Raw genomic sequence first — 144,179 nt, 5'->3', positions numbered from 1 at the left:
GAAGGATGTACACAGACACAATACTGGCTAGTGATTTTAGTCAATAATTTTGCCAATTCGACAAAAAAATAATTTCTATATAGTTAATAATTATTACTAAGTAATTAGTAATTTTGCCAATTTCGGCAAAATTCTCAAAAAAACAAAAAAATTACCTTCTACAATCACTAGCCAGTTGTATCGAGTTTAGGGAACGACTAGGTTATACGGATCTACGAAAAAAGGTCGCCAACAATTGGTCGAGCGAAAAAATGTCGCGCACATTTGAGCGCGTATCAAAAGGTCGCCGGCGAAAAAACAGCGCCGACGAAATAAGGTCGCGTGCAATTGATCGCGCGAAAAAAGATCGCGTCAGAAAATATGTTTTCATTTGCATACTTTAACTTTCCTTCACACTTAATCCAGGCTTAGGTCAGATTTAGATGATGCAATAGAACTAAAGGATTGCTGTTAAATAATGACCCAAACAGTTAAATATTTTCTTATTAGTCATTTTAACCTATTGGTAAAAAATATTTCGTCAACCCAATATTGACTTCTAAATGACTTTAGTTTTATTTTCCACTTTAAATAATAGGAAAATAATTGGAAGTAAATAATCCTATTTGAAATTGATCATGTAAAATGTTCGACCAATTTAATGGTCGAATTAAGGTAATTTTAACTGTAAATGTTGTAGGGAAAGTACCTAGAGGTATTATTTCACGACTTGGCAGTGTCGCAAAATTTACCCTTGGTTATTTAAGAGTAAGTTTTAATATAAGCTTAATATATTTTACAGGGTATATACTACATATAGATAGGGTAGGTTAAGGGCTACCATCTTTATTAAAATAAAATTTCCCAAATAAAATAATGCTATTGTGGTTAAAAATTATATAACAGGCACAATTTCATTAATACATTGTCACTGGTGAGTACTTATTGAAGATATCATAGTTAAAGAATACATTTATATTAATAACAGATTTGCATACTTTAACTTTCCTTCACACTTTATCCAGGCTTAGGACTGGCAGTTAGTAACTGGCGTGTTTAAAAGTTTTTTTAATTTTAATTTTTTTATTTTTTTTATTTTTTTTATTTTTATTTTTTTGTGTTTTTTTAATTTTTATTTTTTTTTTGTTTTTTTTTAATTTTTTTTTAATTGTTTTTTAGTTTTTTATACTTGCAGTTGAAAATTTTGGGCAATTCCTCTTAAATATTCTAGATTTGGCCGGTTCCCGTATTGCAAACAAATCGTTTTTATTCGCCGCGCTGTATCTTTATAAATTTTTTTTTTGAGGTTGTTGGTTTCCAGCTATGTATTGCTCCACTTTTAATTGATTTAAACTCTCTTCTTTCTTTAGCCCCGTAATAAACTTCCATAGATTTGGGTGTGCTGCATTTAATATCGAGGAGAAGCTGTTGTGCCAACCTTCGACAGCATTATTAGTACGCGGTAGATCTTCCTCTATAAATTCGAAGCAATTCCAAAGATTCCTTGGAAACATTGGCGGTCTTCTTTGTTGTCGTCGATCCAATCTGCCTATCCATACATCCTCAAAGTAGTTTATTAAAGGTGTTAGTAAATTTTCATTTTGAGTGTAAAACTCGCTGTCCAGTAGCTCTCCGAATGTTGCAACAACATCTACTTCAGGTACGAAGGCTAGGGCTGCCAATTGTCGCAGATGTAGAGCAAAATTCGCGTCTTCTGTATAAACTTGTTGCAGTCCTGTACCTTGCATGTTTCTCCACAAACATTGTGTGAAATGAAAGAAACATCCACGGATTCTGACTTCAGGAAACTCTTGTTGTAAAGCATTAATTGCTGCTTTTTCATAATCCACCATTATTGTTGTAGGACGTAAACCTGGTCGTAACGTTTTTAATTCATGGAAGAGTCGAGTGTATGCTGCCTGAGTTTTATTAGGAAGTAGAGCAAAAACAGTTGGAATAACGTTGCTATACTGTACGCCATGTATTGTATACAGCTGACCAAACAATAGAGGAGTACATGTGAATGTTCCATCGGCATACCAGTGTTCACAGCTCGCCATCAAAGTTAAATTTCTTTCAGTGGAAAATATTAAAATTCTCTGTTCGTTTGGACCACTGTCAAATAAAAGAAACGGTTCGCCGTTATTGTTTCTGGTGTATTCTTCCGGAATAATAAGCTCTGTTAAGCTTCTTGGATTTGCCGGAATAGCTTCCACTCTTTGGCGTGTGTTCTGAATAGTTCGCTTTAGGGATGAAATAGAAGGTAGCTGCCCAGTTGCACCCACAGACACTTCTTGTGAAACGGTAGCTATGATTCCTTGTGTTGTTAGTTCAACTTGATGAGCCAGTTCTTTCATTCTGTTGCAAGCCTTTTTTGCTTCTAATATTGACGCATCGGCAACGTGGTTGTGACTTGTACTTTTCACTACTTCATCTCCCACTGTGTGAACTCTCCCGGTACATTTATGCTTATTGTACTGAGCGCACTTCCAAATTGTCTTTTGATCAATCGTTTTTTCCTTTCTATGGATATATCCATTATACACCAACATATTGGCACCTTTTTGACTCTTTACGTAAGTTAAGACCATCTTGACAAATCGACAAGCTAATGAATAATGAGATATACGATATTTTTCCCATCTTCTTATACATCCAAAATACATTAAAAAGTAATAAAAGTACGTTTCACGAATATGGAATAATAATTACCACATTAGTGAATAACGCACAATTAGACAAAGAACTTTTGTACAATATTTATTTTAGCATTTCCAATAATGTCTTATCGTAATGACTTCATGGAATTCCTAATAAATACCTACACAATAAGGTGCCCTTATCTAAACTACTTATTCTTCACTAATCTGCATAACGACTTTCTACTAAGAACCAATTATGCTAATTACCGGTCTCTGAAAATACCAAAAATAGGTAAACTGGTACCTGGTATTCGTTTGTATGTAATATATACTGTAAATAGAACTATTATTACTGTACATTTTTAACGATATCCGATTAGGAAGAGCAAACACTTTTAAACACGCCAGTTTTTTGCTGACAGTCCTAAGCCTGTAAAAAGTGTGAAGGAAAGTACCTTTCTGAATTTAGATCCATATATTAAAATTATTCACGTAGAACAAAAAAAATACTTTCTTCATGTTAAAAATTGTTCAATTTTCAAGTATATTCACTTGAATAACCTGAAAATACCATATGAAATAATTTCCCATTCTCCTATATTTCCCATCTTCCTACACATCCAAAATACATTAAAAAGTATTTAGATATACGTTATTTTTCCCATCTTCTTATACATCCAAAATACATTAAAAAGTAATTAGATGGAATTCCAAGACTAATCGGCTCATAATGCATAAAGTTAAAGTATGCAAATAGAATTTCTTTAGAACCTTTTTGAAAACCAATTGAATGGTTTTAATAATGTAAAACATGACGCGATCTTTTTTCGCGCGATCAATTGCACGCGACCTTATTTCGTCGGCGCTGTTTTTTCGCCGGCGACCTTTTGATACGCGCTCAAATGTGCGCGACATTTTTTCGCTCGACCAATTGTTGGCGACCTTTTTTCGCGACACCGGTTATACATAATATTTTAATTTTTTAGCAAATGGAACAGTCCATTTATCATAAAGGGGAGGCCGTATTTATACTGGTATAAACCTTTTTAAAACTGTTAATAAATTATTGCTTTTAAAATATTTATACTCAAATTGTATTTTCGAACATCTTATTTATTTTATATAATAATTAAATTCAATACTTAATTTAAAATTTAGTTTGACATTCACGAAGTGTCAAACTCAAATGTAAATAACCTATGCTTGGCAAATCGAGATTTAAAAAAAAAAAGTAGCCTACTTCCTAATCAACCATTTGAGCTGACGTTTAGTGCGTCTGTAGGAGATAACCGGATTGTGACGTCACATTTTAGACTTTGAGGTTGATTATCTCGAAGACGGTTAGAAATATCGAAATGCCATTTTCAGATTTGGATTTAGAAGAAAAAACTACATAAGAATCCATCGATAAATCTGATCTGAGTATTGCAGGAGCGGCGACGCAATAACACACAGACTTTTGCAAATTTATAAACGAAAAGTTTTTGTTGAAAATGTAAAATAAAAGTAATAAAAGATACTAGAGCGTCGATGACACGGGGCGAGTTTGCAAGCTGTAAGCTAGTTAACTAGCCCTGTGTCATCATTGCTGCTATTACTGGTTGCAAATAGAGTGTCTGCGTGTTTGTAGCTTTATCAAAAATGTCAACGGAATTAGTTAGAGCAACTGCACATAAATTTTGCATTTGTCAGTGGCAGTGGAGTTCGTGTTGGCAAGCAAAGCAATAAAAAGGTCGCTGGGGAATCACCAGACTGGGTAATCGAGAAATTTCAAGATCTTGAAATTTCTTGAGTCAAGACAAGATATAAGATGTCAAGAAAACGTCAAGAAAAGATTTTTTAAATTTTCTTGATTTTTTTTTCAAGACAAGACAAGAAGTTGTTATTAAGACAAGAATTCTTGTCTTGTTGACCCCTACTCGTCGTTTCTTCTTTCACGTCTTCGTCTTTCTTCTTCTTCAAGTCTTTCATCGTCTTTTGCGCGTCTTTCATCGTCTTTTCGTATCTCTTCTTCCAATCGTCGTTTCTCTTTTTCTCGTCTTTCATCATTTTCCCGTCTCTCGTCTTCCAATCGTCGTTTTTATTTTTCTCGTCTTTCATCATTTTCCCGTCTTTGGTCTTCCAGTCGTCGTTTTTCTTCTTGCAATCGTCTTTTTTCGTCTTTCAGTTGTCTTTTTTCTTCCTTTCGTCTTTCGTCGTCTTCGTCTATATCTGATACGTCATCCTCCTTTTCGTCGTCTTCAGTTTCGTCGTCGTTAATGAAGGTATTCAAAAAGGAACAAATGCGAACAACCACGTCATGCTTCTCGTTTTTATAATTCAAATCAAGAATGTGGCATATCGCAATTAAATCAGGAAGATCAAATTTTTCACTTACGTCTTTACATTTACTCAAAAATTGTTCGGAAGTGTCGTCGAGCCGAAAACCAGCAAAAGCACGCAAAGCTTTTCTAGTTTTTCGAGGTTCACCTTCAGTGGTAAAACAAATATAATGCAAAATTTTAACAACTCTCAACTTAGCGTGAGTAATATTATAGTCAATATTACGAATAGAACCTAAAGTTGCCATAATAAAATATTTTCAAAAAATATTCAACAATATCAAAAGAAATATTTATAACTACGTAAAAAACTATAAGCATGCAAAAATTAAACCTTTTCAAAAAATGAAATAACCTTAGTAATGCATATTTGTGCTATAAAACCTACAAAAATTATCGTTTTCCTAATCTTAAAACGAAAATATATCTTCAACAAAAAATATACGAGAATGTTTTTATAATGGACACGAAATTAAATCAAGATCAGTTATTAATCGTTAATTCATATAAAAAACTTTTTCTTAAAACGTGCTTTCAAAGTTCATCTGAATTTTCTTTGTATCAGCACATCAACAAAACGGAAATGTCATTGACTACATAACGTTCAATCTTCTTATCGTCTTAGTCGCTTGGTAGAATGTTGAAAAATATCTCTTACCTTGCAAATCGTCTCTAATAGTTTAACTCATTAAATACCATTTTTTATCGGCTACTCACATAATCTGCTTGAGTTCGTCGTTGTGTTGTCATTCAAAACATATCAGCATTCAAAACAATATCGGCACGGCCATATGCGGCTAATAAGCGTCAGTCGATCTCACGTTCAATCCATATCTCTGCTTATCCTCATTATATCCGTCTTCTATCTGTTATCCCGGTTGAGCCCCCAAAATGTAGGCTTTTATCTTCTGTTGTCTAGGGTTGATTATTTGGTCACAGATTTGAGGATACAGCAAACACTTTATTGTAGAACTTGAACTCGTAAATTACAATGATAATATAACTAAACGGTAATTAACACTGAACATCTAAAACGGGTTTTATAGCAAGAATATGCAATCGTAGTTCGTCGTACGTCATTATAAAGATGAAAAAGGCCGTCTGCCTATGTCATCCAGCGTCTTACTGTCAACTCGACTCTACTCTGACTGACTGACTACTGTCGCTTGGCAATGATATGCTCAATTTGCTCAACCTAGATCTATCGCGTTTTTTTATTATTCGGCAAATGCCACTTTACTGGCCTTCGGCTCGCGTTTATGATAAATAAAATAACTTAAGAGTTCGTAACGGAAAATATAAAGTATTTGCTAACGAATGCAATCCTACAATATTGATTTAACGGAAATTACTTAAATAAAATGTGGCTCCTTACTGAGTGAAATTTAAAAACTATTTGCACTCAGTAAGTGCCCAGTACTTTAAAACTATTTGACATATTCTTGTCATATTTGGCAGAAAGTGTAGGTACTGTACAGATGATCCCAAACCTTTTTTCATTGCGTTATTAATTTTGACATCATATATGTATGATTTTAAGAATGTCGCGAATCGCTGCATGGCATTTTAGTTAAATCTGTCAGTTGTCAGAATATTTATATTTATGTTTATACAAATACCAATATTTCTACAGTGATGAGTAAAGCTCGGATTTATAGGCAACAAAAATTGAAGAAAAAGGCGCCTATATAGGCAAAGATTTTTATTAAAACAGGCAGGAATATTAACATTTAGGCAAAATATAGGCAATAAGGGAATATAACTTATTATTTATAACCACTTAAAATTTTATCATTAATAGAAACAACTAAATGTTTTTCAATATTTTCGGTCTTAAAACTATGTCTTCGATCACTTAAAATTAATTTGTACATTGAAAACGAACGTTCGACATCGACAGATGTAATTGGAGCATATTTCAGAGCGGATAATAAATCTGGCATAATTTGTAATTCCTCGGAAAATGTACCATGCAAAACTTTAGCAACATTAGATAAAAACGAAAAACCTTCATTCTTGTCGAAAACATATTTCATTTTTTTTTAATTAATTTACCGTTACTTCCAGGTGCCGATTTAATTTTCGTCTTTAAATTATCTATTAATTTTACTGACTCACATAAATGTATCTCTTGTTTATCTAATAAGGTAATTGTGGTAACTATTAATTTATAATTGTCATTGATATAAGCGAGTTCCTGTTTCAATTTGGGGTTTTTTAATATTTTTTTGCTTCTCGAATGGCTTCGGAAATATCATCATCAAATTCTGACATAACTAATTATATTTCATTGCAGTGTTCAAAGTAAAAAAAAAACTGCTTCGAGCCAGGTTCCCCACCTTGTAATTACTGGTTTAGGTGGCAAAGGGACACCGGTAAGTCTTTCTTTATATATTTGCACCCTCAACGGAGCCTTTACAAAAACTTTTTTCATAAAATTTATAAAATTATTTACCAACGGAAACAGATTTCTTATTTCTTCAGCAATTCTATTTACCCCGTGGGCTACACAAGTGCCATGAATTAAATTAGGATAAAAAATCTTTAAATTAACAGCAGCTTTTAACATATATGCCGCAGCATCTGAAAGCATTAAAACTATTTTATTCACTGGTATAGGGTTGGGTAAAAAGAGGTTTGTTAAACTATCTTGTATAAATCGACTTATTGTTAAATTGTTTGTTTTTTTCCAATTCTTTAACGGCAACTAAATAAGGTTTTCTCGCAAAGTTTTCGTTCAAAATTCCAATCATTAAATTAGCTATATACCTGCCGCATACATATATCGTTTCATCCACGATAATATACAAAAAATTGCCCTCTAACTCACGCTTAATTTTTGAAATACATTCCACATAACATTTTTGCACAGTATGTTTTCTTAATGTACTCTCATCCGGTAAGGATTTATTAAGATATTTTTCGAAAAAGCATTTAGAACTAGGGTTATTAACTTTATATAGTGGAATGTTGGATGCAATCATCATCTGGCATAAATCAAATTTAAATGCGTCTTCCTCCTTTTTTTGAACTGCTTAAATTATCCCGCAGAGATATTTGGGCTAACTTAGAGGAATTTAATTTTTCCAAATTACGTTTATGAAGTGGGGTTCCACAATGCTGGTCAATAAAGTACTTTTTTCTACTTGAAATCTGTGAATTTAAAAAAAAATAATTAGAATTCTAAAACCGCTTTAGAATTTAGTTATGTTGTGGGACGAAAAAAAAAGAGGAAAAATAAAATTTACCGATTTGCCGCATGGTTTACAAAATGCTCCATCTCCTTCTAGAGAAAGTTCCGAATAAGGTGCGATCCATAGCCTTAATCTGTCATCTTTAATGTCATCTTTTCACACAAATGTCTAAAACGTTTTAAAACGTGTTTTTTGCTTGTCGGTATACGCAACAAAACTAAACTAGGATATAGCAATTTGTGACTAAACTCTGATACAGTAACCGACTGTACAACTGATAATAAACTAATAAAGCTTAGGGATTTCCAAATAGTTAACCCTCAAGTCTCGATCAGGTACATTTTCCTAGAAATCTGTTATATAAACAAACCATTGATATTTTATTATTGACCCAAAATTTTATTATAGAATGGTTTAGTAATAGAATAATATCATGGGTAGTACCATGAAATTTTAAAAAAGGCACAAATAGGCGGAATTTACGAAAAAAGGCAAAAAGTGCAAAAAACAATTATAATAGGCAAAATAGGCAAAAAAGGCATTTTGCCTATAATCCGAGCTTTAGTGATGAGCGTGCTAATACTCGGCAAAATAGCGCAAAAGATGGAAAACATATTAAATTGTGAGATAAAAAGAAATAAAACTAGTAGAGCTGTTAGATTTAGCGATAGTAACATATAAATTGATATTATATTGTTTGTTTCCCACCTTTAGACGTATCAGAGGAGTATGTCAACTAAAACTGTCACTGTGACAGTGGCATTTCCCAAATTCGTTCAATAGGGCTTTTCATAGATTGTCATTTGTTTCGAGCTTCTGTCATGTGTCACATAATATTAATATATCTACGCCATACGTCTTTGGTTCAGGGCCGTAACTACCATTGGGGCAACCGGGGCAGTGCCCCAGGGCCCCCAGCCAAGGGGGGCCCCGCAGAGACCCCTTTTTCTTTGGCCGTTCATAAATTTTATCTAGGAATATAAAATATGTATTTTAAAAACCGATCCCAACGAAATATTTGCAACTGACACAATTTTAAAAATATCTTACAGGGTCACCCTAGACCTCAACATAAAGTTTTAATTTTTCGCTGGGAAAATTAGTATTTTTGACTAAAATGCAATTTGAACAGAACAGGGGACCCTGAGGCCTGGGCGAAGCTGGGGCCCCTGAGACCTTAACATAAAAATTTAAATTGTTACTTGGGAAATTAGTTATTTCCGCGTAATAAAACTTAAAATGCCATTGAAAGCCCGGGGGCTAAGCTACAACAAGTCCAGGAAGGGATGCCTCAGAGGAGTATTTAATCGCCCATACCATATAACATTTGTGTTTCAGATTTGCCAACAGATGTAAGAACATTGTAGCCGAACAATGTAATTAACATTATAGTATCTTTTTTTATGAAAACAGAAAATATGTTATATTGATGGTATGGTCCTTTCCATGGGCATTTTCAGTGCGTCACAAATGAAAGAAGAAAAGGTAAGTCCGTGATAATATACATTTATAACATTTATTCTAACATGACATTTTAGTTAAATCTGACAGTTGTCACATTTTATTTGCAATTTGGCATAAAAACAAATCAATTGTGTTTATTGCATTTATAAAATGGTATTTTCTTTGATTTGTATAGTCTTATAAATTGTACAGATTATATTCGTAGATATATTATATAATTCGTAAATTTTTTTTTATTATAGTGTAATCTATTATAAATGTTATAAATGTCTGTAATCACAGACGTGCCTTTTTTTCTGTCACATACAATTTAATGCGTTAGAAAGAAATCGAAAAACTGTGACGCACTGAAAGATGCCTATGAGAAAAAGAATAATTGCAAAACTATTTAGCTTAAAATAAGGTGATTTCAAATTTTTTTGTGTTGGTCTAAAATAGCAATATAAAGGTACAAGAAATTTCAGTCATGGAATGCATTAAAATGCGTTTTCAAGGGGTTAAATGTCAAACATTTTTCCGGAATCCCCCTTCCCATGAGGGTAAACCCCCAGACCCCCCGGTAGAGGGCCCCAGATGACGTTTGCCCCGGGGCCCCCAACATTGTAGTTACGGCCCTGCTTTGGTTTGTATCATTTGTAGATACCGTAGATACCAATAACGTATGACGTAGATATATTAATATTATGTGACACATGACAGAAGCTCGAAACAAATGACTGTGAATGAAAAGCCCTATACGTCTAAATTTCGGAAACAATCAATATGTCAATCTATAAGTTACTATCGCTAAATTTAACACATCCCCTAGGTTCATCTCTTTTTATCTCACAACTTAATATGTTTTCGATTTTTTGCGTTATTTTGCCGGTTATTAATGCGCTCATCACTGTATAATATATAGGTATATTTACTATACAAATTAAATGAAACAAGTTAGGGTATATTTCTTTAAGTTTATATTATACGCGTATATAATAAAATATACACTCGAGTCCATGGGTCTTTACCAGAGATATGTCAAGAATAGATCTGGCTAGTTATATGCCACTCAATGCATCGGGGTGTAACGCCAATAGCAAGTACAGTGGTCTAGTTATCTTTGTCTGTCGTGCAAGTGTGAGCGTATCTACCAAGAGGTGGGAGTAATGGAACGACAGATACTCAGAAGCGGCAGCCATCATATGCTAGAGAGAGAAATCTAAGCGCCAGTAGAGAGATAGATATACCACCGACCCGAACTGCTCCGCGTTACGCTATTTTTCGAAGTTGGCCAAATCTATGTTTATAAGATCTTTGGTCTTTACACGTGCGTCATTAATAGGGCTTTTCATCGATTGTCATTAGGGCTCATAGGGTCATAGGGCTCATATGACAGAAGCTCGAAACAAATGACTGTGAATGAAAAGCCCTCTACCCTATACCTGCCCTGGCGAGATAAAACACGTAAAACACATACTTTTTGCCTCATTGACACAGTTAAGGAATGCTTGTGTTTAATGTTCCGCCAAAGTGAATAAAATAACAAAAAGAAAATATGTTATTGAATTTTTTTATAAATTGTTTATTTACACACACCGGCAAAATTAGCCGAACACGTTAAAAATGGGACATGTTTGATGTCTCGTAGGTATTTCATAAACCAGTGGTCTGATTTGAGTGATTCTTTTAGTATGTTATAGCCTTAATATTTAAGAATATCGCTGTAATAATATTGTTGCTAGACAGGTAAATACTATTTTATACCGGGTGTACCAATCATACTGTGTTTTTTTCTTAAAGTTTGGAACACCCTGTGGAATATTCTAGCATATGTAAAACATTAGAATTAAAACTCGATTGTAGACTTAGGCTTGCTTAACATTTTACTTTTCGATTCATTTACTTATGTGAGATAATAAAAAAGTTATGTGCGTTAACAACTATCCATGTTTTTCATCAATAAATCCTCATAGTAGGGGAGGAAAGTATACTAAATTTGCAGTTATTCGAGCGTTATGGGGACCTATTGGATTGTGAAGAGTATGTGCTAAAATCAGAAAAAGGTTAAGTTAAGTTTTCCATAAAGTGGGGGACTTTTCATTTTTTAATTTAATTTTCCATTTGAAACAATCATTTTTCTCCGATTATAGCGCTATTTATCCATAATTCGAAAAAATATGTCGAAAAAAAGTTGCTTATTTTTAAGTAAAGAATCCAAATCTGCAATAAAAATTGGGGGCTCCTATTTAAGATTTTAAATTAAATCCCCCACCCCACCTCCGTGGGGGCTCGTGACACCCCACGGAGAGGGGTGGGGGGTAAATTAAAAATTATAAATACGAACCCTGCGATATTTTGCGAAATGAACATCAGATCGTAAAACTGCAAAATACACCTATTCAATATTTTTCAAAAATCTACCGAATGGTACCAAACATGACCCCCCGCGGAGGTGGGGTGGGGGTTACATGAAAATATTAAATAGGAGCCCCCAATTTTTATTGCAGATTTGGATCCTTGACGTAAAAATAAGCAACTTTTATTCGCAACATTTTTCCTATTATGGATAAATGGCGCTATAATCGGAAAAAACGATTGGTGGAAATGGAAAATTAAATTGAAAAATGGAGAATCCCACACTTTATGGAAAACTTAACTTAACTTTTTTTGGTTGTAGCACCCACTCTTCACAATCCACTCCAGGTCCCAAACACGCTCGAGTAATTGCAAATTTAGCATACTTTTCTCCCCTACTATGAGGATTTATTGATAAAAAACATGGTTAGTTGTTAAAGCACATAACTTTTTTATTTTCCAACATAAGCAAATGAATCAAAAAAGAAAATGTTAAGAAAGCATAATTCTACAATGGAGTTTTAATTTTGTGTGTGTGTGAGAGATCCTGGCATCAGACAAAATCTATTTGCCACAAAACATGTAAATTCTTAATTACATTAAATGATTTTATATTGTCTATTTCTAAACTATACCGCTATTTTTGAATTTCTGATAAAATTAATGATGGAATCTAGTACCGCTTTATCTGGGGAAGAAAGGAGAGCTGTAATATTTAGTGGCAATGGACACTCGTGATGAATTAGTTCTTGATACAGAATTGAAGAAGATTGAGAGTTCAGAGAACATTCTAGAAATATATGATTTAGATCACCAATGGATACATTGTCACAACTACAGACAGGAGAGTTAAGTATTCCAATTTTATATAAGTGAGATGGAAAGCGAGCATGATTCAATTTTAAACGAGTCAATACTGACATTTGTGCTCTATTATAATTAAAGGTGAAATGAGGAATGTCTTTTGGAAGTGTAGGGTGAATTCTGAAATAAGGGTTTGTAGATTTATTTGCAATTCTTTTGTAATCAGTTTCCCATTTCCTTCTGATATTAGGTTGGAGAGCATTATTCAAATCTTTTAAATTAAATACTTTGTCCATATGGTGGCAACTGTGACTACTTTTTGCGGCTATATCCGCAATTTCATTACCTTCGACTCCGCAATGTCCCTTCGTCCAAATAAACGAAACAGTTACATTATTTTGTTTAAGATCCATAATTAATTTTTTAATGTTCAAAATTAAGGCATTTCGGAATTGGTTTATTGGGTGACCGCTAATAGCTTGTAATGCTGATTTTGAGTCTGAAATTATTGCCACATTCGTGCATGTTTGAGTTGCACACCATTTTAGTGCCTTTTCAATAGCAAAGGACTCGGCGGTAAAAATGGAACAATAATTTGAGATTCTGTACTTTTCAATATGATTTATGTTTGAAACAAAAAATGCCGAACCTGTGTTTAGCTGCGTTTTTGACCCATCTGTATATATTTTAGTTAAGTTCGACCCGAGACCATTTACAATGGATTTTATCATGGCTTGGTTTAAGATATTACAATCTGAATACCGAGGGAATATGGTGATAGGTTTGTCAATTATAGAATCGAAACTGTGTGCATACAATGGTATTTTATTAAGTTTAACAATATCATTTTGAAATAAGTTTGTATCAATAAATGCATCTGCCAAAGGAGGAGAGTTTTTCTTTTTCCAATAATGATTTGTCAAATTCTCAATTACAAGAAAGTTAATTTTTGCGATCAAATCACTGTTGTAACATCTATATTTTAATAGACTTTTATTTGCTAAAAACTGTCTTCGAAAACTAAGAGGAAGTTCTTGAGACTCTGCCAGAATGGCATGATTTGGTGAAGATGCCATTGCTCCCAAACATATTTTCAGAGCTCTATATTGTATTCGATCAAGGGTAAGTTGGTTCGTATTGGAGGTAGAACCATAGAGAGTACACCCATAATCCAAAATCGAGCGAATATAAGACTTGTAGAACATTAAGGAAATTTGTTGATCCGCGCCCCAGCTCTGTTTGGAGAGGAAGCGCAGAAGATTAATTCCCTTTTCACATCTTTGTTTGACATACTTAATGTGACTGGTCCATAGAAGTTTACTATCTATAATTATACCTAAATATTTATATTGTTTTACGATAGGAATAGTGTATTTACCTATAGAGAAATTATCGACTAACTGATATCTGTGCCTTGTGAAACACATCACAGCTGTCTTTTCTGGTGAAACACTAAAACCCATATCGTCGAACCAGTTTTGTAACCTGTCAAAAGTACGTCTTAAGTCTATCATGCAGCGATCGTAGGTATTATGGGTGACATAAATGCATAAATCGTCCGCGTATTGAATAATTTGTATGCCATCGCTCATCAAATCATGCAAGTCTGCAGTGTATAAGTTAAACAAAAGGGGACTTAAAATAGAGCCTTGCGGAAGCCCGTTGTAAAGTACTCTTGGACCATGTAAAACGTTATGACTATCTCGCAAAAATACTTTTCTATTAGCAAACAAATTTAAAATATTTATAGAGACTCTTTTATTGATGCCAAACGTTACCATTTTTGAATATAATATTTCCAAATCTACCACATCATAAGCCCCTTTAAGGTCCACAAAAAGACACAACATGTAATTATTTTTTGATAGACACAATTGAGCATCTGTAACTAAATGGGAGATTGCATCAATTGTGCCTATACCTCTACGAAATCCATACTGATTTTTTGGTAAAATTGATCTGTTTTCGACAAAATGTTCGAGTCTAAATTTTATAAGCCTTTCGAAAGTTTTTGTAATACACGATAACAATGAAATAGGTCGGTAGGACGAAGGTAAGTCAGGTGGTTTCTTAGGTTTCGCTAGAAGACACACAATTATATTTTTAAGACTATCTGAATACTTTTGTTTCAACCACCAATCATTAAAAATTTCTAAGAGAAGAAGTTTACCACTTTCAGGCAATTTATTTATTATCGTATAAGTAAACCCGTCAAGTCCAGGTGCAGTATTTTTTGATTTTTTTAAGGCTAATTCTAATTCCGAAAAGCTAAAATTTTTTGAGAAGGTGTCTGAGTCTTGATGGAAGTGAAATTGATTAATGTTGTCGTTAAAAATTGGACCTGCAGCAGATGAAGGAGCCAATGTATCAAGAATTTTTTGAATAAGGCTTTCGTCTAATTGTGGTTTTCTTTTTTGATGGTGTTTATTGCAAATAGATCTTACAGTGTTCCATATCTCAGTCAGAGGAGTGTTTTTATTTAATTTATTCAAAAACATTTTCCAACTGTTTTTTTGTTTAAGTTTGAACGTACGTTTGACATTAGCAGAAATGTCTTGATATTGTAGATAATTGATAAAATTACCTTGTTTTTTAAACTCGCTGAGAGCTTCTTTTCGTTTTTTAACAATCGCAGAACATTCCTCATCCCACCAATAAGGTCTTGGTACAGAAGGTGTGAAAGATTTCTTAATAGGCATAGATTTTGATGCTGCGACCGTGATTGCATTGAGGAAAAATTCGATTTTGTCTACCTAAGTTGAATTCCTATCTAAATTATTGAGCTTACTAATTTCTAATTCAAAAATATTTCCAAAAACAGACCAGTCAGCACGAGAGTCATTCCATTTTGTTGATGGGTTGATGACAAAGGAGGAGGGATTGATTTGAATTTCTATATTGATTGGGTAGTGATCTGAACCTAATGAATCTGAATCTACTGACCAAGCTATACGGTCGGCTAAAAGGGGAGATGTTAGAGTTAAGTCAACGGCTGAATGATTACTAGTTGGGGATATTCTTGTTGGTGTTCCGTCATTTAATGTAATTATTTCACAATAATCCATGGCCTCCACTAATATTCTACCATTTCTGTCGTCTGCAATTGGCCCCCACATACCGTGGTGAGCATTAAAATCTCCCAGAAAAATAGTTTTTGCAATATTAAACTGAAGGAATAGGTTGATCCAGTCATTTATTTCTATTCTAACATCTGATGATCTATAGATTGATACTAATGAGAGATTAATTTTGTTCAAAAAAACTGCGCATGCTTCTATACTGTCATCGAAATTATTATTAATTTCGGATTCTTGGTAATCTATTCCCTGTCTGATGAAAATACCTACGCCACCGTAACCATCTTCACGACATTTATTGATAAAGTTATATCCGTTAAGTCTAAAATGATGACCGGATGTGAGCCATATTTCTGATAGAACTATTATATCTGTATGGTAGTTGTTAATATGATGCATAAGACTGCCTTTGTTACTATAAATGGATCTACAATTCCATTGTAATATAGTTAGTTTTTCTGTAATATTTTTAGTAGCCATTTTCACTATCTGTGAGAATGGATTCTAAATTATCTTCATTATTATCGAATATTGTAATGATATTGTCCCTGATTTTATTTAATTCAAATTTTCCTTGATTATTAATTATATTTGTAATTAATGAATATATCTGTGAGATAAGTTTATCTCGACAAAACATGAAATTATTCTGTTGTGGAGCGGGTGTATATGGAGGAAGAGAAATTTGTCTTTTTTGATGGGAATTTTCTAAATCTGAATTACTAGTGCTTGGAATCTGAGAAGAAGTGTCAGTTCTTCGCCTTTTAATTGTTTTTGATTCTAATGCGGTTGAATTTGATTTTGGTTTATTTAAAGGAGCATAATAAATTGTTTTGTTTGCTGGTGCTAAATCGGGAAAATTTTCAAGATTATTTAATATATCAAACCTATTGTTGGTATTAATTTTGGCATAAGCTGGATTGTTAATCGATAATTCGGCATCCTTAAAACTTTTATTTTCGAAAGCCATTACTTTTTTTATGTCGTGTTGTTTTTTGTACATTGGGCAATCTCTTGAAATTGAAGGATGATCAGAAGATTTACAGTGAACGCACATTTGCAACTCGGAATTACATTCAGCGGAAGAATGCTCATTTGCACATCGAGAACAACGTGATTTGCCTTTACATTGAACGATATTGTGTCCGTAACGTAAACATTTTCCACATTGGACAACTGGATGGATGTATGGTTCTACAGGGAAATTAACCATATTTATATTAATAAAGGACGGAATTTTATTACCTTTAAAATTTATTACTACCAATTGTCTATTGACAAATTCTTCTTGTTTGGTTTCAGGGTTTATAATTTTTCGTTTCATTCTTCGCACTTCCGCCACTGGAACTATAGAATTAATTGCTTTTTTCAAGTATTCTTCAGTAAAAAAGGTATCAACTCCACGTATTATGCCTCGTTTATGCGTGAAAAATTTTGGAATATAAGCAATCAACTTATTTTTTGTTAGTATTTCGTGATTAATTAATAAATTAGCGATTTTGTATGTTCTAAAAATTACCTTAACACGTTTTAAACCTACAGAATGAATATCAATAACATCATTTCTAAATTCAATTACTTGTTGTAAATAAAAGCCAATTCTGATAGGAAAAAGACGACCAAGATTCTTATCGGTATGTTCCAAAAATACCTGATACGGACCTGCATCCGTTGGTTGATATTTATTATCAAAGTCATATTTTTCGAAACCTGAGGATACTGTATCCATTGAAGAAACATTAATTTGATTATCATTATTAATTATTTGAATATTAGTATTTAAATTAACCGAGGGCGGACCAGGACCGCCCCCGTTACCTGACATTTTCTGTACAGCAAATCTGTCTTCAAAACTCTAGTTTTCCGCAAAGTACCACAAAACAGAAACTATTGATAAAACTCTGCACGTGGAAACAAGGCCGGAATGTACCAAAAAACTGCCAAAATTAATAATTCTTTGGGACGAACTCCAAAAAACGAACACGACTTTGACAGTTATTTTGACGGTGTGAGTTTTAATTTTAATATTTTATATATGCTGGAATATTCCACAGGGTGTTCCGAACTTTAAGAAAAAAACAGAGTATGCTTGTTACACCCGGTATAAAATGACATTTACCTGTCTAGCAAGAATATTATTACACCGATATTCTTAAATAATAAGGCTATAACATACTAAAAGAATCACTCAAATCGGACCACTGGTTTATGAAATACGAGACATCAAACATGTCTCATTTTTAACGTGTTCGGCTAATTTTGCCGGTGTGTGTATTTATTAATCATTGATAATAAAAGAATTTATTAAGCTACTTCAAATGTAGCTATATTATGCACCAAAATTTTAAAGCAAAACTTAAATTTGACATTCTATTTATTTGATAACGTCAAATTTTATACTAAAACCCGGGACCGGAGTAATACCCACTTTATGTCACTTGCTTTTGCTTTTATAGTCTGGGCTGATTATCGGAGAATAGGCCACTTTTGGAAAAAGTTATTTACCAGCAATTTTATTGCTGGAATCGAATCTTATTATTGTATGAATTAATAATATAGGTATGCAAAGTCCGCAGATAGTGTGCTACTTTTTTTATAAACAAAATGGCGCCCGAAAATCGTGTTTTTTTCAATTTTTGCTCTATAACTCCAAAGATTTTAACTTTACACCAAAAACACCTAAATAAAAATTCACCGCAATTAAATTCTGCATAGAGACGTGTTTTTCCCGATTCACTTCGACCAAAATTCTTCCCGTAAAAATCGGTTTTTTCCAACAAAATCTTTAATTTTCAACTAAAATTTTAGATAAGTATTTGTTAATCAATAATTAAATAACTCGGTATTGTAAAAGCCCTTTTTGTATAGATTATAATTCCAGAAGCCGATGGAAATTAAATGAACAGTTTAGCAACAATTGAATTGTTAATTAAAAATTTACGGTTGCTATAATAACTATGATTTTTTCATAAAAAGACACTATACATATCTAACGTACTTTACAGAATTGAAATTGGACTATTTAAGCGGCCTCAGGAATATTTTAAAATTATAAACAATTCTTTGGCCTATAAACAAATAGAATATCTCGGGAAATATTAAACTAAATTAAATTGTAAAAACGGCATTCGAAAAACAGCGACAGGGAGCTTCTTTTAAAAGAAAAAATGTTTAATTATGATGAGTAGTTCCTGAGATACAACCGGTCAAAGTTGACCGGAATTTACGGCAAATATATAAACAATAGGATCATAATTGTCGAACTATCACCCTTTTATTTTAGTCCTTTTTCTCCGCACCAATTTTCATATCTTCAAAATACTTATAACATATATTATTATAATAAAAACTATCGATAGTACGTGTGAAAATTGTCAAAAATAGCAAAATTCCAATCAAAAATTAGGTTGGAGAAACTGTAACCCTCAAAGTTCAAAATCGGTTACGTTAAAAAAATGCATTTTCTCGGCTTCCCATGGAGCAATTTTCTTCATTCTTGTTCCCAAGTAACTCGAGTAGAACCATCGAACTAGCGCATTATTAAATGTCAGACTTGCTTTTGTCTTGTTATAATTAATTAATTTATTTATTATAACACAAAATTTTAATTTGTTTAAATAAAAATTAAATAAAATTAATTTAAATAAAAATATAAATTACTATATTTAAATAAAAATTGTTTAAATAACTGTACAGCTTTCAAATGAGAATATTTATGTTTTTAACTTTAAAGGGTACACTCGTAGTAAGTCTATGTAAGAAAAAGATTACAACTGGAAAAATATGTAGTTTTCTGTTCTTATAAATAAATTAATCTATTATAACAAAACAAAAGCAAGTCTGACATTTAGTAATGCGTTAGTTCGATGGCTCTACTCGAGTTACTTGGGAACAAAAAAAGAATAAAGGAAATTGCTCCGTGGGAAGCCGAGAAAATGCATTTTTTTAACGTATACCGATTTTGAACTTTGAGGGTTACAGTTTCTCCAACCTAATTTTTTATTGGAATTTTGCTATTTTTGACAATTTTCACACGTACTATCGATAGTTTTTATTATAATAATATATGTTATGAGTATTTTAAGGATATGAAAATTGGTGTGGAGAAAGAGGACAAAAATAAAAAGGCGACGGTTTGAAAATTATGATCTTATTGTTTATATCTTTGCCGTAAATTCAGGTCAACTTTGACCGGTTGTATCTCAGGAACTACTCATCACAATTAAACATTTTTTATTTTAAAAGAAGCTCCCTGCTGCTGTTTTTCGAATGCCGTTTTTACAATTTAATTTAGTTTAATATTTCCCGAGATATTCTATTTGGTTTTAAGCCAAAAAATTGTTTATAATTTTAAAATATTCCTGAGGCCGCTTCAATAGTCCAATTTCAATTCTGTAAAGTACATTAGATAGGTATAGTATCTTTTTATGAAAAAATCATAGTTATTCTTATGCATCGTAATTATTGTCGTTATTATAGCGACCGTAAATTTTTAATTAACAATTCAATTGTTGCTAAACTGTTCATTCAATTTCCATCGGCATCTGGAATTTTAATCTATACAAAAAGGGATTTTACATTACCAAGTTATTTGATTTATTGGTTAACAATTACTTATCTAAAATTTTAGTTGAAAATTAAAGATTTTGTTGGAAAAACCCGCTTTTTACGGGGAAAGTTTTCGTCGAAGTGAATCGGAAAAAACACGTTTCTATGCAGAATTTAATTGCGGTGAATTTTTATTTGAGTGTTTTTGGTGTAAAGTTAAAATCTTTGGAGTTATAGAGCAAAAATTGAAAAAAACACGATTTTCGGGCGCCATTTTGTTTATAAAAAAGTAGCACACTATCTGCGGACTTTGCATACCTATATTATTAATACATACAATAATAAGATTCGATTCCAGCAATAAAATTGCTGGTAAATAACTTTTCCTTGTATTTTGCTAATTCGCCCAGAGTATTAGTAAATTTCCGACTTATTTCGTATGCTTTAAATGATGACGCACGGGTAAAGACTCGTGGACTCAAGTGTATCTAGTTGCTCTATTTAGATTGTACTTGGCTAAAAGATTCTAAGAAGGAACTGAGTCGTTTAGTTTCGAAACCCGACAAATCCACTGTCAAATGTGGGGAAATTAAAAAAACTGTTTTGGTATGAAAGTTAAGCTTAAGGGTATTCATTGGATTTGCTGGATTTTGAAACCAACCCAATATTTCAAACGCAAATTAAGATTACATTTGGAGGATTTTGCATCGGAAATTCAGTATAAACTTTTATCTTGTATAACCAAAACTTGTATAACCAAGATTACAAATATGTTTACATGAATAACTCAATATTCATAAAAAGTAAAAAATGGATTTGTTGGGTTTTGAAACTAGACGACTCAACTGACCTATTACAACTTAAATTTTGCATTGGTATCATGTGACGTCACTTGCTATGACGTGTATCGGGATTTATACTGCACCAACCATTGTGGAGGTGGATGTGATGTGACGTGATGTAAAGTGTCAAATTGCAAAAAACACAAAAATTCTAGGTTAACTCTTGACTTCACTTGTACTCTTGTAAAAAGTGAATTAATTACATTTTAACTATTTATATTATATTATATTACTTATTTTGGATTGTATATAAGTCAAGTGTAAGCATAAAACTGATAATTGGTACATAAATAAAATTTAAAAACATGGAAGTAAAACAAGAAACTAGTGAAGAAACTTGTAAAATAGAAATAATAGGTAATGATACATGTGTTGGTCCTTTGGATGTCTTCAAAATAGAAATTAAGGAAGAACCCAAGAGAGAAAGCCCTTACAACGCATTAGCATTTGATTATTCAGAATTAAATGAATGTCCTATAAACATTAAAGCAGAACAAAAATTTAAACCATTTGAAGAAAAGCAAACAACAAATGAAGAAAGTGAGTAAATAGCATTGATTAATAATATAAAGTGATAACAAAAGATTGATTTCATGTTGTGGAGCTTTATTTTTTATGTGTATGTTAGAGTTCAATTTCGAAAATAGATAATCTCTACAACCCTTTAATCAGCAAGATAGAAATAACTGGTTTTAAGTTTCAAGAATTTTGGTTTTGGGGTAATTTGGGTGAGGGAAAAACGAATCTGAGGTCAGTTTGGCGATATATGAGGTTTGTTCCAACAGCTCCAACAGAACCAACATGTTCCAAGTAACAAACTAATATGTTCCATGGATTATTTTGTTTACTGCGCAGTTTCGTGATCGTTTCATGACGGTTTTTTGTTGTGTTGGAACAAACCTATTATCTCTGTTTAGAAGGAAAATTTATGAAAACACCATAGAATAGAATAGAAAAAAGCTTTATTCTCAGGATTCATAAGTTACAAAAATAAATTGGCAATAGAGAGACTGGTGTCACTTAGGTACAATTTATAAGGGTTGCTGAAACAATGTACACTTAACATAAAAGTGATATTAAAATATAATAATAATAATAACAACAGTGACATTTAGATTCAGATAAGAGCCCTCAGTCTCCTTGCAGGTCAGCTTGAAGGTATTCTTCCACTTTGTACGTTTCTAGGTATATGAGCAGCTGTTGAACAGACTTTCTATATTTATTTATGTCATTTTCTATATTGATGCTGTAAGGCAGTTTATTAAGGTACTAGTACACTTTAGAAGACCAAAAATAAGCATTTTTTCAAGATTTTTTTCCTCAGAACCTTTGTTAAAAATGAGCATAAAACTTTTTACACATTAATATTTAACTCTTAGAGAATACAAAAAAATATATATCTTTTCATTTAGGTTTTCATCAAAAAATATATAGGTCCGATGGCAGACAGGTAATCTCAAGACTGGGATCTCTGAAACAAAAATATCATACGGCATTTGAAAAAGGAAGGTTTCTTACGTGACAATTTACCACCATTAGTAAGAAATTCCTCAAAAAAAAAGATTTTACGGAAATTTGAAAAATTTTTGTGAAAAAATCACCCGTTTTTCTTCAGTTTTTCATGGTTAAAAAATATTTATTTTTTGATCAAACTGTGGTAAATTGTTATGTAAGAAACCTTCCTTTTTCAAATGCAGTACGATTTTTTTGTTTCAGATATCCTAATCCTGAGATTAACTGTCCGCCATCATTTTTCGAGGCCTCGAATTTTGCGCCCTCTACAATTAATATTAGTGTATGTGCATAAGTGAAAAAAGATATATTTTTTGTGCTCTCTAAGAGTTAGATATTAATATGTAAAAAGTTTAATCTTCTAAAGTGTACTAGTACCTTAAAGAATTTAATACAGACATATTCTGTAGTTTTCTCAGATGTTGTTAGTCTATGTATTGGTACCTTATAGTTTATGAGATTGTTTCCTGTATTAGAATTATGGTTTGTTAGGTGTTTCAAGAATTTATGTCTATTTTTAAAAATGAAAAGTAAACATTCATATATGTATGCTTACTGACACAACATCCAAATGTACTAGCCAGAAACCTGATGAGACAACCAGTCTGACGAAGACTTAGACAAAATACACCTAGTGATTTACCATCGCGATTTTAGTTATATGTGCCGTAATTCCCAGAGACAAACAATTTTATAGCTATGTAACATATTTGTAAAGGAAATGATTAATGAATCATTTTCTCCAAGTCACCTACACTAGTGGTCACAGCATTTACTCATTGTAACTTGTTTTACAGATTGTAAATAAATTGGGAGGTTAAAGAAAAAAAATATATGTATGTTCCAGCCATTGTTAGTATGTTGAGTTGTTGAAATTATCTCTACATGAATCCCTGTATTTCAAGTTAAGTAGAGTTCTGATTGCTCTTTTTTGTAATATAAAAACCTCTTCAGCGTTACTACTTCCCCTCTCTGGGCTAATTAGCAAAATTCATGGAAAAGTTATTTACCAGCAATTTTATTGCTGGAATCGAATTATAAGATCCTATATATTAATAATATAGGCATGCAAAGTCCGCAGATAGTATGCTACTTTTTTTATAAACAAAATGGCGCCGACAAATCGTATTTTTTTCAATTATTGCTCTATACCTCCGAAGATTTTAATTTTACAACGAAAACACCCAAATAAAAATTCACAGCAATTAAATTCTGCATAGAGATATGTTCTTCCCGATTTGCTCCGATGAAAATTTTCCTCGGAAAATGCGGGTTTTCCCAACAAAATCTCTAATTTTCAAATAAAGTTTTAGGTAAGTAATTATTAATCAATAATTAAATAACTTAGTGACATCAAAGCTTTCTTGGTATAGATTGTAATTCCAGAAGCCGGTGAAAATTAAACGAATATTTTAGCAACAATTCAATTGTTAATTAACAATTTACGATCGCAATTATAACCAAAATAATCATGATACATTGATCAAACTTATAAAGATTATAAAGATGAGATGCTTATTTAATATTTTATCAACTTATTTAATATTTTATCGACAAAATATAAATTTTTCGTTTTTTTTTTGCATAATCTTTAAATTTTGAAAAAAAAATAGTTATAATACACTGGTCTAATTAGTAAAGTACAAAGAAAGGTTATTTACCAGCAATTTTATTGCTGGAATCGAATATTATGATCCTATATATTAATAATATAGGTATGCAAAGTCCGCAGATAGTGTGCTACTTTTTTTATTAAAATGTCGCCCCCAAATCATGTGTTTTCAATTATTGGTCTATAACTCCGAAGATTTTAACTTTACACCAAAAACACTCGAAATTCACCCCAATTTAATTCTACATAAAGGCATGGTTTCCCGATTTGCTCCGACGAAAATTTTCCTCAAAAAATGTGGGTTTTCCCAACAAAATCTCGAATTTTCAAATAAATTTTTTGGGCAAGTAATTATTTATTAATAATTAAATAACTTGGTGAAATCAAAGCTTTCTTGGTATAGATTATAACTGCAGAAGCCGGTGAAAATTAAACGAATATTTTAGCAACAATTCAATTGTTGATTAACAATTTACAGTCGCAATAACAACCAAAATAATCATGAGACATTGATCAAACTTAGAAAGATTATAAAGATGTGATGCCTATTCAATATTTTGTCGACAAAATATAAATTTTTCATTGTTTTGCATAATCTTTAAAAGTTTAAAGAAAATAGTTATAAACAAATTAACATTTATCAGAAATTGTTTATTATATTATAATTTTAAAAAATACTTAAAATGCGTATTTCAAATGTCTTCAAAATGAATGCTTTAAAAATTTTTCCAACCATTTGCAAAAAAGTTACGAAACAGCAAAGTAAACATACGATTACTCCGTTGTTTATAATTTGTTTTAAATGTTTCAAAGCTTAAAGGTGAGTTTATGGTACAAACTAATTACTCTCAAAAAATATCAAACATTAGTTCAATGGTTATATTTTAATCAAAGATTAAAAATGTTTTTTTTTTTTGTAATTTTTAGCGCGAAAGTAGGCTTGATACAGAGCCGAAGCTAAAATGTTCACTCGAAGCGACTGACACGCTTTAAACTCGCGCGAGTTGTGTATGTGGACAGGTTATAATAAATAATTTTATTTATTAACTACGGTACGTCGCGCGGCGGTCGTCGCTTCGAGTGAAAATTTTAGCTACGGTACTGTATTAGTCTACTTTCGCGCGTGTAAATAAAAAATATTTATAATCTTTAATTAAAATATAACCATTAAACTAATAATCGATATTTTTTGTAAGTAATTAGCTTGTACTTTAAACTCACTTTTACGCTTTGAAAGAATTAAAAAAAAATTATAAACAACGTATTAATCGTATGTTTACCTACTTTGCTGTTTCATAACTTTTTTGCAAATGGTTGCAAAAAAGTTTTAAAGCATTCATTTTCAAGATCTTTGAAATACGCATTTTACCTATTTTTTAAAATTAGAATATAGTAAAAACTTTCTGAGAAACGTTAATTTATTTATAACTATTTTTTTTTTTAACATTTAAAGATTATTCAAAAAAATTAAAAATGTATATTTTGTCGACAAAATATTAAATAGGCATCTCATCTTTATAAGATTTCAAAGTTTGATCAGTGTATCATAATTATTTTGGTTATTATTGCGACCGTAAATTATTAATTAACAATTGAATTGTTGCTAAAATATTCGTTTAATTTTCACCGGCTTCTGGAACTATAATCTAAACCAAGAAAGCTTTTATGTCACCGAGTTATTTAATTATTGGTAGATAATTACTTATCTAAAACTTTATTTGAAATTTAAAAATTTTGTTGGGAAAACCTGCATTTTCCGAGGAAAATTGTCGTCGGAGCAGATCGGCAAAAACATGTCTTTATGCAGAATTTAATTTCGGTGAATTTTTATTAGGGTGTTTTTGGTGTGAAGTTAAAATGTTCGGAGTTATGGAGCAAATATTGAAAAAAACACGATTTGGGGGCGCCATTTTGTTAATAAAAAAGTAGCACACTATTTGCGGACTTTGCATACCTATATTATTAATATATATAACCATAAGCTTCGATTCCAGCAATAAAATTGCTGGTACAATAAAATTGCTGGTAACCCAAAAATGGCCTATTCTCCGATAATCAGCCCAGACTATAGTAGAATATCTAAAAATTCCTACACACAAGACTCTGGACAAAGAATTAAAATTTTGCAATTTAAAAAACACACTTCTACACATGAACATTCAAAAATATATGTTTTTGCCTTGGCATTTACATCTTTTCTTATCCTCCATGATAAGCTTTCTTTTATATACACTCACTGGTACGAAAAGCGGGCACCCCAAAAAATGGGTAATTTTTGATGTCTCATATCTCCTAACTTGTCCGATTTAAGTAATTGTTTTAATACAGGGTGAGTCATGAGGAACTGTACATACTCCTACCTCGTATAGAGGCTCCTATGAGGAATAACAAATGACCATTAAAAAGTGTCTGCTTCCATTGTTTAATAATATACAGGGCGAGTTTCGCATTTTGACAGAAATTTGTATTCGTCATAATTTTTGAACGGTCAGATCGATGTGTCTCTTATTTTGCTCAATCGATACACTATTGCCACCCAATCAACTGATTTATTCAAACTAGAAAAAAATCAGGTCCGGCTTTAAAAAATTAGTTCGTTTGGGTCTTAGAAAAAATGTCACCCTGTACAAGCTTTTTGAAAACTCTAATATGAATTTTACAAATTAGACAAATAGGCAATTGAAATGGCATATTTATTTTTTTCCCCACACGATTACTTAACTTTTTATAAAAAAATCAAATTTGACTATGAATTAAAAGTTTGGTAAAGTGAACCACAGATTTAAAAAAATTAACTTTTATTACAAAAATTATTTTTTTTAAACAAATATTTAATTTTTGTTACCACCCAATCAACTGATTTATTCAAACTAGAAAAAAATCAGGTCCGGCTTTAAAGAATTAGTTCATTTGGGTCTTAAAAAAAATTCACCCTGTATACGCTTTTTGAAAACTCTAATATGTATTTTACAAATTAGACAAATAGGCAATTAAAATGGCATATTTATTTTTTTCTCCACACGATTACTTAATTTTTTATTAAAATATCAAATTTGTCAAAATAGCAATTTTACCATAAAAATAAAAAAAAATTAAACGTTTTTCTTAAAATTAAAAGTTTCACCATTTTTTTTTCTATTACACGTCTAGATCTAAAACTCCCCATAACACTTCACTTTGGACTCTATAGTTTAAAGCGATTCTATAGTTTATTCTAAGCGATATTATTGTTAAAGAATAAGGCAATACCATATTAAAAAAATTACTTAAATCGGAGAACAGGTTTAGGAGATACGATACATCAAAAATGGCCCATTTTTGGGGTGCCTGTTTTTCGTGCCGGTCAGTGTATATTGTTGTGCCCCCATGTTCACCTTCATCTCTACAGAAAGCAGAAACTAATTTGAAACCCATAAAATTGTGATTTTGTAATTGAGTATTTGATTTCCAATGTTCACTTAAACAAACTGGATTTTTCTGAATTTCTTCTTAGATGTATCCATACAATTTCCCACTGATTGAGCATTTTGATGGATGATACTGTTCTTTATTACTGAGGATCCTCCTATATTCGTGGCATCCTCTTTTTCATTAAGCACCTAGAGACTACTGCACCATTTGGCCAAGCTTCTCGTTTCCATGCTTCTCTACAATCGTCTTGTCTGATGGTAACTTTTATTGAGGCATAATGTTCTGGCTGGTATGATAAATGCTCTTCACATTTCACTCCTGGGAAATATGGCTCCAAAAAGGCCTTCAGTTGCTCAGGTTTAGTTCAGGCCTTCAGACATGAAATTATATAAATTTGGGAACTGCTTGAACCTGGGAAGTATTTTCATTTCGGCCCACTACAAAACGACGGGTTCTACGTTTGGCTACTTTTTTTTCATCACTAGGTGGGGAATCTGCAAACAGACGTCGGTGGTAATCATTTCCGACAGTGCTGGATTCCTGAGCTGAAACCTCATCAGTGTCACGTCGATCAGTTTGGCCCTAAATCGGACTTCCCTGCCCTCCGTAACTCCGATGTGGCCGGACCCCAGCTAAATCCCACCCCTCTCATACTAGGACATCAGGGTGGAATCGCCCGTTAGGGCATGACTTCTCCCCGTTGTCCTTCTTTTGCCCGATTGTCAGTCGCTCGTCCAGACCTCCACGTCCTTTAATCCTATGCTGTCAACCTCTCATTCTTCCTACCTCTGCGGGCCCAGTTCTGCTTCCTCGAGACCTGCTAGAACTGCGTCTAGCTCTCGCTCTTCCTTCTCTTTTATCGACAAAACCTTTCTCACATAATTGTGGATTTTGTCCCACCATCGCTCATCCATCACCATCTTCCACACTCTTTCCAGCTCATTCCTTTCCCTTGCCCATCTGACACACTCCAAAAGGGTATGTGACATAGTGTCCGAAGCCCCACAGTACAAGCAATTGTCCGATTCGGTCTTTTTGAATCTGTGTAAGTAGCTACGGAAGCACCCACGTCCTGTGAGTACTTGCGTCAGATAATAGTCCAGGCGCCTGTGTCCGCAGTCCAGCCAGCTTCGCAGATTCTGTATCAGTGACTTCGTCCACTGTGCCACATGCTCCGTTACATCCCACTCGGCCTGCCACATCTCAATAGATGTGGCCCTCTCGTCAGTTCTAACGTTCTCCCCTTGTAGTTCCCTATTTCTCTACTGGAAACGTTTGGTTTACTTGCCACTCATTATTTTTATTAGGTGTGCGTACATGATCCCCTAGTTGTTGGATATCTTGCATGTTATTTGTAATCTGTGCCTGTAAAATTGCACTATTTATTTCTTTGCTGAGTGAAAACTTTATTTTGAGCGTTATGTTTATATAGGTATAAGACACGCACTTGCATTCATGCTCGTTCCTTTAATTGGATTGGGTCCATTGTTTTTTTGGACGGTTTTTACGTTGTACTTGCGTCCGATCTTCCTGGATATTTTCTGAATTTTCGATTTCTTCCGAATTGGAATGAATATTTTTATTACATTCTTTGTTTTGTTTAGGTTTTAGAGCAGGGGTGGGCAAAATCCGGCCCTTTTGCTTACTTTATCCGGCCCGTTGAGAAATCTCGCAAGCTATTTTTTTAAGAGCATAGGCGCAATGCTTTTTAAATGCATTCATTTTTTTCGAATCCTGAGAAAACTAATAAGTATTTTTGAAAACTAAAAAAGGGTAGTTCCCTAGGTTGGCTGTATACCATATAGTTAAAAAACTCTAACATGAAGTAAAAACCACTTCCATGTAATAGGTATATTTACTAAAAAATTTAAAAATTCCAATGGATTGAATAAAATATGTCCAATTCAGAACGTTTTCGGACCTATCAGTCCATCATCAGTGAATTCAAATACTTGCTTAATAGCCCCAGAACTAAACAATAGTTGTAATTATAATTCAATCTACATTATTTTGAAGTAAAATTGAAAAGGCTAGTACAAGGAGAAACCTTGTACCTTGTAAATGTACCCCTACCATATATTGGATCTTAATACAGCAGCGTTCGTTAAGGGGGGCCCGAAAAAAAATTATAGCCTTAGAAAAACTCGAAATTGTCAGATTAAAGCCGGACTCAAACGACTCGTGTACTTGGCGAATAATCGTCACTTGCGTATACTTGCCATGTCGTCTGAGTGGGTTACTCGTACAATTGTTTGTCACTCGTTGCCACTCGTCCGTCTTCCAACTGTTGTCGGTAAACTCACCCGAGTCAAAGGGATCACGATTATTCGCACACTTGCGAAGTACATACTTGTCTACACTTGCAGAGGCGGTCAAACGAAATGTATAAATAATTGGCATTTACTGCGACCCAGTGCATTTAGCACTAAAAACACCGGAATAAATCGATTTTTAAAAACACCACCAAGAGACTTGTTAGTTTTGCATTGTGTTCAGGATGATGTCAGGAAAAAAGTCTACAATAGAAAAATGGGTGGAAATGTCTATTTTGCATTAAAAAGTGTTCCAAACATGTCAAAATAAGCATATTAAGGGTCAAGTTTTGTTACTCGCGAGGTTTTTGAGGTCGCTGAATATGACTACGCTATCAGAACCTACCCTCGGAGCACCTGATGCCCAGGGTCACTGCTAGGGCACGTCATCTGGAGGTTCGAGGGCTAACGGCCCTAAATTGATGCAATCAGTGTACTTGGAGGTTTGTGCAGTCGCTGAATACGAATATGCCGTCAGAACCGACCCCCCGTAGCCCATTGCCCAGTGTCACTGCTGTAGCACGTCATCTTCTGGAGTGTCGAGGGATTTTGGTACTAAATTAATGCAAACGGATTACACGGGGGTGTAATGAACACGAATACTCTATCAGAACCGATCCCCGGAGCACCTTGTGCCCGTGGTCACTTCTAAGGCACGTCAACTTCTGGGGTTTTTAAGGTTTTCGGCACTGAATGCATGCAAATAGATCAAGGGGGTTTTGGGGTCGCTGAATCCGAATACGCCATCAGAACCGATCCCGCGACCACTTAATACACAATGCTAAGGCATCTTATTTTCAGGAGTTTGTTGGGTTTTAGGGCATCAGGTATACGGGGGGTCGGTTTTGATGGCGTATTTTTGCTTAGCTACCCCAAAAACTCTCGAGTAATCTGATTGCATATTAATGTATTGCCGAAAACCCTCTAAACTAGAGATGACGTGCCTTAGCAGTGAACCTGGACACCAGGTGCCCCGATGGTCAGTTCTGATGGCGTATTCGTCCTCAGAGACAGAAAAACCCTCGAGTAACAAAATCTGGCCCTAATACACTTATTTTGACATGTTTATGGTCTTTTGGATGCATATCATGCACTTTAAAATGCAACTATGCATTTCCAGACATTTTTCTATTGTTGACTTTTTTACTGGTGTCATCCTGAACACAATGAAAAAAGTTGTAACTTTCTACGTGCTGTATTTAAATTTTAAATATCGATTTATTTTTTCCTGGTCTATTTATTAGTATTGGTCTATTATCACACCACTGATTCATTTGTCAAGGTCGTTAAGCCAAAAGGCTCGCGTATTTGTAAATGTAAATTGTACACGTCTATCGAATGGCACCAAACACGACCCCTCACGGAGGGTGGGTGGAGGGTTACTTTAAAATCTTAATGGGGCCCCATTTTTTATCGCAGATTTGAATTCCTTACGTAAAAATAAGTAACTTTTATTCAAGACATTTTTTCGAATTATGGATAGATGGCGCTATAATCTAAAAAAACAATTGTTGGAAATGGAAAATTAAATTAAAAATGGAAAGTCCCCACTAAAATGGAAAACTTTACTTAACTTTTTTTGGTTTTAGGACCTACTCGTCACAACCCAACAGGTCCCCAAAGCGCTCGAATGACTGCACATTTAGCATACTTTGCTCCTTTACTATAATGTATTCTTGTTCTCATGATCATTTTTCAGTGCGTCATTAATTATGACGTCATATACTGTATTGGGTGTGTCTAGACTTATTTCATGTACTTTAGATGAAAAGCTTGTGGAACTAAACTAATTAGTAATTTAGTAGATTTGATTTTTACACAATATGTTAACATGGCATTTTTTATAAAGGGGAATAAAATTAAAAAGTAAACAATATTGTTAATTAAATTTATAAATATGGAAACATTAAAAAATGACACAAAACTATCGATAAACTGTGTTTTCATCTTCTTCTCTAGGTGCTGTCTCCGCTTAAAAAGTTGGTAATCATCAGAGCGATCTTTATTTCTGAAACCGCGGCTCTAAATAATTCATTGTTATTACATCCAAACCAGTTCCTAAGGTTCTTCAGCCATGGGTTACGTCTCCTTACTATGGATATTTTTCTTGCATAATGACCTGGAGTATAAACTAACTTCTAACGAATTAAATTCTAAACCAAAATACAAAACTAACTTTTAACGAACTAAATTCTAAACCAAAACACATAAATAATGCACAAAAAGTTGTGAAACACAAGGGAAGTCGAATTCGAAATTTCAAAATGACAGGTACACAAAATACTGACCTGAATAATAACCGTCACTTGACTCTTTGACACTTTTAAAAAATGGCCAAAATGGACGAAGTTTTCGTCAAATGTTCGTAATACGTGTATTTGATTGGCTAGAAAAAACGCGCATTCTAAATATCAACGAATCAAACGTAGGTTAGGAATAGACATCTTATGTATATAACCATTGTAATGCTGCATTATTTTTGTGTTTAATCACGGAGCTACCAGCTTTTTCCGTCTCATCAAACTTAATGCATTAGAGAGAAATCGAAAAACTGTGACGCACTGAAAAATGATCATGAGAACAAGAATATAACATTAACATTACATCATAAAATTTAATTTAAAAATCATATTTTAAACAAAACGTACCTAGTGGAATAATTGATTTTTATAAAAATTCATAGGTGGTCATAATAATACGGCCAGGGACTGTATAGTTAATCTATCAAAAAAGCTTTTCCGACAACTTTTTTTGTTTAGAAACCTTGTACAAGCGACTTAGAGAAACAATTTTTTTAGTAGCTTATCATAGTAATTTCCATTCTCATCTGACATGTTACTCTCTCCTGGCATCACTCTTGTGATAAAGTGTTTAGAGAACAAAGAAAGTGTGTTTGTATTATCTCTGGGCTCGGTTATAGAGCAGACTGTAGAAACTCCTTTAGAGCTTTTAAAATTTTAACTTTACGGTAAAGGCATTTAATATTTAATTACGGTTCAGAGATTATTACTTCTCTCTATGAACCATTTCAACCTCTTGGTATCTTCAGGAGAGCCTGTAATGATGCTCTGAATCAAAATTAGACATTTTCGCCAAGTATGCCAATTACAATGAAATAATTAACATTTAGACGCACTAGCGACCTCTATTAAAGGAAAGGCGAAACCAGGCGAAAATGGAGTCTCTTTGGTTTCGCCTTTCCTTTAACCTTCGGAGTACGAACACTGGGTCAAGCGTGACCCGAAATTCACTTATTTCTTAATATTTTATGAAATAATTTTTTTACAAATCCGATTGATCGTAAGTTCTCCTTATTTGTTTCAATCTATTTTTTCGTATATAATTCGTGAACATGCAAATTACAGTTTTTCCTCTACGTAACATCTATGATGCCGGGTCACTCCTGACCCGGTCTTCGGATTTCTAAAAATATTTTTAATATGTTTGTAGGTACACGTAAATCGCAGCCGTCTCTGTTTACGGGTATACGTATTCAAATATATGGCCGGAGCGAATTTACCTATGCCCGTTTTCTGTAAGGTATTAAAATCTGGCGCCAGAGCGAACTAGTATATACCCATGGGAAACCTTCTTAAAAAATTTAAATACAATAATTTAGGATTATAATTGTTATGTTTGTTTGTTTTTTGTTGAATTAAAGATACTGTTTATTAATAGTGACTATTTAAAACATCCTTATAAATAAAATGAGAATGGGTCACGCTTGACCCATCTTCGTAATCTAAGTAAGTCAAATAATCTCCGTAGTCCGAAGGTTAATAGAGGTCGCTAGTGCGTCTAAATGTTAATTATTTCATTGTAATTGGCATACTTGGCGAAAATGTCTAATTTCGATTCAGAGCATCATTACAGGCTCTCCTGAAGATACCAAGAGGTCGAAATGGTCCATACAGAAATGGTAATGATCTCTGAATCGTAATTAAATATTAAATGCCTTCACCTACCTGCGTTTTTACTCACGTATTGAGTACTAGGAAACAAATTTGTTGATCTTTGCCTCGATGAATTGATGTGTTGTGGAGTGCATTTTTTAGACTCTCAGAAGAGCCATTACAGGCTCTCCTGAAGATACCAAGAGGTCGAAATGGTCCATGCACAGATAGTAATGATCTGTGCATCGTAAATAAATAAATATGAAATGCCTTTACCTACCTGCGTTTTTACTTACGTATTGAGTACTAGGAAACAAATTTGTTGATCTTTGCCTCGATGAATTGATGTGTTGTGGAGTGCATTTTTTAGACTCCCCATCTCTCTGCATTCATCACCCGTTTTCCTTGCAAATTTCAGAAGGATAGGGCACAGGTATGGTATGTTTAACAGTAAATGGTTGAGTTCAATTAGTGCGGTCGTAAATATTATTAAATTTATCTGACCTGGCCCATTGTTAAGACCCACCCGGACCGATAAGCAACCGAGGTAGACAGGGTTGGTCTTTTGACAATTAACACTGACTAGACGGTACTTATACAGGGTGTTTCATTGCGAAACGGAAATACTTTAATGGTGAATAGAGGTCACCGAGGCGGTACTAGGTATACTAAATTTTTTGCCCTACCGACTTTTATATCCGAGTTACAGGGTGTTTTATCGATTTTGCTCATTTCTCTCCTAAGCCATAACTTTAGAACCACCCTGTATATTTTTATAATATTTGGTACACGTATCTCTAATTCAAAACCCAAACGACCGAAATACTAATCACACGAAAAATCCAGGTCCGTATTAACAAAAAATTATAAAATAATTGTGAACTTAAAATAACACCCTGTATATTGAAATTTTGAAAATCTGTTTGCATATTTGAAAAGAGCACAAAAAACTAAGTCTAATAGTTTGCTTCGATTTTTCGGCCAGACAATTTTTTGACTTTAATTCTGAAATTATATTGATTTTTTTAAGAACTCCACATTAAAAAGCAGGTATTATTAACTTTTAATTATAAATTGTAAAATTTATTGAATAAATACTCATTTAAAAATGAATCAATATTTATTTAACACATTGGAAAGACTTAATTATTAATCACATGAAAAATACAGGTCCGGATTAACAAAAAAACATAAAGTAATTGTGACCTTGAAACAACACCCTGTATATTGACATTTTCAAGAATTGTTTGCACATTTGAAATGACCACAAAAATCCGAGTTTATAGATTCACTTTGATTTTTTGTGCAAAACTTTATTAACTTTAATTTTGAAATTAAATATATTCAAATTTTCAAGAACCCTTAAATTAATAAGCAGGTTTTTAAGACACTTTTATTAATAAATCATTCAAGGTAATAAATAAATACTAATTTTAAAAATAATCAGTTATTATTTACAGCATTAGAAGGACTTACTTACTAATCACAAGAAAAATCCAGGTCCGTATTAACAACAAAATACAAAGTAATTCTGACCTTGAAAAATCACCCTGTATATTGAAATTTTTAAAATACGTTTGCACACCTGAAGAGAGCACGAAAAACTAAGTTTAATGCACCACTTTAATTTTTTGTGCAGACAATTTAATAACATTACTTTTGAAATTATATCGAAATTTTTATTATGAGTTCCTAGAATTCTTAAAAAATTCGACATAATTTCAAAATTAAATTCATTAAGTTGTCTGCCAAAAAATTGAAGCAAACGATTAAACTTAGTTTTTTGTGCTCATTTCATACCAATGTGCAAACGGATTTTGAAAATTTCAATATACAGGGTGTTGTTTCAAGGTTACAATTACTTTATATTGTTTTGTTAATCCGGACCTGGATTTTTGTTGTGATTTGTAAGTGGGTCATTCGAATGTCTTAAATAAGTATTGATTATTTTTAAAATGGGTGTTTATTTAATAACTTTAATAATTTATTGTTAAAAGTGCTTTAAAAATCTGCTTTTTAATTTCAATGTTCTTAAAATTATTAATATATTTAATTTAAAAATTAAAGTCATTAAATTTCCTTCACGAAAAATTAAAGCAAACCGATAAACTCAGATTTTTGTGGTCTTTTCAACTGTGCAAACAAATTTTGAAAATTTCAATATACAGGGTGTTGTTTCAAGATCACAATTACTTTAGTTTTTTTGTTAATCCGGACCTGGATTTTTCTGGTGATTATTAGTTGGGTCGTTCCAATGTGATAAATAAGTATTGATTAATTTTAAAATAAGTATTTATTCAATAGCTTTAATATAATTTATAATTAAAAGTTAATAATACCTTCTTTTTAATGTTAGAGTTCTTAAAAAATGCAATATAATTTTAAAATTAAAGTCATAAAATTGTCTGGCCGAAAAATTGAAGCGAACGATTAGACTTGGTTTTTTGTGCTCTTTTCAAATATGCAAACAGATTTTCAGAATTTCAATATACAGGGTGTTGTTTTAAGGTCACAATTACTTTCTAATTTTTTGTTAATCCGGCCCTGGATTTTTCTTGTGATTAGTATGTCAGTCGTTTGAGTTTTGGATGAGACACATGTATACCAAATATCAAAAAAATATACAGGGTGGTTCTAAAGTTATGGCTTAGGAAAGAAATTGGCAAAATCGATAAAACACCCTGTAACTCGGTTATAAAAGTCGGTAGGGCAAAAAATGTGGTATAGCTAGAACCGCCTCGGTGACCTCTATTCACAATTAAAGTATTTCCGTTTCCCAATGAAACACCCTGTATAATAAAGCAAATAATCCTCAAAATTTACAACAATTACGACGACAAAAACAAAAAAACGGACGTAAAATATTTTGCTTTGCCTTATATACCCGAATAGAAATTAACGTTTTCAAATTAGTTTTAAAATAAATTAAATCTATTTTAATTGCTAAGATTGTAGAAAAACAAACATTCAAACATTAATAATAATTTGTGGTTCTGAAAAGAACCGTTTTTTTTTAATCATAACATTTGTAGATTTGATGACAGTATCACTCCACACAGTTCTGTTTCGCTATCGCTATCCTCATCTAAATTAATTATGATCGGTTTAATTATATTATGATGTACACGAACATATGAATTTTCTTTATCTATTACGTGTCGGACTGAATTTCTCCAACTACTTTGAAGAATATAATCGACACATTTTCTGATTAACTCTACAACAGTACTACTTAACGTTGGAGAAATATTCTGTGACCTCACGTTAGACTTCAATTCGTGCCACATATGTTCTATGGGATTAAACCTTAGAGTATGGAAAAAATTTTACCCTCTCCGGAGATCTAACACGCAATCTGTTGTTCGAACGAAAGTGAATCCTTATTTTAATACGGTTGGTTCTCATTGAGATTTGACATCACTTGTTTTATTAGTGATTTTTGTGCGATTTCTGAGTGAAAACTAGCAATTTTTTTAACTCTTTATAGTGGTGATGTGTTCGGCTTACGGTTGTAAAAGCGACAGCAGCAGGAAATAAGTGGGAATTACATTTTACAGGTAAATAAATATTTCTGTTATGTGTGCGTAGATGAAAACTCAATAAATACTCCTGTATTCTTAGATATTGCCTCTTAAATGGTTAATAATTTGAAAATTAACACTTCAATGTACCTTATTACATAATTAAAATTACATGGTTAAGTTATAAAATGAGAAAAATTTACATGTAAAATTAAAAGTAACATAAAAAAATCACCATTTTACCAGTGGTGTAGGTACGAAACGGTACGAAATAAATGAAATTATAAAATATATTGTGGCAACTTCGAAAATGGAATTAAAAGCGTATATTGTTATTACATATTATTGACTTTTTTTGTTGTTAAACATTTTATTGCTTGATTTTATTTTGTTTATATTTAAAAAAATTATTTTAGAGCACAGGCTCAAATATTTTACGGCTATCTCTACTTTTTCTTTTTTTACACGGCAAATTATATGTATAGTATTTTTACTACAAAAGCGATATTACGTAGGTCAAAATTTTTGACGTAAAAGAACTGTCAAAACATTAGAATGTGACTTTTCATTATTGCCATGTTTATAATTAACATGGCAATAATGAAAAGTCACAATCTAATGTTTTGACAGTTCTCTTACGTCAAAAATTTTGACCTACGTAATATAGCTTTTGTAGTAAAAATACTATACAGTAGGAAAAATGAAAGAATACCCATGAACGAACATATAAAACACGCTGTATTTTCCTGTCACCGTGTCACACAAAAAATTGGCCAGCGCAAGTACATGTAATAATTATTGTTACATGTACTTGCACTGGACAATTTTCTTTGTGACACGGTGACAGGAAAATACAGCGTGTTTTATATGTTCGTTCATGGGTATTCTTTCATTTTTCCGACTGTAGTAAAGTTGTCACTGGTATGGATACGTACATAAACATTACTTGACAATGACATTGTCACCATTAACTTGAGATGACTTTTGAATGTTCTTGGATAACTGTTACTTGTATCATCGCTTAAATTATTAATTAAATTAATCAATATGATAATTTTTCACTAACTATGTATTCAGTGATTATAATAATTTATATACTATGCCATAAAAGATAATACTTAATCGAGAAAAGAGGAAAAGTGATTTTTTTAATAATATATTGTTACTATGGAACGCTTAGATAAATTTTGAATATCTTTAACAACAAAATGCTTATATCACAATATATATCCTGGTGTAGTCTCTGCTTGGGATCTTCCATAAATAATAAACAATAAATAACTTTTTATTAATTTCACGTCTTAAATTATTTAGCCAATACACTATCAATATTATTTAATAAACAACTCAAGATAACGAGCGATACACAATTATTGGATCAAAGCTAGCCGTGCAAAAAATTACGTATGTCTTGTTTTAATCTGAATTTTTATCAATTAATTTTGATTAACGTTATAAAACATAAAAATCAGTCAAAACCTTTAACACAGAACTTTAATCTAAAATAAAAAGAATTAACACAATTATAAGTAACAATTATAAATAAAATCAAACAGGATGGTGTATATGTCCACCACCAACATCTCTACATAACCTAACTTTTCTTGTTAAGTTGACGTGCACTGCAAAGTTGACGTAAACTGGAAAGTAGTATATCTGAATTAAGAACAGACATGCACTGTATATCTATCTCTGTCGTTGAGAGCCACCTATGGTGACAATAATTTTGGATCAAACGTTATTATTATTCCTAAAGCCGTGTCAAATATCTAAAATTGCCGCTGTCTTGTCAGCACATTCTGTTCGACTGAGTGCGTTGTACGACAAAGATAGCGAATATTATTTATATTTTTTTCCAATAGGGCTTTTCATAGATTGTCATTTGTTTCGAGCTTCTGTCATGTGTCACATAATATTAATATATCTACGTCATACGTCTTTGGTTTGTATTATTGTTATATACCAATAAAGTATGTCGTAGATATATTAATATTATGTGACACATGACAGAAGCTCGAAACAAATGACTGTGAATAAAAAGCCCTATATGGCTTTTCATCGATTGCCATTTGTTTCGAGCTTCTGTCATGTGTCACATAATATTAATATATCTACGTCATACGTCTCTAGTTTGTATCATTGTTATATACCAATAACGTATGACGTAGATATATTAATATTATGTGACACATGACAGAAGCTCGAAACAAATGACTGTGAATGAAAAGCCCTATACTGAAAAAAGTAATACTTTTGAAAAATTTAAACGCAGAATGAAAGACTAAATTATTACCGAGGGCTGAAAGTCCCTCAGAATAAATAAAAAGTTTCTTTTGAATGAGATCTTTGAAAATAAAAATCACACTAAATTGTCTCTTAGTTTTTCACCCCTGTAACTTTTTTCTCAGAATTCGAAAAAATAAATCCTATTTAAATATAGTATTGGAGCCGAAATTTTGCGACCTATGTGAAATAAAGATATCTATCATAAATCAATAATTCAAAAAGTTTGCTTTCGTCACATCCTATAATTCCTAATCCTGTTTTATTTTGAGTGGGTATAAAAGTTCAACATACTAAAATACTGTTATTTGTTTCAATCTTTCTATGTAAGCCATGCATAATATTGTGTAATTAATAAAAATAGAAAATTGAACTAAACCTACGAGCAATATTATTTAATTATGTAGTTTTATATAGTTTCTTCTGGCCTACGCGATACGCCACTGGCACTCGTGTTTGGTTCTAACTTGGTTTTGGCTTCAGTTTCGTTCTCGTTGCGGTCACTCCAGGGAGAGGGTAAAAAATTTTCCATACTCTAAGGATTAAACATACAATAATAGGGTGGAAGCCGCAGCACTGTATGTCCCATTGTTTGGCATAAGAATATTTTTGAACCATTCTTCAAAAAGTTCTGCCGTTGTATCTTCATGGTAGTCGATGCAGGAGTCTTTAATGTTCATTGCAGAAAGCCACAGGGCATTTGGAACCCAACCATTTTCTGATCCAGCATGTAAAATCGTTATTCTTTTCCCTTTATTTGACGGAGCTTTTGTCTTGCATTTACCGGAGGGATCGGCAAATCCTTTAGGTCGCGTTGAATGTGTGTCAAACCATGTCTCGTCGAGGTAAATTATTGGACGATTTTCGGAACGGAATTTTCTTATCGAAGTTATATACTCATAACGCCATTTTTGTAATCTATGAGATTCCATAATTACTTGTCTTTTGTCAATTATCCGATATCGAAAGCCCATACTTTTCAAAATTTTCCATAAGCTGGTGAGGCTACAGCTTATTTGGGTTTCGTCAACATTGAGCCGTTGCTTCAGAGCTCTTAATGTAGATATGCGTCTCCTTTTAACTTTATTTTCTGTATACATTATGCAGTGTCTGTTGCACATTAAACAAAATTTTAGCCAATATAATGCGCATGTAGATTTTCACAATTATCCCACCACATACCTACAACAATAATATCCCAGAATTTGGCCGACTTGAGAGATCCAGAAATGGTTCAAGGTATCTAGCCATAAAATTCTAACTTTTCTAAAATTGTCAACTATATTAGTTAAAACACTGTTTTTTGTTTTATATTTATATTTATATGGATACACTGACTATATTGACGTTTTTTATCTTTGACTTGTAAAAAATACTTTTGTATGAATTTCTTACCAATAACCTATCTATCTATCATTTTTTTCATTACAATAACTGACAGAACAGTGCAAACAAGTGTTGCCAACTGGCATTAAGCTGTAAGGAATATCTAAGGTGGAATATACTTAAAATCGTTAAATTGGGCTATGAGTTTACATTATTTATTATATTCCTATATTTTGCATTAGCTTTACCGTTAAAGTAAAATATTTATAGTTGTTTTATATTTTAGATTGTCCCCAGGTGGAAAATAAAACGAAAATTGTGGAAACGTTACATTCATCTCCTGAAGGAAAATGTACAGGTCAACATGCAGAAGAAACAATATTAAATAAAGTTATGAAAGTTGGAACTGGGCAAAGATCTTACAAGTGTGAAATTTGTTTTAAGCAGTTTTCCCGAATGAATATGTTGAAAACCCACTTGAGAACTCACACTGGAGAAAAACGTCATAAGTGTGAAATTTGTTTTAAGCAGTTTAACCAAGCAATTAGTTTAAAAACACATTTGAGAATTCATACTGAAGAAAAACCGTACACGTGTAAAACTTGTTTAAAGCAGTTTATTAGTACAAGTGATTTGAAAAGACATTTGAGAGTGCACACTGGAGAAAAACAGCACAAGTGTGAAATATGTTTTAAACAGTTTATCCAAGCAGCTAATTTGAAAACACATTTAAGATTACACACTGAAGAAAAAAAGTATAAGTGTGAAATTTGTTTCAAACAGTTTAGTCAAGCAGGTAATTTAAAAACACATTTAAGATTACACACTGGAGAAAAACCTCACAAGTGTAAAATTTATTTTATGCAGTTTACTACTATAAGCCAGTTGAAACCCCACTTGAGAATTCATACTGGAGAAAAACATCACAAGTGTGAAATTTGTTCTATGCAGTTTACTATAGCGGGAAATTTAACAAAGCATTTAAGATTGCACAGTGGAGAAAAACCTCACAAGTGTGAAATTTGTTTTAAGCAGTTTAGTGTAGCAGATAGTTTAAAAAAACATTTAAACATGCACACTGGCGAAAAACCATACCAGTGTGAAATTTGTTTGAAACAATTTTCTCGAATGGAGTATTTGAAATCTCATTTGAGAATACATACTGGAGAAAAACCATACAAATGTAAAATTTGTTTTAAACAGTTTAGTCAAGCAAGTCATTTAAAATCACATTTAAGATTACACACTGGAGAAAAACCTCACAAGTGCGAAATTTGTTGTAAGCAATTTAATAGTGCACGTAATTTAAAAACACATTTGCGAGTGCACACTGGAGAAAAACCATACAAGTGTGAAATTTGTTTTAAGCAGTTTACTCAGGAATATCATTTGAAAACACATTTGAGAGCGCACACTGGAGAAAAACAGTACAAGTGTGAAATTTGTTTTAAACAGTTCAGTCAAGCAGGTAATTTGAAAACGCATATAAGATTACACACTGGAGAAAAATCTCACAAGTGTGAAATTTGTTTTACGCAGTTTACTACTATGAGTCACTTGAAATCCCACTTGCGAACTCATACAGGAGAAAAACCTCACCAGTGTGAAATTTGTTTTAAGCAGTTTAGTGAAGCAAGTAATTTGAAAACGCATTTAAGATTGCACACTGGAGAAAAACCTCACAAGTGTCAAATTTGTTTTAAGCAGTTTTCTCGAACGGATATTTTGAAAAGTCATTTAAGTGTACACACTGGAGAAAAACAGTATAAGTGTGAAATTTGTTTTAAACAGTTTAGTGTTGCATGTAATTTGAAAACACATTTGAGAGTGCACACTGGAGAAAAACAGTACAAGTGTGAAATGTGTTTTAAACTGTTTAGTCAAGCAAGTAGTTTAAAAACACATTTAAGATTACACACTGGAGAAAAACCTCATAAGTGTGAAATTTGTTTTAAACAGTTTAGTGGAGCAGGTAATTTGAAAAGACATTTAAGATTACACACTGGAGAAAAACCTCATAAGTGTGAAATTTGTTTTAAACAGTTTAGTGATGCATCTAATTTGAAAACACATTTGAGAGTGCACACTGGAGAAAAACAGTACAGGTGTGAAATTTGTTTTAAGCAGTTTAGTGTAGCAGATAGTTTAAAAAAACATTTAAACGTGCACGCTGGCGAAAAACCATACCAGTCTGAAATTTGTTTGAAACAATTTTCTCGAATGGAGTATTTGAAATCTCATTTTAGAATACATACTGGAGAAAAACCATACAAATGTAAAATTTGTTTTAAACAGTTTAGTCAAGCAAGTAATTTAAAAACACATTTAAGATTACACACTGGAGAAAAACCTCATAAGTGTGAAATTTGTTTTAAACAGTTTAGTGGAGCAGGTAATTTGAAAAGACATTTAAGATTACACACTGGAGAAAAACCTCATAAGTGTGAAATTTGTTTTAAACAGTTTAGTGATGCATCTAATTTGAAAACACATTTGAGAGTGCACACTGGAGAAAAACAGTACAAGTGTGAAATTTGTTTTAAACAGTTTGGTCAAGCAGGTAATTTGAAAACTCATTTGAGAGTGCACACTGGAGAAAAACCTTATAAGTTAGGTGCTTAGAAGCAAAACGCAATAAATCCACTTTTTGTCGAAAATGAGATATTGAGCTTAATTAGTTCCTCAGAGTCCATTCTATAGGCACATCACTTTATTTACCGTCAAAACTAATTAATTCCAATACATTTCAATCGACTCAAAGTTATTTTGGAAACAAAACACATAAAGTCCCGCCCGCTTAAAGACCAAAACAGGTAAAGTCCACCGCAACGATTCGAACGATAAGGGAAAATCGTATCCCAAAAAGCTGCCCTCTGAAAAATAAAACCCAGATGAAAAAAGTGAATCGAGGTGAACGTGCAGTGGCGTGCTGGGCATATAAATGAATCGGTGCAATCACCGAAAGGCCGCGGCCTCTTGAGGCCGGTCAAAAAGGTTTTTTTCACAAAAAATTTTAGATGTAACAAAAAAAAATTTAATTTCTAATCGAATGTTAATTTTGCTACTAATATTAATAAAACATTTATATAAAAATTTAAATTTTTTTAAATAGTAAAATACAGTTTATGTAAATGAATAAGACTACATACATACAAGTATATTATTTATGGTTTTCCAATTTCCTTCAAACATGTATGTACACTATAGAATAAAAAATGAAAACACGTCTTTTTTTGAAACATTTTTGACTGAATTATTGAAAGTACCGAAAAACGATTTGATCAAGGCAAATCTTTTTATGATGATAATATAAGCACTCTACATCCTAGAAATTTTGATACAATAAAAAATGGTATATCTTTAATGACATTTAAAGCATTTACTGAAAAATTAAGAAATTTTTTTCCTACTATATCTGCGACGGCAATTAGAGAAGAACTCGTGGATTTTGCTGATAAATGGATTGTATTAAAAAATAGGATTTTGCAAAATACTGAAATTATAGAAGATCTAGTTAATGATTAATATGTTCAGTCTACAGAAAATATGAAGGATGATATTATTAATCTGAGTCCTAGGTGATAATGAACATGAAGTAACAAATGACAAAAGTGAAGTATGCTTTTTGTGCACGCACGCGATGTTTAGAGCACGAGCGGCCGAGTGCTTTACATCGCATAAGTGCTCAAAAAGTACTTTATGCTCAGTTTCATACAATATTTTATCTACGAAAAACAAATAAGAAAACTTCAACTCTTCGTCACTGGAATACATTTATATTCTACAATTTTTAGAACTTTGACATTTAAAAATTCAAACTTCTTTCAAACCACAAAACTGTCAAAAATTTGTTGTAATTTATTGCTCACATGTCATCACCTTGACAACGCGCCAATTTTTTTTTTATTATTATTAACTCCATTGAGTACAACAATCTGCCCATTGGGCATTAAGCATTTGTTATGGTAAAAAATACAGACATGTAGAGAGTTACTCCAGTGAGTAACCTCTTTACAATTCTAAAACTAAAATTTTATCAGTCTGAATACACTTTTGATTACATTCAGTTGGTTAAGTCGGACGGCAGTTGCCGTTTTAGTCTACGCACTTCAAAGACGTCCCGCACATTTAATTGTCTGGCAAATGCATTAGGATGCACTAATACTCGTTCACAGTATTTAACACTAAAACGTTGTATGGCTTCTTTCACGGATTCTAGGGGGATGTCGTGTTGAATCACCTCCGTTGGATACATAGTATGGCGCATTGACTATGGAACGCAGCACCTTGTTTTGAAATCTCTGTAAGATGTTTGTATTGGAGACGCTAGCAGTGCCCCATAGCTGAATCCCATAAGTCCATATGGGCTTGAGGATGGACTTGTAGAGTAAAATTTTGTTATCCAGAGATAGTTTGGAATTGCGTCCAATGAGCCAATACATATTTCTCAATTTAAGTCCAAGCTGTTTTCGTTTTGTAAAAATATGTTTTTTCCAAGTAAGGCGGCGGTCCAAGTGCATGCCGAGATATTTGGCGTCCTCGAATTGAGGAATTAGACAATTATCAATATATTCAGGGGGGCATGTTTCTCTGCGTAGCGTGAATGTTACATGTAATGATTTAGTTCCATTAGATTTGATGCGCCATACTTTCATCCATTGCTGAATTCTATTTAGGTTTGATTGAAGATTCCTTGATGCTGTTGTTGGATCTGTGTGGGATGCCAGGATAGCAGTGTCATCTGCATAAGTTGCAACTGTAGTTGTACTAGATGTTGGAATGTCCGCTGTGTATAAAAGATACATAATTGGGCCGAGAACTCTGCCTTGTGGGATGCCTGAGTGAATAGGATATATCTTAGTGTGTTCGGTACCGTGCTTCATAAGGAAGTGTCTATTTTCTATGTAGGATTTTAAGAGCTGGAAGTGAGGATAGGGTAGGATCTTCTTTAATTTTATTTGTAACCCTATGTGCCATACCTTGTCAAAAGCCTGAGATATGTCAAGGAAAGCAGCAGAACAGTATCTTTTGGAGTTAAAATCCTTGTTTATTTGGTTGACTAGCCTTGACTAACGCGCAAATTAAGGATATTTGATTATATGAAAGTGTGTTAAAAAATAGTGCGAAAAAGTAACTCCCATTTAAAATACATTGTTACTTCGCGCACATTTTAAACCCTTATATCTAGAATGACAGTTTTCACAAACTAAAATCTTATACATAATATGAGATAGAATAGATAAAGAAGCTTTTTATGAGCTTAAAAATGATGAAATAATCGACGAATTTGCTCAAAAATCTACTTTAATGCGGAAATTATTGATCGAAAGAAGTAATTATTTTATAAAATAATTGCAAAGGGATGTTTAGGTTATTGCGTTGTATTAACATTTTATATATTGTTAAATTAAAAAGTATATAAAGCACAGTACTTGTATATAATTAAACCATTCTCAAAATTTTATTTTACTTTTATCTTAATTACATCAAATTCATATTATATTTATTCAGGAAATTATGGTTTCTGCCTTACTGTATACGATATTTTCATACACGTCATTTATTATGTGTAAGATTACTTATTCTTAAATAAAAAATATAGCACCTAAATTTAAAAAATTATTGAATTAATTTTTTTTATTTTATAAATAACGAATAAAACATCCTGATAATAGAAGGTAAAATAAGGATGGGAGGCCGCTTCTCTATAAAATCACCGGGCCGCTTGAAAAATTCCAGCACGCCACTGTGAACATGACTCTGCTCTTGATAAAGAAAATGGAATAATTGTTCATTGGGCTGACAATAATGTAGTCACGGCTCACGGTTCTTAGACATTACTACGGTTGCCTAAACATAGATATAACAGAACTAGATCAGGCTAGTCATATGCCACTCAATGCATCGGGGTGTAACGCCGATATCAAGTACGGTGGTCTAGCTATCTTTGTCTGTCGTGCGAGTGTGAGCGTATCTACCAAGAGGTGGGAATAACGGAACGACAGTGACACACAGGCGGCGTCCATCATATGCTAGAGAGAGATAGATAGACCACCGACCCGAACTGTTCCGCGTTACGCTATTTTTCTAACTGGCCTAATCTATTCTGTTATATCTATGTGCCTAAATCGACTAACCAATGAACATTAAGGGTGAGATTACGTCACGAGAGTTTACTGTCATTTGAATCGTAATATGATTTTTTTCGAATCCTGAGAAAACCAAGTATTTTAGATAAATTTAAACGCAGGATGCAAGATTACATTATTACCGAGGGCGGAAAGCCCCTTAGAATAAACAAGCAGGTTCTATTGAATGAAATATTTGAAATTAAATATCACACTTCTCTTTTATTTTCAGCCCTGTAACTTATTAAAATAAACATTATAGAAGTTTTCAGGGACTTTCAGCCCTCGGTAATAATGTAGTCTTTCATTTTGAGTTTAAATTTTTCAAAAATATTTATTAGTTTTCTCAGGATTCGAAAAAAATAAATACAATTAAAACACATTGAGAATTTTGACATGCGTCAAAATTTTGCATTAACTCAAATGTAAAATTCTGAACTGTTGAATTCCAGCTTCCCTAATAATTATTGTACATCAAAAGACATTAGAAACTATTTGTAGAGGATTGAAATCTGTATTGGAAATAACTGTTAAAATTGGTCTACGTTATTAAACATATTCCAAAATTTTGTAAAAATGTAATACATTTTAGTTTTCAGCCCAAACTTAGGCCACACACAATGCAATAATGTTCACATTTTTGAACTGTCAATATTTTTATTTTATCATCTATTGTTTAAAAACAATACAGTTGATAAGATACCCTCAGTTGCGGAGAAAGGATTAATAATAAAGATTTTTTTATTCAGTCAATGGTGTGAGCACTGTCAGTTAAATAGTAACGTGTGGCCTTACTTTTACACGCATAGGTACCTATTGTGGCAAATGTATCATATTTTTCAAAATTTTGGAATGCATTTAAATCGTAGAACAATTTTAACTTTTGATTTTAATACAGATTTTAATTCTCTACAAGTATTCTCCCATGACTTTTGATAGGGAATTAGGGAATAATTAGGGAAGCAGGAATTCAACAATTCAGAATTTTACATTGAGTTTCCTATGGCCCTTTTTACGATTCACCACCCGGTATAAGATAAAATGTGTACTATTTGTCTAATTATTTCATAATAACACAAATAATATACGTATATACACAATAACACACATTCAATAATCGAAAATCATTTAAAAATATGGGAATGTAAACTCTTGTGACGTAAAGTCAAAAATATAAGTCTCCCCACCACCGTCGGACAAGACAACCGTAATAAAGTCTAATAACCGTGGTCACGGCTGCATCAACAAGTCACGGAATTTTGCCGCTACAGAAAATAAAAAGGTTTTCCCGAAAAGAAAAGAAAAATATTTTAGTTCCTAGACCATATGTTTTCGGTAAATAAAATTTAGCAATGGGAGGGACAGATCTTATGGACGAAAATATAGCCAGGTATAGAATAAGTATAAGGGGTAAAAAATGGTGGTGGTGCATTTTTTCTTGGCTTATTGATGTATCGATACAAAATGCGTGGATTATTTACAAGAAGTCTGGCCACAACTGCACACAGCTACAATTTAGACGTGATATTGTAAAAGTAGCTTCCAGTGCCGGATTTACCACTAGGCCGACTAGACCGCGGCCTAGGGCTGCAAGCAAAAGGGGGCCGCAGCTTTTGTAAAAAAAAAAGTTTTTGTTAAAAAAATTTAATTTTTTATTCTCCAAAATTAATTAATAATTACCTCTACTGTAAATCGAGTACCTACATTACTTCTGTATATGAACAATACAATCTAATTAAAATAAGCAACGTTCATATTTAAAATAAATATTAACGCTTGCCAGCGTATTGATTCAATAAAATTGTGTTTTGACTAGGAAAGTTTTGGGATAGTTCTGATTTCTTTCATTATATATGTATTTTGGGCTGCTGAATTCGAATATGAGGTTTGCGGACAAAATTTCTTGCCGGAAAATTGAAAAAAGCGAAAAATTTCAGCTTTTTTCCGCTTTTTTGCTCAAATCTCGAAAACTATTAACTTTTAGTAAATGGTCTGTTAACAGAAATTAAAGTACTATAATAATAATATCGTATGGCATTTTTGCCGGGGATATCCTTTCGGACAGTTCCGGCGCCATTTACATCTTTAAACGTGTTTCAAGTAACTAGTGCCGATGTACACTAGCCCAGGGGGACCGACGGCTTTACGTGCTTTCCGAGGCACGGTGAGACGGCTCGTGTCATTATTGGAAATGAAAATGGTTTGTCTTTGGCAGGGCTCGAACCCACGTGCACTGGCGTATGAGGCCAGCGAATATGCCGTTACTCGACGGCCGCTCACAAGTATATGTATATTAAAGTACTTAAAATTATCTACAAATATCACTATTTACTTTTTTTTCAGACGAACCGTTCGGTCTAAAATGCAAGTTTAAAATTGCCAATTTTTAACGGTCTCGGCAAAACCCACTTTTTACATTCTAAAACTTTAGTTTTTATTAGGCTGTCATTTGATAAATTTCTCCTAGTTTTCTGTACAAATCATAAATGTTAGTTCATAATATGAATATGGTATGTCTCTTTTCACAGCTTCCATGAATCCATTCCATCCTAAAATACCGAGAATGTCTCTGCTTTTCCCTTAGAGCCGCAGAAGATCACGCACAGATGGAGTCACAGTTTCAGTTGGTGTGAACATTCCCTTCGGATCTTGATTTCTGATAAACCTTGAGGTTTTGTCCTTTCAAAATGTATTATTTGAACAGCCTCTCTGACTTCCATAAACCTCAGGTGCGGGTTTAATTTTTAGCCGAGGAATGGATTGGTTAGGAGCTATTGCATGTTTTGGTGCAATACAAGAAATGCCACTCATGACGTAAAAAGTGTGGTATCCGTCGATTGTATGTACGTTAACCCTTTCTGTCCCAACGCTGCGTATATGTTTTTTGAAAAAATGGTATTTTTTGAAAAAGTGGTATTTTTTGAAAAAGACTATTCCCAGCCGCCGTATATATACGTTCAAGGTGTTATGGTGTCAATTTACCAAAGCCGAAAATATGCGTTGCTTATAAAATTTTAGACTCATTGGTGTCCCAATGCCGTAGAAATATGTCCGAAAATGTTAGATTATTGTTCTCAAAGCCGCAAAATGTTGGGACCTAAGACAGGTCATGCGGACCCATTGCCGTATATATTTGTTCACATATTTTAGATAATATATGCTATATTGTAGCACTGGTGGCAACGCTTATAGGTAGCTGCTAGAAGGTGAAGCGTTTGTAGCCACAGAAAAGACCAGAAAAAAAAGCGACTCGAGATACATGTGTGCAAGATGCGGAGTCGGCCTTTGCGTAGTGTCATGTTTTGAGGAGTACCACACAAAAGAAAACTTTTAAAGTTATTTTACATTACCTACATTATTTTTTTAAGTTAATTACATTTTTTCAAGTTGGTTTTGCTCTCTGATGAGTACTTTTGAAAAGAAAACGTTTAAGTTGGTTAAAAAAACCCATTAAAAACATGGTTTGATCATTTATTTGTTTATTTATATGCGACGTATATATAAGGCTAATAAGCATGAAAAACCTTTGGGATTGAGGGACCAACGTGCAAATTAAGGCCTGGCATAGAAATGGTTAAAATCAGCGTTTTCGTACACCTGTTGTGTAAAGCACGGCTGGTCAATTTTCTGCGGATCGCCTGCGATTGCTGACACTTCCAGATAAGCAACACGCTTGCTCGAAGTCTTGTAGCGGCAGTAAGGCCCAGATAGTTGGTCTCGCCACATTCCTTGCAGGGTTGGCGGTTTTCTCTACAAAAAAAACGGCTCAAAAAATAGGTTGATGTAGTTTCCTCTTTGGGGTTTTGTTCATCCTATACAGAAGCTGTTCGCCTGGAAGTGTCAGCATTCGCAGGCGATATCCGCAGAAAATTGACCTGCCGTGCTTTACACAGCAGGTGTACGATAACGCTGATTTTAACGTACATACAATCGACGAATACCACACTTTTCACGTCATATGTGCTTTGCGGCTTTTTTTGTATTGCACCAAAACATGAAGTAGCTCCTATAAGCAATCCATTCCTCGGATAAAAAAGAAATCCGCGCCTGAGGTTTATGGAAGTCAGGGAGCTGTTCAACTAATTTATTTTAAAAGGACAAAACCTTAAGGTTTATCAGAAATCGGAGATAACAGATCCTAAGGAAATGTTCACACCAACTGAAACTGTGAATCCATCTGTGCTTGATATTCTGTGGCTCTAAGGAAAAAGCAGAGACATTCCCGGCCTCTTAGGACGGAATGGACTCATGGAAGCTGTCACAAGAGACATACCATACCTATGATCGAACATTTATTATTTGTACAGAATACTAGCAGAAATTTATCAAATGAGAGCATTCTAATAAAAAATAAAGTTTTGGAATGTAAAAAGTGGGTTTTGCCGAGACCGTTAAAAATTGTCAATTGACCACAGCTATTCCTCAGTCGGAATTATTATTTTTAATTAGTTGGTTAGATTTAGAGTGAGCATGAGACATGACAGTTCAAATAAAACACTAGATAACTACAGAGAATGTAATGTCAACAAATTAAGTCCCTTTTTACATACAAATATTAATTTGATTTCAATAGTTTATAAGAACAAAATTAGGTAATTAATTTAACAACCACAAAAAATAAACCAGAACCAGCTGTTTCCTTCACATAAATATAAAATCTTTTTATTTTAGTCCCCTTTTTAAACCCATTTAATCCAACCTAAATTGTCCCTTGTTTATTCTTGTCTTCTCCCATAAAATAAAATAAAATCTGTTACCGTCCTTTTTTTCCTTCAATAACAAATCATTTGCCTGGATAAACACACTGCAATCTTCCTTAAATTTTGTCACAATGTCAAATGGTTAAACGTCAAATATAGAACTCCTAAATAAATCTGCCAAATGTAATATTTCTAATCTACTAAATAAATGTACTTCTATTGCCACTTCTTCAAAGCCCCAGGATTGAAAAACACATACATTTACTGTACTACCGGAACACCCTTTAACATGCAAAAGGGTCCATTAAACAGTCTCAGCCTGGCCATTAACAAACATCAAATTAATATTTTAGGGTTTTCCCAAAAATTCTTATCGTGCCCCAAATTTCCAGCACACAAGCGGAAACCTCAACAGAGGAATTCTCAGCACATCCCATCAAAGGATCGAAAAACTACCGTTTTCAATTAAAAACTGAGAATTCTAATCGCCGGCCAGGCTTCAAGTCCTTTCTCAAAATTTCTTTATTGAAAAAGAATGAACGTTGTTGATTTGCTAACAAGGCGTTCAAAAACAAAAAACTCTACAACAAAAATCTTCTCTCACTGACTCACACAAAAAGCATATACATCCAAACATACAAATTATACATTCTACAAGGACAAAATAATCGGTTATAAACAACCAAAACTCAACAAACGTTACTACTAAATGTTCAACCGTAATAACTCCACCTTTCCTTCCGGAAAGAAAATTAAGTTTCTTTGAATTGAATCCCAAAGAAACTTGTTACACAAATACATACTATGTTACACTATCTACATCAGAATCCGATTCAACGTGGCTATCAGAGTTCTGTGGGTGAGGTTTCAAGTCTTTCACATGCCAGTGACTAATAGACTTACCAGTATCATTTACTAATTCATATGTACAATAACCAACCTTATCTGATTCCAAACTCTTGACAAAAAGATCTTAGAATATTACCTTTGAACTGACTTCCATTATCACATTTTAAGACTCTGGGAACACCAAACAAAAGAAATACATTTTCTTTTAAAATTTTACTTATAGAAGTGGCAGTTGCCTTTCTCAGAGGGAATAAAAGAGGAAATTTACTGAACTTATCAGTAACTACCAAAATCCAAGTATTACCAGCTGAACTTCTGGGCAATGGTCCAAATAAGTCCATACTGATGATCTCCCAAGGCTTTGTGGGTTCGACAGCCTGTCCCATATGTCCTGCAGGACTTTTCTGTTCAGGCTTTGTCCTTAAACAAACCTCACATTTCCTTATATATTTCGTAATGTCCATTTTCATAAAAGGCCAATAGAAAAGGCGAGATACACGATGAAATGTTTTGTAGATACCTAAATGACCTGAAACACAAGAATCATGACACCTCTGAAGTATCTTATCTCGAAAATCTTTTGGAACTACAAGTTTCCAATATTCACAATCATCTCTTAAACTCGGAAAATCTTGATCAATATATTTATACAACTTATTATTTGCAAGTCTCCATCTGACAAATTTTAAAGGATTTTTATTTACATTATTACACATTTTCTTATACCATTTATCACTGGTAGAAGAAAAATCATATTCGTCACGTTCGGGGTTTATTGCTTGAACATTACTTATTTCTACAGAATTTATCATATGTACTGTAACGTGACTATTGTAATTACTTATAATTACAATAAAACTAGCGGTTCGTATTTATTTACGACTTTATTATTTATTTATACAAGTTTACTTTACAAACTTTAGCTTAAGACTAACTCTATTCACAAAAATTATGCCTTATATATCCTAGTCGTTATTCTCGATCATTCCGGGCTAAGCCAGCTCTCCGACTATCGTGTGACCTTCCAACAACCGCGCATCGGTTCCACGTATAGCGTGCTTCGATCTAGACTTTTCTCGGCTTACGCCTTGCGGCTGGTGACTCATTGTTTTGCTACATTGCTCCCCTCTTAAGATCTGAGCGTCCCGATCAGCAACTCTAAATGAAGGCCCAGGATGGCGGAATCTACACGACTCTCCAGCTTTGCATACACCCTTCAAGAAGAAATAGCAGTCTACTGTCTTTGAAGGGTATGACATCTTCGGGTTCATGCAACACACAGTAATTCGTACGCCAGTTTCTCTGAAGATCACTTCAAGCATGCTTCTCACAATCTTCCAATCCAGATTTTCTACTGCATGGCCTATTTTTGGTATAGCCAAATCTTTGATGTCATAATTACACACGATTTTCTTCAAATTAGTTAGAGCACGCCATATGTTCTCGTAGCTTGGCGTGTCCGTATAAGACTTCCTGGTCACTATATACAGCAAAGATCGAGGACCATCTTCCAATCGCAATACTCTTCCAATTTTAGGTTGTTGATTCCTTAACTCGTCCAGGCGGCCGAACTTTCTATTGAATACGGACGAGATTCCTTTAGTCATCTCGAGGTCTTGGGCAACACAGTGGGCTAGAGAGACGGTTTCTGGAACACCAAACAGATCTTGCTGAACTTCTGTGGTCACGCCGAATCTAGCACTCTTTCTTTCTGCGTAATTTGACATAAATTCCTTAAAACTTGGCTGTGGTGCATCTTTCATCTCCTGTTGGAGGACTCGGGCTTCCTCTGTTTCATTTGAGCCAGCATATGGTGCAAGACGATTTATGTGAATAACTTTTGGTTTACCGTTTGGTAACTTCTTAATTCTGTATATTACGTCATTTATTTTCTTCTTAACTTCATACGGACCTTCCCATTGTCTTTGCAGTTTAGGACACAGGCCTCGACGACGTTGTGGATTATAAAGCCAGACAAGATCACCTACTTCGAAGCTTTCATTCTTGCAGCGAGAATCATATTGATCTTTCATTCTGTCACTAGCTATCTGGATGTGTTGTCGGGCAAGTTCATGAATGTTGTTCATTCGTAACTTCAGGCGGTCTACATATTCTTCGCCTGCAACATATTCCTCGGAAGGTCTGCAGCCAAACTCTAGGTCGCAGGGCAAACGAACTTCACGACCCAACATCAGGCAGGTTGGTGTTTGACCTGTAGTTTCATTCACGGCCGAGCGGTAGGCCATCAGGAATAAATGAATGTGTTGGTCCCAATCTCGCTGATGTTCAGATACAACTTTGGACAAGTGTTTACCCATCGTTCGGTTCATCCTCTCGACCATTCCATCTGATTGAGGATGCAGGTGTGTTGTTCTGGTCTTATTGGCACCAATCAATTTACAAACGTTTTGGAAAAGAGCTGACTCAAAGTTTCGCCCTTGGTCGGAGTGGATCTCCAAGGGAACACCAAATCGGCTGAAGAATTCTTTAACAAGTACCTCTGCAACGGTAGCAGCTTCTTGATTCGGTAATGCATAGGCCTCGGTCCATTTCGTAAAATAGTCCATGGCTACCAGAATGTATTTATTTCCAGCATCGGTTTCTGGAAATGGACCTGCAATGTCGATTGCTACTCTTTCCATAGGACTTCCAACATTGTACTGTCTCATGGGTGCTCTCTTTTTACCAACTGGACCATTACCGGATGCACACAATTCACATTTCTGGCACCATCTTCTTACATCATCTTTACAGTTCACCTAATAGAACCGTTCTCGAACCTTTTGCAGAGTCTTCGTAATACCAAAGTGTCCACCTGATGTACCGTCATGCAACTGACGCAATACTTCTGACACTTTACTTTTAGGTACAATCAACTGAAGCTTAGATTCTGTACCATCATCGTTCTCAAAGGTTCTGTACAGAAGATCATCTTTTAGTATCGGGCAATTCCATTGGCTCCAGTAGGCCTTGACTTCTGGACTACATGCACTAATGTTTTGCCAACTAGGTCTCTCACCTCGACGCATCCAATCCAATACTCTTTTTATACATGGATCGTCTTCTTGGGCTTCTTGTAACTGTTGTGGCTGCCATTGCTCATTAACGACGGTAGTTCGTCTCACAGGGCAAAGCTGTTCATCTAGTTTAAGCCGGTGATTACAACTTTCACTGCATGGCCGTATCGAGGAAGCACCTGTATTTGAACCAACTCTTCCAGCCCTCTTCATGCGTCTCTTCGGCATCGTGTCACGAATCACCCTCCGTACCATTTCCACCAAACGTTCATCTTTTCTCTTATCGCCTTTTTCCACGGTTATTACTCGATTGTTTCGTGAAGCTTGGCTAGCTGCTTCGTGTTCCAAGGCAATAGCAAGTGCTTCATCTAAAACTTTCGGTCTTGCTAGTCGTAAAGCTTTCTGTAGTTCATTATCTTTCAGCCCATTGACGAAGGTATCTACTGCAATTTCTTCTAAAACGCTGTCTGGCACCTCTGGATAAGCCAACCGCACCACACGAGCCACATCTGCTTCAAATTCTTGCAGATTCTCACTTGCTCGTTGACTTCTACTTCGCAGTTGTGCTTTGTATACTTGTTGTAGATGGGCATCTCCATAGCGTTTTTCTAGACGAGTGAACAAGGTCTGGTAACAATTTTCTTGACCCTTAGGAATTGATCTTAATATATCTGCAGCATCACCTCGCAAAGCAGCAGTCAAGGAAACAGCCTTTTCCTGTTCGGTCCAATGATTGGCGGTCGCAATAGCTTCAAATTGTCTAAGATATATGGACCAAGAGGACTTTCCATCGAATGGTGGTAATTTGAATCTCATATTATGCGACGTTTCGTCTCTCGGTAGTTCATCTTTCACTACAGGATCTAACGCTGCTGCATTAACTGATGGTTGTACTTTTGTATCGGTTATCATGCTCTCTAGTTGTTTGATCTTTTCTTCTACGGTCTCTACACTTTTCTGCATCTTATCGAATGTTCTAGAAACTTCTTCAAATTTCTCGTCATTCTGTCTACAAACGTCTTTAATTACTTGAGAAACACTTTCAAATTTCTCGTCGCTTTTTCTAGAAGTTTCATCGATCTTTTGAGAAACACTTTCAAATTTCTCGTTGTTCTGTCTACTAACTTCCTCAAGTTTCTCGTTGTTCTGTCTACTAACTTCCTCAAGTTTCTCGTTGTTCTGTCTACTAACTTCTTCAAGTTTTTCGTTGTTCTTTCTAGAAGTTTCATCGATCTTTTGAGAAATGGTTTCGAATTTCTCATTATTTATCTTAGAACTATCATCGATCGTTTCAGAAACAGTTTTTAATTTCGACAAGATTGCTTGTTCTGCTGACTGGAAGTGGAACGTCTTTGGGTCTTCTCCGTTCTTCGTGAGGACATCCTCGAGTCGTGCTTGTAGGACTATCTTGAGCCCACTGCTGTCCAGATCTCGTTCCTCTAGCTGTTCACGGAGCTGTTTTACTGTAAGTTCTTGTAGCAACATCTTTGGTCGGCACACACGTACTTTCCAAAATGTCTTTTAACAGTCTTTCCGAATACCGAACAATCAACGCACTTTAACTATTCCCGACGAATAAAGTCCAAAAGTATTTTAAAGTCTTTCCGAATACCGAACAATTAACGCACTCCGGTTATTCCCGACGAATAAAGTTCAAAAGTCTTTTAAAGTCTCTCTGTAATTCACTTATTTATATCGCACTAAGTTAACCGAACACCGACACCAACTGTAACGTGACTATTGTAATTACTTATAATTACAATAAAACTAGCGGTTCGTATTTATTTACGACTTTATTATTTATTTATACAAGTTTACTTTACAAACTTTAGCTTAAGACTAACTCTATTCACAAAAATTATGCCTTATATATCCTAGTCGTTATTCTCGATCATTCCGGGCTAAGCCAGCTCTCCGACTATCGTGTGACCTTCCAACAACCGCGCATCGGTTCCACGTATAGCGTGCTTCGATCTAGACTTTTCTCGGCTTACGCCTTGCGGCTGGTGACTCATTGTTTTGCTACAGTACACTATCAACAGGTAGTTCTAAAGCTCGCGAAAGGGTGTCAGGAACTATGTGATCCTTACCTTTGCGATGCAGTACTTCATAGTCAAACTGTTGCAGACGTAAGGCCCATCTACCAAGTCGTCCTTGAGGGTCCTTCAAATTGTCCAACCATAACAACGAGTAGCAGTCAGTGATTACATAGAACTTATAGCCATCTAAATAAGCTCGTAAAGTTTCACACGCCCACAAAACACAGAGGCATTCACGCTTAACACTTATATAGTTCCTCTCAGCTCTATTTAGAGTTCTAGACAAATAACAAATTACATGTTCAGTTTCATCATACTTTTGAGTAAGGACAGCTCCAAGACCATACGCTGACGCATCAGTTTGTACGTAGAAAGGTTTGTCAAAATTAGGACTAGACAAAATAGGTGCTGAGACAAGAGCATCTTTAATACTTTGAAAAGCTTCCTCACAAGCTTTGTCCCAAACGAACTTTTTATTCTTTTGTAACAATCTACAGAAAGGTGAAATAAGATCTGAATAACTATTTACAAACTTACGATACCATCCTATAACTCCAAGAACTCTTCTGACTTCAGTGACATTGGTAGGACGTGGAAGATTCACAATGGCCTCTACTTTTGCCGGATCTACAGACAGACCACTAGAGTTAACAACATAACCCAAGTATTTAAGTTCTGACACACAGAAAGAACATTTTTCTTTATTAAGGGTCAAATTGGCTTTTTTCAATCTGGCAAAGATTTCTGTCAAGACTTCGACATGTTTATCGTAAGTTGACGTAGCAAGACATATATCATCTAAGTACACAAAAACATACTCAGAGAGTTCAGGACCTAATAAATTATCTACTAACCTTTGAAACGTAGCTGGAACGTTGTGCAGTCCGAAAAGCATACGACAATACTGGAAAAGTCCACGCCCTGGCACAGTAAACGCCGTGTACTGCTTGCTCTCTTCAGTAAGACCCACCTGCCAATAGGCACTCTTAATGTCCACTGTTGACAAATATCTAGCTCGACCTAATTTACTTAAAATGCTATTTATATAGGGTAAAGGATAAGCATCACGCTCAGTAACTCGATTCACTTTCCTAAAATCAACGCAAAAACTCCATTCCCCATTCTTTTAGTTACCAGCAACACTGGTGAAGACCATCCGCTGTGTGACTGTTCGACAACACCAAGCTTCAGCATTTTGTCCAGCTCCTTGTTGATCATATCCTGCTTAATTGATGATACCGGATAAAACCTCTGCTTGATTGGTTCTTGTTGACTAACTACAATTTTGTGTTGAACTACATTAGTACATGTTAATTTGTCTGGATCGATACTAGAAAAATAAGAATCAACGAGTTCGTTAAGCTGTTTGCGTTGCACTGGTAGAAGTTCAGATTCCGATTGTATCAAATTAACCACTGGAACACTCATAACTTCCGAAGAGAAAAACCACTCCCCCTTCCGTAAATCTGGTACAATACCCATTTGCACCCAGAAATCTACACCGAGTACTAAAGAGTGTCTACACTGTGGCCAAACGAAAACATCAATTACCTTAACAACATCACGAAGTTTAATAGGCACCGAAGCTACACCTAATAAAGGACTCTGACTACCATCTGCAACTCTGCAAGACCCATCTGGAACAGTTTTTAAATGGACACCTAAACTACGTAAAATCTCCCATGTAGGCATATTTACAAAAACTTTATTGGCTCCACAATCCAATAAACCGAATACTGTCTTACCTAAGATATCAACTTCTACATAAGGACATTCACTTTCATTACTCTGTGCTAAAATATAATCTAAAACTAACTTAAATGAATAAAAATTATCACTACCTTCTTCCTTTTCGACCTTTAACTGTCTATTCCGATTCGAGATAGAATTACATCGAGGACAATTATTTTTAGTAAAACCTTCCTTGTTACAACCAAAGCATCTAAACACACGTTTTGGCCTCTTACAGTCCTTAACCACGTGACCAATCTCATTACAGCGCCAGCATTTAGGTACAAACGCCTCTACTTCTTGTACAACGTGATGACGAGAAGAATTCGCTCTACTACTAGAAGAAGGCTTAAACGACTCAATATTAATTCGAGTTTGCTCAATTTTTCGACACAAGTCAATTAAATCAAAAGGACTCTTTACTTCGACTAAAGTTAATCTTTCCTGATAAAAAGGTAAAATGTTTTTAAGTAACACCTGCATTTTTAAACTGTCCGGAACTGGTGTTGGCATTTGTTCGAACTTACTGGTCATCTTGGCAACAAACATACCAATAGATTCGTTAGATTCCTGAGTAGTATGAAGAATATCCTGCCAGATCTCATCTGCAGAAAGGGTAAATTCTTCCTTCATTAAGCTCACTAAACTATCCCAGTTGCTAGCATAGTTCCTATACAATTTATAAAAACCTAAAGCGTTACCAGTAAATAAATCTCTAGCACAAGAAAATAACTGAATTTTATTTACATTACGTGACCTACAATACTCCTCAACTTCATCAAGAAATACAGAAAAATTTTGCGGTTTACCAGAATACTTAATTCCCCACTTATATACAGGTTCTGAAGGAAAATTATTAGATGACAAGGAAACAATGGGATTAACTGTTAAATTCGAAGTTTGATTTGTTTGGTTGCTCACATTCGGTGCAGAAATATTTCGAGTAGGGGTAGAATTACCATTAGAATCATTTAAATTAAGACCTGATAAAGCAATATGATGATAAAAATTAGGAACAGTAGGCATCTCTACAGAAACATTACTAGTTTTAAAAACATTAGACTTAGTAGTATATTCACCTATCAAATCCATCAATTTCTTTAACAATGCAGAACGCTTTGACATTTCATCAGTGTCTGTACTGTGAATACGGTTTAATCTACCAGAAAGATGTGCAAACTTAGTCTCAATTCTTCTTACTTGGTTTGCAGTACCTGTAAAAACATTAACAATATCCTGAATCTCTTTTAATTTATTTTCACAACTTGTAAACTCAGCAGGAATATCAGGGCGTAAATCAAAGTTAAGGATTTTGCCAGATTTTTCTAAAACAAGGCAACTACGCAAAGTACTCTTTAACTCTTCTATGTTACAATTAGTCAAAACAATACATTTGCAACTCAACTTCAAGTTCGTCTTTGACCAAACGGTCAATATCAAGTTTAAACGACATTTTCTTTTAGAGAAATTAAAATATACAAAAAAAATAAGACAAGAAAACCTCTACCTCACTTTAAATAAAAGTACATTTAACATTTGATTATTAATTTTCAACTCCTGTAACTCTACGTAACCTATATATTACTTGAACTATCTCAACAAAAATAAAAATCTCGGGTGGTTGAAAAGCCCCTTAAGTTGGCCGCCAAAAATGTACCACAGCTATTCCTCAGTCGGAATTATTATTTTTAATTAGTTGGTTAGATTTAGAGTGAGCATGAGACATGACAGTTCAAATAAAACACTAGATAACTATAGAGAATGTAATGTCAACAGTAATTTTTAATTTTAAAAAAATTTAAATTAAAAATTTTTAAAAAAGTCCCTTTTTACATACAAATATTAATTTTGATTTCAATAGTTTATAAGAACAAAATTAGGTAATTAATTTAACAACCAAAAAAAATAAACCAGAACCAGCTGTTTCCTTCACATAAATATAAAATCTTTTTATTTTAGTCCCTTTTTTAAACCCATTTAATCCAACCTAAATTGTCCCTTGTTTATTCTTGTCTTCTCCCATAAAATAAAATCTGTTACCGTCCTTTTTTTCCTTCAATAACAAATCATTTGCCTGGATAAACACACTGCAATCTTCCTTAAATTTTGTCACAATGTCAAATGGTTAAACGTCAAATATAGAACTTCTAAATAAATCTGCCAAATGTAATATTTCTAATCTACTAAATAAATGTACTTCTATTGCCACTTCTTCAAAGCCCCAGGATTGAAAAACACATACATTTACTGTACTACCGGAACACCCTTTAACATGCAAAAAGGTCCATTAAACAACTCGCAGCCTGGCCATTAACAAACATCAAATTAATATTTGAGGGTTTTCCCAAAAATTCTTATCGTGCCCCAAATTTCCAGCACACAAACGGAAACCTCAACAGAAGAATTCTCAGCACATCCCATCAAAGGATCGAAAAACTACCATTTTCAATTAAAAACTGAGAATTCTAATCGCCGGCCAGGCTTCAAGTCCTTTCTCAAAATTTCTTTATTGAAAAAGAATGAACGTTGTTGATTTGCTAACAAGGCGTTCAAAAACAAAAAACTCTACAACAAAAATCTTCTCTCACTGACTCACACAAAAAGCATATACATCCAAACATACAAATTATACATCCTACAAGGACAAAATAATCGGTTATAAACAACCAAAACTCAACAAACGTTACTACTAAATTTTCAACCGTAATAAATTTTCAACTTATACTTTAGACCGAACGGTTCGTCTAAAAAAAAGTAAATAGTGATATTTGTAGATAATTTTAAGTACTTTAATTTCTGTTAATAGACCATTTACTAAAAGTTAATAGTTTTCGAGATTTCAGCAAAAAAGCGGAAAAAAGCTGAAATTTTTCGCTTTTTTCGCGATTTTTTCAATGTTCCGGCAAGAAATTTTGTCCGCAAACCTCATATTCGAATTCAGCAGCCCAAAATACATATATAATGAAAGAAATCAGAACTATCCCAAAACTTTCCTAGTCAAAACACAATTTTATTGAATCAATACGCTGGCAAGCGTTAATATTTAAATGAATGTAGTCTTTCAGAAACCCTGCTAGAACTTGCTTTGGAGGATACAGTAGGATATAAAAATCTAAACATAACGCTCTCTGGCCATTTTAAACTCATTTTGTTGATTTGAAGGATAACTTTTTACGCAGACTGACAAGATACTAGTAGTGATTCAAGTCGACCAACACATGTTCATACGCTTCAAAAGCGGTTCAACTCGTCTGAAAAAGTCGATTTAATCAAAACTTGAACGATAAACTTTGAAAAAACTCTAACAAGAAGTAAAACCACTTCTATGTAAATTGGTATATTTATTAAAACTTAAAAAATCCCAATGGATTGAATAAAATATGTCCAATTCAGAACGTTTTCAGACCTATCGGTCCATCATCAGTGAATCTACAATAAAATAAGTAATCCCACGATTAGAATTGAAAGATGGTTGAAATTTTTAAAAAAGCTAAAAAAGTGTGGTTAGATTACTTACGTGCATACTTGCTAAATAGCCCCAGAACCAAACAATGGTTGAATTTAAAATTCAATTTACATTATTTAAAAATAATATTCAACAGGCTAAACGCCGATGTTAAAGGATATAGCCTATGGGAACATGGTGAAACCCTACCAAAACCTCAATCAACCATCTTAGGCCAACTTTCACTATAAAGTGTCACAAGTGTGTAAGGAACTGTTTGAAGTGACATTGACAGTAGAGAAAAAGGTAGTCGATTTTCAAAGTTAATTAACCAAAAGGTCATGACCCACAACAAATGATAAAGATTTTAATATCTGAAAATGTCTAACATTTTAAATCTATTGGTTTTTGAAAAGAAATTGTGATATACAAAATTAATTTAGAATATAAGATTATTTATATTGACTGTATACTATAACATTAGATTGATCAAATTGATAGAAAGAAAGTTAAGCTGCTGTCAATAATGATAAAAAGATACAAATAGATGAAGGTGAGAGAAGAGAAAGAATAAGTATTAGTTGGAATGTTATTGTACAAAATGAATAAATTGGTAGGCAAGTTAATCAAGTCTATATTGTATTGGTGGTTGTATATGTAAAAGGAAAATATTGTTATTTAAAAATAAATGCAAATTTTTGTAAATAATGGATTTGAGTTAGGATACAGTCAAATAATTAAAAGTGTGTAATATGTGAATGAAAAGGATTGTAATTATTATGAGATGTTTTATTTTTTAATTTTATTTTAAAAGTTTTGAGAGAATTCTTGTGACAAAGTGAGGGTATGTGAAGTTAGAGATAAAGAAAAGTATGATTATAGCTGTTGAGTCCAGTTGATACAAGTACAAGAATGAAATTAAAATGAAAATAATATTGAAAGTGTACTGAATAAAATAAAACCAAAGTAAGAAAAAGAATATTGATATAATTTAATTGTAATGATAATGGATCTGAATGTGAGAACTGAAATTAAGTGATGGGATGTTAGTTGGAGAGGTAAAAAATTACTTGGAAAAAGTCAAAGACAAAAAGTAGAGGGCTGTGGTGTAAGGTATAAAGACAAGAATTTTAAGGGAAAGAGAGGGATAAAGAAAAGATGAGGTGTGGAATTAAACTGAATGAAATAATGAAATGAAAAAGAAGTGAAAAGATAGTAGGGTAAATTAATGAGGTGATGGTTAATAGGGTTCAGTAGTTAATAATGTTAGTAGGGTAAAGGAGTTTGGAAGCAGTGAAGGAAAGAGGAAATTTTGAAAAAAGAAGGGAGAGTAAGTTAAAAGAGAAAGAATAGGATAAAAAGAGGAAGTTGAAAAAATAGAAATTATGAGAATAATTGGCGGTGAATGGGGACAAAATTGCGGTTAAGGGATGTTTGTCTATTGACACAGTTGGGACTCTTCTTCAGGTCCTTGACAATCTCCAAATCTTCGTATAAATCTAAACGGAGTGTATTGTTTTGTTGAATATTGTGTATCAACTGGACACCTTCAGGAATCTTAAGTTCATATTTATTGAATTTTAAATGGTGTGAAAAGGCAGAAGTGGTATCTCTCTTGCTGTGTTCTGCAGATCGGGTAGAAAGGGATCTGTAAGTTCTGCCGATGTAGGTGGCATCACGATCTGAACAAGAGAGTCTGTATACCCCACTCCGGTTCATATAATGGATAGGATCTTTGGTATTAGTTAAACTTTTGCTGAGAGTGTTATTAACTTTGAAAGATATTTTTATGTTGTCACAAGAATTGGAAATGATATGCTTGACTCTTTCAGATAATTTGGAGTTATTGAATGGTAAGGAGGCATAGATGGGACTAGTTGTGGATGATGTAGAGAAAGCGGATTGTTGTAGTAACTTGAGTTCTCTTTTTTGTTGAAGTTTACTGATGATGTCTGGGTCATAACCATTGTTGACTGCAATCTGTTTGATAATATTCAACTCTTTGTTGAATTCAGTTACGGATAAAGGAATAGAGTTTAATCTATGTATAAAACTGCGATAAACTTTGACTCGATCAATCTTTTGTCGAATCAACAAAGGTTGGCCGATTAAAATTTAAACATATTATTTTCGCACAGCTGTTCTCATTTGATTTTAGTTGATCCATTAAAGTTGATCAACTAAAATTGAACCGTGAGAATGCGCCTTAATAAAATAGTAGGATTAGTATTATAGGAATAATTATTTAATTAGCCTTTAGGCTTAGCACGGCAACATTCACGAATTGGCATATTGTTGTACCTCTGTGCAAATATTATGTATATGTATATTTATATGATCTTGTTTACAATTAGTTTGGATATGAACTGTCTGTATCGATTTTTATCTTCCTCGTTTGTGAGACCTTTACTTTTTAATGATTTGTTCTATTAATACTAATCTTTTGGATGACCAGAGGCGTTTGTTTGTTGATGATCTTATTGCGTTGTTTTCAATGCCTGGATGAGGGCATTCTTGTTTGCGACACAATTTTTTACTGCAGAGGTATAAACGTTTGTAACACATTCGCTGCCATCTTATATTCAGTCATTCTCGTATCGTGTCACTACGAAAAGAACTCTATTTAATTACACAGGATATGAACGCCTAGAGGCATAGGCATATAACACACGCAAAACGCCTTAAGGCGTCAGGTGGCAGCGAATATGTTAAGTATGGATATATTTTCTGCGATATTGTTTTTTAGAACTAACGTATCTTTTATTTGTGGTCACTATTGCAAACCGCATCTAGCAAGGTTTTGGCTGACTTCATTGATGTGCGTCATCGGTTTTGAATCAATATAAAATAAATTATATCCCCGGCAAAAATGCCATACGATATTATTATTATAGTACTTTAATTTCTGTTAACAGATCATTTACTAAAAGTTAATAGTTTTCGAGATTTGAGCAAAAAAGCGGAAAAAAGCTGAAATTTTTCGTTTTTTTCAATGTTCCGGCAAGAAATTTTGTCCGCAAACCTCATATTCGGATTCAGCAGCCCAAAATACATATATAATGAAATAAATCAGAACTATCCCAAAACTTTCCTAGTCAAAACACAATTTTATTGAATCAATACGCTGGCAAGCGTTAGTATTTATTTTAAATATGAACGTTGGTTATTTTAATTAGATTGTATTGTTCATATACACAAGTAATGTAGGTACTCGATTTACAGTAGAGGTAATTATTAATTAATTTTGGAGAATAAAAAATTAAATTTTTTTAACAAAAACTTTTTTTTTACAAAAGCTGCGGCCCCCTTTTGCTTGCGGCTCTAGGCCGCGGTCTAGTCGGCCTAGTGGTAAATCCGGCACTGGAAGCTACTTTTACAATATCACGTCTAAATTGTAGCTGTGTACAGTTGTGGCCAGACTTCTTATAAATAATCCACGCATTTTGTATCGATACATCAATAAGCCAAGAAAAAATGCACCACCACCATTTTTACCCCTTATACTTATTCTATACCTGGCTATATTTTCGTCCATAAGATCTGTCCCTCCCATTGCTAAATTGTATTTATTGAAAACATATGGTCTAGGAACTAAAATATTTTTCTTTTCTTTTCGGGAAAACCTTTTTATTTTCTGTAGCGGCAAAATTCCGTGACTTGTTGATGCAGCCGTGACTACATTATTGTCAGCCCAATGAACAACAATTATTCCATTTTCTTTATCAAGAGCAGAGTCATGTTCACAGTGGCGTGCTGGAACTTTTCAAGCGGTCCGGTGATTTTATAGAGAAGCGGCCTCCCATCCTTATTTTACCTTCTATTATCAGGATGTTTTATTCGTTATTTATAAAATAAAAAAAATGAATTCAATAATTTTTTTTAATTTAGGTGATATATTTTTTATTTAAGAATAAGTAATCTTACAGATAATAAATGACGTGTATGAAAATATCGTATACAGTAAGGCAGAAACCATAATTTCCTGAATAAATATAATATGAATTTGATGTAATTAAGATAAAAGTAAAATAAAATTTTGAGAATGGTTTAATTATATACAAGTACAGTGCTTTATATACTTTTTAATTTAACAATATATAAAATGTTAATACAACGCAATAACCTAAACATCCCTTTGCAATTATTTTATAAAATAATTACTTCTTTCGATCAATAATTTCCGCATTAAAGTAGATTTTTGAGCAAATTCGTCAATTATTTCATCATTTTTAAGCTCATAAAAAGCTTCTTTATCTATTCTATCTCATATTATGTATAAGTTTTTAGTTTGTGAAAACTGTCATTCTAGATATAAGGGTTTAAAATGTGCGCGAAGTAACAATGTATTTTAAATGGGAGTTACTTTTTCGCACTATTTTTTAACACACTTTCATATAATCAAATATCCTTAATTTGCGCGTTAGTCAAGGCTAGTCAACCAAATAAACAAGGATTTTAACTCCAAAAGATACTGTTCTGCTGCTTTCCTTGACATATCTCAGGCTTTTGACAAGGTATGGCACATAGGGCTACAAATAAAATTAAAGAAGATCCTACCCTATCCTCACTTCCAGCTCTTAAAATCCTACATAGAAAATAGACACTTCCTTGTGAAGCACGGTACCGAACACACTAAGATATATCCTATTCACTCAGGCATCCCACAAGGCAGAGTTCTCGGCCCAATTCTGTATCTTTTATACACAGCGGACATTCCAACATCTAGTACAACTACAGTTGCAACTTATGCAGATGACACTGCTATCCTGGCATCCCACACAGATCCAACAACAGCATCAAGGAATCTTCAATCAAACCTAAATAGAATTCAACAATGGATGAAAGTATGGCGCATCAAATCTAATGGAACTAAATCATTACATGTAACATTCACGCTACGCAGAGAAACATGCCCCCCTGTATATATTGATAATTGTCTAATTCCTCAATCCGAGGACGCCAAATATCTCGGCATGCACTTGGACCGCCGCCTTACTTGGAAAAAACATATTTTTACAAAACGAAAACAGCTTGGACTTAATTGAGAAATATGTATTGGCTCATTGGACGCAATTCCAAACTATCTCTGGATAACAAAATTTTACTCTACAAGTCCATCCTCAAGCCCATATGGACTTATGGGATTCAGCTATGGGGCACTGCTAGCGTCTCCAATACAAACATCTTACAGAGATTTCAAAACAAGGTGCTGCGTTCCATAGTCAATGCGCCATACTATGTATCCAACGAGGTGATTCAACACGACATCCCCCTAGAATCCGTGAAAGAAGCCATACGTTTTAGTGTTAAATACTGTAAACGAGTATTAGTGCATCCTAATGCGTTTGCCAGACAATTAAATGTGCGGTACGTCTTTGAAGTACGTAGACTAAAACGGCAACTGCCGTCCGACTTAACCAACTGAATGTAATCAAAAGTGTATTCAGACTGATAAAATTTTAGTTTTAGAATTGTAAAGAGGTTACTCACTGGAGTAACTCTCTACATGTCTGTATTTTTTACCATAACAAATGCTTAATGCCCAATGGGCAGATTGTTGTACTCAATGGAGTTAATAAAAAAAAAATTGGCGCGTTGTCAAGGTGATTACATGTGAGCAATAAATTACAACAAATTTTTGACAGTTTTGTGGTTTGAAAGAAGTTTGAATTTTTAAATGTCAAAGTTCTAAAAATTGTAGAATAGAAATGTATTCCAGTGACGAAGAGTTGAAGTTTTCTTATTTGTTTTTCGTAGATAAAATATTGTATGAAACTGAGCATAAAGTACTTTTTGAGCACTTATGCGATGTAAAACTGTTTCATAAATAACTATTTTTTATAGCCATTAGCATAAATGTTTCGAAGTGATCTTGTGTTAAAGTACTTCTTAACCAATTTTTTATGTACTTCAACGTTGAAAAGCTCCTTTCGCAAGATACTTGTGTGTCACTGAAAGAGTTAATAAATGCCTATAATACTATTTAAATTTGGATAAGCACACTGATATAAGTTGTACTTATGCAAAACAGCAAGCTATACAATCTTTACCTTTTTAGTACCACACGGCGGTGAAGTTTTCATATCAACAACTTTGTCATTTGTTACTTATAATATCATTATTCATATTTTCTGTAGACTGAACATATTCATCATTAACTAGATCTTCTATAATTTCAGTATTTTGCAAAATCCTATTTTTTAATACAATCCATTTATCAGCAAAATCCACGAGTTCTTCTCTAATTGCCGTCGCAGATATAGTAGGATAAAAATTTCTTAATTTTTCAGTAAATGCTTTAAATGTCATTAAAGATATACTATTTTTTATTGTATCAAAATTTCTAGGATGTAGAGTGCTTATATTATCATCATAAAAAGATTTGCCTTGATCAAATCGTTTTTCGGTACTTTCAATAATTCAGTCAAAAATGTTTCAAAAAAAGACGTGTTTTCATTTTTTATTCTATAGTGTACATACATGTTTGAAGGAAATTGGAAAACCATAAATAGTATACTTGTATGTATGTAGAGTCTTATTCATTTACTTAAACTGTATTTTACTATTTAAAAAAATTTAAATTTTTATATAAATGTTTTATTAATATTAGTAGCAAAATTAACATTCGATTAGAAATTAATTTTTTTTTGTTACATCTAAAATTTTTTGTGAAAAAAAAAAACTATTTGACCGGCCTCTCGGTGATTGCACCGATTCATTTATATGCCCAGCACGCCACTGCATGTTCACCTCGATTCACTTTTTTCATCTGGGTTTTATTTTTCAGAGGGCAGTTTTTTGGGATACGATTTTCCCTTATCGTTCGAATCGTTGCGGTGGACTTTACCTGTTTTGGTCTTTAAGCGGGCGGGACTTTATGTGTTTTGTTTCCAAAATAACTTGTGAGTCGATTGAAATGTATTGGAATTAATTAGTTTTGACGGTAAATAAAGTGATGTGCCTATAGAATGGACTCTGAGGAACTAATTAAGCTCAATATCTCATTTTCGACAAAAAGTGGATTTATTGCGTTTTGCTTCTAAGCACCTAACTTATAAGGTTTTTCTCCAGTGTGCACTCTCAAATGAGTTTTCAAATTACCTGCTTGACCGAACTGTTTAAAACAAATTTCACACTTATGAGGTTTTTCTCCAGTGTGTAATCTTAAATGTCTTTTCAAATTACCTGCTCCACTAAACTGTTTAAAACAAATTTCACACTTATGAGGTTTTTCTCCAGTGTGTAATCTTAAATGTGTTTTTAAATTACTTGCTTGACTAAACTGTTTAAAACACATTTCACACTTGTACTGTTTTTCTCCAGTGTGCACTCTCAAATGTGTTTTCAAATTACATGCAACACTAAACTGCTTAAAACAAATTTCACACTTGTACTGTTTTTCTCCAGTGTGCGCTCTCAAATGTGTTTTCAAATGATATTCCTGAGTAAACTGCTTAAAACAAATTTCACACTTGTATGGTTTTTCTCCAGTGTGCACTCTCAAATGTGTTTTTAAATCATGTGCACTATTAAATTGCTCCCAACAAATTTCACACTTGTGAGGTTTTTCTCCAGTGTGTAAATGTGTTTTTAAATGACTTGCTTGACTAAACTGTTTAAAACAAATTTTACATTTGTATGGTTTTTCTCCAGTATGTATTCTCAAATGAGATTTCAAATACTCCATTCGAGAAAATTGTTTCAAACAAATTTCACACTGGTATGGTTTTTCGCCAGTGTGCATGTTTAAATGTCTTTTTAAACTATCTGCTACACTAAACTGCTTCAAACAAATTTCACACTTGTACTGTTTTTCTCCAGTGTGCACTCTCAAATGTGTTTTTAAATTAGATGCATCACTAAACTGTTTAAAACAAATTTCACACTTATGCGGTTTTTCTCCAGTGTGTAATCTTAAATGTCTTTTCAAATTACCTGCTCCACTAAACTGTTTAAAACAAATTTCACACTTATGAGGTTTTTCTCCAGTGTGTAATCTTAAATGTGTTTTTAAACTACTTGCTTGACTAAACAGTTTAAAACACATTTCACACTTGTACTGTTTTTCTCCAGTGTGCACTCTCAAATGTGTTTTCAAATTACATGCAACACTAAACTGTTTAAAACAAATTTCACACTTGAACTGTTTTTCTCCAGTGTGTACACTCAAATGACTTTTCAAAATATCCGTTCGAGAAAACTGCTTAAAACAAATTTGACACTTGTGAGGTTTTTCTCCAGTGTGTAATCTTAAATGCGTTTTCAAATTACTTGCTTCACTAAACTGCTTAAAACAAATTTCACACTGGTGAGGTTTTTCTCCTGTGTGTAATCTTATATGCGTTTTCAAATTATCTGCTTGACTGAACTGTTTAAAACAAATTTCACACTTGTACTGTTTTTCTCCAGTGTGCGCTCTCAAATGTGTTTTCAAATGATATTCCTGAGTAAACTGCTTAAAACAAATTTCACACTTGTATGGTTTTTCTCCAGTGTGCACTCTCAAATGTGTTTTTAAATTATGTGCACTATTAAATTGCTCACAACAAATTTCACACTTGTGAGGTTTTTCTCCAGTGTGTAATCTTAAATGTGTTTTTAAATTACTTGCTTGACTAAACTGTTTAAAACAAATTTTACATTTGTATGGTTTTTCTCCAGTATGTATTCTCAAATGAGATTTCAAATACTCCATTCGAGAAAATTGTTTTAAACAAATTTCACACTGGTATGGTTTTTCGCCAGTGTGCATGTTTAAATGTTTTTTTAAACTATCTGCTACACTAAACTGCTTAAAACAAATTTCACACTTGTGAGGTTTTTCTCCACTGTGCAATCTTAAATGCTTTGTTAAATTTCCCGCTATAGTAAACTGCATAGAACAAATTTCACACTTGTGAGGTTTTTCTCCAGTATGAATTCTCAAGTGGGGTTTCAACTGGCTTATAGTAGTAAACTGCATAAAACAAATTTTACATTTGTGAGGTTTTTCTCCAGTGTGTAATCTTAAATGTGTTTTTAAATTACCTGCTTGACTAAACTGTTTGAAACAAATTTCACACTTATACTTTTTTTCTTCAGTGTGTAATCTTAAATGTGTTTTCAAATTAGCTGCTTGGCTAAACTGTTTAAAACATATTTCACACTTGTGCTGTTTTTCTCCAGTGTGCACTCTCAAATGTCTTTTCAAATCACTTGTACTAATAAACTGCTTTAAACAAGTTTTACACGTGTACGGTTTTTCTTCAGTATGAATTCTCAAATGTGTTTTTAAACTAATTGCTTGGTTAAATTGCTTAAAACAAATTTCACACTTATGACGTTTTTCTCCAGTGTGAGTTCTCAAGTGGGTTTTCAACATATTTATTCGGGAAAACTGCTTAAAACAAATTTCACACTTGTAAGATCTTTGCCCAGTTCCAACTTTCATAACTTTATTTAATATTGTTTCTTCTGCATGTTGACCTGTACATTTTCCTTCAGGAGATGAATGTAACGTTTCCACAATTTTCGTTTTATTTTCCACCTGGGGACAATCTAAAATATAAAACAACTATAAATATTTTACTTTAACGGTAAAGCTAATGCAAAATATAGGAATATAATAAATAATGTAAACTCATAGCCCAATTTAACGATTTTAAGTATATTCCACCTTAGATATTCCTTACAGCTTAATGCCAGTTGGCAACACTTGTTTGCACTGTTCTGTCAGTTATTGACAGAAATTCATACAAAAGTATTTTTTACAAGTCAAAGATAAAAAACGTCAATATAGTCAGTGTATCCATATAAATATAAATATAAAACAAAAAACAGTGTTTTAACTAATATAGTTGACAATTTTAGAAAAGTTAGAATTTTATGGCTAGATACCTTGAACCATTTCTGGATCTCTCAAGTCGGCCAAATTCTGGGATATTATTGTTGTAGGTATGTGGTGGGATAATTGTGAAAATTTACATGCGCATTATATTGGCTAAAATTTTGTTTAATGTGCAACAGGCACTGCATAATGTATACAGAAAATAAAGTTAAAAGGAGACGCATATCTACATTAAGAGCTCTGAAGCAACGGCTCAATGTTGACGAAACCCAAATAAGCTGTAGCCTCACCAGCTTATGGAAAATTTTGAAAAGTATGCGCTTTCGATATCGGATAAGTGACAAAAGACAAGTAATTATGGAATCTCATAGATTACAAAAATGGTGTTATGAGTATATAACTTCGATAAGAAAATTCCGTTCCGAAAATCGTCCGATAATTTACCTCGACGAGACATGGTTTGACACACATTCAACGCGACCTAAAGGATTTGCCGATCCCTCCGGTAAATGCAAGACAAAAGCTCCGTCAAATAAAGGGCAAAGAATAACGATTTTACATGCTGGATCAGAAAATGGTTGGGTTCCAAATGCCCTGTGGGTTTCTGCAAAGAACATTAAAGACTCCTGCGTCGACTACCATGAAGATACAACGGCAGAACTTTTTGAAGAATGGTTCAAAAATATTCTTATGCCAAACAATGGGACATACAGTGCTGCGGCTTCCACCCTATTATTGTATGTTTAATCCCATAGAACATATGTGGCACGAATTGAAGTCTAATGTGAGGTCACAAAATATTTCTCCAACGTTAAGTAGTACTGTTGTAGAGTTAATAAGAAAATGTGTCGATGATATTCTTCCAAGTAGTTGGAGAAATTCAGTCCGACACGTAATAGATAAAGAAAATTCATATGTTCGTGTACATCATAATATAACTAAACCGATCATAATTAATTTAGATGAGGATAGCGATAGCGAAACAGAACTGTGTGGAGTGATACTGTCATCAAATCTGCAAATGTTATGATTAAAAAAAAACGGTTCTTTTCAGAACCACAAATTATTATTAATGTTTGAATGTTTGTTTTTCTACAATCTTAGCAATTAAAACAGATTTAATTTATTTTAAAACTAATTTGAAAACGTTAATTTCTATTCGGGTATATAAGGCAAAGCAAAATATTTTACGTCCGTTTTTTTTGTTTTTGTCGTCGTAATTATTGTAAATTTTGAGGATTCTTTGCTTTATTATATAAGTACCGTCTAGTCAGTGTTAATTGTCAAAAGACCAACCCTGTCTACCTCGGTTGCTTATCGGTCCGGGTGGGTCTTAACAATGGGCCAGGTCAGATAAATTTAATAATATTTACGACCGCACTAATTGAACTCAACCATTTACTGTTAAACATACCATACCTGTGCCCTATCCTTCTGAAATTTGCAAGGAAAACGGGTGATGAATGCAGAGAGATGGGGAATCTAAAAAATGCACTCCACAACACATCAATTCATCGAGGCAAAGATCAACAAATTTGTTTCCTAGTACTTAATACGTGAGTAAAAACGCAGGTAGGTGAAGGCATTTAATATTTAATTACGATTCAGAGATCATTACCATTTCTGTATGGACCATTTCGACCTCTTGGTATCTTCAGGAGAGCCTGTAATGATGCTCTGAATCGAAGTTAGACATTTTCGCCAAGTATGCCAATTACAATGAAATAATTAACATTTAGACGCACTAGCGACCTCTATTAAAGGAAAGGCGAAACCAAAGAGACTCCATTTTCGCCTGGTTTCGGCTTTCCTTTAATAGAGGTCGCTAGTGCGTCTAAATGTTAATTATTTCATTGTAATTGGCATACTTGGCGAAAATGTCTAATTTTGATTCAGAGCATCATTACAGGCTCTCCTGAAGATACCAAGAGGTTGAAATGGTTCATAGAGAGAAGGTAATAATCTCTGAATCGTAATTAAATATTAAATTCCTTTACCGTAAAGTTAAAATTTTAAAAGCTCTAAAGGAGTTTCTACAGTCTGCTCTATAACCGAGCCCAGAGATAATACAAACACACTTTCTTTGTTCTCTAAACACTTTATCACAAGAGTGATGCCAGGAGAGAGTAACATGTCAGATGAGAATGGAAACTACTATGATAAGCTATTAAAAAAATTGTTTCTCTAAGTCACTTGTACAAGGCTTCTGAACAGAAAAAGTTGCCGGAAAAGCTTTTTTGATAGATTAACTATACAGTCCCTGGCCGTATTATTATGACCACCTATGAATTTTTATAAAAATCAACTATTCCACTAGGTACGTTTTGTTTAAAATATGATTTTTAAATTAAATTTTATGATGTAATTTTAATGTTATACATTATAGTAGGGGAGCAAAGTATGCTAAATGTGCAGTCATTCGAGCGCTTTGGGGACCTGTTGGGTTGTGACGAGTAGGTCCTAAAACCAAAAAAAGTTAAGTAAAGTTTTCCATTTTAGTGGGGACTTTCCATTTTTAATTTAATTTTCCATTTCCAACAATTGTTTTTTTAGATTATAGCGCCATCTATCCATAATTCGAAAAAATGTCTTGAATCAAAGTTACTTATTTTTAAGTAAGGAATTCAAATCTGCGATAAAAAATGGGGCCCCATTAAGATTTTAAAGTAACCCCCCACCCACCATCCGTAAGGGGTCGTGTTTGGTGCCATTCGATAGATTTTTCAAAAATATTGAATAAGTGTATTTTTCAGTTTTTCCATCTGATGTTCATTTCGCGAAATATCGCGGGATTCGTATTTAAAATATTAAATTTATCCCCCACCCCTCTCCGTCGGAAGTCGAGTTTGGTATCATTCGATAGATTTTTTGAAAATATTGTGAAACTTTGTGACTCGCCCATTTCCTTACGCCCCGCTCAAATCTTCAGATTTTTGAAATATACACTGTTTTGCATGTACTTGGCTTACCTTATCTAAAGCCGGCCTCAAACGACTCGTGTACTTCGCAAGTACAGAATTATTCGCCTACTTGGAAAGTATACGAGTTTGCGATTGCAATGACAAACAGGGCACTCACACGACGTGTACAATTTACATTTACAAGTACGCGAGCCTTTTGGCTTAACGACCTTGACAAATGAATCAGTGGTGTGATAATAGACCAATACTAATAAATAGACCAGGAAAAAATAAATCGATATTTAAAATTTAAATACAGCACGTAGAAAGTTACAACTTTTTTCATTGTGTTCAGGATGACACCAGTAAAAAAGTCAACAATAGAAAAATGTCTGGAAATGCATAGTTGCATTTTAAAGTGCATGATATGCATCCAAAAGACCATAAACATGTCAAAATAAGTGTATTAGGGCCAGATTTTGTTACTCGAGGGTTTTTCTGTCTCTGAGGACGAATACGCCATCAGAACTGACCATCGGGGCACCTGGTGTCCAGGTTCACTGCTAAGGCACGTCATCTCTGGCTTAGAGGGTTTTCGGCAATACATTAATACGCAATCAGATTACTCGAGAGTTTTTGGGGTAGCTGAGCAAAAATACGCCATCAAAACCTACCCCCGTATACCTGATGCCCTAAAACCCACCAAACTCCTGAAAATAAGATGCCTTAGCATTGTGTACCAAGTGGTCGCGGGATCGGTTCTGATGGCGTATTCGGATTCAGCGACCCCAAAAACCCCCTTGATCTATTTGCATGCATTCAGTGCCGAAAACCTTAAAAACCCCAGAAGTTGACGTGCCTTAGAAGTGACCACGGGCACAAGGCGCTCCGGGGATCGGTTCTGATAGAGTATTCGTGTTCAGCAGCACCCAAACCCCCGTGTAATCCGTTTGCATTAATTTAGTACCAAAATCCCTCGACACTCCAAAAGATGACGTGCTACAGCAGTGACACTGGGCAATGGGCTACGGGGGTCGGTTCTGACGGCATATTCATATTCAGCGACTCCACAAACCTCCAAGTACACTGATTGCATCAATTTAGGGCCGTTAGCCCTCGAACCTCAAGATGACGTGCCCTAGCAGTGACCCTGGGCATCAGGTGCTCCGGGGGTAGGTTCTGATAGCGTAGTCATATTCAGCGACCTCAAAAACCTCGCGAGTAATAAAACTTGACCCTTAATATGCTTATTTTGACATGTTTGGAACACTTTTAATGCAAAATAGACATTTCCACCCATTTTTCTATTGTAGACTTTTTTCCTGACATCATCCTGAACACAATGCAAAACTAGCAAATCTCTTGGTGGTGTTTTTAAAAATCGATTTATTCCGGTGTTTTTAGTGCTAAATGCACTGGGTCGCAGTAAATGCCAATTATTTATACATTTCGTTTGAGCGCCTCTGCAAGTGTGGACAAGTATGTACTTCGCAAGTGTGCGAATAATCGTGATCCCTTTGACTCGGGTGAGTTTACCGACAACAGTTGGAAGACGGACGAGTGGCAACGAGTGACAAACAATTGTACGAGTAACCCACTCAGACGACATGGCAAGTATACGCAAGTGACGATTATTCGCCAAGTACACGAGTCGTTTGAGTCCGGCTTTAATCTGACAATTTCGAGTTTTTCTAAGGCTATAATTTTTTTTTTCGGGCCCCCTTAACGAACGCTGCTGTATTAAGATCCAATATATGGTAGGGGTACATTTACAAGGTACAAGGTTTCTCCTTGTACTAGCCTTTTCAATTTTACTTCAAAATAATGTAGATTGAATTATAATTACAACTATTGTTTAGTTCTGGGGCTATTAAGCAAGTATTTGAATTCACTGATGATGGACTGATAGGTCCGAAAACGTTCTGAATTGGACATATTTTATTCAATCCATTGGGATTTTTAAATTTTTTAGTAAATATACATATTACATGGAAGTGGTTTTTACTTCATGTTAGAGTTTTTTAACTATATGGTATACAGCCAACCTAGGGAACTACCCCTTTTTAGTTTTCAAAAATACTTATTAGTTTTCTCAGGATTCGAAAAAAATGAATGCATTTAAAAAGCATTGCGCCTATGCTCTTAAAAAAATAGCTTGCGAGATTTCTCAACGGGCCGAATAAAGTAAGCAAAAGGGCCGGATTTTGCCCACCCCTGCTCTAAAACCTAAACAAAACAAAGAATGTAATAAAAATATTCATTCCAATTCGGAAGAAATCGAAAATTCAGAAAATATCCAGGAAGTTCGGACGCAAGTACAACGTAAAAACCGTCCAAAAAACAATGGACCCAATCCAATTAAAGGAACGAGCATGAATGCAAGTGCATGTCTTATACCTATATAAACATAACCCTCAAAATAAAGTTTTCACTCAGCAAAGAAATAAATAGTGCAATTTTACAGGCACAGATTACAAATAACATGCAAGATATCCAACAACTAGGGGATCATGTACGCACACCTAATAAAAAATAATGAGTGGCAAGTAACCAAACGTTTCCAGTAGAGAAATAGGGAACTACAAGGGGAGAACGTTAGAAGTGAGGAGAGGGCCACATCTATTGAGATGTGGCAGGCCGAGTGGGATGTAACGGAGCTTGTGGCATAGTGGACGAAGTCACTGATACCGAATCTGCGAAGCTGGCTGGACTGCGGACACAGGCGCCTGGACTATTATCTGACGCAAGTACTCACAGGACATGGGTGCTTCCGTAGCTACTTACACAGATTCAAAAAGACCGAATCGGACAATTGCTTGTACTGTGGGGCTTCGGACACTATGTCACATACCCTTTTGGAGTGTGTCAGATGGGCAAGGGAAAGGAATGAGCTGGAAAGAGTGTTTGAGTCTGTAAGAGAGATGGTAGAGAAGATGGTGATGGATGAGCGATGGTGGGAAAAAATCCACAATTAATTGAGAAATGTTTTGTCGATAAAAGAGAAGAAAGAGCGAGAGCTAGACGCAGTTCTAGCAGGTCTCGAGGAAGCAGAACTGGGCCCGCAGAGGTAGGAAGAATGAGAGGTTGACAGCATAGGATTAAAGGACGTGGAGGTCTGGACGAGCGACTGACAATCGGGCAAAAGAAGGACATCGGGGAGAAGTCATGCCCTAACGGGCGATTCCACCCTGATGTCCTAGTATGAGAGGGGTGGGATTTAGCTGGTTCCGGCCACATCGGAGTTACGGAGGGCAGGGAAGTCCGATTTAGGGCCAAACTGATCGACGTGACACTGATGAGGTTTCAGCTCAGGAACCCAGCACTGTCGGAAATGATTACCACCTACGTCTGTTTGCAGATTCAACACCTAGTGATGAAAAAAAAGTAGCCAAGCGTATAACCCATCGTTTTGTAGTGGGCCGAAATGAAAATACTTCCCAGGTTCAAGCAGTTCCCAAATTTATATCATTTCATGTCTGAAGGCCTGAACTAAACCTGAGCAACTGAAGGCATTTTTGGAGCCATACTTCCCAGGAGTGAAATGTGAAGAGCTTTATCATCCCAGCCAGAACATTATGCCTCAATAAAAGTTACCATCAGACAAGACGATTGTAGAGAAGCATGGAAACGAGAAGCTTGGCCAAATGGTGCAGTAGTCTCTAGGTGTTTAATGAAAAAGAGGATGCCACGAATATAGGAGGATCCTCAGTAATAAAGAACAGTATCATCCATCAAAATCCTCAATCAGTGGGAAATTGTATGGATACATCTAAGAAGAAATTCAGAAAAATCCAGTTTGTTTAAGTGAACATTGGAAATCAAATACTCAATTACAAAATCACAATTTTATGGGTTTCAAATTAGTTTCTGCTTTCTGTAGAGATGAAGGTGAACATGGGGGCACAGCAATATACACTGACCGGCACGAAAAACAGGCACCCCAAAAATGGGTCATTCTTGATGTATCGTATTTCCTAAACCTGTTCTCCGATTTAAGTAATTTTTTTAATATGGTACTGCCTTATTCTTTAACAATAATATCGCTTAGAATAAACTATAGAATCGCTTTAAACTATAGAGTCCAAAGTGAAGTGTTATGGGGAGTTTTAGATCTAGACGTGTAATAGAAAAAAAATGGTAAAACTTTTAATTCTAAGAAAAACGTTTAATTTTTTTTATTTTTATGGTAAAATTGCGATTTTGACAAATTTGATATTTTAATAAAAAATTAAGTAATCGTGTGGGGAAAAAAATAAATATGCCATTTTAATTGCCTATTTGTCTAATTTGTAAAATACATATTAGAGTTTTCAAAAAGCGTATACAGGGTGAAATTTTTTTTAAGACCCAAATGAACTAATTTTTTAAAGCCGGACCTGATTTTTTTCTAGTTTGAATAAATCAGTTGATTGGGTGGTAACATAAATTAAATATTTGTTTAAAAAAAATAATTTTTGTAATAAAAGTTATTTTTTTTTTAAATCTGTGGTTCACTTTACCAAACTTTTAATTCACAGTCAAATTTGATTTTTTTATAAAAAATTAAGTAATCGTGTGGGGAAAAAATAAATATGCCATTTTAATTGCCTATTCGTCTAATTTGTAAAATTCATATTAGAGTTTTCAAAAAGCTTGTACAGGGTGAATTTTTTCTAAGACCCAAACGAACTAATTTTTTAAAGCCGGACCTGATTTTTTTCTAGTTTGAATAAATCAGTTGATTGGGTGGCAATAGTGTAACGATTGAGCAAAATAAGAGACACATCGATCTGACCGTTCAAAAATTATGACGAATACAAATTTCTGTCAAAATGCGAAACTCGCCCTGTATATTATTAAACAATGGAAGCAGACACTTTTTAATGGTCATTTGTTATTCCTCATATGAGCCTCTATACGAGGTAGGAGTATGTACAGTTCCTCATGACTCACCCTGTATTAAAACAATTACTTAAATCGGACAAGTTAGGAGATATGAGACATCAAAAATTACCCATTTTTTGGGGTGCCCGCTTTTCGTACCAGTGAGTGTATATAAAAGAAAGCTTATCATGGAGGATAAGAAAAGATGTAAATGCCAAGGTAAAAACATATATTTTTGAATGTTCATGTGTAGAAGTGTGTTTTTTAAATTGCAAAATTTTAATTCTTTGTCCAGAGTCTTGTGTGTAGGAATTTTTAGATATTCTACTATATTCTGGGCTGATTATCGGAGAATAGGCCATTTTTGGGTTACCAGCAATTTTATTGCTGGAATCGAAGCTTATAATATATATATATATGAGCAATTCCAAACGATTTCGCCGAGTTTTGTGGACGAGGTCCTCGGATTTGTACCAAATTTTAGTATGATATTGTCCCTCATTAAAAAATATTTTCCTGAGAATTATAGGCCCCTAGGTCTCATAGGGCCTGAGATAGGGGTCCTGAAAAGGCCTAAAATTGACCATTAAAAGGTTTTGAGCGTTATTTTTAAAATACGATATCTCGAAAACTTTTGAAGCAAATTTAATTTTTCAAACTGATTTTTTTTTGTCTTGACGTCTAGTATTCACAACTAAATTTTCAAATTTCTAAATATTGTGCTTAATTTTGGGTAACTCGTTAAGTGCGAAGCAAATTTTGAAAAATTGATATTTTCTTATCTTTTTCATTCTATTGCCAAATTTGAACGCGACGTCGATGGATCTTTTGCAATATTTTATTTTTAAGGTATTAAGGCAAAGTTTAAAATAGTTCTAGGTATATTTTTTATATTGAAATGCAGAGAAGATATATGCATTTAAGCAGGGCACTTTTTGTGCAAAACAGTGTTTTTTGGAATTTTCAGCCTAGTGCAACTTTTTTCTTCCTATTTTTTTTGGCCTGAAATTTTTTCTGGGAGTAGTTCTCTATATGTGTAATAATCTCTAGGTACGGAATTTCTTGGCCCGGCCCTCTAAGTCTTCGTTTTAAATCCATGAAAAATCAAGATTTTTTGTACTGAGTAACTCAAATTACCTAGTTTTTTAGGACTCAGTTTAATAGATTCGAATAATATTCCAGGCTGTATGCTCTCCCCCGTTAGGTAAATTATTCCGATTCGTTTTTTTTTTGCACAAACAGGATGCCAGGCGGTATCGCGGTCGGAAAATTGTTTAAATAATTTTTTTTAAACAAATTCAAAAAATTAATTTTTTTACTTCAGACAAATTTTTTTTAGTTTCTTTGATTTATTCTGAGCAAAAATGACTTCTTATGATTTTTCTCTAAAATTGATTGTTGTCGAGTTATACGCAATTTAAAATTTGAAAAACGCGAAAATGGGAATTTTCAAGGCTTAATAACTCGGTTAAAATTATTATTATGAAAGTCAGAAAGTAATCAAATCAAAGTTTAAAGCTCTCCCTACAAGATTCTGAAGCAATTTTTGTCTTTATTTTATTACGAAACTGTTATTGTTAATTATCAATAATGAGCGTTGAGCGCGTATGGAGGCGAGTGGTGGGTGCTGGAGAGATACATGCTTAGCGCTCATTGTTATTTCTTTTTTAAATAACAGCTTCGTAATAAAATAATGACAAAAATTTCTTCAAAATCTTGTAGGGAGGGCTTTAAACTTTGATTTGGTCACTTTGTGACTTTCATAATAATAATTTTAACCGAGTTATTAAGCCTTGAAAATTCCGGTTTTTGCGTTTTTCAAATTTTAAATTGCGTATAACTCGACAACAATCAATTTTAGAGAAAAATCACAAAAGATCTTTTTTGCTCAGAATGAATCAAAGAAACTAAAAAAATTTTTCTGAAGTAAAAAAAAATTATTTTTTAAATTTGTTTAAAAAAAATTATTTAAACAATTTTCCGACCGCGATACCGCCTGGCATCCTGTTTGTGCAAAAAAAACGAATCGGAATAATTTACCTAACGGGGACGAGCATACAGTTTGGAATATTATTCGAATCTATTAAAGTGAGTCCTAAAAAACTAGATAATTTGAGTTACTCAGTACAAAAAATCCTGATTTTTCATGGATTTAAAAAGAAGACTTAGAGGGCCGGGCCAAGAAACTCCGTACCTAGAGATTATTACACATATAGAGAACTACTAAAAAAAAAAAAAATTCAGGCCAAAAAAAATAGGAAGAAAAAAGTTGCACTAGGCTGAAAATTCCAAAAAACGCTGTTTTGCACAAAAAGGGCCCTGCTCAAATGCATATATCTTCGCTGCCTTTCAATATAAAAAATATACCTATAACTATTTCAAACCTTGCCTTAATACCTTAAAAATAAGATATTGCAAAAGATCCTTCGACGTCGCGTTCAAGTTTGGCAATAGAATGAAAAAGATAAGAAAATATCAATTTTTCAAAATTTGCTCCGCACCTAATGAGTTCCCCAAAATTACGCTTAATATTTAGAAATTTGAAAATTTATTTGTGAATATTAGACGTCAAGACAAAAAAAAAATCAGTTTAAAAAATTAAATTTGCTTCAAAAGGTTTCGAGATATCGTATTTTAAATATAACGCTCAAAACCTTTAAAAAGTCAATTTTAGGCCTTTTCAGGGCCCCTATCTTAGGCCCTATGAGACCTAGGGGGCTATAATTCTCAGGAAAATATTTTTTAATGAGGTACAATAACATACTAAAATTTAGTACAAATCCGAGGACCTCGTCCACAAAACTCGGCGAAATCATTTGGAATTGCTCATATATATATATATATATATATATATACAGCGTGTCTACTTGAGTTGGAAACATATGGGAAACTTTTTTATTATTAATTTTACGAAAAAAAGTTATTTATAAAAAGTTCTGCATGCCCCAAAACCTAAGATTCAATTATCAGATATCAAATTTTCTCAATATTATACGAGGTATGTCAAAAAATATGAATTTCGGCTAAGGGTAAAGTACCTTTATTTCTCTCAATATCGAAAATTCTTATTATGAAAAGTTGTTTGGAAATAAAAACCAAGCTCAAATATGTAATTACATGCTTCTAATTGGAAAAAAATATTTTCCAAATTTTTCTCAAATTTATTGATACTAACTTCGTTTTTATTCATTACACATACGATAACTCTTTTATTATTACTTTTACGAAAAAAAGGTATTCTTTATAAAAATCTCTGTATGTCGTAAGACCGAAGATTCAACCAACAGATATGACATTTTATTAATTTTATACGAGTTATGTCAAAAAATATGAATTTCACTCAAGAGTAAAGTACCTTTATTTTTCACAATATTGAAAACGGTTATTAAAAAAGTTGTTTAGAATTAAAAACTATGTGTCAATATGCAATTACATCCTTCTAATTGAAATACTGTGAAATATAAAGGTGCTATAATATTGAGCGAATTTCATATTTTTTGACACACCTCGTATAAAATTAATAAAAGTTGATATATCATGGTTGTGTCTTAGATTTTAGACCATGCAAAGTTTTTTATGAAGAATAACTTTTTTTCGTAAAATGAATAATAAACGAGTTATGATATTTGTAATAATTAAAATCGATGTTGGGTATCCATAAATTTGAGAAAAATATTTTTTTTTTCAATAAGAAGCATGTAATTGCATATTTCATCTTAGTTTTTAATTCCAAACAACTTTTTATCATAAGAATTTTCGATATTGAGAGAAATAAAGGTACTTTACCCTTAGCCGAAATTCATATTTTTTGACATACCTCGTATAATATTGAGAAAATTTGATATCTGATAATTGAATCTTAGGTTTTGGGGCATGCAGAACTTTTTATAAAGAATAACTTTTTTTCGTAAAATTAATAATAAAAAAGTTTCCCATATGTTTCCAACTCAAGTAGACACGCTGTATATGTATATATATATATATATATATACATCCCGCTATCATTATGTCATCTTTTCATGTTGCAGTCATTTGGCATCACTAAGAAATACTATCATTTTCGAATTTTAATTCGTGTATGTTTGTTGAGCGCATTTTTTAATGTCCTGTATCGTTCTCAGTTTTCTAAAATTTTGATTTTAAAAATTTAAATTATATACAAAAATTTTTACACTTCACAGCCATTTTGACTTCCACCACATAAAAATGTGTATTTGCGATCTATTTGCCGCCAATCGAGGTTGCCACGAGTTAAAAATATCGAGCGTTTGAGGCCAGGTAGAAAAGGTATATTAGAAACTATATAAAAGGTGGGTTCTTTACCTGTTCGGCTGGTAAGGGTCCAAATATTTTACGAGTTGAATTGTGTTTATTTTATTTCATCTGTTAAATTATAATTTTCTCATAACGACTTAAAATATTTGTTTGAAAAATTAATTTTGTGTCATTCCATTTCAAATCCCTCAATTTTGGAGCAAAAAAAATTTGGACCTCCGATTTTTCTGAAAATTGGTATATAGCTTCTGCGGGACGTAAAAATAAGATATTTAAGGTCAAAAAATCTTCTTCTTCTTTTTTTCTCAAAATGTTATTTTATTCGATTTTACAGTGATTTGGTGTTTATTTATACAAATTTCCATTTTCTCTCGTAAAGTATCAATGGAAAACATAATATTTTAATAGAAGGGACTCAAAAATGTCATTATGTGGCATTATAACAAGTTACTTTGATTCAAAACAAGCTTTTGATCAAATTTTATAGTGTAGAAAACGTTAAAATACCGTTTTTTTTTTCATTTTTCTCCATTCCCAAAATGCATCATAATCGATTTGGCTGAAAATTCGCCCACAGATAGACAAAACATGAGACTTTAAGTGGTCATAAGGATTTGAATTATATTACAATACCCAAAAAGTTACATGCAATATTATAGTCAAAAATATAGGCGTCTACTGTAAGTAAAATTAACTCGAAAATATCGACCTCACGACAAAAATTGTTAAAAATAAATTGTAATAATTGTAAATACGATTTATTTGGAACAATTTCAGTTCCTTCCATTTTTGTGGAAAAGTTAAAAATGGCGGAGATATTGAGCAAAACAGGTTCTCCTTTAAAATCAAGATGGCCGCTAACGTAACGGAGGAATTCATTCGCGATTTTAAATTTAGGCTACTATTGACTCCCCTAAAGATCAGAAAAATAAATTTTTGTGCAGCTTGGCATTCAAGGTCAAATGCTATCCCGACTGGACTAATATATACTTTTGAGTATGATATTACTGCATGTAACTTTTTTGGTATTGTAATATAATTCAAATCCTTCTAACCACTTAAAGTCCTATCTTTTAGCTATCTGCGGGCAAATTTTTAGCCAAATCGATGATGATGTATTTTGGGAATGGAGGAAAATGTAAAAAACGGTATTTTAACGTTTTTTACACTATAAAATTTGATCAAAATCTTGTTTTGATTCAAAATAATTTGTTATAATGCCATATAATGACATTTTTGAGTCATTTCTATTAAAATATTATGTTTTTCATTGATGCTTTACGACAGAAAATGCAAATTTGTTTAAATAAACACCAAATCACTGTAAAATCGCATAAAATAACATTTTGAGAAAAAAAGAAGAAGAAGATTTTTTGACCTTAAATATCTTCTTTTTACGTCCCGCAGAAGCTATATACCAATTTTCAGACAAATCGGAGATCCAAATTTTTTTGCCTGAGTGATTTGACATGGAATGTACCTTTTACATTTTCCTTTAATTTACTTACGGTTTTTGTTCAGAATTTTGAAGAAACGCTTGGTTTGACATCAAATTTGGGACACGCATAGCTAATATGTTAAAGAAAAAAAGTGATATTGTGCCGATATGTGCTTTTGATCTGGAGGTGAGTTTCGTCCGTTATCGGGGATGAAAACAAATACGTTCAAATAAGTCCGGAATTGGATAAACTGACTAATTCTAAGCAACTTCTATTTTATAGAGTTTTTCACTAAGTCAATACTTTTAGAGATATTTGCGAGTGAATATGTTCATTTTTCAACAAAAAAAAAACACGTTTTTAGACGGTTTTTCGCAAATAACTCAAAAAGTAGGTACCTACTTTATTGAAAAAAAAAATTAGCAAATAGCAAATATAGCTTATAGAAAAGTGAAAAAATGGTATATGTGTCATGTCTGTAGACCCAGTAGAAGCAGAGTTATTGCTAAGCTTTGTTTTAAAACCAAGAGGAGTAGGTAAACTAACCCTAATAGCACACGACGTCCTCTGGACGTCGAAAATAGGTCCATTTTTGGTCCTAACGTCCATGGACTATAAATGGACGTCCTTTGGACGTCCTTCGGTGGACTAAATATGTACGTCCTTCGGTGGACTAAATATGTACGTCCTTCGGACGTCCGATGTTGGAATATGAACGTCCTTTGGACGTCCGTACTGGACGAAATACGGACGTTTGCTGATCGTCCATATTCGACATATTATACGAATTACGGGATAAAATAGCAAAATAATTCAATAAAATATTAACTTAATTATGTTAATAAAATAGTTTACATCGAAAAGATAATTATATTTAATTCAAAATTGCACAGTTTAATATTCTAAACATGTTTTTTTTTTGTAAAGTTTGAAAATCTTATTTGTAAATTATTTGTTACAATGTTTTATTATTCTAGTTACCAAGATGACATAAGTTTGCTAATTAATTCTAGTAAGCAAAAATATAATTTTTATCAATGTATCTGTACTAAAAATGAATCTTAAGAGCATCTTTTTGAAGTTGAATATACGTGGCCGTGCCCAAAATAGGTCCAGTCTTAATCCTAATGTCTATGGACTATAAATGGATGTCCTTTGGACGTCCGACGTTGGACGTACTTCGGGTGGAATAAATATGAATACGGTGGACTAAATATGTACGTCCTTTGGACTTCCGATGGTGGACGTCCGATGGTGGAATAAATACGAACGTCCTTTGGACGTCCGTACTGGACGAAATACGGACTTTTTGTGGACGTCTGAAAATCACCCCCACTACTTGGTTCCTCTGTTCACAAAACTATAACGATAGGCGATAGATTTTCGATTCACCCACCGATATCAGTTCGAAGTTGGAGAGTTGATCTCTCAGTCGTTGTCGTCGTTAGGGCTCCCGCGTAGAGTTTTATTCATTAACCACTGATTTTCATAATGTAAGAAATTATATTATATACGAATTAAAGTATAATATACTTATACATATACTATATATTACGTAAAACTATGAAGACGCTGTTTCACAACATAACACAGAGTCCGACCGCCTCATCAGGCCATTTAGAGCATCAATGCATAAGCCCATCCAATGGATTATTATGTGCCCCTTTGACATAGGCGCACAACATTTTAATCTACCACCCTGAGGATTCCTGCTCCTGGAGTTTTTCTGAAGTGCCGAAACAGTCTATGTTCCTGATTCCTCGATCAGATGAGGAGTTTTCGGAGCCATCAACCCCAGACAGCTACTGGAGCTCCACGTTGCAGCCAGTCACTTCTTGGTAAGTGAACGCCAAAGAGGAAGCATTCAGACTCTGCTGCTACCACCGTCTGGACATAGCCTATCGATCGCTGATGGCCTAGAGGACAAACTCACCGAGAATGATGGAAAAAACCACCAGCCAGGACAACTGGTATCCAAACATTGGTATTATTTACGTTTTTTATTACATTTACATATTTTTTCATGCTCTTTGATATATATTTCTTATTCTTTCTGGTATATTTTTCATACATTTTTCAATCTTATGGGTGTTTGGTAAAAAATAGGCCATAGCTTAACCTTGGATTACTGAGCTTAAAATAGGTCGATTTAAGCTAACTTACTTTAGTACGAAAGATGATAATAACCGAAATACAGGGTGTCAAATTTAAACTTTTATTTTATTCTTGATTATTTCCTGGGCAATACATCAATTTTGGTGTTGAATTTAGATTTCTTGTCCCAAAAAAACCCCGCTTACCAAATTTCGTGATATTATCCCATGTTTGTTAGGAATTTGGTATTATATATATTATATTATATATTATATTATATATAGAGGTACTATCCCTATTTGATACCCAAATTGAATGGTCAAATCAAGCCAAATACCTAGGCGTAATGTTGGACAAAAGGCTGACCTTTACAGAACACGTAAAACAAACGGTCAACAAAGCTAAAGCCCTTAGGAGTCAACTGTCATCGCTAATAGGTCGAAAGAGTAAACTGAGATTTAAGACAAAGATTAGGATGGCAAATTGTATAATTTTGCCAACTCTAACATACGCCTCAGCCGCATGGGGGCACACGTGTAAAACCAATAAGAAAAAAATACAAACCATCCAAAACCACATAATCAGGGAAGCTCTGAATATACCTACATATGTCCCATTAAGATATGTATTTGGACATACGCAACAAAAGAAAGTCCTGAGAATGATAGACGAAAGAGCACATGAAATATTTAACAATATCAGACACCATCCTAGCAGATTATTAAGAGAATTGACTAACTACGACGAAAACCAAAGAACGGTACATAGACGGCCTAGACAGCAGTTAGCTGGATATAGAGGAAACCCTTAATGAAAAATTGAGATAACCACAGAATATCGAAACACAAATGTCGCCCTTCAGGCACTAAGTACCCTTCAGGTAGGTCAAATGGACCATAGCCGCGGAATGTGAGCATCAAGGTCACGTACCGACAGACGTGGGCTTGATGGCCACACCTTTCGGGCGCTCAGCCGTCGAGGAGAACAAAATTTATTTTGCCAATTCGCCGGCTGAGTGACCGAGCACACACGGTCTGGACAGCAAGACACCGATTTAGATTGGTGCCTTGATGTCCGGAACACATTTTTTAGGACTCAAGTCCAAAGTAAAGTAAAAAATTAACTTAGTCATTAATAGGGAGAAAAGCTCTTCTAGCTACCCCTAAAACCAGGTGGCTTAACCACATGAAGTAATACAAAGGGTGTCCCATTACCCAGGGCATCCAAAGTAACATTAAGATCAACGCCTCCCCATTCGGTATGTCCTTCGATGGGGAGGGGTGGAGGTATAGCTTGGGGGTCAGATAGGTACCACTCCATTACGGGGTGTGACCGGTTTGATCTTCGGACATGTGGGTTCCACTTTTCCATTGGAACACACATGTTCCCCGGGGCTGGGGTTGATACGAGCATGTGTGTGTGTGTGTTTGTTAGGAAATATTCAAGAATAAATAAAATAAAAGTTTAAATTTGACACCTTGTATTTCGGTTATTATCAACTTTAGTACTAACGTAAGTTAACTTAAATCGACCTATTTTACCCTCCGAAATCTAAGGTTAATCTATGGCCTATTCTTTACCAAACACTCTGTATAAGTACATATTTGTATTCTAGCCAATCTTTTTGATTTTCTATAAAGTATAGACTTCCTTGAATTTTGAATTACAATTGTTAAAGGAAAGTTTCGCTACCGCGGTCGCCTTTTGTTCGTCTTAACTTATTACCTCTACCCATAAAGTTCTTTTGTCAAACAGATTGGGTTGGTTATTGTACCTAGTAAGCAAAAAGTATTTATCTCAGTATTTTATAATCTATTTATAATATTGAATTATCTAAAGACAGAAAGCGAAGGCGGATGAAAAAAAATTAGACAAAAGTTGAATGATTATTATAATATTATAATATTACACTATACAGTGAGCACGTAAAGGTTGGAATAAATTCATTTTCTCGAGAATGGACGATTTTGGAAAAAAATCCTGAAACATGTCAATTTTTATTTTTAAATTACGACTTTTTGGCATATATATTATACTAGTGACGTCACCCATCTGGGCGTGATGACGTCATCGACGAATTTTTTAAATGAAAATAGGAATCGTATAATAGCTCATTTGAAAGGTAATTCAATTCTCTATTCAGTAATATAAACATTAACATAATTATTTATACAGGGTGTCCAAAAAAATTTTTTTTGAATTAATTTAATTGACATAAAAAGAAGAATGTGCGTAATTTATTTAATTCAAAATACATTTTACTGCTATCAGAAGACAACAAAAAATGTTTATTTGGCAAATAAATATTGTTTTTTGCTTAAATTCAATATTAAAGCAGCCACCCACCAGCCTCGTGACAGTTTGAATATTTAATTTAAGCGAAAAGCCATGAATATTTTTCAAATAAACATTTTTTTGTTTTCTGAGAGCAGTAAAATGTATTTTGAATTAAATAAATTACATACATTCTTCTTTCCATGTCAATTAATTTAATCAAAAAAAAAATTTTTTGGACACCCTGTATAAATAATTATGTTAATGTTTGTATTACTGAATAGAGAATTGAATTACCTTTCAAATAAGCTATCACACGACTCCTATTCTCATTTAAAAAAATCATCGATGACGTCATAACGCCCAGATGGGTGACGTCACTAGTATGATATATATGCCAAAAAGTCGTAATTTAAAAACAAAAATTGACCTGTTTCGGGATTTTTCTCCAAAATCCTCCATTCTCAAAAAAAAATGAATTTATTCCAACCTTTACCTGCTCTCTGTATAATAAGTATACATAGATAGAATATCTTCTTTTTAAGAAATTATCCATTATCTCCAAATGAGCAAGGTGTCGATTTGAAATAATATGTATATGTATAATATAGAGCCCATTACGCACCACCTTAAAAATTGAGCATTTTTGATGTCTCGAATTTCCTAAACCAGTTGTCCCATCTAAGTGATTTTTTTTATAATATTATAGCCTAGGCTATAGGTTACCTCCTTAAGCTTGTCATGCACGGGGAGCTATATACTGTAATATATATTATATCACATCGCTCTCTATAGTAATGAGTGAGCCTGCACACACGGAACCATTAGTTCCGTGTCTCCAGGCTCACTCATTACTATAGGGAGTGATATGATATAATATACAGTAGGAAAAATGAAAGAATACCCATGAACGAACATATAAAACACGCTGTATTTTCCTGTCACCGTGTCATACAAAAAATTGGCCAGCGCAAGTACATGTAATAATTTTAATTACATGTACTTGCGCTGGGTAATTTTCTTTGTGACACGGTGACAGGAAAATACAGCCTGTTTTATATGTTCGTTCATGGGTATTCTTTCATTTTTCCGACTGTACATAATATATTACAGTATAGCTCCCCGTTCATGACAAGCTTAAGGAGGTAACCTTGTAGCCTAGGCTATAATATTATAAAAAAAATCACTGAGATTGGACAACAGGTTTAGGAAATTCGAGACATCAAAAATGCATCATTTTAAGGTGGTGCGTTAATTTCTTGGAGAAGTGTAATTGTAATTTAATGTAAATAATGTAATATCCAATAATTGTAATTTAATATAAGATGTAATATAAGTTCCTTAAAAAATGTATTTTTTATTTCCCACAATACATTCTCCACAGGTCTAAATATCGTCGCTAGACGTCCACCGAACGTCCTCTCAGGACGTTAGATGGACGTTCGGCAGCACGACATTGGACCAAACTGGGACGTCCTATGAAGGTCCAATTGACGTCCACCGAACGTCCCCTCGGACTTTAGGTGGACGTCCATTGGACGTTAGATGGACGTCGATTGGACGTTTGGCAACGAGGCATTTGGACCAAACTAGGACGTCCTGTTAAGGTCCAATTTACGTCCCCTAGGACGTCCGATTAAGGTCCAATTTACGTCCGATTAAGGTCCAATTTACGTTCGATTAACGTCCAATTTACGTCCGATTAAGGTCCAATTTAGGTCCCCTCGGACGTTAGGTGGACGTCCATTGGACATTTGGCAATGTGGCTTTGGACCAAACTAGGACGTCCTGTTAAGGTCCAATTTACGTCCCCTAGGACGTCCGATTAAGGTCCAATTTACGTCCGATTAAAGTCCAATTTACGTCCCCTCGGACCTTAGATGGACGTCCAATGGACGTTCGGTAGCGCGACATTTGGAGCAAAATAGGACGTATAAAGGACGTTCCTCGGACGTAAACGGACGTACTTAAAGTCCGTGAAGGACGTCCTATGGACGTCCATTGGACGTCCTTGTGCTATTAGGGTAAAAAGACAGATTCACACCCAAGAAAGTCACTAGAAATATCTTCAGATACATCTTCTTTTTTGGTTGATCATATCGGCCTTTGACGGTAATATTGACTAAAAATCTAAAAATAAAAGGAATAACGCAGAAAATGCAAAAATCGCTGATAAAATAAATAAACTAACCTATGAAATGCCAATAGTGTTAAAATTTTATAAATGTCATTATTGTCAAAATTTGATATGAGTAAAATTGCCTGAGGTTGTACCAATTACAAACAAGGTTTACGGCGCGGGAAATTTGAATTACTCCTCTTGGTTTAAAAACAGACTATAGTGAAAAATAAGCTCTTATATGTCAAATTCCAAATCGAATATTTTAACGTGAAATAAAAAAAATGAAACACTTTTCTGGGAAAACTTATTACAACTTTTTTAAAGTGTTTAAGAAAACGTTTATTTTTATTTTTTTTTAAGTTTCTAGCAGCAAGAGTAAACAAGTTACGCTCAAAATACAGTTGTTCCTTATTTTTTGTTAAAAATATCGTAAAAATCTCCCTCTAATTAACAGCCGAAATGGAATTAATCGTTACCACTTCACAAGTAACTTTATGTATTGTTTGTGTTTGTAAGTTTCATCAGTTCAAAGTGCTTATTTGTGAAAAAATTTGGTTTTAAAGTAAATTTTAAATCATTAATTTTGAAAAAAAAAGACTTTTTTCAAAATAACTTAAAAATTATTAGTGATACCAAATATCTTAAAGAGTAAAAAATGTAGGTTTTGCTTTTTTAAATATTTGGGATTTTTTAATTTTCTGGAAGACAAAAATTGGTTAAGATATGGCTGTTTAAAATTTGCATATACATACTCGTGACTAGTGATTCGTTAGAGCCCTTTCAACAAAACCCCTTTCAAAAATAAGCATTTTTAACCAATGCAACTTACAGATCATATACAGGGTGTCCCCGAAAATAGTGCGTTCCTTAAAGGTATAGATAGAAAGCACAATGTAGAGCAAAAAATTCTTATAATATTTTCAGCCGTTTAAAACTTTTATAGAACAAAATTTGCTTAGAATTAGAATTAGTCAGTTTATCCACTCCCGGACTTATTTTGAACGTATGTTTTTTCACCCCCAAGAAGGGGTGAAAGTCACATCCAGGGCAAGAGAACATATCGGCATAATCTCATTTTTTTCTTTGGCATCTTAGCTACGTGTGTGCCAAATTTCATGTCAATCCAAGCGGTTCTTTAAAATCTGGAGGTTTTGCGATATTTTACCGTGAGTGAATGGAATGATTGCCGTTGTCACTTTTAGATAACAAGTCATTATCACAATGACATAGTCAGGTTAACTGAATTATATAATTATTGTTTTTATTATTAAATGTGAAAACCTAGAATTATCCATGTCTGTCCGTCAATAAACACAACTCCTCTGTTAGTAGGACAGAAAGAATGACAAATAAGGTGTCAAATGAAAGCCTATAACCAAAATATGATATTTTATGTGAGAAGTTTGACCCCGGACTGGCTGTTCCAGAGTTGCAACCGAAAGTACTGTTTTAAGTGCGTCGAAATAGTACAAACTATTATTCAACGCGACTAAGAAAGACCAGACAAATACATACTTCCGGTTTCATACCTGTCTGTTCGTCCATGTCTGTCGGTGAACAAAATTCATCCGTCATATCAACTGACAAAAAGTTACACGAAGAGTTCAAATATCGACTGCCGGTTCAACTTCCGGTCACCTTGGGTGAAAAATTAGAACTTACGATGTCCAATTGCTTGTTACAATTTTTTTATAAGTGTTCTACTCTATCTATTCTGACTTTTTCTATAACTTACTTAGATCACATATAATTTAATACAGTTTTGATGTCAGGGTCTTCAAAATTTATGTGGTGAGTTCCAGTATGTGATGAATGAAAAACGACTCTATAAACAGAAGAAAAAAGTGTTCTTTAAAGTGTTCTCAAGACCTAAGGCAATACATCGACTCACAAGAGCGTTGTCACAGTAGCAAAAATTCGAGTTGGGGTTCGAATTACTTTCTCATGCGGCTTAGTCTCCTGACTTGGCCCCCTCCGATTATTAAGTGTTCCCAAATCTGAAGAAATGACTCGTAAATAAAAAAATCAGCTGAGATAATTGAAGAAAAAAATAACTATTTTTCAGAGCTTTCAGAATCGTATTATGCGCACGGCATCGACATAAAAAATTTGTAAAACCGTTAAAATCGCTGTATTGAACATATTGAATAAAATTAAAGAATTTTCATGAAAACATGTTTTTCATGAAAATATGTCTACTTTTATAGGACGCACTTCAGCAGTTCACAAAAAAAGCTTACAGACTTTCTAATGCTTTATGCTAAGTAGCAAAAATAACAAAAATTCTATTACTCATGAAGAAGATCAAGCAGCTAAATTTAAAGTAAAATCATTAGATGGCATATAAATAGATATGGAATAATGGAATAGAAGTTGATATCCACTTCTGAACCCACCTCAGAAGAAGTGGACGAAATAGAGTAATTGGGAGTCCTTCAAAGGTCACCTGAGCACTCAGAACCTAGTACCAGTGCATGCAGCTGCGATAATATTAAAGAGAAATCCGACAAAAGAATTGAGAGGGAACTCTGGACCAAATATCAAAAACCAGTGTAACCTAACACTTCCAGCTTCATATTAATAATAGAAAATCACCGAAAGACAAATATGTAATGTAAATAATTAATATCTCAATATTCCAGTCTACTAAACAATAACGACTGGAAAAACATTAAAGTCTTTATTCAAGTCGTATATTCAAAAAATAAGACAAGTAGAGTAATAAATGGATAATTAAAAATTGCGAGAAACAGTGCAAGAAAATTATTTAATAGACCCGAAGACAAAACAAAAATTAATGTGCTAAATAAAAGTATTGATTCGTTACTGCAGAACTAGAACTGTTATATGGAGCTATACTAGTCTGGATCGGTGTAAATTAAATGAGAAAGAAAATAATATAATAAACACACTTTAAGAGCAGATAGAGAAAATATATGGATTATCAGAAGGTTCAAACGGCAGAATTATCAACGATAAACAAGAAACAGTCAACGAGATAATGATTCTGGACCAACTGTTTTATTATAATTAGGGGTACGGAATTTTCGTTTTTACGAAATAGATGCGAATTTCGGCGAAATTTTAAACATAAATGCGATAAATGTGAAATATGGAGTTTTTGTTTATTTCGCGAAATACCTGCAGGTGCCCAACTCGCCCGTAAATAAGTAGGTAGTTACGTAGTAAATAAGGCATGGAAAGATTTTACGGAAAGTTTTCTATTGTACATAATTTTTGAAAGGTTGTTTATTTTTCTAATACGTGTTGAAACAGAAGGAACTTTCATTGTTCATCATTAAATAGATAAAGATAAGATAAGGAATTGATATTTTTCAATGTTGATTCTTTGAGAAATATAAATAATCTGACTGTTGTTATCTGCATTTCGGTCTTTTGTATTGGTAAAAATCTAAGTAGGAATAAAAGTCGGCTAATTCTTATTTTCTAAACATATAAATTAGTCAAACAGGACAATCAGTGCTCATTCCGTCAATTTTTATTAAGAACATGGTCTATCAAAAAAGTTTTCATAGTAACATAAAGTTACTTAAAGTATCCCCTAAATGGGACGCCCTAAAACAATTTTGAGTGATCGAGTCAAAGAATTTGCAACAGATGACCTATATCTGTGTGACACAAGACACAATTGCTACACAGTGCAGTTTTCCGTCATTTGCTAAAGCAGCATTACAGAGCATTTGGAGTCAGAACGATTCTTCAGCACATATAATATTGTAGTGACAGATCGAAGAACAGCTCTTAAAGAGTCGAATGTCGAAATTACAACGATGCTAGCTTTTACTTAATGTTTTCTGTTGTTTTACTCGTAGTTAAAAATAAATGCGAAATTTTGTAATTATAAAAAAAGTAAATGCGAAATTCATGTTTTTGTTTGCGAAAATTCCGTACCCCTGATTATAATTAGTTATAAAATAGCTTCAATGGGGAAAAGCTGTAAGCTTAGACCAAACACCAGTAGGGGGCATCCAATTAATTGAGGAAAAAAATTAAATGTATAACAATATTCACTTCAATTACTGAAAAGGCATTGTCCCGCAAGAATGGTTGAAATCACAATTAATAGCCCTACAAAAAGACAAGCGCTTAAAACTGATAAGACCATTGAACAATAAGCATGTAAGCTACCTTTTAAACACATTCTCAAAAATAATCCATAACACAAGGATTGTTAGGAAATTCTTTTATAGACTTCAGGCAACAAATTCTCCTGATCATGTTTAAAAAACGTACGGAATGTACTAAATAAAAAAATATATTTATCATTTAAAAATATATACCCTTATACTATAACATAATTCTAACGTTGAATATATAATGCTTTCTTGTGGAGTATACAAAGGATGGTCCTGTTTTTCCCGCACGCTGCCTTGTTTAGTCTTCTTTGTCGTTTAATTCGTTAAACTCTATCCTCTTATGTCACGGCTTCAGGAAGCAGTGGATATATGCAGTGAACGGGAGGCCTATGTCGAACAGTGAACGAACGGAGCCTTTTCGCGTTTATCATGTAGAGAAGTCACTTGTCAAAAACTGGACATATGTAATCGTATTCAATTTGTTAAATACTGTCACATAATATGTCATACACCTCTGTGCGTTAATCCATTTTATTTCTACAATTTTAAGGTGCTATTACATGCCGCCATTTTGATTTGTCTACAGCCGCATTCTGCCCGTTAAATCCCATCGTTTGAGGCGCTGTACGTCACGATTGGATCAATTGTAGCGAAGCTGCATGACTAAGGCCCTTTTAACATGTTGCTGTATTTGATTTTTCTGTGCCATTTTATATTATTTGTCAAATACTATTATTTGAGGTGCTGAACATCACGATTGGACCAATAGGACCGTAGATACAAGACTAAGGCCCTTTTGACATGCTGCTGTATTTGATTTTTCTATGTCATTGTATTCTATTTGACAAATCCAGTTATTTGAGGTGCTGTACTCCACGATTGGACCAATAGGAGCGAAGATACGTAAATAAGGCCCTTTTGGCATGTTGCTGTAATTGATTATTCTGTGTCATTGTATTCTGTTCGTTTAACCCTATCATTTGAGTTGCTGTATGTCACGATTGGACCAATAGGACCGAAGATACATAACAAAGGCCCTTTTGACTTGTTGCTGTATTTGATTTGTTTGTGTCAAATTTGATTCTATTTATGAAGTCCTATTATTTAAGATGCTGTACGTCACGATTGGACTAATAGGACCGAAGATACGCTACTAATGCCCTTTTGACATGCTGTTGTATTTGATTTTTCTATGTCATTGTATTCTGTTTGTCAAATCCTATCATTTGAGGTGCTATACATCACGATTGGACTAACAGGACCGAAGATACATAACTAAGGCCTTTTTGACATGCTGCTGTGTTTTGATTTTTCTGTGTCATTGTCTTCTATGATGCCTAAGGCATGTCTATGATATGCCTTATTTTTAAACAAAACAAGTAATTGGACTTCGTAAGTCCTAGGTTTTCACCCAAAGTAATCGAAAGTAGAACTGGAAGACGATATTTGAATTTTACGTGAAACTTTGCGTGGATTGATATACGAATTTACTAATTTTGAGTCATTTTTACTAAACTTTGACATTTGTCACCTCATTTGTAATTCTACCCGGTATAATGGCCGAGGAGTTATATTGGCGGTCGTACGAACCGACAGAAAGATTGCCTAGGTCAAATATCTCACCTTTAGTACCATCCTTGGATTATAAGCTTTCATTTGACACCTCATTTATCACTCTAGCTGGTATAATGATGGAGGAGTTATATTCGCGGTCGTACGAACCGACGGAAAGACAGCCTAGGTCAAATATCTCACCTTTAGTACCATCCTTGGATTATAAGCTTTCATTTGACACCTCATTTGTCATTCTACCTGGTATAATGATCGAGGAGTTATATTCGCGGTCGGACAGACCGACGGACAGACCGCCAAGGTCAAATATCTCACCTTTAGTACCATCCTTGGATTATAAGCTTTCATTTGACACCTCATTTATCACTCTAGCTGGTATAATGATGGAGGAGTTATATTCGCGGTCGTACGAACCGACGGAAAGACAGCCTAGGTCAAATATCTCACCTTTAGTACCATCCTTGGATTATAAGCTTTCATTTGACACCTCATTTGTCATTCTACCTGGTATAATGACGGAGGAGTTATATTCCCGGTCGTACGGACCGACGGAAGGACAGCCTGGGTCAAATATTTCACCTTTAGTACCATCGTTGGATTATAATCTTTTATTTGACACCTCATTTATCATTCAAGCTGGTATAATAATGGAGGAGTTATATTCGCGGTCGGAGGGGCCGACGCACAGACCGCCTAAGTCAAATATGTCACCTTTAGTACCATCCTTGGATTATAAGCTTTCATTTGACACCTCATTTGTCATTCTACTCATTTGTCATTCTACCTGGTATAATGACAGAGAGGTTATATTCGCGGTCGGACAGACCGACGGACAAACAGCCTAGATCAAATTTCTCACCTTTAGTACCATCCTTGGATTATCAGCTTTCATTTGACACCTCATTTGTCATTCTACCTGGTATAATGATCGAGGAGTTATATTCGCGGTCGGACAGACCGCCAAGGTCAAATATCTCACCTTTAGTACCATCCTTGGATTATCAGCTTTCATTTGACACCTGATTTGTCATTCTACCTGGTATAATGACGGAGGAGTTATATTCCCGGTCGTACGGACCGACGGAAAGACAGCCTAGGTCAAATATCTCACCTTTATTACCATCCTTGGATTATAAGCTTTCATTTGACACCTCATTTGTCATTCTACCTGGTATAATGATGGAGGAGGTATATTCGCGGTCGGACAGACCGACGGACAGACCGCCAAGGTCAAATATCTCACCTTTAGTACCATCCTTGTAATATCAGCTTTCCGTTGACACCTCATTTGTCATTCTACCTGGTATAATGACGGAGGAGTTATATTCCCGGTCGTACGGACCGACGGAAGGACAGCCTGGGTCAAATATCTCACCTTTAGTACCATCCTTGGATTATAAGCTTTCATTTGACACCTCATTTGTCATTCTACCTGGTATAATGACGGAGAAGTTATATTCGCGGTCGTACGGACCGACGGAAAGACAGCCTAGGTCAAATATCTTACCTTTAGTACCATCCTTGGATTATAAGCATTTATTTGACACCTCATTTATCATTCAAGCTGGTAGTTATATTCGCGGTCGGAGGGGCCGACGCACAGACCGCCCAAGTCAAATATGTCAACTTTAGTACCATCCTTGGATTATAAGCTTTCATTTGACACCTCATTTGTCATTCTACCTGGTATAATGACGGAGGAGTTATATTCGCGGTCGTACGGACCGACGGAAAGACAGCCTAGGTCAAATATCTCACCTTTAGTACCATCCTTGGATTATAAGCTTTCATTTGACACCTCATTTGTCATTCTACCTGGTATAATGACGGAGAAGTTATATTCGCGGTCGTACGGACCGACGGAAAGACAGCCTAGGTCAAATATCTTACCTTTAGTACCATCCTTGGATTATAAGCATTTATTTGACACCTAATTTATCATTCAAGCTTGTATAATAATGGAGGAGTTATATTCGCGGTCGGAGGGACCGACGCACAGACCGCATAAGTCAAATATGTCAACTTTAGTACCATCCTTGGATTATAAGCTTTCATTTTACACCTTATTTGTCATTCTACCTGGTATAATGACGAAGGAGTTATATTCGCGGTCGTACGGACCGACGGAAAGACAGCCTAGGTCAAATATCTCACCTTTAGTACCATCCTTGGATTATAAGCTTTCATTTGACACCTCATTTGTCATTCTACCTGGTATAATGATGGAGGAATTATATTCGCGGTCGGACAGACCGACAAACAGACCGCCAAGGTCAAATATCTCACCTTTAGTACCATCCTTGGATTATCAGCTTTCAGTTGACACCTCATTTGTCATTCTAGCTGGTATGTTGACGGAGGAGTTGTGATTACAGACAGACGGACGTGGATAATACAAAGTTTTCACATTTTTTCAAAATTGGGTGAAAACAACATGATGCCAGAATGATTTGTTGATGAAAATAATATATACATTCTCAAATTGCCTATTTTTCGGTGTGGATAATATTATATTCAACAGTGATGCCAAATTTCTGATGCCAAAATGATTGATAATGAAAGTGGGATATACGTTTTCCTGTATATAGCGGCAGCGACAAAACGGTAAAACACTGAACTAAATGTATATAATATTTTCACTGTACCATCATTTTGGACTCAAACATTTTATGGAATAAACTTATATAACTTAGTAAGGGATAAACAAAGAAAGCTGATATATTAAAGTAACATCAAGAAATCAAATCTCTAACTACCGAGTTGATTAGACTTCTGGTAACAAGTGCAGAAAAAAAGTTATTAAGGTAGTGTAAAGTGGCATCGATATACAGATGCCACTTTGCAAGACGATGCCAAATCGATGGTAAATGCATACTGTATCGATGCCAAATTGATAGTAGGATGTATATATATATATATATATATATATATATATATATATATATATATATATATATATATAAATCCTACTATCAATTTGGCATCGATACATTATGCATTTACCATCAATTTGGCATCGTCTTGCAAAGTGGCATCTGTATATCGATGCCACTTTACACTACCTTAATAACTTTTTTCCTGTACTTGTTAGCAGAAGTCTAATCAACTCTGTAGTTAGAGATTTGATTCCTTGATGTTACTTTAATATATCAGCTTTCTTTGTTTATTCCTTACTGACTTATATAAGTTTATTCCATAAAATGTTTGAGTTCAAAATGATGGCACAGTGAAAATATTATATACATTTAGTTCAGTGTTTTACCGTTTTGTCGCTGCCGCTATATACATGAAAACGTATATCCCACTTTCATTATCAATCATTTTGGCATCAGAAATTTGGCATCACTGTTGAATACAATATTATCCACAACGAAAAATAGGCAATTTGAGAATGTATATATTATTTTCATCAACAAATCATTCTGGCATCAAGTTGTTTTCACCCAATTTTGAAAAAATGTGAAAGCTTATAATCCAAGGATGGTACTAAAGGTGAGAAATTTGACCTAAACTATCTGTCCGTCGGTCTGTCCGACCGCGAATATAACTCTTACGTCATTATACCAGGTAGAATGACAAATGAGGTGTCAAATGAAAGCGTATAATCCAAGGATGGTACTAAAGGTGAGATATTTGACTTAAACTTTCTGTCCTTCGGTCTGTCCGACCGCAAATATAACTCCTCCGTCATTATACCAGGTAGAATGACAAATGAGGTGTCAAATGAAAGCTTATAATCCAAGGATGGTACTAAAGGTGAGAAATTTGACTTAGGCTGTCTGTCCGTCGGTCCGACCGACCGCGAATATAGCTCCTCCGTCATTATACCAGGTAGAATGACAAATGAGGTGTCAAATAGAAGCTTATAATCCAAGGATGGTACTAAAGGTGAGACATTTGACTTAGGCTGTCGGTCCGTCCGACCGCGAATATAACTCCTCCGTCATTATACCAGGTAGAATGACAAATGAGGTGTCAAATGAAAGCTTATAACCAAAGATGGTACTAAAGGTGAGAAATTTGACTTAGGCTGTCTGTCCGTCGCGTCGGTCAGTCCGACCCCGAATATAGCTCCTCCGTCATTATACCAGGTAGAATGACAAATGAGATGTCAAATGAAAGCTTATAATCGAAGTATGGTACTAAAGGTGAGACGTCGGTCCGTCCGACCGCGAATATAACTCCTCCGTCATTATACCAGGTAGAATGAAAAATGAGGTGTCAAAAGAAAGCTTATAATCCAAGGATGGTACTAAAAGTGAGAAATTTGACTTAGGCTGTCTGTCCGTCTGTCCGTCCGACCGCGAATATAGCTCCTCCGTCATTATACCAGGTAGAATGACAAATGAGATGTCAAATGAAAGCTTATAATCCAAGGATGGTATTAAAGGTGAGAAATTTAACTTGGGCTGTCTGTCCGTCGGTCCGTCCGACCGCGAATATAACTCCTCTACTATACCAGGTAGAATGACAAAAGAGGTGTCAAATGAAAGCTTATAATCCAAGGATGGTACTAAAGGTGAGAAATTTGACTTACGCTGTCTGACCGTCGGTCCGTCCGACCGCGAATATAGCTCCTCCGTCAATATACCAGGTAGAATGACAAATGAGGTGTCAAATGAAAGCTTATAATCCAAAGATGGTACTAAAGGTGAGAAATTTGACTTAGGCTGTCTGTCCGTCGCGTCGGTCAGTCCGACCCCGAATATAGCTCCTCCGTCATTATACCAGGTAGAATGACAAATGAGATGTCAAATGAAAGCTTATAATCGAAGTATGGTACTAAAGGTGAGACGTCGGTCCGTCCGACCGCGAATATAACTCCTCCGTCATTATACCAGGTAGAATGAAAAATGAGGTGTCAAAAGAAAGCTTATAATCCAAGGATGGTACTAAAAGTGAGAAATTTGACTTAGGCTGTCTGTCCGTTTGTCCGTCCGACCGCGAATATAGCTCCTCCGTCATTATACCAGGTAGAATGACAAATGAGATGTCAAATGAAAGCTTATAATCCAAGGATGGTATTAAAGGTGAGAAATTTGACTTGGGCTGTCTGTCCGTCGGTCCGTCCGACCGCGAATATAACTCCTCTACTATACCAGGTAGAATGACAAAAGAGGTGTCAAATGAAAGCTTATAATCCAAGGATGGTACTAAAGGTGAGAAATTTGACTTACGCTGTCTGACCGTCGGTCCGTCCGACCGCGAATATAGCTCCTCCGTCAATATACCAGGTAGAATGACAAATGAGGTGTCAAATGAAAGCTTATAATCCAAGGATGATACTAAAGGTGAAAAATTTGACCTAGGCTGTCTGTCCGTCGATCCCTCCGACCGCGAGTATAAATCCTCCGTCATTATACCAGGTATAATGGCAAATGAGGTGCCAAATGATAGCTTATAGTTCAAGCATGGTATTAAAGATGAAAAATTTTACCTAGGCTGTCTGTCCGTATGTCTGTCCATCCGCGAATACAACTCCTCCGTTATTAATACAGATAGAATGACAAATCGGGTGTCGAATGAAAGCTTTTAACTTAAGGATGGTATTATTAAAGATGAGAAATTTGACGTCGGAGTTCCGGTTTTAGAGTTGCAACCGTAAGTATTTACTATTTTAAAGTTGCCGAAAGAGAATAAGTGATATATTATTCAACGTGGCTTAGCAAGATGAGAACAAATGTAAAATTTTGGTTTTTACGTAATTTCCGCTTAAAAAGTTATAACCGGAAATGCCATTATTCGCGGTGTGCAAGTACTTGGAACGGATACGAGAAACGATCGTGCGCGAATAGCGGAGAAATATTGCAACTTTCTTAAATAATTCATATTGTCCATTGAAATTGTCAAATTGACGTACATTTCATACCTACTGTCATTGAAGAAGAAAAATTATATGTTGCTCTGCAATATTGATATTATATGCAATTATTATATGAAGGCAAATTAAATTAATTGTATTTTGCTTGCAGTACTGCATTTTAATAACTAATTTTATTTACTACATACAATTGTTTACGTTTTAATAACATAACCTGAATCTTATTTTTTCTTCTTATTATTTTTTTGGATTATGGCCTTGACAATTATCCAGTAACCAGGACTAATATAATTGGCCAATATAATTAAAAGTGCGAATAAAGTTGCAGAGCGTAGAAACCAGGTGTCGTTTTGCCGAACTTGCACGGTCCCAATAGACTCAGAAATAGTATACGAACACATAAATCGAAGCGTATTGAAAGGTTTGAATCTTTAGAGTTATTTCTGTGTAAACAGTTTAGTAAAAATGACTCAAAATTAGTAAATTTGTATATCAATCCACGCAAAGTTACACGAAGAATTCAAATATCGACTTCCAATTCTACTTTCGATTACTTTGGGTGAAAACCTAGGACTTACGAAGTCCAATTACTTGTTTTCTTTAAAAATAAGACATGTCATAAATATGCCTTAGGCATCATAGAAGACAATGACACAGAAAAATCAAACAAGCAGCAGGTCAAAAGGGCCTTAGTTATGTATATTCGGTCCTATTGGTTCAATCGTGACGTACAGCGCCTGAAACGATGGGATTTAACTGGCAGAATACGATGGTGTAGACAAATGAAAATGACGGCATGTAATAACACTTTAAAATTGTAGAAATAAAATGGATTAACGCACATGGTATGACATATTATGTGAGAGTATTTAACAAATAGAATACGATTACATACGTCCAGTTTTTGACAAGCGACTTCTCTACATATGATAAACGCGAAAGGGCCCCAACGTTCACTGTTCGACATAGGCCTCCCGTTCACTGCATATACCCACTGCTTTCTGACGCTGTGACTTAAGAGGATAGGATTTAACGAATAAAACGACAAAGAAGACTAAACAAGGCAGATCACGGGAAAAACACAACTGTCCGTTTTATACTCCACAGGGAAGCATCAAATATTCAACGTAAGGATATATTATAGTATAACGGTATGATAAATCTTTTTCTTTTTTTTTTTTTTCATTTAGTGCATTCCGTACGTTTTTTAAACATAATCAGGAGAACTTGTTGAATTTCTGAAGTCTATAAAAGAATTTCTTAACAAACCTTTTTTTAATTGTGTTATGGATTATTTTTAAGAATGTGTTTAAAAGGTAGCTCACAGGCTTATTGTTCAATGGTCTTATCACTTTTAAACGCCTGTCTTTTTTGTAGGACTATTAATTGTGATTTCAAACATTCTAGCGGGACAATGCCTTTTGTGTAACTGAAATAAATATTGTTATCCATTTAATTTTTTTCCTCAATTAATTGAATGCCTCCTACTGGTGTTTGGTCTAAGCTTACCGCTTTTCCCCATTTAAGCTAAACTGCTCGTCAAAAGTTAGGGATATAGAAAATTATGCTCATTTTCATAGCTAATTTTTTCGAGAACAGATTAACGGATTCCACTAATTTTTTTTAATATTTTAGATTTTTCGTTAGTATTTACACAGTTGTGCAAAAGTTTACCCAAACTTTTTTTTGTACTTTTACCGAGTGGTATAAGTACAAAAAAGAAGTTTGAGTAAACCTCTTGTTAGGTATTAGTTACGTATCTTCACTCCCATTGGTCCAAACGTGTCGTACGGCGGCTCAAATGATAGGAATCAGTCAACAGAATACAATGACACAGAAAAATCAATTACAGTAAAATATTGAAAGGGCCTTAGTTACGTATATTCGCTGCTATTTTTCCAATCATGACGTACGGTGGCTAAAATGGTAGGAATTAACCAACAGAATACAATGACACCCAAATCCGGTGTCGGAAAGCTGGTCGAGAACACTTCGTCGACGGAAAATTGGTCGACAACAGTTGGTCGACAAACAGTTGGTCGAATGCACAATTCATCGAATGGACAATTCATCGACGAACATTTGATCGAATGGAATTTTCGTCGACAAACTGTTATTTATCTTTAGGATAAAGGGATTAATGGTGACAAACGACGGGTAACTGGAATATTGTATTATATATTTTTTTTTGGGTTTTGTTAATTTTGTACCTAAATCTTACCGGAGGTATTGCGCCTTTTATAAATGTGTAGTTGTGAATTAAGTTTTTGATAATAAAATCAAGAGGGTAAGAATCGCTTTACTTTTAAACTCTTCACTTTTGGCGCATCATGGACGGCTCGTTTTTAAAAGAATCGTTTTAATTTTTTTTTGTATAAACATGCTCTTTCATTCGTTTAAATGTTGCTTTTCAAATTTTCTAATATTTATAAACAAAGCCCCGGTGAATTTTTGAAAAAAGTGGCTAACTCGGGTTTTAAGGGTTGTAGGGCATTAAATTTTTGTTTCAGTTTCTATAAGAATACCAACATGTCGAATAAAAAAAATTAACTTCCTACGTGTTGTTGTTCTGAAGCTATTTTCTTGTGGCATTTTTGGAATTAACTAGTTTTGATGGGAAATAAGCCACAATTTTACTAAAAAAACTGATTTTATTAACGTTTCGACGCTCAAATCGGGTGTCGTTGTCAAAATAAAACCATTTTTTTAGTAAAATTGTGGCTTATTTCCCATCAAAATTAGTTAATTCCCACATGTTAATGCGGTTGTTATTTTAATTGTTTATTCGCGAACTCAATCGACTATAGGTGGCAGTGCAGTTGCATGAAAATGGCCGATGTAATTGGGATAATGCATTTTGATATAATTAATATTTTTATTGATGTAATTAATTAATATAAATAAATCATTCATTAAATGAACACACCAGACAAGCATTCAATCGACATTGATATATAGGTTAACGGATGTTTTGTTTAAATCTTCATCCCAATTCCTCTAGTTCAAAATAAGCGGCAGCACCCTCGCTTGAGTTCGCGAATAAGCTTAAAATAACACTACTTTTTCAAAATTATTTTATAATTATTTATAATATTTATTATAAACTTTTTATTCAAGACTTGATCTAATTTGATAAATTGAACCTTTCTCTTTGGTTTGATGTCTTTAGAATTTATGTTGACCTAATAGTTTATGCATAATAACGCTGTAGATAGAAGCTTTTTGGGATAAACAATTTCAATTTTGCAATAACTATTAGGTAAAACTTCTTGAAATTTTAACGGCTGAATACTTCTAATATTGTTCCTTTACTTACGCGAAAATAAAGCTTTTAGTGTATTTTTAGAAAAGTTATTAATTATTTTCAAAAAATCGACTTTTGAAGCTATTTTCCCAATAACTAAGCAACAAATTAACAAAAAGAACTTTCCAAACACTCATTTTAAAGAATTTTCTATGCTCTTCAGTAAAATTGTATCACCTTTCCATACAGCATACCGGTCTCCACCTTTAATATTTACAATCAAATAGCGATCTTTAATTGTTTATATATTGTTTATAAGTTAAAAAGTACGTTTGATTTTTTGCATAATTTTTATATTGGATACTGTTGTAACTAAATTTACCCTAATGCCATAAGCAGTTCTTAGATACCTGTATCAACGGATGTCACGAAAGAGGCCATTTATTTGCTAATTTCTCTGGTCTATCACACCCTTTCTTATCTGTGTTTACAATCCAAATCATTAAGCCACATAAAGAGGTAGGGCAATAAACTCACTATAGCTATAGAAATGCTTTTACTACAAAATTTTAAAAGATAAGAGTTATAACGGAACAAGTATGCATACCTGCATTTTAAGACCCAGGTAGATTTTTGGGGATGACACAATGACACTAAAAGATGGCTTTGCCGATGATTGCATTCAATTGAGATGGTAAGTAGGTATGAATCACCTCTAGTTATATTTTAATGGCTTTGTAATTTAACTTCATGGGGTACGAAAGAATTAAGAAACTTTTAAGAATTTGAAAAAACATAGTTTTTGGGGGGTTTAGGTGTTTTACACAATTTTTGAATATCCCTAAAAACTCAGTTATTTCAAATTATATATACGTAACCTATAAAAAACCTTGAGTTAGTCTATTTTGAAGTATATAAAATGGAGAAAATCCCAAAAAACTACCGAAAAAACCAGTTTTCCGGATTTTTGAAGATGGCGCACCTTACGAATAAATCTGAAAAAAGTCAGAAATACAGATTTTGATAAAATTCACAAAACGCAAAAAAATTAGACATGCAGCCATCGCCAAAAAAAGTTATACGTACCTATTAAAAAAACAAAAAACATTGAGGTTATGTACACTCGACCTTCGGGTCCATAAAAATATATGTTTTGTAAAAGCCTCAGCTGTGCGTGTGAATTTTTTGTAATTTTTGTAATTTATAATTTAATTGCAAACCAACTTAAAAAAAAATAAAATCGAAAAATTGACATTTTTTGATGTGGGGAAAGGGGAAGGGGGTGGTGGGCTAAAATTGCGGTGATTCTTAATTTTTTTAATCACATAGAACGTAAAAAAATAAAAAAAAATATTCAGGCTGTATCGACTTCAAAATAATACAGCATCATGCCAAAAGGGCCTTAGTTATGTATGTTCGGCCCTATTGATCCAATCGTGACGTACGTCGGCTGAAATGATAGGAACTAACCAATAGCATACAATGACATAGAGAAATCAAATACAGCCTCATGTCAAAAAGAATAGAATAAACAAAAATTTCTTTTGAATTAAATATTTGAAATAAAAAATCACACTAAATTTTCTTTTTTTTTCACCCTTTCACTTATCAATATAAACATAAAAGTTTTTAGAGAGTTTCGCCCTCGGTTATAATGTAATCTTTCATTCTGCGTTTAAATTTTTCCAAAATTCTTATTAGTTTTCTCAGGATTCGAATAAACTGAATGCATTTAAATAGCATTGGTCATAATTTTGCGCCTACTCCCTCAAGGCTTAAAAAATGTAACATTTCAAAGGAATGGAGATATTTCAAAGATTCGCTGAGACTATAATTTTTATCTAATATACATATATCTGTAGTCCATCCACTCACGGTAAATATTGCAAAACCTCCGAATTTTAAACAACCGCTTGGATTGACATGAAATTGGGTATGCACATAGCTGACAGGTCAAAGAAAAAGTGATATTGTGCCGACGTGTGCTTTTGCCTTGGGAGTTAGTACAACCACTTTTATAATGTGAAAAGACATACATTCAAAATAAGTCCTAAAGTGGATAAACTGAGTAATTCTAAGCTAGTTTTTGTTCTATAGATTTTTTCTTAACATACTGTTTGAGTTATTTGCAAGTGAATATATTATGTTCGTTTTTCAACAAAAAAGTCACGTTTTTAGACGGTTTTAGAAAAAAACTCAAAAAGTATTTTAACGAAAAATATTCTTAGCAAAAATATAGCGTATAAAAAAGTGAAAACAATGGTGTATGTATGAAGTCTGTAGACCCTGTAAAAGTAGAGTTGTAGTTAAGAGGAAACAGTAGCGATCAACAGGTAGCGAAAACGCGTTCCAAGATTGCGGCTGTAATTTTAAATATTTTTTCGAAATATTTGGCACACGTATTCGTAATATAATAAAGAATGGCGGTACAGAGCCCAATTTGAAAAATATATGAATATGTGGAAATTACTCTGTAATTAAATACAATATTTAAAAAACGAGCCTGTACCGCCATTAAGAAGAACAAAAAAATACACTTTCTTCAAATGAACTTTTTTATCCGATGCCTAGATTTTGTGTCATTTTGGAACTACTAAAATTTTGTATTTCATTAGTAGTTCCAAAATGACACAAAATCTAGGCATCGGATAAAAAGTTTATTTGAAGAAAGTGTATTTTTTTGTTCTTCTTAATGGCGGTACAGGCTCGTTTTTTTAATATTATATTTAATTACAGAGTAATTTCCACATATTAATATATTTTTCAAATTCGGCTCTGTACCGCCATTCTTTATTATATTACGAATACGTGTGCCAAATATCTCGAAAAAATATTCAAAATTACAGCCGCAATCTTGGAACGCGTTTTGGCTACCTGTTGATCGCTACTGTATCACCTTAATGAAAAGCAGGTTCTACTTCGTCAAAATACAAATCGAATATTTTAACATGAAATAACCATAAAACGAAGCACTTTTCGGGAAAAACTCATGACTTACAACTGTTATAAAATGTCTAAAAAGTTTTATTTGTATTTTTATAAACGTTTCTAGCATCAAAAGTTAGTTAGCATCAAAATGAAGTCTCTTTTTTGTTAAAAAAATGTAAAAATCACCGCCTAATTTACTTATGTATTGTTTATGTGATATGTACATTTTTTACTCTTTGAGATATTTAGTATCACTAATGTTTAAGTTATTTTAAACCAAGGCATTTTTTTTCAAAATTAAAATTTTTTTATTTTAAAACCAATTTTTTTTAATAAGCATTTCTTGCCAATAAATCTTATAGATCATATAAACAGTATAATATAAGTAAATTAACTAGGGCGGTAACTATTAATTTCATATGGAATGCTAATTAGGTGGTGATTTTCACGATTTCTTTTAGCAAAAAAAGGGACATATTTTATTTAAAGCGTAACTTACTTTTGATGCTGATGGTGATAGAATAGATACTTTTTAAATAACAAAAATAAAACTTTTTTAAACACTTTAAAAAATTTGTGGCGAGTTTTCCCCGAAAAGTGCGTTATTTTTTGGATATTTTACGTTGAACTAGTCGATTTGGAATTCGACGAATAAGAACCAACTGTTGTTCAGCTCCAACTCTGTTTTTATTGTGTGTCCAGACTTCATACATACATAATTTTTTTTACTGTTTTATAAGCTTTATATTTGCTAAGAATAGTTTTTTCGATCAAATACTTACTTTTTGATTTATTTACGAAAAACCATCTAAAAACAAAAATACAAGGAATTTAATTAGTTTATCCACTTACGGACATATTTTTACCTATATTTTTTCACACTCGAGAAGGGGGTGGTACTCATCCCCAGAAAAAAGCACACACTGGCACAATATCACTTTTTTCTTTGACATGTTAGCTATGCTTATGTCAAATTTCATGCCAATCCAAGCGATTTTGTAAAATCCAAAAACAGTGAGTAAATTGTCCAATGATATCTTTAAAAAAGACTAGTGCATTTTACAAAAACTTAGGTCAATAAATAATATGAAAACAGCGGAATATCAACCAATGTTGAATGTTTTTACAAAGTATTGTTTATTTTTCGCTACTCGAAGGGGACAACTATTAAACTGGTTTCTTCCACTTCCAGACAATTTTTTAACCGCATATGACATCAAAACCAGAATTAAAAAAATTCGGTTTCGACCTCTTAATACACGTAAATTGATCAAGTATATTTTTCTGTGACTATGTGTGTCACTTCCGGGTACACCATTTTAACCGGAAGTGGTGTAAAACTAAAAAAAGTATTTCTTTGTTCTCATTTTTCTAATGCGCGTCAAATTTCTAATCGCTAGTACCATCTATGGGTTATAATCTTTCATTCAACCTCTGTGATTATATCTGACAGACGGACGGACAGACAGGCATAAAACCGGACAGGCATAAATATTTGTTCTCGTCTTTCTAAGGCGCGTCGAGTAATACATAGTTTGTACTATTTCTGCGAATTTAGAACAATACTTCGGGTTGCAACTCTTTATCCTGAAGTCGGAGGCCAAATTTCTCACCTTTAGTACCATCTTTGGGTTATAAGCTTTCATTCCACATCTAATTTGTCATGTTTTAACCCGGCATCCGACAGGTGAACTTTTTTGCCACTAACAGACAGGTGGGATGTGACAAACCCCAGCATTGAAAGAGTTAAAGAATCTCAAAAAATATCTCTACGTTTAGATTAGTTAACAGAAACAGTAAAGATGCAGTAGAAATAAACAAACCAAGACACGTTAAATGATACTAGGAGCACTCCCGAATCATAATTTACAATGTGTAAACTTTGGAAATCATGACTTGGAATTTACAATGTATATACTGATGTGATCTTGATTATTGATATGAGATAATATTCTTATATGTCACTTAATTTAATCAATGTATTAATACTAATCTAATTAATTAACCAGATCACATATCAATATGTTTTCAATCTCAGGGCGAATTATAAATTAATTACTTACTTTCGTGGCTTCTGAATATTTCTTAATGGTTCCTAATCGGGATAGAAAAGAAAAGAGTAAAAAAAAATACAAATATGGGTTACAATTATAATCAAAATATTTTTTATTTTATTCAAAAGGCAATCAATGCTTAATATTTGCTATTTCTTATTATTCTTAAACATAACATTTACAACTGGGAATTTTATTTCCTTTTGGTTTTCTATTGAAAGTTTTTATTAACATTTAACTATTAGGAGTTATTAGGGACAACTCTATTTAAGTTTGATGAAGCTTTTCTGATATTATTGATTATGTTATTCAATTTTTTATGTGGAATTTAATACGAAAAACCCATACATTCATGTCCAAACAAATGAGACTGACCTTTTCCTGGTGAACTGAAAATGTCCTCACACAAAACCCTTTCCTGCTATCCTTGGCTGCGATCAAACCTCGTCCTGGCTTCCAGTGATGTTCTCCTTTGAAAAACTAGCTCGAATAGCTCTCGTTCCTGCTTTTGTCGTGATGCTGTGTTCTACCTTTTTCGAAACTGCTATCAGCTACCGGGACACTCTGGGCTCAAGGAGGTTCTTTTACTCTCGACCTGGCCTACTTCTCGTTCCACGATAGATACTCCACACTCACGGAACTACCGGCTTTCTCACTCCTCGAACACTACCGTCTACTACTCGACTTCACTTCTCGACAGCTCAAAACCTGATCCCACTTTGTCATTCATTCACCTACTTTCTCAATATCCCTTCCAGATTCACAAATCAACCTTCCACCACCAACTCTCATTCTCAGTATTCCTCAAAAACCAATTTTTAATCTTTCTAAATATGCTTAATGGATTTCAAAAGAAAATATTTAATTCCCATTCTAAAATCACTTTCTACTATTTACAAATTTTAATGACCTATTCTCTCTTTCAAATGAGTCTTATTTAGCATAGGCTAATGATCGAAACCTTCCGCGAAAAACGATAATGAACTATCATCTATTTCACTGAGTTTTATTTAGCATAGGCTAATGATCGACCTTCCGAGAAGAACGATAATGGTACGCGTCATTCACTTTGTTTATTTTAAGCGCACTGTCCCGAGTTCCGTCTAATCACTTCTTAAAATTAAATATAACAATTTGTTGTATACAGGGTGTTCTAAATTTATATGCCCGTGGTTGAGAAAATTGAAAATATTTTATATTAAATTGAATCCTGTTTACAACCATCAAAATTTAATTTTCATATCAAATAGAAATATAACAATACATTGTAAATAATTATGATTCGGGAGTGCTCCTAGTAGCATTTAACGTGTCTTGGTTTGTTTATTTCTACTGAATCTGGATTTTAAATTTAGTATAAATTTCTACGTATTATGACTGTTTCTTGTTGAGAATAAAGAAAAAACTTCACCAATTATGGTTTCATTTCGAAAACAACGCACACATCTTATGGAAAATATAATGTCACTCAAATTCAATAAAATTTATACGAATAGATCCGTTTTAATTTACCGATCAAATCTTATCATTGCGCCAACTCTCTATTTTCAAAAATAAGAGCAGAAATTGATACAAATAAATCTGAAATCAAATGGGTAGGTACATAAGTTAGAGAGAGAAAAAATATTTTAAACTACCCAGATTTTCGGTACTCCATAAATCAGCGGATTAGTTTCACTAATCCGCTTAGGCCCAGCGGGATTTAAGCTCTTATGAATAGCACTCGGAGCAATAATGATTGTAACTTTAACACTTTATGGACTCCAAAAATGTGATTTCGATAAACTTTAATTGCAATTTGCGCCGTAATTAATCATAATTAAGAGTTGGCGCAATGATAAGATTTGATCGGTAAATTAAAACGGATCTATTCGTATAAATTTTATTGAATTTGAGTGACATTATATTTTCCATAAGATGTGTGCGTTGTCCGTATTATGACTGTTTCTTGTTGAGAATAAAGAAAAAACTTTACCAATTATGGTTTCATTTCGAAAACAACATAAGTCCACAAACTTTAAAACATAATATCAAAAAAATAAGCAACATTTAAACTTTTTTGGTCTTTCAGATATAGGTCTGGATCCCGCGTATGAAAAAAAAGTTGATTAATAGCAAGCTGAAAATTTGTTAATAGCTTAAGGGTGTCTAGTCGGATAAACTTTGATATATGGGAACACTGGAACAGGGGCAGTTTTAATTTTGGAACAGGTTAAAAATTTGAAACGGTCACACCACGAAAACGGCACATGTATTTTGTCCGACAGAACAGACTTAAACTCTTCGAACAGAGATTAAACTCTCATGCAAAAATTAGACTGCTATTTATCACCAAATGGGCCTTTTAATGAGTAGAGCATGTAGAATATGTCAAATGACAGGAATTATGACAGGTGATAAATAGCAGTCTAATTTTTGCATGAGAGTTTAATCTCTATTCGGAGAGTTTAAGTCTGTTATGTCGGACAAAATAAATGTGCCGTTTTCGTGGTGTGACCGTTCCAAATTTTCAACCTGTTTCACAATTAAAACTGCCCCTGTTCCATGTTCCCATATATAAAAGTTTATCCGACTAAACACCCTTAAGCTATTAACAAATTTTCAGCTTGCTATTAATCAACTTTTTTTTCATACGCGGGATCCAGACCTAATAGATGCATTTATAACCCATAATACTTATATAAAATATAGTATTACTATCAGAATCTCTAACTACTAATGGAAAGATTTTTACGTTTCCTGAAAAATTTACACATTGTAACATACAGTGCTTCCATAAAGTAACGCATAATTTCATTATTTCGTAAACCGGCGACTTTAAGGAAAATTTTCGAAACAGGTCGATTTTTATTTTTAAATTACAATTTTTTGGCATATTACATATCATACTAGTGATGTCATCCATCTGGGCTTGATAACGTAATCGATGAATTTTTTAAATGAGAATAGGGGTCATGTGATAGCTCATTTGAAAGGGTATTTAATTCTCTATTTACTAATACAAACAATAACATAATTATATATACAGGGTGTCCAAAAAGAATTCTTTAATTAAATTAATTGAGACAAAAAGAAAAATGTATGTAACTTATTTAATTCAAAATTCGTTTTACTTTTGTCAGAAAATTAAATGTTAGAGCTGCCATCCACCTGCCTCTTGGAAGTTTAAGATTACGCTTAAGCGAAAATCAATATTTAGGTTTTAAATAAAACATTTTTATGTTTGCTGGCACCAATAAAATATATTTAGAATTAAACAAATTACATACATTCATCTTTTTATACCAATTAATTTAATTTAAATAACATTTTTTGGACACCCTGTATAAATAATTATATTAACAATTATATTATTGAATAGAGAATTACATACCCTTTCAAATGAGCTATTACATGCCCTTTATTCTTATTTAAAAAAAATCAACGATTACGTCATCACGCCCAGATGGATGACGTCACTAGTATGATATGTATGCCAATAAATTGTAATTTAAAAATAAAAATCGACCTGTTTCGGTATTTTTCCTGAAAGTGTCCGGTTTGTGAAATAATGAATTTATGCGTTACTTTATGGACGCACTGTATATTGTTTCGCAATGACCCATTAAATTATTATAAATGCAATTAACCATTGACCATGTCATGAAAATGGCAATATAAAATTAATTTTTCAAATGTCAAACTTTAAAATTTGTTTTTGTTAACAAAAAAATAATTTAAATATCTATTATGAAATTCGTTACAAACAAAATCTGATATTTCAACTAAACGAAACAAAATACACAATAAAAGTGAATTATTAAACTCATTCAGGGACCCGTTCAGACAAAAGAGCCTACAACTGGTTTTTACCTGAGTGCGAGTGGAAGACTTGTAACGTGAAGCGATCGATATTATGTATCTAACTAGGTACTGTCTTTTCCGTAAAAATGTATATCTTGGCAACATCCTGTTGTTGCCAAAGTGATGTTTAAGCAATGTTTTTGACCTACGGGGGTTAAATTGTCGTTATAGTGTAAGGAATAAAATATATAAATAAATCGGATTACTGAAAATCCGACAACGGTGCCAAGCTTAAAGAAGTGTACTAAGCGAACATTCACGGATTATACCTAGAAAATGATAGCATTTCTAGGTGATGCCAAATGACTGCAACGTGAAAAGATGCCAATTTAATAGCGGGATGTATATATATATATATATATATATATATATATATATATATATATATATATATATATATATATATAATCTATATATATATATATATATATATATATATATATATATATATATATATATATATATATATATATATATATATATATATATATAATATATATATATATATATATATATATATATATATATATATATATATATATATAATATATATATATATATATATATATATATATATATATATATATATATATATATATATATATATATATATATATATATATATATATATATATATATATATATATATTGATGCACGTTAAGTTGTGACTTCCGGTATACAGAAGAGGCTGTCTGGCTTCCACCTTTTCTACTTGGGATTATTTTTTAAAAATTGTATATTTGATAAGAGGGGGGGTGCTACGATAGACCCACATATTGAGGGGAAAGGATTTACCATAATAAATTTTGTATATATATATAGGTATATACGGAAGCGGACATAATACGTTGTGGCTTCTGTAAATAGGGTAGTTTAAGTCGCGTTGTCACTTCCAGCGATGTTGTCATGTTTTTGGAAGTCACAACGTCTCTTCTGCCAAATTTACCTCGTAGTTTGAGCGTGATCTGTTATCTTAGAGTCTCACACTTGGCAGTGGAATTCATTGGTATCTAGCGTTCCAATAAGAATGTCTTCTTTTTAAAGTGCCTACCCGTTCCGGATGTTGGCGATCATCATGGCTATCTTGACTTTGTTTACCGCAGCGCGGGACAGTTCAGTGGTAGCCATGTTATACCACGTTCGTAAAGTTTACCACTTTTACCACGTCCTCTTTTACCACTTACCTTCCCTTGAAAAATCCGTTGGAGAAGGCGGTAACGTTCTTGATTTCTCAATACATGTCATTTTCGCATTGGAAATCGAAATTGGTTAATTGGCTTAATTGGTTAATTGGTTAAACGGCTTAATTCTATATATAAAATATCATTAATATTATATAGTTTAACTGTAATAATAATTGTTACAATAATTAAAACTATGCATTAGTCAATTACAGCTGAACATAATTCTGTAAATGAATATGAGTCTGTAATTCGGACCCCCGGAGAATTACAGAGGAATTAATTGATTAAACACAACACTAAGTGATAACAAACACACTGAATACAATTATAAGATTAGCAGAAGAACAACAAGGTTTTAGGTCGGGAAGATCATGCACCGACGCTATATTTATAGTGAGGCAGATTCAAGAGAAATCAGTAGAATACAACAAACCGGTATACTTATGTTTCGTCGATTTTAAAAAGGAATTTGACAGAGTCAAATTAAAAGACGTTATCCATTTATTGTACGCAAGAGAGGTACCTCTAGGAATAATTAAAACGATCGAAAATATCTATCAGAACAACACGATCAGAGTAAAAGTAGATAAAGGACTAACTCACCCAATTGAAGCTGACAATGGGATAAGACAGGGAGACTCCCTGTCTTGTTCTCTATTGTTCAACCTGATCATGGATGAAATAATAAAAAAAAAGTAAGAACAAAAGAAAGATACCAAATGGGAGAAAAACAACTTAAAATAATCTGCTATGCAGACGACGCAATACTAATCTCTCAAAGTGAAGATGATTTACAACGTAAGCTGCACCAATTTAATATAACCGCTAGAAAATTTAACATGTTGATTTCCCCAAAAAAGACTAAATGCATGGTTATAACAACAAATTTAGTTGTAAATTAGAGCTGGACGGTCAGATAATAGCACAAGTCATAGAGTTTAAATATCTAGGCATCACACTATCTAGCTCTATCTACGGAAAGCTCGAAACCGAAGTACAAGCTCAGGTGAATAAAGTAAACAGAGCCGCAGGCTGCCTAAATAACACAATATGGAGAAATAAAAATATCGGAAAAGAAATGGAAGGCAGAATTTACAAAAGAGTCCTCAGACTAATAATGACATACGCGACAGAAACACAACCTGATACAGAAAGGACAAAAAGAATGCTAGAAACAGCAGAGATGAAAACACTTCGAAAAATCGATGGTAAGACACTATGTGATAGAGCCAGAAGTGCAGATATATGTATACGACAGAGATGCAAGGTGGACAACATTAATAACTGGGTGAAAAACAGAAGATTAGAATGGTGGAATGACCACAAAAGCCGAATGACAATAAACAGAGTAGTAAGGACGGCGAGAGACGGTTCCCCAATAGGAAGGCGATCAGTGGGAAGACCACGAAAACGATGGAATGACAACTTACTGGAGTCACATTGAAAAACAGACAGAGTTATGTCTACACAAAAAGATGAAGAAGAAGAATAAATGAATATAATGAATAAAATGATGCTAGGTAATAGTAATTTTAACAAATATTTTTAGTGATTTTATTTTAGCTCCAGGTTATTGTTGGAGTTGGAGTTTACTAACGACATTTTAAATTTAATAATATAATATTGAAAAATAAAATATTATGAACAATATAAAGGTAGATACACTCCGGCCAAGAAAATCGAGCTTAGTAACAAATAAAAAACAAAATGTTGCAAATCCTATAATTGCAAAAAACGCTCAGGGAGTTTGTCAGTGATCCAAAGTCAGTGTCAGTGTCAGTTTTTTTAACAGTAACAGTGATCCAAAAAATTTTTTACGGCACAAAAATAGCAACTGTAACAATTTGTTTAAAACATTTTTAGAATTTTTAAGTGCTTATTTTCCGAGCTCTGTTAATATGATGTATTTCTACACACGTATAACGCAAAAAACTTTTAATAATTAGATACAATTATTCTATTATAGAGTGAACTCTCCCTTGGATGGACAGTAGTTGATCCGCATAAACTGTCCGTTTAAGGCAGGTGTCCGTTTAAGGGAAAAATAAATATGATATAATTATTTATTTTTAATGAGAAATAAGCCACAATTTTACTAAAAAAAATTATTTCATTAACGTTTCGACGCCCAAGTCGGGTGTCATCAAAATAAATATTACTAGAGTAACAATGTATTACTAGAGTAATATTTTGTATTTTGACAACGACAAATATAAAAATGCCACAAGGAAATAGCTTCAGAACAACAATGAATATGTTAATTTAAAATTTTTAATAACTTTAATAACTAAAATTATTTCAGTTACTTTAATTATATGTACATATAGGTTGATGGCTCAGATCATGCACAAAATTTATTGTGAAATTTAATCCGAAAATAATTTACGAAATTTTTACCAAAACGCTAAGACCTACAAATTAATACAATGACGTCTATTGAACCCAAATATCTTCATTCGACAATTAAGTTAAGATTCATATTTCAGTCAAAACACAAAAATTTATCGAGGTATTTATTATCAGAGTAATAATGGGGTCAGCAATTCTTTCATGGATCGACATACACATTAAAATTTTGCTTGCGTTGCTAACAGTTAAAAGATGTGAACAGATTTGTATTACATAATTAATATAGCGTAAACAGTATTCATACCTAATATCAAATATCACTCGTGTAAAGATCTGTTAGCCCGATCAAGGAATACAAAACTTATTGAAAACCTCCAAAAAATAAATTAAGAATGATTTGGGAATAGGTAGTTGAAATTGTCTATTATTATATAAGAAAATGTTTACAATTCTACATCTCCTCCATTTTACAAAAATGGAGGGGAATACACCCTTCTTGGGGTTGAAAATATACATTCAAAATAAGTCCGGAATTGGATAAAATAACTAATTCTAAGCAACTTTTGTTCTATAGAGTTTTTTCACTAAGTCAATACTTTTCGAGTTATTTGCAAGTGAATATGTTCATTTTTATGCTTATGAACGGTTTTTCGCAAATAACTCAAAAAGTAAGTATTTTATCGAAAAATGTATTCTTAGCAAAAATATAACTTATAAAAAAGTGAAACAAATGGTGTACACATGAAGTCTGTTGACCCAGTAGAAGCAGAGTTGTAGCTAATGAGGAGTAGGTCCTTCTTCGTCAAATTTCAAATCAAATGTTTCGACGTGAAATAACCAAAAAACGAAGCATCTTTCAGGGAAAATAAATTACAACTTTTTTAGTGTTTAAAAAAAGGTTTATTTTTGTTTTTTAAAAGAACTTTTAACGTTAAAAGTAAGTGAGTTACGCTCAAAATATTGTTACGCAAATAAAAGGGCTCAACCCTTTCTATTTTTTGGTATAAAGATCGCGAAAATCACCCCCTAATTAGCATCTCAAATAAATTTAATCGTTACCGCTTCACACTTTACTTTTCTTATGTATTCTTTATATGATCTGTAAGTTTCATCGGTTCAAAGTGCTTCTTTTTGAAAAGGCTTTAGTTAAAATGGCTTGAACAAGTCACTAATCACGAGTGTATGCAAATTTTGAAGTCTTAGCATAACCAATTTTTGTCTACCAGGAAAACAAAAAATCCAAAATAATCAGAAAAGTAAAACGTACATTTTATTACTGTTTGAGATTTTTGGCATTACTAATAATTTTTCAGTTATTTTGAAAAAAAAAGGAATTTTTTTCAAAATCAGAAAAAATTTTTATTTTAAAACCAATTTTTTTTCAAAATTGAACAGTTTGAACCAATAAAACTTATAGATCATTATAAAGAATACATAAACAAAATACCTTGTGAAGCAGTAACGATTTATTTTATTTGGGATGCTAATTAGGGGGTGATTTTCGCGATTGTTTTTACCAAAATATAAAAGGGAGCAAAAATATTTTGAGCGTAACTCACTTACTTTTAATGTTAGAAGTTAAAAAAAAAACAAAAATAAACCTGTTTTTAAACACTTTAAAAAAAATTTTAATAAGTTTTCCCCGGAAAGTGCTCCGTTTTTTGGTTATTTCACTTTGAAATATTCGATTTGGAATTGGACGAATAAGGACCTACTTTTCATTAGTTACAACTCCGCTTCTACTGGGTATACAGATTTCATGCGTACTCCATTCTTTTCACTATTTATAAGCTATATTTTTACAAGAATATCTTCTTCGATAAAATACTTACTTTTTGAGTTATTTGCGAAAAACCGTCTAAAAACATGTTTTTTGTTGTTAAAAATGAATATATTCACTCGCAAATAACTCTATATTTTTCACCCCCGAGAAGGGGTATTCCCCTCCATTTTTGTAAAATGAAGGGTGTGTAGAGTAGTCAACTTTTTCTTATATAATAATAGACAATTTCAACTACCTATTCCCAAATTTTCATCCTTTCTTTATTTTTTTTTTGGGTCAGATTATTCTTTGACCGGGCTATGTATCAATTTGAAACGATAAAAAATGACCTACAGTATCATACGCAAAGCATGCGAAACATGGGTGCTGAAAAGTCAGAAACAGACCTTTTAGAAAGATTGAAGAGAAAAATGCTAAGAGCAATATAATATGGAGGTGCGAAAATAGATCAGTGGAGAAGAAGAACCAATAAAGAATTGGAAGAACTGTATAAAGAGCCAACGATAACGATGACGATCAAAGCACAGAGAATAATATTTGGGGCAAATCGAAAGAATGAGAAGTAAAAGAATGCCAAAATGGTACTCTTACGTAGACCATAACAAAAGAAAAGGAAAGGCAGGCCAAGAGAAAGATGGGAGGACAGTGTGTACGAAGACCTGAAGAAAAGTAACATTGAGAGATGGAAACAACTAGCATTGAACTGAAGGAGAGGGGAGTAGGTGGTGAAAGATTGTATAAATGGGGACTGAATTGGAATTATATAAAATTTATAAGACTAAAATAAAATATAATCAGAAATGTAAACGTTTTATTCCTAGGCCAACAAGGAATATTGAGCTTAATAAATAATAAAAAATGTAGTTTTATATCGTAAAATGTTTGGAAAAAGTTCTTCATTTTATATTTGCTATCCACATTTGCGGATACGTGCTGTCGCCACAATTATTCAATGTGTACTCCCAACTAATATTTCAGGAGGCACTATGGGAAAGAATTGAAGGTGTAAGGATTGGAGGGAGCATCATTAATAACATAAGATTTGCAGACGATACCGCAATCATGGCAGAGAATATAGACAATTTACAAATTCTCCTAGATATCATTAAGAGAGAAAGCAAAAAGATGGGACTAACAATGAATATAAATAAAACCACATTAATGGTGATCTCAAAAAACCCTGTTGACAACATACATCTGACATTGGAGGTAAACCGATAGAAAGAGTCGAGAGGTATAAATACCTAGGAGCAATTATAAACTCACAATTAGATCAAGATGAGGAAATAAAGGTGAGAATAGAAATAGCTCAAAAAGGATTTATAAAATTCAAGTTAATGTTTACAAATAAGAAATTGAGTATGGACATTAGATTGAGGTTAGTCGAATGTTATGTTTGGTCGCAACTACTATATGGGGTAGAAGCTTGGACTCTAAAAGCACAATCCGTAAAAAAATTGGAGGCATTCGAGATGCGGCTGTATAGGCGTATTCTGAAAATTCCTTGGACTGCAAAAGTCTCAAACGAAGAAGTGTTAAGAAGAATTGGACATGGCAGGATATGAACACAATTAAAATAAGAAAAACATCGTATCGGGGCCACATACTTCGTAACTATAAATACTCTCTGCTACACGTCATCATGCAAGGAAGAGTAGAGGGGAAAAAGGTTTGGGAAGAAAGAAGAAATCATTGCTGAGGAATATCAGAGATTGGACTAACCTCAGTGTTGAACAGATATTTCACTTTGCAAAAGACAGAGAAGCGTTTAAAAAGGTGATCACCAACCTTGGTTAGAAGACGGCCTAAGAAGAAGAAGAAGATCCGCATTTACACATCATTTTTACTGTCAACGTCCGGTGTTGAGTGTCAGTTGTCAGTTGAAGGGTACAGGTTCATATATCGCCGAATTATTTTTGTTTGAAAAACCGTCCATATAGAGGAGGTGCCCGGCAAAGGGAGGTGTCCGTTAAGAGAGAGTTTACTGTATTTCATATTATTACTAGAATTTATTACTTTATTAAAACTATTTATCACTTTTGATTCATTGTTTCAATTTTTTTGTGGGTTTTTATACTTTTATTACTTCCAAAGTAACAATCACTAAAATTGACTTTTCAGCCTAGGTCCAAAATACCTATACGCGATTTTCGGCAATTTCGTGAAATGAAAATAATATTTACCTACATTTATTTTTTAATAAGGTTTTTAAAAAATAATTTAGATTATTTAATGGACACTTTGAATTTTGTACATGTATAATATACTAATTATAGAGATAATATATTTAATTTAACGCTAACTATGAAAGTAAAGCAGATGTGCTATTACTCATATTTAAATAACAGCTGCACAAAATACTACGACCGCAAATCTATAACAATTACATGTCTGGCGTCTGGGAACGTTTAGACAGCGTTGCCAAATAACGGAAGTCACAACGAGCGGTGTGGTATACGGAAGTCCCTACGCGTTGTGTATATCACGTGTATTCTCGTACGGGAGCGACACTAGCGCTGGTGATATACCGTCGTACTAAAATCTGATCTTATGAGTATATTAGATACGATGTGACTTCTAGTGAAATTTTTGATATAAGCCTTCTAATACCATCTAGTAGTAGTTCGTAAAAATTTAGGCAAAACGTTGTGACTTCCGAAATCGGAAGTCATAACGGTATATATGAAGTGACAACGTATTACGAGAATCTACTTTGGAAGTTACATGGATACATGTATCAATATATATATATATATATATATATATATATATATATATATATATATATATATATTAATAATATAGGTATGCAAAGTCCGCAAATAGTGTGCTACTTTTTTATTAACAAAATGGCGCCCCCAAATCGTGTTTTTTCAATATTTGCTCCATAACTCCGAACATTTTAACTTCACACCAAAAACACCCTAATAAAAATTCACCGAAATTAAATTCTGCATAAAGACATGTTTTTGCCGATCTGCTCCGACGACAATTTTCCTCGGAAAATGCGGGTTTTCCCAACAAAATCTTTAAATTTCAAATAAAGTTCTAGATAAGTAATTATCTACCAATAATTAAATAACTCGGTGACATAAAGCTTTCTTGGTTTATATTATAGTTCCAGAAGCCGGTGAAAATTAAACGAATATTTTAGCAACAATTCAATTGTTAATTAATAATTTACGGTCGCAATAATAACCAAAATAATTATGATACACTGATCAAACTTTGAAATCTTATAAAGATGAGATGTCTATTTAATATTTTGTCGACAAAATATAAATTTTTAATTTTTTTGAATAATCTTTAAATGTTAAAAAAAATAGTTATAAATAAATTAACGTTTCTCAGAAAGTTTTTACTATATTCTAATTTTAAAAAATAGGTAAAATGCGTATTTCAAAGATCTTGAAAATGAATGCTTTAAAACTTTTTTGCAACCATTTGCAAAAAAGTTATGAAACAGCAAAGTAAACATACGATTAATACGTTGTTTATAATTTTTTTTAATTCTTTCGAAGCGTAAAAGTGAGTTTAAAGTACAAGCTAATTACTTACAAAAAATAACGATTATTAGTTTAATGGTTATATTTTAATTAAAGATTATAACTATTTTTTATTTACACAGGCGAAAGTAGACTAATACAGTACCGTAGCTAAAATTTTCACTCGAAGCGACGACCGCCGCGCGACGTACCGTAGTTAATAAATAAAATTATTTATTATAACCCGTCCACATACACAACTCGCGCGAGTTTAAAGCGTGTCAGTCGCTTCGAGTGAACATTTTAGCTCCGGCTCTGTATCAAGCCTACTTTCGCGCTAAAAATTACAAAAAAAACATTTTTAATCTTTGATTAAAATATAACCATTGAACTAATGTTTGATATTTTTTGAGAGTAATTAGTTTGTACCATAAACTCACTTTTAAGCTTTGAAACAATTAAAACAAATTATAAACAACTGAGTAATCGTAAGTTTACTTTGCTGTTTCATAACTTTTTTGCAAATGGTTGGAAAAATTTTTAAAGCATTCATTTTCAAGACCTTTGAAATACGCATTTTAAGTATTTTGTTAAAATTATAATATAATAAACAATTTCTGATAAATGTTAATTTGTTTATAACTATTTTTTTAAACTTTTAAAGATTATGCAAAACAATGAAAAATGTATATTTAGTCGACAAAATAATGAATAGGCATCACACCTTTATAATCTTTCTAAGTTTGATCAATGTCTCATGATTATTTTGGTTGTTATTGCGACTGTAAATTGTTAATAAACAATTGAATTGTTGCTAAAATATTCGTTTAATTTTCACCGGCTTCTGCAGTTATAATCTATACCAAGAAAGCTTTTATTTCACCAAGTTATTTAATTATTAATAAATAATTACTTGCCCAAAAAATTTATTTGAAAATTCGTGATTTTGTTGGGAAAACCCACATTTTCCGAGGAAAATTTTCGTCGGAGCAAATCGGGAAACCATGCCTCTATGTAGAATTAAATTAAGGTGAATTTTTATTTGAGTGTTTTTGGTGTAAAGTTAAAATCTTCGGAGTTAGAGACCAATAATTGAAAACACACGATTTGGGGGCGACATTTTAATAAAAAAAGTAGCACACTATCTGCGGACTTTGCATACCTAATATATAGGATCATAATATTCGATTCCAGCAATAAAATTGCTGGTAAATAACCTTTCTTTGTACTTTACTAATTAGACCAGTGTATTATAACTATTTTTTTTTCAAAATTGAAAGATTATGCAAAAAAAAACGAAAAATTTATATTTTGTCGATAAAATATTAAATAAGCATCTCATCTTTATAATCTTTATAAGTTTGATCAATGTATCATGATTATTTTGGTTATAATTGCGATCGTAAACTGTTAATTAACAATTGAATTTTTGCTAAAATATTCGTTTAATTTTCACCGGCTTCTGGAATTACAATCTATACCAAGAAAGCTTTGATGTCACTAAGTTATTTAATTATTGATTAATAATTACTTACCTAAAACTTTATTTGAAAATTAGCGATTTTGTTGGGAAAACCCGCATTTTCCGAGGAAAATTTTCATCGGAGCAAATCGGGAAGAACATATCTCTATGCAGAATTTAATTGCTGTGAATTTTTATTTGGGTGTTTTTGTTGTAAAATTAAAATCTTCGGAGGTATAGAGCAATAATTGAAAAAAATACGATTTGTCGGCGCCATTTTGTTTATAAAAAAAGTAGCACACTATCTGCGGACTTTGCATGCCTATATTATTAATATATAGGATCTTATAATTCGATTCCAGCAATAAAATTGCTGGTAAATAACTTTTCCATGAATTTTGCTAATTAGCCCAGAGAGGGGAAGTAGTAACGCTGAACAGGTTTTTATATTACAAAAAAGCGCAATCAGAACTCTACTTAACTTGAAATACAGGGATTCATGTAGAGATAATTTCAACAACTCAACATACTAACAATGGCTGGAACATACATATATTTTTTTTCTTTAACCTCCCAATTTATTTACAATCTGTAAAACAAGTTACAATGAGTAAATGCTGTGACCACTAGTGTAGGTGACTTGGAGAAAATGATTCATTAATCATTTTCTTTACAAATATTTTACATAGCTATAAAATTGTTTGTCTCTGGGAATTACGGCACATATAACTAAAATCGCGATGGTAAATCACTAGGTGTATTTTGTCTAAGTCTTCGTCTGACTGGTTGTCTCATCAGGTTTCTGGCTAGTACATTTGGATGTTGTGTCAGTAAGCATACATATATGAATGTTTACTTTTCATTTTTAAAAATAGACATAAATTCTTGAAATACCTAACAAACCATAATTCTAATACAGGAAACAATCTCATAAACTATAAGGTACCAATACATAGACTAACAACATCTGAGAAAACTACAGAATATGTCTGTATTAAATTCTTTAAGGTACTAGTACACTTTAGAAGATTAAACTTTTTACATATTAATATCTAACTCTTAGAGAGCACAAAAAATATATCTTTTTTCACTTATGCACATACACTAATATTAATTGTAGAGGGCGCAAAATTCGAGGCCTCGAAAAATGATGGCGGACAGTTAATCTCAGGATTAGGATATCTGAAACAAAAAAATCGTACTGCATTTGAAAAAGGAAGGTTTCTTACATAACAATTTACCACAGTTTGATCAAAAAATAAATATTTTTTAACCATGAAAAACTGAAGAAAAACGGGTGATTTTTTCACAAAAATTTTTCAAATTTCCGTAAAATCTTTTTTTTGAGAAATTTCTTACTAATGGTGGTAAATTGTCAGGTAAGAAACCTTCCTTTTTCAAATGCCGTATGATTTTTTTGTTTCAGAGATCCCAGTCTTGAGATTACCTGTCTGCCATCGGACCTATATATTTTTTGATGAAAACCTAAGTGAAAAGATATATGTTTTTTTGTATTCTCTAAGAGTTAAATATTAATGTGTAAAAAGTTTTATGCTCATTTTTAACAAAGGTTCTGAGGAAAAAAATCTTGAAAAATGCTTATTTTTGGTCTTCTAAAGTGTACTAGTACCTTAATAAACTGCCTTACAGCATCAATATAGAAACTGACATAAATAAATATAGAAAGTCTGTTCAACAGTTGCTCATATACCTAGAACCGTACAAAGTGGAAGAATACCTTCAAGCTGACCTGCAAGGAGACTGAGGGCTCTTATCTGAATCTAAATGTCACTGTTGTTATTATTATTATTATATTTTAATATCACTTTTATGTTAAGTGTACATTGTTTCAGCAACCCTTATAAATTGTACCTAAGTGATACCAGTCTCTCTATTGCCAATTTATTTTTGTAACTTATGAATCCTGAGAATAAAGCTTTTTTCTATTCTATTCTATGGTGTTTTCATAAATTTTCCTTCTAAACAACAAGATCGTCTGCAGACGGTCTACCATTTGTTGAGCTGGACCAAACCAGAGACAATAGGTTTGTTCCAACACAACAAAAAACCGTCATGAAACAATCACGAAACTGAGCAGTAAACAAAATAATCCATGGAACATATTAGTTTGCTAACTGCGCACAGTTTTGTGATCGTTTCATGACAGTTTTCGTTGTGTTGGAACAAACCTCATATATCGCCAAACCGACCTCAGATTCGTTTTTCTCTCACCCAAATTACCCCAAAACCAAAATTCTTGAAACTTAAAACCAGTTATTTCTATCTTGCTGATTAAAGGGTTGTAGAGATTATCTATTTTCGAAATTTAACTCTAACATACACATAAAAAATAAAGCTCCACAACATGAAATCAATCTTTTGTTATCACTTTATATTATTAATCAATGCTATTTACTCACTTTCTTCATTTGTTGTTTGCTTTTCTTCAAATGGTTTAAATTTATATTCATCTTGTTCTGCTTTAATGTGTATAGGACCTTCATTTAATTCTGAATAATCAAATGCTAATGCGTTGTAAGGACTTTCTCTCTTGCGTTCTTCCTTAATTTCTATTTTGAAGACATCCAAAGGACCAACACATGTATCATTACCTATTATTTCTATTTTACAAGTTTCTTCACTAGTTTCTTGTTTTACTTCCATGTTTTTAAATTTTATTTATGTACTAATTATCAGTTTTATGCTTACACTTGACTTATACACAATCCAAAATAAGTAATATAATATAATATAAACAGTTAAAATGTAATTAATTCACTTTTTACAAGAGTACAAGTACAAGAGTCAAGTCAAGAGTCAAGAGTTAACCTAGAATTTTTGTGTTTTTTGCAATTTGACACTTTACATCACGTCACATCACATCCACCTCCACAATGGTTGGTGCAGTATAAATCCCGATACACGTCATAGCAAGTGACGTCACATGATACCAATGCAAAATTTAAGTTATAATAGGTCAGTTGAATCGTCTAATTTCAAAACCCAACAAATCCACTTTTTACTTTTTATGAATATTGAGTTATTCATGTAAACATATTTGTAATCTTGGTTATACAAGTTTTGGTTATACAAGATACAAGTTTATACTGAATTTCCGATGCAAAATCCTCCAAATGTAATCTTAATTTGCGTTTGAAATATTGGGTTGGTTTCAAAATCCATCAAATCCAATGAATACCCTTAAGCTTAACTTTCATACCAAAACAGTTTTTTTAATTTCCCAACATTTGACCTCAGTGGATTTGTCGGGTTTCGAAACTAAACGACTCAGTTCCTTCTTAGAATCTTTTAGCCAAGTACAATCTAATTACAGCAACTAGATACAGTTGAGTCCACGAGTCTTTACTCGTGCGTCATCATTTAAAGCATACGAAATAAGTCGGAAATTTACTAATACTCTCGGCTAATTAGCAAAATACAAGGAAAAGTTATTTACCAGCAATTTTATTGCTGGAATCGAATCTTATTATTGTATGTATTAATAATATAGGTATGCAAAGTCCGCAGATAGTGTGCTACTTTTTTTATAAACAAAATGGCGCCCGAAAATCTTTTTTTTTTTCAATTTTTGCTTTATAACTCCAAAGATTTTAACTTTACACCAAAAACACCCAAATAAAAATTCACCGCAATTAAATTCTGCATAGAGACTTGTTTTTCCCGATTCACTTCGACGAAAACTTTCCCCGTAAAAAGCGGGTTTTTCCAACAAAATCTTTAATTTTCAACTAAAATTTTAGATACGTAATTGTTAATCAATAATTAAATAACTTGGTAAGGTGAAAGCCCTTTTTGTATAGATTAAAATTCCAGAAGCCGATGGAAATTGAATGAACAGTTTAGCAACAATTGAATTGTTAATTAAAATTTTATGGTCGCTATAATAACGACAATAATTATGATGCATAAGAATAACTATGATTTTTTCATAAAAAGACACTATACCTATCTAATGTACTTTACAGAATTGAAATTGGATTATTGAAGCGGCCTCAGGAATAGTTTAAAATTATAAACAATTTTTTGGCTTAAAAACAAATAGAATATCTCGGGAAATATTAAACTAAATTAAATTGTAAAAACGGCATTCGAAAAACAGCGGCAGGGAGCTTCTTTTAAAATAAAAAATGTTTAATTGTGATGAGTAGTTCCTGAGATACAACCGGTCAAAGTTGACCAGAATTTACGGCAAAGATATAAACAATAAGATCATAATTTTCAAACCATCACCATTTTTCCTCTTTCTCCACACCAATTTTCATATCCTTAAAATACTCATAACATATGTTATTATAATAAAAACTATCGATAGTACGTGTGAAAATTGTCAAAAATAGCAAAATTCCAATCCAAAATTAAGTTGGAGAAACTGTAACCCTCAAAGTTCAAAATCGGTATACGTTAAAAAAATGTATTTTCTCGGCTTCCCATGGAGCAATTTGCTTCATTCTTTTTTTGTTCCCAATAAACCGGGAGATATTAACAGAAGTTCAACCACGATTTTCTAAGTCCTGCCCTTTGTAATACTGGAAGGTTAGAGAAGGTACTTACAATTTGTGGAAAAATCCACGGGTTTCCTGCGACATTTTCCTGTGAAAATTAGATTTTCCATGAAAAAAAAATTGGAAGTTGCGATGAATTTTTAAGTCCTGCCATATCCATAGAATAACAGGACACTATCTATTTTATGAAGAAAATTTTTTGGGCAGGACGGTTGCAAAAGGACTAAGGGAGTATTGGGACCGTGCAAGTTCGGCAAAGCGACCTCTATTTCTTCGCTCTGTACTTTTTTTCGCACTTTTAATTATATTGGCCAATTATATTAGTCCTGGTTGCTGGATAATTGTCAAGACCGTAGTCCAAAAAAATAATAAGAAGAAAAAATAAGATGCAGGTTATGTTTAGCAAACGTAAACAATTGTATGTAGTAAATAAAATCAGTTATTAAAATGCAGTACTGCAAGCAAAATACAATTAATTAAATTTACCTTTATATAATAATTGCATATCATATCAATATTGTGGAGCAATATATAATTTTCCTGCGTCAATGACAGAAGGTATGAAATATACGTCAATTTGACAATTTCAATTGACAATATGAATTATTTAAGATAGTTGCAATATTTCTACGCGACTCGCGCACGGTCGTTTCTCGTTTCCCTTTCCAAGTACATGCACACCGCGAATACAGATATACAAACATGTAATGAAAATGATGAAATTTTCATAATTTTTTAAGTCCTGCCAACTTAATAAATTAATCATATTTATTTCAAAATGACCAAAAAAAATGTTGGCATGACGTCACCTAATGTTTAACTGCACTTGTTTCTTGGAAAATTCTGTATAAAATTTTCACTCTGGTTCCGTGATTTTCTGTCATAAAATACATTTTGTTATAAAATAAATAATTTCAGTAGACATTATTCAAAATTGCAGGATGTTTAGTTACACCTTTTTTACTATATATAGTTAAAAAATTTGTAAGAAAATTCGTGGAAAATTACACGATTTTCTAAGTCATGCCATTTCGCACATATCTCAAGAAGGTTAATATAAATCTATTTTCAAAGAGGCAGGTATTGGCTGTGAGTTTCGACGGTAGCGCTATCTCGCGGTTTGAAACTTATACTTTTCTGATAAAATTTATGTATGTGAAATATACAAAACGAGAAAAATAGATACTTATCTAGAAAGACACAAATTATGAACTGAAATATTATTGTAACCTGATTACTAAACGAATACACAGAATTAATAGTAAAATTAATTATGTTTTTTTATTTTATTCATTATAATTTTAATATTTAATATATAAGTTCGTGAGACTGGATGACTGCTTACGCAAGAGACCATTGAGAAAAAGAATAAGTTTATATGAATTATTTAACATTTTAAAGGTTACCTCTGTTTATTTTTGTGTGCTTACTGCTTTGATTATTAAAATTTGCAATTTGTATGAATTGTAATTTGTTTGAATTCTATCAAAATGGATATTAAACATTATACTGGATTCAGTCTTATTTCCCATGATATCCAATTTCAATCAGCAACACCAAAAAAGGAAAGGATTTAGTTGATACAGGACATGTACGCAATGTTTCCGAATATAATAACTGCATCCAGTACTGTTATATTCAATATTTTTACATGAATCAATACAACAGCTGCAATATCTTGTTTTCTTTTTTGAAAAATCCATATTACCCACCATTTCAGTTTGTGAAGTTTATCAAATGCACAAAACAAAACTGCCAACTGCCACTAACACAGCGTTGCCACATTTTATTTAGAAAATCTACTGTAAGTTTAGCTTACTAAAATCTACTTATCAAAAACTAAAATATACTATAAAACTTTATTAATATATTTGTATATAATTTATGACTTTTTATAATAAAAATAACAGCTGACTAACTAGAAATTTTTTTTATTTAGCTAATGCCTCGACAACTAATGGGCATTGGCATGGTGATGGTACAGTGGATTTTACCAGTTAGGTAGCTAGTGTTAAGTCGACTTTACATTACATGATTTATCATGTGATTTGTCATATGATTTGGTCATGGAGTAAAATTTACATGTTTATGTACTATCGGCACAATCTGGCAACCCTGTAAGTTGTGAAGTAAGGCACTAATACGTCAACGCGGATGGCCGATGGCAGATCTCATTTGCTTTCTCGTTTGCTTTCTTCCACTGAAAAAAGATATGCCCAAATAGAGCGGGAAGCCCTAGCTCTGACATGGGCTGCTGATAAGTTTCAAGAATATATCACTGGGATACCGATTGTTTTAGAGACTGACCACAAACCGTTGGTCCAAGTACTAAAATCAAAACCGATCGATGAGCTCACACCTCGCTTGCAAAGACTCAGAATTAGATTGATGAGATATGATTATGAGGTTCATTATACTCCAGGCAAAGAGCTGGTTGTAGCGGATGCTCTTTCACGTCGGTTCGATGAGAATAGCAGTGACCCAATTGAAGACGAATTAGCAAGCGAAGTAGAAGCTCATGTTCATCTTATAGTTAGTTCGGTTCAAGTAAAGCCGTATTTTATTGAAGAAATTAAGGAAGAACAGAGAAAAGATCCCATTTGTTTAAAATTAAGAGAATATTGTACGTCGGGTTGGCCTGAACAAAATAAATTAGAGGAATGCTTAAAGCCTTATTATAATTATAGGTTGGAGTTGTCTTTTAGCGATAATCTATTATTGAGAAATTCCCGATTATTTATCCCTAGATGTCTACAATTTCGGTGTTTAGAATATCTCCACCAAGGTCATTTAGGGATTGTAAAATGTAGAGCGAGAGCAAAAGCTTCAATATGGTGGTTGGGTCTATCCACTCAGATCGAAAATTTAGTTAGAAATTGTCCTATATGTATAGAACATAGAACAAATCCGGTAGAGCCCCTTATAAGGGATCCTTTTCCTGAGCGCCCATGGCAGAAAGTTTCTTTGGACCTTTTTAAACATAACTGCTGGTACTTAATTGTTACTGACTATTATTCCCGTTTCTTTGAAATATTTAAATTAACCACTATGACTGAATTGGTAATAATATCCAAACTTAAAGAACTTTTTAGTCGGTATGGGATTCCAGAGATAGTGCGTTCAGATAATGGGCCTCAATTCAGTACTCAATTTAGAATATTTGCTTCTCAATATGATTTCAGACATATTACTAGTAGCCCTTATTTCCCTCAATCCAATGGATGCATAGAGGCTGCAGTTAAAATAGCAAAAAATCTCCTTAAGAAAAATGAAGACCTTAGTCTAGCTTTATTAGCTTATCGTACCACACCCCTTGAATGTGGATTTTCGCCTTCCGAACTACTAATGAATCGTAAATTGAGATCTCCCTTACCCGTAATTCCAGAATTGTTAAATAATCCCGTTAATACTGATTCGGTGGTAGAAAGAGAGAATAGAGCGAAAGAAAAATCAGCCTTCCAGTTTAATAAAAGACATAGGGCCAGGACTTTGTCAGATTTATCTATAGGAGACAGTGTTTGGGTAATTGATTTGAGGTTGTACGGAAAAATTTCATCCATTTTAAACGAACCAAGATCTTATATAGTAAAAACCAAGTCTGGAAATTACAGACGAAACCGTCATGACCTCATTCCAGCACCATACTACTTTGAACCTGAATTTACTCCAGCACTGCCTCTGCCCACTTCTGATTCTAATTTTAATAGTAAAGAAGGTAGGTGGGAAGATTGTGCGAGTCGGAAGGATTGTGCGGGAAACAGTGAGTTGTGTAATGATAACAATATTGTGCTAACAGTTCCAAATACAGAAAATAACTGTTCTAATATGGAACAGGATTCGTCTCGTCCGAAAAGGATATCTCGACGGCCAGCTTATCTGAAAGATTATTTAATTTCATGAAAATTTGTTTTTGTAAAGAGGGAGATGTACTATCGGCACAATCTGGCAACCCTGTAAGTTGTGAAGTAAGGCACTAATACGTCAACGCGGATGGCCGATGGCAGATCTCATCTCTTCTACTGACTGTATTGTATTGAGTTCAATAAACCTGAGAAAGTGCAAGAACCCTTTTACTTACATAACAGAACAGTTTACACTGTGTGATTTGTCATATGATTTTGCCATAAGCATTGTGTTTTATCATAAGCATTGTCATGCGGCTCGTCATGGGCAAAATCATATGATAAATCACGTGATAAATCATGTAGTGTAAAGAAGATTTTATGTGTAGTGTGTGTGTTGAGTAAGTGTATTGTTACTTTGGAAAGTCGATGTCATTGTCTTTGCAGAGACGCTAATTGTATCGGAACGTCTGCGGTCCCTCCGGTGGGTACCGATCCCCCAAGGATAGAAACTATTTTCATTTATTAATTTATAATAAACAAAAAATTCTCTACCCTGGTGAAATTCAAACTCACGACCATTCGGACCTTTCGATCCAAAAGTAGGCGCTCTTACTACTATGAGCCACAGAGGGAGTTTAACTAGAAATTAATATGACTGTTTGTAAACAAAAACCAAACTTTTTTATATTTTAACTGGGGAACAAAATGACCAACTATAATTAATTTTTATCAGTTTCATATTTAATATTTATATATAATATTTTGTCATCCACTGATTTTAACATCTGCATATCTGGATCACATTCTTCAAACAATTATTTCGCATTTTACATTAGAAACACGCAAACACAACATTTGTTGTTTTGCAAAGTTACATATATTATAATTAGGCCCGGTCTTTTCACCTCCGAATAAATATTTATTAGGAAGTTTATCCGGCAGATTACATGTAAATCTGTCAAATAACCTCCGAATAACTTTTATTCGGAGGTGAAAAGACCGGGCCTTAGATATTTTAGTTTTCCATCGTTAGCTTCTAACAGGCTCACCGACCACCGAATACCAGAACTCTTCAATAACACCTGAAATAGGTACTGATTGCACTGCTACTTGAAATCTGCAAGTTTGTTACACCAGAATCCAGTTTCATTTCTGTTTAATATTCATCATCTACGTCCTGGGGCTAGATTCCGTGCACTGTAGATATCCACAGTACAGACAGGATAGATATCTACACTTCGCTTTCTATCGATGTCAATTGTCGTGAAAATATTTGAATTTTTAGTTTTAATTGAATTATTTTCTAGTTTTGCTAGTTGATGCTGAAGTGACACTTGTAAAACAAGAAAATATTTGAATTAAAACTAAAAATTCAAATATATTGACATTGATAGAAAGCGGTCGGCGTGTTAGCGATTGTACACAGAATCCCACCCCTGAGTCTTATTTTCGGTAATGACATTGGGAAATTGTAACAAAATGTCTAAAAATTAATTTAGAAATGGGGTAAATACTATTAAAAAGCAAATTTTATTTTAGTCATAAGAAAATGTTGAAATATACCAAAAATCTACTAAAAAATATTGCCTACTAGAATTTTTTAAAAAATATCAAAAATCTACCAAAAAAGTAGAAATCTACTAAATGTGGCAACGTTGCACTAACAGGTGTGGCGAAAACCGTCAAATCCCCTCTCCTCTACCCATGGCGCGCCATTTAAATTTATCAGATAAATGCACAAAACTGCCACTAACAGCGCTGGAGAAAGCTGTCAAATCCCCTCTACCCATCGGCTCATGGCCAATAAGTAAAAACTTGCACATTTTGTATTAATTTTAAATTTTGATTTTTTCTGTGAAAAATACAAGTCAATTTAAAAAAAAACAATATTTTTCTTTGATTTGTACCAGTTTTAGTAGAAATATGCTGTGAAAGAATTTTGGCCGCGTAAGTCCATTAAGTAAATCGACCTATGTGCGTCGGCCGTTCCCGACGATTTAAATAGCATTGGAGCCGAAACTACGTACCTACCCATCCCCTTAATGCTTTCATTAAAAAATCTCTTCCGTACTCATCATCGTGTCGAGCTCTCAAAAGACTGAAATTTGTGCAGTCCAGTTTTTACGCAGCTTTCACGTGTAGACAACGGACTGTCTACATACTGTGTTCCCTCTTTTAGTGCAGGGATACCTGCACGGTGTTGAACTGCACAAGCAAAACGTAGTGTGTAGCCGGACCATAAGACAACTGATTTAAAAAAAATCACACTTGTGAAGGTTTGCTGGTGTGCATTTTCAAATGTCTTTTCAAATCACTTGTGCTAATAAACTGCTTTAAGCAAGTTTCACATCGTACGGTTTTTCTTCCGTGTGCACTTTTAAATGTGTTTTTAAATAAGTATGTAGCCCGATCAAAGAATACAAAAGTTTACGAAAACCTCAAAAAAAATAAAGGAAGAATGAAAATTTGGGATTTTTGTAATTTGTATTTACAAGCTGTATTACCAACCCTTAAAATGTGTAAACTCACCATTATCACAATTTTAAAACTTTTTCTTCGACTTCTCAAAAACAAACAATCTGGCGCTTACGTTATTCGGCGGACTCATTCAATTGTTGATAGATGGCGCTAATAGTGTTTTTCCGATTATAGCCCCATCTATTCATAATTCGAAAAAATGTCTCGAATAAAAAATACTTATTTTTACGTAAGGAATCCAAATCTGTAATTAGAAATTACGGCTCCTATTTAAAATTTTAACTCGGGAGTAGTCGCGCTCACTTCTGTAACGTCGATAGTCGCGTGTGAGATTCTATCTCAAAATACGAATTTAAAACAAATTTTTATTTTGTACTATTTTTATCTACTCTTTATATTGAAAATATATATCTCTAACAATTTTATTAAAAGAACCTGTGTTAACGGCCACCTGCCAACATCGGCCACCTGTCCTACGGCCAGTTTAAAAATTTCCCAAACCAATTATATGTAGACTACAATAACTGGCAATACCGTCCACCTTTCCATATCGACCAATAGTTCTTTCATTTTTAGTGGCCGTTACTGACAAATTTTACTGTACAGAAAACCTGTGTTAACGGCCACCTGCCAACATCGGCCATCTGTCCTAACGGCCAGTTTAAAAATTTACCAAACCAATTACATGTAGACTACAAAAACTGGCAATAGCGGCCACCTTTCTATATCGGCCAATAGTTCTTTCATTTTTAGTGGCCGTTACTGACAGGTTTTACTGTATTACGAAAAAGGATGAAATGTGAGATTCTATCTAACGGCGCGACTACTCGCGGGTTAAAGCTAATTGGCTCTCCCCAAAGTCATAAATTCCACAAAAGAAAGAAGAAGAAAAAAAAATTCCTAAGCATTACTACACCCTTCCTCGAGGCACTTACGAAATTTTTTTAAAATTGCAAAATTTTTCATCAAGTTATCGCGAAAAAGGATAAAAATTGAGATTCTATCTCACCGCGCGACTACTCGCGGGTTAAAGGTACCCCACCCCAACTTAAGTGGGTGGTGGTGGAGTGGAGGCTCGTGTTTGATGTTATTCGATAGGTTCTTGAAAAATATTAAATACGTATTTTTTGGTTTTTTATTTGGAAGTGTATTTCTCGAGATATTAGACCGTTTCTATAACTTACCTATACTCCAGGGAAATAAGGTTTTTGTCGGGACACTTGAGCAGCCAGGTTGCAAATGGGATTTTTGGGTACTATATACCTAATACATTATACATACAAAAATGCCCGTCACAGTTCGGACGAGAATTTTAGTTATTAACAAATAATTGTCAAAAATGGCAGTTTTTTCGTTTAAATCGCTATAGGTAAAAAGAGGATAATTAAATATCTTATTTCTAGTATTCTTCTTTTAGTAGATGAGCCAATGTTTAAAACGGCAGTTTTTTAATTTTAGTCCGATCATTTTTTGCTTCGAAAATTGCAAAATAAAACTAAAATTTCGAAAATAAAAAATTTGCTATAACTTTCGCGAAAGTGATCTTACGACTTTTATATTTCACAAAAAGTTGAGTCAAAAAATCCGTATACTGCACAAAAAATTATAAGACGATTCGTCAATTAGTTTAAATTTTATTCAATTTGTTTATCCCAAAGAGCTTTTTGTTGTAATGTTATTGTTCAGAAAATAATAATTATATAGAAATTCTGTGAAAACCGCATTAAAGAACAATAGTCTTGTTTTCAAATTATTGAAGAAAATCATTAAAAAGTAATTTTTGTCACTACGAAAACATTTTACTAAAGTAAAGTCATTTTTGGCTTGAAAACAATTTGAATAGCTTTGTTAATATTGAAAATCTTTTCGCCTGTTAATTACGGTCAAAGTTAGCCACTTTTATTATTTAATTCACAGTTACCTCAATATACATAAAATTCTCCTGTAACAGTGTTAGTTACCATACTACTCCGAAACGGCTTGGCCGATTTTTATGAAATTTTACAAGTGTATCCTATGGGACTGAGAATAGGTTTTAATCTATTTTTCATACCCATAAGTTATAAGAGGGGTTGCCCCCCTGACATTTTTTTTATTTTTTTGGACAAAATTGTCTATCTTAATTTTATATGATTTAGGATTAAAAAATACATACAACCCTTAATTTACACTTTTCCATCACCAACCCCTATTTGTTAATACGCTCCGAGCGTTAACAAAGTGTCAAAGCAAAATCGACCGACCTGCTCATGGTGGCTGTTTTTTTAAATTTTATCAGGACGCTTTGTGTATGTTCCAATGAGACATTTAAAAGAAATGCCGTGTCACGCTAGTGATATTATGTATTAATATAAACAGAAAATAAAAACGCACCTAATGTGATATAAATTCTTCACTTTCCAATATTGATTATCAGTTTGATTTTGTATACATAACCTCACTATCGCAGTTTATGTCAATAAATATTTATTAACGAAAAAGAAAATATTTTGTTGCACTATAAATTACATTATAAATTAATAACTAATGAGTTCTAACAATTGTATTCGGTTATTATCACTACAAAGTAAAATATTTAAGTTTAACAAAATAATCCCATAAGACTCAATGTTAAAACGTCCTGACAAAATCTGACAGCGTGTCACGTGACTGTAAGTAGAGGGAAGACGCACGGAGCCAATACGCATCTATATATTTACATCTATAAAATTCTCCTCTCACAGTGTTAGTTGTCATACTCCTCCGAGACCGCTTGACCGATTTTTATAAAATTATATATGTATATTCGGTAGGTCTTAAAATCGGTCGTAATCTATTTTTCATCTCCCTGAGTGATAAGGGGAACTCCCCCTAACATTTTGAAATGTTAGGTGGGGATTTACGTACATAACGTACTCTACAAGACTACGAGTACATACAATTTAAAAAAATTATGATCAAGATCCATCAACAAGCTCTGGAGGTATTAATCGCAGCATATGTTTGAAGAATCAGTTTCATTTTTTGAGTGCTCGGATTTTAATAATTCATTTCCACCGACCACAAATCGATTTCGTTAGAACGTTATTTTTAAAGCTTTATTAACAACTCTGTTGAAGTTTAAAGTTTACTCAAACTTTTACACATAAACTATATACCTTCAACTTCGAAATGGCGCTAGTTGGGTTGCTTAATTGTTATAAACAAAGTAGCTGTCAATTAAATAAAAAAAGTGGCTAACTTTGACTGTAATTAACGTAGGCAAAAAGTTTTTTTTTTGAAATTCGTATAAAAATACCAGATTTTTAAATCCCAAAGTAGTTTTAATCTACAGTCAATATTAACAAAGTTATTAAAATTGTTTATGAACTAAAAATGACCCTACTTTAGTATTTCTGATTTCATCTGTTTGATTTTGTACGAGTGGTCGTTAAACCATTAACCTTGGATCTTTTGATCACTGAGTGTGTTTCAAAGATCTACATCTTTTGTTTTTAAACATATATTTTACTTACTTTAAGTAATTAGAATGGTAATTAGGTAATTAAAACTTGAGACTATACTTGTTTAGTAAAATAAAAAAAGTGGCTAACTTTGACTGTAATTAACCTAGGCAAAAAGTGTTTTTTCGAAAACTTGTATAAAAATACCAGCTTTTTAAATCCCAAAGCAGTTTTAATCTACAGTCAATATTAACAAAGTTATTCAAATTGTTTATGAACTAAAAATAACCCTACTTTAGTAAAATGTTTTCGGAATGATAAAAATTACTTTTTAATAATTTTCTTAAAATGATTATAAATCATGACGTTTCTTCTTTTATGTGGTTTTCACAGAATTGCTATTACATTACTATTTTCTGAACAATAATATTGCGAAAAAAAGCTCATTGGGATAAACAAATTGAATAAAATTTAAACTAATTGACGAATCGTCTTAAAAATTTTTATGAATTATATGGACTGTTTGTCTCAACTTTTCGTGCAATATGAAAGTCTTAAGGTCATTTTAACAAAATTTATAGCATTTTTTTTATTTTTGAAATATTAGTCTTATTTTGCAATTTCTAAAGCAACAAATGATCGAACTGAACATCAAAAACTGCCATTTTAAACCTTGGCTCATCTACTAAAAGAATAACAGTATAAATAAGATATTTAATTACCCTATTTTTACCCGTAGCGATTTAAACGAAAAAACTGCCATTTTTGACACTTATTTATTAATAACTAAATTTCTCGTCCGAACTGTGACGGGCATTTTTGTATGTATAATGTATTAGGTATATAGTACCCAAAAAACCCATTTGCAACCTGGCTGCTCAAGTGTCCCGAACATGGTATATTTTTGCCTTATTTCCCTGGAGTACTATGGTATCACGATAAATCGTTTTTTCCGATTATAGCGCCATCTATCCACAATTCGAAAAAATGTCCTGAATAGAAGTTGCTTATTTTTATGTAAGTAATCCAATCTGCAATAACAAATGGGGTTTCCATTTAAGATTTTGAAGTTACCCTCACCCCACCTCCAGGGGGTGGAGTGGTGTGGTCGTGTTTAGTGTCATTCGATAGATTTTTAAAAAATATTGAACACGTATTTTTCAGTACGTAATTTTTCAGTAATCTTTATTTCGTGAATTATTCGATCGTCTCAGGCGACGAATTTCACCCTAGGCACCATGCAGGTACCTGGTACCTCAAATACCATCGCTGTCATGAAATTCGTGTTCAGTGCCTCCAAAACCGCGAAGTATAAAAGTTAAACTCATTTCCGTCAATATTTCCTGAGTTCTAAGTTTTTCATTTTCCATTTCTTCGAGATGCACTTTGAAAATGCATTTTCTCATGCGCAAATTTTTTTGCCGGAGATCAATTTAGTTCACAAAATTGCCTGACACTCTCTCGAATCGAATGCAAAAAGTTGGATGACTATTCATCTTACTGCACAAAATTCCTAGATTTAATGCCTCGTTGCCTCGCCTAATAACACTTATAAAGTCTACTACAATTTTTCTGTTATGTTATAGTTATTAAGGTACCAAGGGTATTATAAGGATAATAACGCTTGAGGTCAATGGTGTATATATTGTAATGTGTAATGTATACGTTGACCGAAAGCGTTATTATCTATAATACCCGTGGTGCATTCATCGTTTAATGTCCGACTAAATTCTTCTTTATATGCAAAAAATTTGAATGAATTTTGAATTAATAGCCCAATAAATGACCGTTTTGGAGTGTAATTTCCAGGGGCAACTCCGAATTGCATGAAAATTTGGATTTAGGTTCTACTTACCCTCCACTTCAAAGTTGAATTTGTGCCGTTGGTTGCTTTTACTTGGGGGGTGACATTTACCCCTTCTCGGGGGTGAAAAACGCGTGTTTAAAATAAGGCCGGAAATGGATAAATTGACTTATTTTAAGGACCTCTTGTTCTATAAAGTTTTTTACGTATGTCAATACTTTTCGAGTTATTCGCGATTTAAAATATTGATTTTTCGACAAAAAAACTACGTTTTCAGACCGTTTTTCCCAAATAACTCAAAAGTAAATATTTTATGGAAAAAAATATTTTTAGGAAAAGTGTAGCCTATAAAAAAACGAAAAAAAAAATGGTTTACCAGTAACGTCTACACATTGAGTAGAAGCAAAGTTGTAGCTCACGAAAACTACGTTCTTATTCGTCTAATTCCAAATCGAATAATTCAACGCGCTATCACCAAAGAAAGAAGCGTTTTTCGGGAAAACCTTATTAGCATTTTTAAAGTATCGAAAAAAGATTATTATTTGTTTTTTACAAAAGTTCGCAGCATCAAAAATAAACGAGTTACACTGAAAAAAAAAGTTGGCCCCTTTTTTTTGGTAAAAAAAAATCGTGAAAACCTCCATTTATTTAGCACCCCCTAAATGAAATTAATCGTTTGGCTTTACCATCTATTGTAACTGTATGAGTATTGTTTATATGATTTGTAAGTTTGATTGGTTTGAAGTGCCTATTTTTAAAAACATTTGGTTTTATAGTAAAAAAAAATTTTCTAAAAATTTTTTAAAAATTTTATTTTTTCAAAATAACTTCAAAGTATTAGTGATAAGAAAAATCTTATAGAGTAAAAAAATGTAGGTTTTGCTATTATAAATATGCTAGTTTCATTTTGTTTTTCCGTAAGACAAGCATTGGTTAAGATATGGCTGTTCAAAATTTGCATACACTCGTGATTAGTGACCCATTCAAGCTTTCTCAATTATAACCCTTTCAAAAATAAATACTTTAAACCGGTGAGACTGACAGATCATATAAAAAATAGATAGGTAAGTAAATTGTTTGTAAAGCGGTAGCGATTAATTTCATTTGGGGAGCTAAACACGGCGAGATTTTCATGTTTTTGTACAAAAAAAAGGGCCAACTTTATTTTGAGCGTAACTCACTTATTTTTAATGCTAAAACTTTTGTTAACAATTAAAACAAAGCTTTTTATAAACACTTTAAAAAAGTTTAAATGGGTTTTTCCCAAAAAGTTCTTAATTTTTCGGTGATTTCACCTTGAAATATTCGATTTGGAATTAGACGAATAAGAACGTATTTTTCATGAGCTACAAATTTCTTTTTATTTGATTGATAGACTTTACTCATACACCATTTTTTTGGGTTTTTATAAGCTACACTTTTTGGAGGATATTTTTTTCGATAAAATATTTACTTTTTGAGTTATTTGCGAAAAACCGTCTAAAAACGTAGTTTTTTTGTCGAAAAA

The 144,179-nt window shown here is 33.3% G+C and overlaps 2 protein-coding genes across 2 annotated transcripts; one reads left to right on the top strand and one right to left on the bottom strand.

The window, feature by feature from the left end:
* The first annotated feature begins 21,227 nt into the window (after positions 1 to 21,227).
* On the top strand, positions 21,228 to 44,188 carry LOC126879759 (zinc finger protein 271-like). Its single transcript, XM_050643011.1, has 2 exons — positions 21,228 to 21,745; positions 41,362 to 44,188. Exons 1-2 carry the CDS (start codon positions 21,511 to 21,513, stop codon positions 43,695 to 43,697), a joined length of 2,571 nt encoding a protein of 856 aa, XP_050498968.1. The 5' UTR covers positions 21,228 to 21,510; the 3' UTR covers positions 43,698 to 44,188.
* Positions 44,189 to 69,806: 25,618 nt separating this feature from the next.
* On the bottom strand, positions 69,807 to 129,604 carry LOC126880371 (zinc finger protein 91-like). Its single transcript, XM_050644193.1, has 2 exons — positions 129,021 to 129,604; positions 69,807 to 72,521 (listed from the first exon to the last, which is right to left on the bottom strand). Exons 1-2 carry the CDS (start codon positions 129,262 to 129,264, stop codon positions 70,024 to 70,026), a joined length of 2,742 nt encoding a protein of 913 aa, XP_050500150.1. The 5' UTR covers positions 129,265 to 129,604; the 3' UTR covers positions 69,807 to 70,023.
* Positions 129,605 to 144,179: the final 14,575 nt, after the last annotated feature.

Source organism: Diabrotica virgifera, chromosome 2 (assembly GCF_917563875.1).
Source record: "Diabrotica virgifera virgifera chromosome 2, PGI_DIABVI_V3a".
Lineage (NCBI taxonomy): Eukaryota > Metazoa > Arthropoda > Insecta > Coleoptera > Chrysomelidae > Diabrotica > Diabrotica virgifera.
This window is presented reverse-complemented; position numbering and strand designations above follow the sequence as displayed.

What these genes read in the sequence shown, in the direction of transcription:
- LOC126880371 (XM_050644193.1), bottom strand. Translation starts at nt 129,264, where the DNA reads ATGGAAGTAAAACAAGAAACTAGTGAAGAAACTTGTAAAATAGAAATA. An exon ending in GCAAACAACAAATGAAGAAA is followed by an intron (nt 72,522 to 129,020) that starts GTGAGTAAATAG and finishes TTTATATTTTAG; the next exon opens with ATTGTCCCCAGGTGGAAAAT.
- LOC126879759 (XM_050643011.1), top strand. Translation starts at nt 21,511, where the DNA reads ATGGAAGTAAAACAAGAAACTAGTGAAGAAACTTGTAAAATAGAAATA. An exon ending in GCAAACAACAAATGAAGAAA is followed by an intron (nt 21,746 to 41,361) that starts GTGAGTAAATAG and finishes TTTATATTTTAG; the next exon opens with ATTGTCCCCAGGTGGAAAAT.